The following is a 142,840-nucleotide window of genomic DNA, read 5'->3' as shown; positions in this document are numbered from 1 at the left end:
AACAAAATAATAAAAAACAATAATAAAACATCAAATTTTTGGACAAAAATAATTATTAAAAAAATGGACACCGTTGGAATTTGGTTCAATTTGCAAGGAAATGAAGAACGGTACGAGCGAATTAAACGCAGAAGAATAAGTGATAATTCCAGAATAATGGAGCTGAGTGAGAAAATGTTTGCACATATAAAGTCCGCCATAGAATGTTTTTTTTCGACAAGTGCTTTTTTCGTGAATGGTTACACTTAGGTGATGTCTGATTTTACAGTTAATTAGATTATCTTTCAGCTAAACGAATATGGTTCATCACCTTTTCAGAAGGAGCTCATTTTGATCTTTGCGGGTATGTAAACAAGCAAAATTGTCGCATTTGGTTCACAGAAAACCCGTACGCATACATTGAATAGACGATACATCCAAAACAAGTCACTGTTTGGTGCGGATTCTGGTTTAGAGGCATAATTGGGTTAATTTTCTTCGAAAATAAGCAAGGAGTGTCCGCTACAGTCAATGGCGATCGTTATCGGGCCATGTGAACGAAAAGTTCACAGACGGATGAGGAGTATATTGGCAAAATTTGTTTTCCACAGGACGGCGGCGGCGCTACGTGCCACCCGTCGAAGCTACACTTGATGATTTTATAGCATTTAAAAAAAAAGAAGTTATTTAACGGACCATTTATATGTATATACGGTAGAATATTTGAACGCATTCCTAATCAAAAATGTATACTTTTGTTTTAGTTTTTTTTAGAACTATCGTCTAAAGACTAAACTAAAGACGGGTTTATGTTCTTACTTAAGACCATATTATCCGACATGACTTCTCGCAGAAGACAAAATGCTTTTCCAATTATCATGAAGTTATCAGCAGCATTGAAGTTTTTGGCAATAAAAAGTTACCAAAACCACAACAGTGATGATAAGAACGCTGGACGTGCACAGCAAACCATAACAAAAATACTTGCCGAAGTTTTGACTTCAATCGAAAGTGTCATGTGCCTGCTGATGATGAATTTTGAAATGAATGAGGAAGAGAAAGAAAGAAAGAAACGAAAGTCCAAACGCAATTTTTGGCAAAAATCACGAATTCCCGGTGTAAATAATAAAACACAAACACTTGAATGAAAAACTTTCAAATTCAAATTGCATATTAATAATTTATAACATTTTAGTTACACTTTAACAAAAAAAAACTCCGCTCGCAAACACATTTGATGTAGAGTGATCATTTTCGATTTTGCCCTGTTTTGAATTCTACTTTCGAGTTACGTAGTTCCTCGTTTATTCGAAAGTTTATATGAATATAGTTGGCACTACTAGAACTATTCGATTCTCGTTTGTTCGAAAGTAGTCAAATAGATACATAGTAGCAATTTTCCGAATTCGAGCAATTTCATTGTAGAATCGAGTTACATAGTAGGGCCCCAAGTTGTTTTCAAAAAATGTTCTACTTTCGAACGAGTATCGAGGTGTTTGGCAGTTTTAAAAACAATAAATTCAATTTTTGGACAAGAATAATTGTTACAAAAATGAAAACCGTTGAAATTTGGTTTAATTTGCGAGGAAATGAAGAACGGTACGAGCAAATTGAACGCAGAAGCATGAGAAATAATTTCAACATAAGGGAGCTGAGTGAGAAAAGTTTTGTACATATATTACATACATATATGGTATGGTAAAATGTTTGAACTCATTCTTAATGTGAAATACATATGTACACATATACTTTTGCTTTGGTTTTGTTAAGAGCTATCGTTTTTCTAAAGACGGGTTTATGTTCTTACTTAACACCATATCATCCGACATGACTACACGCTGAAGACAAAATGCTGTTCCGATTATCATTAAGTTATCAGTAGCATTGAAATTTTTGGCAACAGGATGTTACCAAAACCAAATCGATGGTGACAAGAACGCTGAAATTACACAGCAAACCATGACAAAAATACTTGCCGAAGTTTTGGGCTCAATCGAAAGAGTCATGTGCCTGCTGACGATGAATTTTGAAATCAATGAGGAGAGAAACGAAAGTTCAAACGCTATTTTTGGAAAAATCACGAATTCCAGGTGTAATTGGGGTTGGTAGATTGAACTTATATTTAACATTTTACTTACACCTTAACAAAAAAAAATTTCGCTCGCAATCACATTTGTTGTAGAGTGATTATTTTCGATTTTGCCTTGTTTTTAATTCTACTTTCGAGTTACGTAGTTCCACATTTATTCGAAAGTTCAGAAGAATATAGTTGGCACTACTAGAACTATTCGATTCTCGTTCGTTCGAAAGTAGTTAAATAGATACATAGTACCAATTTTTCGAATTCGAGCAATTTCACTGTAGAATCGAGTTACATAGTAAGGCCCCAACCCTTTCATAAATTCCATCGTAATCGGAAATGTTTACGAATCCCGAAAAACTGTATAATGAAATCCGTTCGTAGTGGAAAATCTCATACAATTTTTTATTACGAACGGATTTCATGATACAGAGTTTCGGGGTTCGTAAAAATTTCCGATTACGATGGAATTCATGATAGGGCTGAATAATAGGACAAATTGGATCAAGCATTGCAAACTTTTCATTGACACCGATGCAGCAATTTCTTACAGCTTTACACTGGCTTGGAAATGGAGGACAATATCATGGAATCGCAGATATGCACGGTGTACCTAAATCTACAGTTTGTAGATCGGTACATCGTGTTTGTGCGGCTATTGTTGATGCCACTCCATAACCTTGCGTGTTATAACGTTTGAAAATTTACCAAATAACACATCTTTTTTCTCACGTATTAAGTTTGCCAGAAAAATTGTATGTTGTGTATTCATAGCTAACTTCTCTGTCCGCCCACTTACAAATTTGTGAAAACAAATTGTAGTTTACAAGTCTGGAAATCAAACGGTGAAACGGTTTTTTTTTGTAATTAGAAATTACAATTTCCCCTATTTTGTGTCTCTTTTCTTACAAATTTGTTGGATTGAATTTTGTAGTTTGTGAAACAGAAATTCAGTTTACAAATTTGTAATTGTAAAGTACATCGTAATTGTAGTTTACAATTACAAATTTGTGATTCTAATTGTAATTTGGTGAAAAAGACCACTGGTTTTAAATTATTTGAATTGGTTTTACTTTCCAAAACCCTAAAAATGTTTGTTTTTTAGAATATGAGGAACTTAAGTATTTCGAAGATGTTAGCTTGTTATCAATACTTCATTCAATTCAGCTGAAATTGAATTTTCGGATTTCTTATAAAATGGATTTGTTTATTGTGAATTGTCATACCTTCAAAGACGAAAAAGAACATTATTATTATTAATAAACCTTATCTTTGTATATATAAATACAAAAAATATCAAAAGTATACAACAATCCAGAAACTCTTCTTGAACCACTCTCTTTACCAATATTTCATTTCCATATGATTATTTCTGAAAACGTAATCAGTTTCAGTAGCATTTGGATGTATTCCGTAACAAATACAAGAATATTCAAATCAAGAAATATATTTAAAATTAAAATCCTGAAGTAACTTAAAGTAAATAAATCAAAAAACGAATGATATTGTATCATCCGATTTGTAATTAAGATATATACGAACATACTTACACATACCCAAAAAAAATTGATTTAGATTCCTGTTTCAGGTTTTATCAAAATCTCCCTATTACCTTGAAATTAAAAAATAAATTGGGTGGCGCAACAGTCCGTTGAGAACTAGGGCCTAGTGACTCACAACTCTCAACCATATGCCGAATCCGAACGGCTAATTTGAGAAGCACTTTTTCATGACAAGAGTTACTCTTGGAGAATTTGTCAATTCCTCGCAAGAGGCAGTACCCGGGAAAAGACTTTAGATGGCATAGGCTGGAATCGAATCCAAGACCTCTGGCATGACAGTCCAACGCACAAACTATAATGCCACGGGTACTACATGACCTTGAAATATCTCAACAAAAAAAAACAAGTGAAATTGTGTTCTCTTCGTGCTTAATTTTTTTTTTAAGTAATCACAAAGTAATCATTCAAAATTAGCGATTACTTTGGAAAAATTAACTAAAGTAACGATTACCTACAAGTAACTCCTTTTAACATCACTATTAATTTACTTTGTAGTTCTCAAAACTTTTTTACCTTTAGCAAAATGAGGCCGACATACATCTGGGACATTCACTAATAGGAAAAACTATTCCTTATCTAAACACTTATGTAGTTTCTTAAACGAACTAATTTAAAGGACGTATATTAAAAGTGTAGAATAAACATTTTCATTCAGTTTCATAAAGGCGCATCATTGCCCCAAAAATAAAAAGGTATTTATTGAGTCATGTCGTGTTTGCAGGACCAGGATGATACTTGCAACTTAATTTTTATCTGATATGTTGCGAATTAAAAAATAGGTAATTATTTACTAGTTTTCCTTTTAAAACCTTTAAACATTTTACGAGTCGGGTTGAATTTAATTGGTCAAACCTTTGTAACAAAACTTAAATTCCTGCCTTAAATCCGCCAAGACAATATGATTGCCTTAAACATTACAATTACAATCCCTTCCTTCAGCTAGCCAATTGACCGGCAAAAGATGTTAGATATGAAACTTAAATGTTCAACGCAAACGGTTGTTTTACTTCCCCGGTAGCGTAAAGTTGAACTGTTATAAAGAAGTTTTTGTTTGAAATGATCTAAATCACATTGACCTTTGAGCAATTACTTTCACTGATATTTCTAGATTAAAAGCAAGACACATCCTTAAAGAGCAAAAAAGGTAAGTTTAGAAATAAGCTTGACCTCCGACAAGTCCATGACTAATTTAACTTTAAGTGATCGTGTGATTTTACGATGAAACGGATCCCCTGGTATGTTTTCTTGAAAGTTATAACAAGATTCACATCAGTTCCGAACTTAGCACTATTTGAAACAAAATTGGAATCTGATTAATTCGGACTGAATTTCTAAGCGAAAAACAGCATTCCTAAGATTTCACTCCAAAGAGAAGATAAACTTCATTTTGAATAAGCCGGGTACCGCTTCTTCTTAACTCACTGCTTAGACAAAATCTCAAGTATTTCGAAATAAAAACTAAAAACACTTAAAACTGCACTTTCTTTTTATAAAAAGTTAGTTTATTAAAACTATGAAACGTTCTCCATGATTTCTTTTACTTAAGTGGAATAAACCTAGAGCTGTGGGTGGCACCAATACCGGGCCTACCGTGCTTAACGGGTTTGTATGTGAAGGAGAATTCTCCCAAGTAGTGTCCAATCATTTCTGGTTTGATTTCAACCTGCAAAATAAAAAATATATAGATTCCATTAGAAATCTTTCTCGGACATCACAGATATAATTGAAAACATACCTGGCTGAAATCTTTGCCATTGTACACACCAATGATGGATCCGGTCATCTCTGGAACAATGATCATGTTCCTCAAGTGAGTCTTGACGATGTCGGGTTTCTCATTTGGTGGTGCCTCCTTCTTGGCCTTCCTCAATTTCTTGATAAGGGCCATTGGCTTGCGCTTAAGACCACGGGAGAACCTCCTGCGAGCACGGCTGTGCATTAATTCGACAAGTTGGTTGCTGTAGAACAAAATTAGGGGTTTAGTATAGCAATTCTCAAGTTATCTCAAATTTTCAATACTTACTTTGGCATGTCCAAAAGTTGGTCCAAGTCAACACCTCGGTAGGTGAACTTTTTGAACGCACGCTTCTTTTTAAGAGTTTCATCAACCTGGAAATTGGAGACATTTTTGGATGAGTTTCAATTCCGATAAGAATTTCATAATGACGGGTAAAATTTTATTAAATTTCTCGAGCAAGCACAATAAACTATCAATTTCGAGTAATATAATTTAAAAACTTTAAGGGATTGCACATATTTTTAAAGATTTTTAAAGAAAAATTACCTCAGCCATCTTGACGTTTGGAAATTGCAGAACGGAAAGAAAAACAAATTGTTGAAGTGATGCCAAAACTATTTTTTTGAATCGGTTTATTTTTAGTTTTGCGGTATACATAGTTGGCCATACTGTGGAAGTGTTCTCTGTTGTACACTATGAACAAAAATATTGTTGTGTAATTTAATTCCGCTGTTACATGAGGAAATAATTATTAAGAGTTATGTACTCATAACAGCAAAAATTCCATTTATATATCATACTCAACTTTGCATAGAGCTTAAATGATTTTAGTAATTTTATTCTGACTCCGAGAAGAAATCCTTAAGATTAACAAATTTAGAGATTAAAAATAAACACAGATTTTGTAAAGAATATATATAAAAGTAACAAGATACTTTTATTTAAGTCAAAGGGTTTTCTTGCCGATGTACATTCTATATTGGATGAATCCCAATTTAAGATACGAATTGTTTTAGTTTTTATTTAATTTTGTATGTTTATCATTTTATTTTTCTTGTCATTTGACAAACAGCTGATTTGAGAATGTCAGCTTGCCTATTTTGATAGGTTTTTTTACATAAATATTGCATAGCTATAATTTGTACGATTTTTTTATAAATATAAATGCAAACAACGTGAAAATTCATTTACATGTGTACTAAGTACTATTTTTTTACTCTGAAAATCTGCGTAAATATCACAAAAACTTTGACTCCAAATTTGTGTGAAGTAACAGAAATAAAAGTCAGTGATTTAAAATTGTGATTTGGGCGAGACAAATTTCGTATCAAGTTTAAATTAACTTCGTGTTGTTGGATTTTAAAGCGATATATCATCGTAAATGGCAAATATTTAAATAATGTAACGACACTTCAAATTACAGCTAAGTTTGACAGGTGTTGGGTAACTTGTTTTTATTTATAATAATTTTCTATTATTATAAAAGTTTTGACAAATAAAAAAAAGGGGTTTAAAAAAACGGTGGTTTGTAAGTTGGGTGTTCACCATTGCCGGACTAACTAGCATCGCACTACTCCTGTATTAGTAAGGATGTTATTTTACTTATTTAAATAAGGTGTGTAATTTCTACTTTCAGGGATGAGAACTAAGATTTTAAGCTCAGATATATCGGATTATTCGGTTTGTGGCAGAGATAGTTCGGAGCGCACTCTATCAGCTTTGAATAAAAAGATTAATAGAGTAAAACTCTAGCTACGTCTAACTTCAAGTCTGTTGTGTCAACTTTAACAGAAGCATATGATAAAATTTTAAAGCTTTTGACAGTTAAGTTCTTTAATTTGTTTTATAAATAAATCAGGCTCTGCTCTCAGAAAAATCCTATTGTCAATGTTTTTTTTTTATTTAAGTGTAGTACACAACTCAAGCTTAAATTTACTTATCCTTTCCAATTTCAGCTCAAACCTGAGCTAAATTTTGACAGAAGAAAGATATGTAGAAAATTCCATTGATTTTGTGAAAACTATCCCTCATGTTCCAAACTAAGAGAACTTAAATTTGTGGTTTTCGTATTTTTCGATCTCTATTTGTTTGGCTCAGAAACTATACATGTTATTTAAGCATTGGAAAATATAAACACATAAAATACAATTTATTTTATGACACAAAGAGGTAAGTTAAATTTTAATTGACGATGTTTATTGTGAACCACACCTAAACGTCAAGTTTTGTCGGCATTTCATTAATTTCTTAATCTAAGACTAATTCTGTTCGAACCATGGATAGATACACTTTCGAACAACGAGTTAAAGTTATTAAGGCTTATTATGAAATACGCTCGTCCAGCTCGTACTGCAAAACATATTGCTGTTCGTTTTAGTGTGGATTAAGAGCCGTCCACCTCAGCTCGTTGTCGTACCAAACAATTGAACCTCGCATGTTCCTATTTGATGAACATTACGCAATAAGTCTTGCATTTACACGCTTACAAGGTGCAATTGACTCAAGAACTAAATACTCTTGATCAATTTAAGCATCGTCAGTAGTCAGAATGGTGACAAAAATTGGCAACAGTGAATGATAAATTTTCGAAAAACAAATCATCTTCTGTGTCGAAGCACATTTTGGGCAAAATATGATAATCATCGGGTCGTATTTCTTCCAAAATGAAGCTGGTAAGGAAGTTATTGTGAATGGTGATCGCTGTCATTTTATGGCCCAAATTGGAAGATATGGATGTGGACGATATGTGGTTTAAAAAAGACACTTGCCACACTTTGTTTTATACAGAGTTGAACCCTATCATTATTATCATAATAAAAAGAAATGACAAACATTCCTTAAATAATTTGTGTTTTTATTCAAAACTAACATCGGCCCTTAAAATATAACCACCCTTTAAATTAAAATACAGTATACTCTAACATAGATAAAAGGGCCGTTTTGAATCGCCGGTTTACCTCTCCCAGTTTACCTCTGCCAAATTACCTCTGGACAGTTTACCACCGCCGGTTAACCTCTGGACGGTTTACCTCCAGAGCAGGTAAGGTAGTTTGAAATGTATCTTATTTTGCTCACAGGGTGCTTCTTTGGTAATGCAAGGCCTAATCTTACTGCTCTTGGCGTTTTATATTATAGCGCCACTCGGCAGAAAGTTTATTTATTTTAAACAATTTTTACTTAACCTACTGGACTGAAATTCACCTACTTTTTAGAGGATAGAGGATTGTCCCTAAAATGATTGAATTCTGTTAAATATTCAAACAAAACAACAAAAAAATACAAAAACTTACTTAAATATCAAATGAATATTTTTATTTATAAAAAAAACGTTTTGGAAGTGCCATAATTCATTTCATGAAGAATGAAAATAATAAACAACACAAAACTAAATGTCAAAAGTTTTCAATTAAAAGGTACTTTTGAAACTGATTAAACTACCTTACCTGCTCTGGAATTACACTGACCGGAGGTAAGCCGGCGATGGTAAACTGTCAGAGGTAAACTGGCAGAGGTAAACCGGCGGAGGGCAACTGTCCCGCTTCGTTTTCGAGTATGTTTTAGTTAAAAAAAAACACTATAAAGTGTGGGTACGTGCATTTATATTAGAAATACCATTTTCTATCAGTTGAAACAAACTTTATAAGAAGATTCTTTCCCGACTATTCTTCCCTTTAGCTACGACCTTAAATAATCTGTCAAAATTTGTCTCGAAATAAAGCCATTTTTCAGCCCACATAATTTTGTCAGCTCATTAATGCACACGAACAAACAATAAGAAAAGATTTAAGATAGAGCTCCGTACAACTTGGCTAAACTTAAGACTGGCTAAGTTCTGGAGAGAATTTTGTATGGAAGCTAAACGATAGTTCTTTTAATACTTTAATTGTCATCCATCCAATAAGTTTCTTGGCACATATACTTCTACTTAGACCTACACAGATTTTATAAAAAACTAATGTAAGTTTGATTAATTGTAATATAGCAGAAATGTCAAAATTATCTGTTTTTAACAAAGAAAGTACGGAGTGTCCTTATGTTTAATATATTTATGCTTTTGTTACGCACAATACGAGAAGTTTGAAGAGAAATGTAAAATAGTGTCTCTAAACCACGTTATTCACTTTGTTAGCATATTATTTGACCAATGCTCTAAAAAAGTTGTTTGAAGAGACTTTTACAAGTGTTTGCGAAAATATTTAAAAAAGAATTGCGAATATAAACCGAACAATTTTTAATTGGCAGTGCTCTAACAACCGGATACCAGTGAAACGGTTCGAAAATATCCATGGTTTCCATCCATATAACTATATATTTCTCGCAACTCTATGACATATAAACTTCATTTACAAAATTGAAATGTCAAAATGACAGTCAACAAGATAATCAAAACAAAAATACAAATTTTAAGTTTTTTTTATCTTCAACCAACCCCAGATGAGTTTGTGTGTGATAATTTGATAAATTCTATTTGTAAGAAAAAACCTACGTAATTGCCAAGACTACAATAATAAATAAATTATTGCAAAATGTAAGTATTCTTTGAAGATGTGGCATAATTACTTCTCTAGACAAGTTGTTAGCAACACAACAAAAATAAGCTTCTTTTTACTTATTTCTTTCTGGGACTCTGAATGCATGCTGACGTTGAACTAAATAATATATTTAAATTATTTAAGTTTTTAGATCTTCTTTTAGCAATACAACAACGAATAGAGATGCCAAATAATTAAATTTACTAAGCAATGAAAAGATTTATGCTTCCAAAATTTGGCTAAAGAAAGTCTTTTTTTTGTTTGGAAGAGTATTTTAAATTTCTTTTGAGGTAAGACGAAAGTTTGATGTGGTGTCGCAATCAAGTGAGAGTTGTCCCAAGATGCTTACCTAACTTTCTTTAATTATAAGTTTACAGATTTTTGTATAAAACGACTTGAAAAGATGATGTCCAGCTCAGGCCACGTCATGACCCTGGCCAACAGTATTATCGGCGTTGGAATACTTGCTATGCCCTTCTGCTTCCAAAAGGTACACAAATATTACATCAAACTTCAACTGTGACTTTCTAATAATTGACTTTAGTGCGGAATAATCCTTTCCATAGTTTTAATCATTTTAAATAATCTCATCACGAGGATCTCTTGCCACTACCTTATCAAATCTTCGCTCTTAACTCGACGAAAAAGCTTTGAATTCTTAGGTAAAATGATTACTCATTACACCGTTGACTTGGCCTAGTCTATATTCTCTGTCTTCCAATAGGTTTCCATGCCTTTGGCTCATCGGGAAAACTTCTAGTTGAGCTCTGTATTATTGGCTATTTAATTGGGTCATGTATAACATACTTTGTGGTTGTTGGCGATGTTGGGCCACAAATCGTGTCCAAAATATTCACACTGAATGGAAGCGATGGCCTAAGGACGTGGGTTATGGTTTTAGTGACTCTCTTTTGCATTCTCCCACTGGGAATGCTCAAGAACATCGATAGTCTATCAGCTGTTTGTACAGCTTCGATTGGATTCTATTTTTGTTTGATGGTAAAGATTATCCTAGAGTCAGAGAGACATATTCTGGCGAATGATTGGCAGAACAAAATCGTCTACTGGGAGCCGTCTGGAATTCTACAGTGCCTCCCGATCTTTAGCATGGCTTTGTCCTGTCAAATGTGAGTATTTCAAAATAGTCTTGGTTCTGGGACTGGGTAAAAACAATACAAACCCTTTCATGATTTTCAGGCAATTATTTGAAGTTCTTGAGAGTGTCAATAACCAAAGCTTAGAGAAACTTAATGGGATAATAAAGGAGGCTACTTGGATGTGTACTTTGGTCTACATTGCTGTTGGATTCTTTGGCTATGTCGCATTTTGTACTCAAACATTTTCAGGTGAGTTCGATTTCACTTACTCCATTTTTGTTTCTTATAAAAATAAAACAAATGTGTTCAGGCAACATTCTCATAAACTTCACTCCATCCTTTGGTAGTGATGTAATAAAAATAGGCTTTGTCTTATCGGTGGCCTTTAGCTTCCCTCTGGTGATATTTCCCTGTCGAGCAAGTATATATTCGCTCCTATACAGAAGAGTGAGTTAAATTTTCTTTCCTTCATTCATTCGAACTAAATTTACTCATGTTCTGATCTTGTATTTAGGGTCATGCCGATACAACGGGTTATATTCCTGAAGTTCGTTTCAAAACAATAACGGCATTTATAGTTATTGGCTCGCTTTGTATTGCATTGTTAATTCCATCAATAGAACTGGTAATAGGACTCGTGGGATCCACAATAGGCATAGCCATTTGTATTATATTCCCAGCGGCATGTTTTCGAAAGATCTCCAAAAAAGATTCCACTGAAAGAACTCTCGCCCATGCGATTATAGTTGGAGGTTGTTGTTTGATGATTCTGGGCACTTATGCTAATTTAAGTGCCATCGATGAGCAGCGTTCTGGAGCGGTGCATAATGTTATTAGTGAAAGTGTCCCTAAAACTGTGACACCTCTGACGATGTTTGAAAATAAATTTGAAAAGCCCGCCAAAGAATCACTCAAAGAAAATCTCTACCAGAATGTATCTTTGGATATAATTCCACTTCCAAATGATTCGAAGTCACAGGAAGAGAAGCCTAAACCTGTTGTTGAGCCAAAGGCAAAAATAAGCCCACCACTGCCGGTGGATGAAGTCGAGCCGATAGCCATCAAACCAACCGAAAAGGTTCAAACCGAGAAGAAAAAGATTTTGGTTGAACCAACTCCATTGCTTGCTAAACCTCAAGCTGCAGCTGTAATTACTGAAGCTCCACAAAATTCCAATGGAATTGCCAAGGAAGCAATTAAAAACGAAGAAAAAATAGCTGCCGAAGAACAACAGCAACAAAAAGAAGGCGAAAATAAAGAACAGCTCGTGAAGGCTCAAAATGAATTGATAAAAACAAAAGAACTCCTTGAACGCAAAGTCGATGAACTCAAAGAGGAACTGGCCAAACAAAATAAATTAACTCAAGATTTGGTTGTGGAAAAATTGGGTGAAGTTGTTGAGAAAGTGGAAGAAATCGAAAGACAAGTGCACGAAGAGAGTAAAAAAGAAGAAGATCAAAAGCTGAAGGAAACTCCACAAAATTCGCTGCCTAAAGCTTCAGTCTTGGGAATACTTACAGAGAATAATTATTACAAAGGAAATTCGACCAAAGTGGCTGAAAAGAATCTTGTAGTGGTAGAACCTGTGCCTGAAGTTTTAAATGAAGTTGTGAAGAAGAAGTCTCCTGACGTTATTGTGGCGCAGGATGCACGAGCCCCATTACCTTTACCATTGCTGATTAATGCATCACAAAGCGATGTAAAGAATTCCGTTGCAATGAATAATAAGCAACCACAAGCTGTTGATACAATTATTGAGACCGCGAAACAAGCGGCGGATATTCCTAAGACCCCAGATTCTGATAAAAAGACCTTGGAAAATAACATCGCAAATGTGCTTAAAAGTAAACTCCCTGTAGATGAAGTCGAATCGGCTGTGAAAGCTGCAAACAACTCGGCATCTCTTAAGCTTCCATCCCCACCGAAAGAGGAAGCCAACGAGAAGGAAAACATAGAAGCTATACGTCGTGACATTCTCGAAGTCAACAAAGACCATTCTGACTCAATTACAACGATAAAGCCGCTCCGAGAAAAGAGAAGTGCCTCGAATGTTGATCTTTCTAACATTGAAACTAAATTGCAACAAGAGAATTGTCTCAGTGAAGTCAAAGAGGAAAGTCTTCTAGCTCATAGTGGATTGGATATTAAAATTCAAGGATTAGGACGTGATCTTAAGTCAGCCAAAGATGATGACGATGATTAATGTTGTAAAAATGAACAACAAAGAATCGTGAATCATGTTTTCTTTCTCATCTGGTCATTTTTTTAGTTCATTTTTCATTTTTATTTTATTTGTTCCTTTTTTTTTTTTTTTTATTTTCATCACATTAACCCTAGAGACTGACTAAGATTATTTTTAAGCACTTTAATTAATACACGAGTTTTCCTAGTTTCGCTTTGAGTATTTATAAAATACAAACATTAATTGGCGAGTATGTTTCAATGGAATGTATATGCATAATATATCTGCTCAATTATTTGTTATGATAAAATTGAAATACAGCAAAAGATATTTTCGAAATGTTTAGTTTTTATTTTATGTTTCTAAAAGGTTTGTGTTGACATTGTTTTTCAGATTTTATGCGCTTCTAAATACAAAATAGAAGTAGACAATCACTGCTTCATTGTTAATTATTGAAAAAATATTTATTAGGCTCAAGATATTCCGATATAGTTAATATTTGCTGGCCAACATTGAGAATTTACTTTTTTGATAAAAATATCTTGGATTGCTTAAATTATTGTTTTAATTATTCGGTTTTGCTTTGTTAACTCCCTATTTAGTATGGAAGAACATCGTGAAACTCAATACCAAGTTAAGTCAAGGCTATAATAGTTGTTTTGGTATTTCCACCTCATACCTGATATCAAAATGCAGAATATTTACTTCCAGACGGCAAAACATCTTTCCACCGTGTTACGAGTAGTATGAAATATATTGTGTCTTATACAAGGGTGTACAAGTTTACCCAAAATCCCCAAGCAGAAGACCATTGAACTCCCCACCATTAAATCTTTCTAGACTTCTCTTGATATTTTCAGACCTCCCTTGATACTTCTAGACCTCCCTTGAAATCACCAGACCTCCCTTAATATTTGGGGATCCCCTTACAATCTACAGATCTCCCTTCATATTTCTAGTCCTCCCTTGATATTTCTAGACCTCCCTTGCTATTTCCAGACCTCCCTTGATATTTCTAGACCTTCCTTTAAATCACCAGACCTTTCTTGATATTTCCCTTTATATTTCCAGACCTCCCTTGAAATCTCCAGACCTCCCTTGAAATCTCCAGACCTCCCTTGGTATTTCCAGACCTCCCTTGATATTTCTAGGCCTTCCTTGAAATCTCCAGGCCTTTCTTGATATTTCTAGATCTCCCTTGATGTTTCCAAACCTCCCTTGATATTTCTAGACCCCCCTTGATATTTCTAGACCTACCTTGATGTTTCTAGACCTTCGTTGATTTTTCTAGACCTCCCTTCTTATTTCTAGACCTCCCTTGAAATCTCCAGACCTCCCTTGAAATCTCCAGTCCTCCCTTGGTATTTCCAGACCTCCCTTGATATTTCTAGACCTCCCTTGATTTTTCCAAACCTCCCTTGATATTTCTAGATCTCCCTTGATATTTCTAGACCTAACTTGAAATCTCCAGACCTCCCTTGATATTTCTAGACCTACCTTGATATTTCTAGACCTCCATTGATATTTCTAGAATCCCCATGATGTTTCCAGACCTCCCGTGATATTTCTAGACCTCCCTTGAAATCTCCAGACCTCCCTTGAAATCTGCAGACCTCCCTTGATATTTCCAGAACTCCCTTGACATCTCCAGACCTCCCTTGATATTTTCAGACCTCCCTTGTTTTTCTAGACCTCCCTTCATATTTCTAGACCTCCCTTGAAATCTCCATACCTCACTTGAAATCTCCAGACCTCCATTGATATTTCTAGACCTTCCTTGATACTTCTAGACCTCCCTTGAAATCTCCAGACCTCCCTTGAAATCTCCAGACCTCCCTTGAAATCTCCAGACCTCCCTTGAAATTTCTAGACCTCCCTTGAAATCTCCATACCTCCCTTGACATCTCCAGACCTCCATTGATATTTCTAGACCTCCTTTGATATTTCTAGACCTCCCTTGAAATCTCCAGACCTCCCTTGATATTTGCAGACCTCCCTTGATTTTCCTAGACCTCCCTTGAAATCTCCATACCTCCCTTGAAATCTCCAGACCTCCCTTGAAATCTCCAAACCTCCGTTGATATTTCCAGACCTCCCTTGATATTTTCAGACCTCCCTTGTTTTTCTAGACCTCCCTTCATATTTCTAGACCTCCCTTGAAATCTCCATACCTCCCTTGAAATCTCCAGACCTCCATTGATATTTCTAGACCTTCCTTGATACTTCTAGACCTCCCTTGAAATCTCCAGACCTCCCTTGAAATCTCCAGACCTCCCTTGAAATCTCCAGACCTCCCTTGAAATTTCTAGACCTCCCTTGAAATCTCCATACCTCCCTTGAAATCTCCAGACCTCCATTGATATTTCTAGACCTCCTTTGATATTTCTAGACCTCCCTTGAAATCTCCAGACCTCCCTTGATATTTGCAGACCTCCCTTGATTTTCCTAGACCTCCCTTGAAATCTCCATACCTCCCTTGAAATCTCCAGACCTCCCTTGAAATCTCCAGACCTCCGTTGATATTTCCAGACCTCCCTTGATATTTCTAGACCTCCCTTGAAATCTCCAGACCTCCCTTGATATTTCCAGACCTCCGTTGATATTTCTAGACCTCCCTTGATATCTCTAGACCTCCCTTGATTTTCCTAGACCTCCCTTGAAATCTCCAGACCTCCCTTGATATTTTCAGACCTCCTTTGATATTTCTAGACCTCCCTTGATATTTCTAGACCTCCTTTGAAATCTCCAGACCTCCTTTAAATCTCCAGACCTCCCTTGATATTTCCAGACCTCCCTTGATATTTCTAGACCTCCCTTAATATTTCTAGACCTCCCTTGATATTTTCAGACCTCCCTTAATATTTCTAGACCTCCCTTGAAATTTCCAGACCTCCCTTGAAATCTCCAGACCTTCGTTGATATTTCCAGACCTCCCTTGATATTTCTAGACCTCCCTTGATATTTTCAGACCTCCCTTGATATTTCTATACCTCCCTTGATATTTCTAGACCTCCCTTGATATTTCTGGACGCCCCTTGATGTTTCTAGACCTCCCTTGAAATCTGCAGACCTCTCTTGAAATCTCCAGACCTCCTTTGAAATCTCCAGAACTCCCTTGAAATCTCCAGACCTCCCTTGAAATCTCCAGACCTCCCTTGAAATCTCCAGACCTCCCTTGAAATTTCTAGACCTCCCTTGAAATCTCCATACCTCCCTTGAAATCTCCAGACCTCCATTGATATTTCTAGACCTCCTTTGATATTTCTAGACCTCCCTTGAAATCTCCAGACCTCCCTTGATATTTGCAGACCTCCCTTGATTTTCCTAGACCTCCCTTGAAATCTCCATACCTCCGTTGAAATCTCCAGACCTCCCTTGAAATCTCCAGACCTCCGTTGATATTTCCAGACCTCCCTTGATATTTTCAGACCTCCCTTGTTTTTCTAGACCTCCCTTCATATTTCTAGACCTCCCTTGAAATCTCCATACCTCCCTTGAAATCTCCAGACCTCCATTGATATTTCTAGACCTTCCTTGAAATTTCTAGACCTCCCTTGAAATCTCCATACCTCCCTTGAAATCTCCAGACCTCCATTGATATTTCTAGACCTCCTTTGATATTTCTAGACCTCCCTTGAAATCTCCAGACCTCCCTTGATATTTGCAGACCTCCCTTGATTTTCCTAGACCTCCCTTGAAATCTCCATACCTCCCTTGAAATCTCCAGACCTCCCTTGAAATCTCCAGACCTCCGTTGATATTTCCAGACCTCCCTTGATATTTCTAGACCTCCCTTGAAATCTCCAGACCTCCCTTGATATTTCCAGACCTCCCTTGATATTTCTAGACCTCCCTTGATATCTCTAGACCTCCCTTGATTTTCCTAGACCTCCCTTGAAATCTCCAGACCTCCCTTGATATTTTCAGACCTCCTTTGATATTTCTAGACCTCCCTTGATATTTCTAGACCTCCTTTGAAATCTCCAGACCTCCTTTAAATCTCCAGACCTCCCTTGATATTTCCAGACCTCTCTTGATATTTCTAGACCTCCCTTAATATTTCTAGACCTCCCTTGATATTTTCAGACCTCCCTTAATATTTCTAGACCTCCCTTGAATTTTCCAGACCTTCCTTGAAATCTCCAGACCTTCGTTGATATTTCCAGACCTCCCTTGATATTTCTAGACCTCCCTTGATATTTTCAGACCTCCCTTGATATTTCTAGACCTCCCTTGATATTTCTAGACCTCCCTTGATATTTCTGGACGCCCCTTGATGTTTCTAGACCTCCCTTGAAATCTGCAGACCTCTCTTGAAATCTCCAGACCTCCTTTGAAATCTCCAGAACTCCCTTAAAATCTCCAGACCTCCGTTGATATTTCCAGACCTCCCTTGATATTTCTAGACCTCCCTTGAAATTTCCAGACCTCCCTTGAAATCTCCAGACCTTCGTTGATATTTCCAGACCTCCCTTGGTATTTCTAGACCTCCCTTGATATTTTTAGACCTCCCTTGATTTTCCTAGACCTCCCTTGAAATCTCCAGACCTCCCTTAATATTTTCAGACCTCCCTTGATATTTCTAGACCTCCCTTGATATTTCTAGACCTCCTTTGAAATCTCCAGACCTCCTTTAAATCTCCAGACCTCCCTTGATTTTTCCAGACCTCCCTTGATATTTCTAGACCTCCCTCGATATTTTCAGACCTCCCTTGATATTTCCAGACCTCCCTTGATATTTCTAGACCTCCCTCGATATTTTCAGATCTCCCTTGATATTTCTAGACCTCCCTTGATATTTCTAGACCTCCCTTGATATTTCTGGACGCCCCTTGATGTTTCCAGACCTCCCGTGATATTTCCAGATCTCCCTTGAAATCTCAAGACCTCCCTTGAAATCTCCAGACCTCCCTTGAAATCTCCAGAACTCCCTTCATATTTCCAGACCTCCCTTCATATTTCTAGACCTCCCTTGAAATCTCCAGACCTCCCTTGATATTTCTAGACCTCCCTTGAAATCTCCAGACCTCCCTTGATACTTCCAGACCTCCCTTGATATTTCTAGACCTCCCTTGATATCTCTAGACCTCCCTTGATATTTCTAGACCCCCCTTGATGTTTCCAGACCTCCCTTGATATTTCTAGACCTCCCTTGAAATCTGCAGACCTCCCTTGAAATCTCCAGACCTCCGTTGATATTTCCAGACCTCCCTTGATATTTCTAGACATCCCTTGAAATCTCCAGACCTCCCTTGATATTTCCAGACCTCGCTTGATATTTCTAGACCTCCCTTGATATCTCCAGACCTTTCTTGATATTTCTAGACCTCCCTTGATGTTTCCAGACCTCCCTTGATATTTCTAGACCTGCCTTGAAATCTCCAGACCTCCCTTGATGTTTCCAGATCTACCTTCATATTTCCAGACCTCACTTAAAATCTCCAGACCTCCCTTAAAATCTCCAGACCTCCTCTGAAATCTCCAGACCTCCCTTGAAATCTCCAGACCTCCATTGATATTTTCAGACCTCCCTTGATTTTTCTAGACCTCCCTTGAAATCTCCAGACCTCCGATTATTTTCAGACCTCCCTTGTTTTTCTAGACCTCCCGTGAAATCACCAAGCCCCCCTTGCAATCTCCAGACCTCCTAAGGAGCACCTCATACCTGATAACAAAATGCAGAATCTTTACTTCCAGACGGCAAAACATCTTTCCACCGTGTTACGAGTAGCTATATGAGATATATTGTATCTTATGCAAGGCTGTACCTACCATCCACAAGGAGACGATTATCTTATTTTTGTTTAATTCTGCTTTCCCTAAAAATTCGTGAGTCATGAGTGCTGTTTCTTCAGCGGCAAACAATGTCATTAATTGGGTATTCGAGTAGTACCCTTTTTTTATTTAAATAGTAATGACCTGATGGACCACCTACTTTAGGGATAGTTATGTGGGTACAGTCAATGGCTTCAACCACCTTTGGAAACTCCCGTATTTGAGAGAACTTGTTCATAGTTCTTAGCTGGTCCGAAAAAGAAGAAATAATTTTTTTAATGAACAAAGGTCTTTTTGCTAGCTAATGCTCTTGGCACTCGCTTACATATTTGGAAAAGCGTAGGTTGGTTAAATCCGTTAATGTGTTCTCCATCGTCTTGAATCTATAAACAAATCATAAAAGGTACAAATTTCAAATTAGTCTGAACATTTAGTACAAACTTACCTCGTTCCGTCCCCAATATCTTATTGCGGCCATTACTTGGATATCTATGGGGATGAAGCCTCATCTATTGTCGCAGCTGAGGTCCGAACGAATAATTCCAATTATTTGTATGATATTCACTTTCAAAAATCTATTTTTTTTTATTTCTTCGTTTCATAGGAAATTGATCTTAACCCTTTTTTATGAACTTTCCGCCTACTCGAAGTTGGTAAAACGCAATTTATATTATTAAAATCATTAATAAACGAGCTTAGCTGTAAAGCCATTATTGTTTTCTTTTTAATTTCAAATCAAAATCACATTTACAAAATAATAATAACAATAATTTCCTTATGTATGCTCTATTCACCCTCAAAACCTTGCATAAGTTTTCTAAATAATATTTTTGCGTTTAAAGGCATTAAAGAAATTACATAAATGTACATATGTAGGTAGTTAGGTAGATTAGGTTTGTTGAAGTTTCCTTAGAAGTAGTTGGTCTGACCTGGATGTTTTTCTTACGACGCTCTTGATAACCCTCATATTAACAGTCTTTCTGCAACGTGCTTGCAATCGTAGAAAAGGGCAGGATATACAGATTCCTCAATATATCGATAACCTAATAATGTAAACAAATAAGTAAGTTTCATATACCAAGGATTCTGTTGATTTTCTTGAAGACATCAGTCCAAAACGGGAACACTAACATTTTTCGAAGTATGTATTGAGTTTTCTATATATATAACTCTGTTAAACGCCCCTTGTTCAACTTAAATTCAAGACTATTTATGCTCAGTTTTGTTGACTGAACTGAATAGTATTAAGTTACGTACTTGACTCTTCCCCGAGGATTCATTACCCGTGTTTCGGATTTAGTAGAATTTTACACAAATAACAAAAACAATATCAATACTACCAATAAAAGTTAAAGAAGAATCTTAATCTTACAACGGATGGGTTTTTAACATTTATACAAGTCTGGAATGGATCTTATGTGATTTCGTTCTCAAATGTTGGTACGATTGATATTGCATTCGTATCTTGAAGGCAGTGTTCGTTGAGTAGTTGTGCATTTGGACTCATGTGTTTTCCATTGGCGAAAAAAATTTGTCAATCTCTTGATATTATTTAATTTTGTTAATGAAAATGGACTAACTGGGCTTGTTTTGCAAGAATACAAAAGATAATTAAGTCTCACTATGTTTAAACTAAAGGTTTACCTCAGTTTAGATTAAATAAATCTTTTTGGTATTTCCACCGCACAAGAAGATTTATAAGTGATTAAGTTTGACAGTTTATTATTATTCTGACAGATCTTCTTTCAGTTGTACAAATTTTTAAAAACAAAAATCTGGCTACTGCCGATGTCTACTATACTATATATAGAATGCCAAAAAACACGTGTTATCAATAGTTGGGTAGCGAACTTCCGCATAATATAAGGTGAAGACTTTAATACATTAATTCGTATTATACTGTGTTTAGATTTTTTTTTAAAAAGAACAAAATTATTTAAGTCATCATGTAAATTATTGTCTGTCTAAAAATTACAAAGAAAAAAACATACATTTATTTCAAACTTTTTGGCACTTTGGATAAAAAATGCATCCTTCAAATGTAAGTTTCCCTTCACCATACTTCTTTAACATAATATGCTTTTAAATACATATGTGTCTCCTTAGTTTTTCCAAAATCAACACAATAGCCGAGAGAGGAACTATCAGTCAAATTTTCCAGTAAGCCAATAAATACAAAATTTGAATCCTAACTTTGTTCATTCATCCTCTTTTTTTCAGAATTTCCAATTTAACACAGCAGAACTTTATCCCCGAAGACGCCATACAGAATTTTACTACCAAACTTCCATACCTGAAGAATTCCAAAGTCGTAGCTTTGAACATCCTCCCATTCTTGATAGTCCCGATCCTCTATGGAATGAGGAACAACATAGAAAAGCGAAAATAAACCCACCAAAGAACTCTTCAATGCGTATCGTACGGGATAGTTACTTTTCATAAAATTTAAAACTCAAATCTTCGTCTTGTGGTTTGGTTTGATAAAATATTATTATTTATTGTAAATATAGTTTGCTTAATATTATAAAAATGAAACTTTTCAATCAACACGATAAATAATAATAATAAAGCAAGAAGTGATGTATTACATAAAAGAACTCTTATTACTAAACACTTGAGAAGGGAGGTTGTAAGTTTTGAAACTGTAAAGCTCCCCAGACTCATATTTTTGTGGTTCAGACAAACAGCTAAAAAACTAAAACTAATAACAAACATTATTGATAACAAATATTTCTTTCTTTTTGTCACTTAATTTTTTGGGGGAGTCGGTCGGTCGTCTCGTTTTATATAAAAAATGTGGAGTATTTCAATTTGTTTTAGCCATATCATGTCTCATGTGGCAGTTTAATTGTATTCAAATCTAATCAACGGTTAAACGGTTCGAGATCTACAATAAATCGCCTCCTATATGATGAAGATCATGAAGGACCTTTAAAAAATAAATCAAAAGAATCGTTACCAATAAATACATTAAATGCAAAAACTTGAACTCACCTCTAGGACAGTAGCAATACTCCAAGCTTGCGTTCGACAAGAGTCACGACAGAAGGCTCCCTTTTCGTTAGTCAACTCAGGTAATCCCCGCCAGTGGGATGTTTGAATTTCTTTCAAGTGCGCTTGAAGGATTTGCCTAAGAAAAACAATCACAAATCTCCTTGATTACCTCTCAAAATAAACCTCAATAAAATCTTACCATGTCTCGGCAATAGTCTCAGGGAGGTATCCACATTTCTTGGCGAAAATCAATCTAGCTCTCAAATAGAAACCAATTGGCCAAACCCATTCGGGTCCTTGATGATAGTTTGCTCCGTGCGCAACTGTTGAATCTCCCGAATCATCACTGTTGTCGTAGTTTCCTCGGTAGTTCCAATCGTCTGGATCGAGAGTCTTCATTCCGAGAGGTCCTAGGAGATGCTTTTTCGCAACTTCAAGTGCTTGCCAAGCATTGAAGGGATTAAAGAGTTCTGGAGCTACAACCATGGCAATGGGGTAGTTGCAACGCAGTTGGTAGTCAGTCCACTTTTGGGTTGCTCCTAGGGAGTCCTTGTAGATGAGCTTCTTATTAGCCAATGGGCCACGCTCTTCTTTTGTAACGAAGAAGTATTTCTCGAAGTTTTCATGAATGCGATCCGCCCATTCGCCATAGGTCCATGTTGTTTTCTCACCTATAGAAGCACAAAGGAGTTCGTATGGAAAGTTCTACTACTACAACTACTTACCATTTTTTCCGTATCTTTCCACAGATCTGTGAGGAATCAATGCCTCCTTGCTAAGCTGTTCCATGAATCTCAAAGCTGAAACTTGTAGACCGACCATTTCTACAGCTGATCCGTCTCGTGGCGTTATTGGTCTGCCTCGGTTGTTGGCTTTTTCCGACGAACCCATTTTGTCCATCCATGTGCCACAATTTGAAGCATTTCCTCCGAACACAAAGCCAGTGTCGGGGTTTACACCAATTTGATTGTTGAAGCCTTTGTCCTTCATGTGAGCATCAATTTCGTAACCTGCATTACGTTCACGATATTGCAACCCTTGGAAGTGAACATTCAGTGCTTCTTGCATCACATCGTAAAGGAATTGATCGTGCTCGCCAGGCGAGCAATGTGGAGAATCGTCTGTAGGGAAGATTCTGGACACCTTGTCCTTGAGAATTTCCTTGCCTTTTGGTGCTTCGCTGACGTATTGCTTAATGCTATGAAGCCACCACCAAACGGCATCGCGACAGTTAAAGCGTGGATTAGCTCCGCCATCGAGAAGATTTGGAATCAAGCCGTGACGCAAACATTCAGCGAAGCCAATGATAATGTAACGAGCTTCATTGAATCTGCCTGTGAGGAAAAGATTACCACGAAGGCCGATAAATGTATCACGACCCCAGCAACGCAAGTAGCCAGTGGCGAAGTGAGGAAGACCGGCTGATAGAGTAACACACTGTTCTGGTGGTGGTGGAGGCAAAATGCTTGGACTGAACTTTGGCAAATTGGCTGTCTTGCATATGGAAAGGAATTGAATGGTGGCCAAACCCAGAGATTGAGCGAAGTTACTTCCTTTACGAATAAACCTAGTGACAGAAAAGACTTAATATAGAGCGACTCTTAAAAGATGGAAAATACATACTCAGGCATCAAGGAATAGGCATGTTCAACAAGCATGTGATAGACTCCATTGAGGATAGCATCAAAGTAGCATGGAATTAAATATCTTGGAATTGTCTTCAATGGCTCAAACGCAAGTCTCAACCATTTGGCGAGCTTCTTGCAATCCTGGAAACGTCTCAATCTCTGTGAGATGTAATCTAAAAAATGTGCACGAATAAGTTTTAGGTCATAAAATTTTTATCCATAGTAACCTACCCATCATCCAATCGCCGTTCCTGAGATTGTCACACAAAGGATGACCCAAGTCATTCTTTGGTGCGATATCAGTCAAAATCGAAATAAAGCCTTGCAAACCACAATAAACGACTGGTCCATATCCGGGAATATCATATGCAGCTCCTCCCAAACCAAGATCTCTTTCTTCCTGATCACAACTGAACAAAGCTCTATTCAGATCAACGAAATCGAGATCGGCGATAATGGTGGCCAACTCGGCATGAACTGGACCGACTTCCTTCTGCAAAGCGGTAACAATGCCGTGCAGTTTTTCAAAGCTGGGACGAGTGGCTGGATTCAGGGACACCCTTACAGCAACAATAGATCCAGGCTTCAGATTCACAAAGTTCAACTGTGTCATATTGCCATCGATAACTGGTTCCTTGGCGAATATATTCGAATCAGCCAAAGAAATATGCTCACGAACATTCAACTCGAACTGTTCAAAGCCATTAATGACCTTGTCAGACTTCTTGAGCGGTGAGGGATGATCGAATGGTTTAGGGCCTTTGTTACGGAGTTCAGCTTCGAGAATAACTTCATCGAGACAACCTTCGAAACGAAGCGGACGAATAGGTGTTGGTCCGGCATACGGATCGGGGTAAGTGAAAGCGGTGTGGGCGACAAGAATAATACTTTCATGAGTCTTGGGAGAGTGTCGAGTAACGGCGACGACATTGGGATCCATTTGATCGACATAGACCTGACTGAAGCCTTCCTCCGCCAATTGGCCGTGGAGAAGATTCAAAGCTCGTTTGGCTCCGATAATTCCAGTTTTGTGTGAAACTGCTTTTCCCCATTCTTGGTACTCTCGTTGCTCATCAACAACATGGACCTAAAAGACATTTGAACAATTATCATTTATCAAAGTGAAAATTCTATGAATAAGACTTACGTGATGAGGTACCAGCTCATCGTATCCACGGTTGCTTCCAGTTGCGCAACAAGCCATCGAAACCAAAGCAGCCGATGGCAATAAGTCATACACCGAACGCTTCTCAATGGGCGAGGGGTTGTCATGTGTCAGATCCATGAACAGAGCATGTGCAATGTTTGGAGCCAAATGGCGCTTGGGAGAGACTTGGAAAGCTCCAACAGGCTCACCTCCATACCTGTAGACAAGTCTGCCTTCCTCATGGGAGTCCCAGGCCGATTGGGCTTCCCTGATCAATGAAGTGATTCCCAATCGATTTACAAAAACGTTGTCCGTAGCATCGGAGTTTGTGAATAACTCGGCTACCACATACAAATCGGGATTGACTTTTCGTGCAGCGTCAAGAAGATATTCAGCAACATGCAGAGGTGTTGAATGACAGTTGTCCAAACGGACACCATCGAAGATCTTGGCTGTGGTCTCGACGTATTTTCGCATGTGCTCCCACAAATACGGACTATCCTCAGGTTTCTCACCATAGCGCAGTTTGACACTGTCTCCCCAGGAGATCAACTCCCTCTTGAGATAGACGTTAGCCCGACCTGGCTGCTGTTCGGCGAAATCCTTCAAAGGATCAGTTGCTCCCATGACCCAACCATTGTGGGCCATTAGATATTTTCCATCCTCACCATACATACGCTCTTCAATTTCCGCTGGAGTTCGCCTTTCCACCACGAGGTGAGTAAAATATTGCATGAACACTGGGTACTTCTCTGAAATGACCCTGATCCTTGGACCATCCGGCTGAACACGCTCATACCGAACACCCGAAAGACAATTCTCCACAGCGGTGTGTAGATATTCCCAAATTTCAGTTGCTACATTATCGTTTAAAGTCTGCAAGTGCTGACGGAAGGCGTCAGTACACTTCCTGATACGTGATTCTTCATCAAAGCAATCGGCATGGAAAGTGTTGAAGATATCCAAAGCCAATGTCATATCAATGGTAGACGTAAAGCGTCTATATTCTGGATCTTGAATCAGAACGATTTCCTTGTGACGTTCGGCAGGTTGGATTTTCTTTCCAGGTGGTGGCTTGCTTCGAACCAATTGATCGAATTCATTGACAATCTTTGGCAGATGACATTGATATAATTCATGGATGTTGGCCTTTGGAAGATAGTTTGTCTTAAGCTGGTGACGCAAGGCGTCCAAGTGGCTTTCTTGATCGATGATTTTCGGAACGCCAACTTGTTCAAGAAGTCCCTCCTCAATGTCAGAGCCCGCTTTAACCAGAAGAGCGTCCAACAAAAATGCCGGTCTCAAATAGGGACAAGTGTGGCAGGAGTAGGTGCCATTCGGATAATCTGCCAGCCAGTTGGACTCGTTAGCAGTGTGATTAAGAACAATATCACAAATTGAAGCAATCTAAAAGAAATATGAGTACATGGTTACTCAAAGGAATATATTCAATTTGTACTTACTCCCCACTCGTGACGTAACTTCTTGATAACTTTGTCAACATCTTCGAAGGAAACTTTTCCCTTGGGACCAAAATGAGAATTCACTTTCAACTGATCGCGTAGAGAATAAGCCGAATGAGATAAACCTAGTTCTTGGATTGGTGTAAAATGAACTACGTTATAACCGGACTCCTTGGCAACTCTTAATTTGGCTTCCCAAGTATCAATTTGACCCAGACACTTGGAGAGAACAGTTTGACAACGAACCGAATCTAAAGGAATGATTTTTTGTGCTCCTGGTGGTCCGACATGAAGAGTTGGCTCAACTTGGACATAAAGAGATCCACTTGGTTCCTTTTCGTCACTAATGAAAGTACATTTTTTTTTATTAAAATACGGATTTGTGGAACTGAGAGAAATGTTCTTAACTAACCTATCTTTCTCCTTGAAAAAGAAACGGAAGGTTCCAGAAATGTTAACTTTCACCTCAGCATACGCATCAATATCAACAACATGGACGTATTGGTTTTTTGGTGAAGTAATTTGCTTTCCATATTTCGAGTGCCAATCAAGAACTCGATTATCCGTCCGAATGAATTCTTTCTTACCTGAAAGATATTGAAGGTTATAAAAAAATACCCTAAGTAAGATGTAGATCAGGTAGCTTACCATCGCCAGGATAGTTTGTATAGAGGATTATTTCTTTTCCCAGTAGAGATGCATCTGGGTTTAATCTCAGCACCGAACCACGTTTCAGTCGGAACAAACTGCTATCCATGTTGCCCTGTTGCAGGGCTATGGTAACTATTTCGAGGTCGGTGCCCATTTCAATAATTTCAAAATCGTTCTAAATTGAAAAAATGATCATAAATTAAAGTAAAGTTTTTTAAGCATTTTAAGACTTAAATTGTCATTTCCGTTAAGATCGTTGTCATCGAAAGTTAGTTGGTTTTAGTTCATTGAGCTTTTTAGCAGTCTAACTCTAGGGGCTAAGTCAAACATAACAGAGATGAAACGGTTGAGTAACAAATAAAGACCAATATATCAATAATATCTAATATAGTTCAAATTCATCTAATGTAATTTTTTTATAGTTGTATTAAAATTGAACCTATTTTGTAAATTGAAACCCTGGAAATTATTTCCCCAAAGTCTTATTAAGATGTTTTTAGCAAGAAACAAGGATTTTGTATTGTCTTTTCTCAAAATGTCATTCAAAATGTGAACAAAAATGACTGAATCGTTTAATACCATTCCTATTATTGGACTTTTACGCTGTTAAATATATTCAATCTTTAATCTTCCCACATTTTATAACACAGAAAAAGTTCTTTTCGCATCACTATACTATTTTCCATAACATACCCTGGTTTGAAATTCTGTTTACTGACTCTCTGATAAATGTAGCAGATTTATAACTTCCACAAAAATATTCAATAACCCTTTTTTGTATTTATTTTATAATTACGGAAAATAAAACAATTGAATTAACTTCTATTCAACAAAAACAAAATGTTACACATACGCCACAGTGCACCTTGTCAACCGAAACTATTAAAATTATATAAAATTTAAGGTAAAAATAAAAGTTCGCAACTTTTTACTTCCGTAAACATCTGAGCTTTTGGCATTTTCTAAATGAAAATTGCGGCTGCAACGTAATATTACAGAAACAAACAAAGCTTAAAGCGCAATTTGTTTGTGTTATGTCTTTTTATATGCTTAAAAGTTCACACGCCGAATTGATTGTATCCGCTGCGCTTTGAAGATCTTGCATATGTACAGTACATAATTTCATCTACGTACTGATTTAGCTACATACGTGTAAAATAAATGTTTGTTTTTATTTATACATGTTCTTTGTATAATTTGGTTTTTCGATTTATTTATGTCTTTTTCACGAAAGTGGTGAAAACAGTGAGATTAAAAATCCTGTTTGAAATAGAAGCAGATGTTTGCAGACTTTGGCGATGATTTTCGTTAATTTGTATGCGTTTTTTTGTTTTTACTCAGAAGCTATAGCGGAAGATGTTTGATAATTTAAAAACTTGACAAGCCAATGTAAATTACACTTGTGACCAAAAAATTGACACAAGTCGAACGCTAGTGGTCAGAACTCCGTAGCAAAAAAAATCAGAAGGATTCCTTCTTTTCCTGATTTTACTATCTTAAAGCCATAACTTTTAGCTTTATAGTAACTGGCGTAAGCTAATACTATCAGCTTTAAGGTGCTAAGATCTAAAAAAAAGATTTTGTATAACATAGTGAACGAGAACGATGGTTTTCAAATAAAATGTTTCATTTTGAATAGCCCGCTATTTTGGCAGCTGACACTTAGGTTTCATCTTTTGACATTTGACAAGTATAAACTAAAATGGTCGCATTCACAAAGCTAGTCCAAACGTAGTCAAAATTCAACTAGCTTTGTGAATGCAAAACTACACTACAAAGCTAGTCAATCTGGAACTGTCATATTATTGACAAATGCAAATATATAAAATAAGAAACATTTTTGATTTGATACCTTTAACTTATCTTTTGTGTGTTTTGAATTCAATAAAATCTAAATTAAGACACAATTTGAATGATTTATATTTTTATTTAAATACTGGACGATTTATTTTATTTCTGAAACGTCAAAATCATTCCCCACTAACTTTGTACCCGAATTTCTTACACTACGTTGGAGGGGAAATTTAAACTACTTTTGTAGTTAGATTTAGACAATCAGAATCCCTTGACTACGTAGTTACTAGTTTTGTGAATGCGACCAATGTAACTAAACCAGAGGGATACACGCTTCAAAAACGCATTCAATTGCTTAAATGTTCTAACAAAAATGTTGAAGTCACAACAACACTTAAACTATAGTGGAAAGATTTGAGATTTTGGTTAAAATTTGCTATTAAAAATGGGAACCGTGTGCGTTTTAAGAAAAGCTTAACACATTGCTGCTATAGTTCGTGGTGTTGACGAAAACGCCTGTTTTTCAAATTCTCTTCGATCTTTTTATGCATTCCAAAATCAAAATGACACCCTATTTTGCATAAAGACTATGTTCATAAAGTGTATGTTCATAACTCAAACCCATCAATTACCAGCGATGTCGTATCTTTATTTATTGGGTCTTTGTAAGGTTTCAAATTGATTCTGGGTACAATCGGCTTAGTTTTAAGTAATTGCCATATTTGTGTCTAAAATTGACTATCACCATAACTCTTCGAACTCAATTCAATTCGATTTAAAAATTCATTGGTGCCATCTTGACATTTTAAAGTGTTTTCTATAAAATCGTCTAAATAAAAGTGGCATATCGGGCTGTTCTGGGATAATTTTCTTATAAATGCTTGTTTCTTTAATGTCGTAAGATTTGTTGGTGAGAAAGTTTTGCAGTCGTTAGCTCTATTTGCATTGCGACAGAAACGTCAAATTTGTTGGACAATGATTAATCATATTTTTGTTGTAATAGCTTTCTTAAATCACCTTTCATGGATTAAATTCTTTCGTTTCATCAAAATCACCTTTCACCCCCGGATTTTTGTCGAAAAATTATCTGAGAAAACTAGGCCCGTTTTCAACATGGAGGCTAGAAACTCCAAATTTGTTGAATAATGAATAATCACATTTTTGTTGCGACAGATTTTTAAAAACACCTTTCATAGATTAAATACGTCCATTTTGTCATTTATCAATAATCAACTTTGCTGATTTCAACCCCGGAAAATGATCTGTGGAGATGAGGCCCGTTTTTAACTTGGAGACGAACTAAATAAGCAAAATTGATGCATGCGGCTTTCAAAAAGTCCAAGAATGGTTGTTGAAAAGCCTCTCTATCGTCGACCTGTTATTCGTTGGTTTGTAGGTTGGTTGCGATTGACCTTCCTTATTTGAAAATAAGACTTATGCAACTATGAACAATATTGAGATTTAATTAATAATTCTTTTACTGCTGGGATTGAAAGATGTTGATGTGGATATTTTCAACAAGATGGCGCAATTTACTATTCACGCAACGAAACAATCGCAGTTTTATAGGAAAAAGTTTTCTGCCGGTGTTATTAGCTTCCCATAGCAAGTTATTGTAATGGGTCCGATTTGTCAAATTGATATTTTTGAAATGTCTTGACGTTTCAAGAGTCGTTTTCAACATTTGGTAAAATTTTGAGAAAAATCGGATTGACCGTTTTTTTATAAAAAATTAGCCTGACAAAAGCATTACTTAAAGTTCATAAAAATTGAATTTCGATTCCAATATCTTTTCAACAATTTGAGATTATCACTTCCAACTTAGGTATTTTGTCTTCTAAAACCTATTGTTTTCAAGATTCGGTAGAATTTTAAGAAAAATCGAATTAACAGTTAACAAAAAATAAAAACCTAAAAACAGTATTACTAAAAGTTCGTAAAAATTGATTTTCGACTCAAATATCTTTTCAAAAATTTAAGATATAGGCTTCAAATTAATATTATTTTATAAAAAATATTGTTTTCGATGTTCAGTAAATTTCTTATAAAAATCAAACAGACCGTTTTTTTATAAAAAAAAATTATAAAAAATGATACCTAGGTAAATTTATTCAATTTCATTCCTTAAATTTGTGTTTGTTTATAAGAAGTACAAAATTTTCAAAAATGCTACTAAAATTGGTAAAAATTGGATTTCGACTGAAATTCTCGTTAACAAAAATAGGTTTTGAAATCAAACAATTTCATTATATGCAAAATATTGTTGGTAATTTTTAAAATTTTAAGAATAATTTAAATGACAACTTAAAAAAGAAACACGAAAACCTACAATCTTTAAAGCGACTCAAATCGACAGACGGGGTGGGGTGTGGGTCGCATCCCAGCCTCATTTTTCTTTACGAGATGATCACGATTGGCCAACGGTATATTGTGATTTAAGACTTTATTCTTTGGGGCCATAATAAGATAAGGTATAAGCCAATGATCCACAATCAAGACGTTAAGAATAGAATTCGTTTGGTTATTGAGGACAAAAAACCACAAAAATGCGAATTGGTCATAGAAAATATCATGAAAAGGCTATGGTGCTGCAAACTGTAGCCGTTGCTACGATTTGGTTGACATCGCTTCCCATTTGTTAACAACGAGAAATAACTTCCTCATTGCAATGAAAAAACAATCATCGATATTTCTTAAAAGTTATCTTTTTTTTTAATATAATTAATATAAAATGAAACCTCTTTGTGGGAAACATTTATTTATGCTTAAAATTATCTCAAAAATTAAGAAATGAAAGCTCTCAGTAGAAAACCTTATATTATGCTTAAATAAAATTGGGAAATCCTTACAAAACAAACTTAAATGGAGAGGTTATTTTCAAGGTCTAAGCTTAACTAGTAAGCGCAATGCTAGTGAAACAATTGACTCGACCAACTGGGGACCCACAATTTCATTATTTAACAGAGACAGCTATTGGAAAATCCATCAGAGATTTCAGTTCAGCAACTCTGTAACTTATTTTTCACATGTGGGAGAGACATGTTCAATTAACTGGATTTTATTATTATTAATTAATTGTTTTTTTTGTTTTCTTATATTACTTCAACCTTTTGACCAATATTAAGCTTGTTGTTCATTCATAGAATACGTGATGATTGTTCATGTTCAACTCACAAGCTCTTATCGTTAAATTGAAAATAATTGTGTCATATTTTTAAAACCATCTATGGCACGCTTTTTCTTTTCTTGGAAAGTTACCGATAACCAAGAGAGTATTCTATAATCTGGATTGAACTTATTTAGTGAAAAAAATATAAAATATAGGTACTTATGCATAAAAATGGAAGAAAAATTGAAAATAACACCAAACAGATGTTTTGAGATTCTACAACATATTTTATACATTTTGTAAAAAGAAATGTCTTAATTCAGCACTAGTTCAGTGAACTCAAAGCAACATGAAAAAAAAACAACTCTATTACAAACATTTTGTACAGTTTTTTTGGCACTTCAAAACTATTGTAAGGTCTTCAACAATTATCACAAAACTTAACTGGCTAAATCACCAAATTAATTCGAATCAATTAAAAAAAGAAAACAAAAAATAAAACAACATAAAAAAGCTAACATCTGCACCAAATTCCTATAACAATTTTAGCCAATTTAAAAAAGAATAACCTAAACGAAAAAAGTCAAAACCAGCGATCACGAGTCAATGTCACCAATGCTCCTCTAAAATGATTGCAGGCAGACAAACGACGCCTTCGTGCCAGCCGCCCAATCAACTGCATCACATTTAAGGTTATTTCTGGCCCTTACAGCCACACATCTCGCTCTTACCTCGTCAATTGTATGTATTTATCGATCAAGCAAAACTATCAAGGCGCCCGTTAGTCGCTCTTAACTTTAAATCGCAACAATCAAAACAATAAAACAAAAAAATAGTCACAAAATTAAACTTAGAACAAGGAAACTGAATTGCATCGATTTAATTTTAAGCTTCTTTACACTTTATAGCATTTCAATTGTCGTTACGTTGATTATATTATGACTCTGCTCTCAAGGTATACCGTGACAACAATTGATTGTATCGAGAATTCAAGATCGATTAAAATGCAATAGTTCATCAACAAGATCAATTAGGGCAACAACGCAACGGCGAAAACAACAATATACCGATTAATTGATGCGCTAAATAAACTGAACTGTATCGCTAAGGCACTTTCCATAATCATAACGGACGATAGGAGGACGTTATTTCAAAAAATATGACATACCGATTCCATTTCCAATGCACTTGACTTGTTTCCCATGGCTAAGGAACTTTTTAACCAAACATAAACGCCTATCAACAATTGCAGCACAAAGAGCCATGCAGAAATTAGCGACGACCTGGAGTGCGTGTAGAACTGATTTAACCGTTCGATCATGGCTAACGAATAATGAAGACTGTTCACCGTTGAGTTCGCTGACAATTCGCCGCAAATTCAATTACAGTCAATTCCCTCAGTCTGATTTTGGCACAATCAAATCAAAAAAATCAATTCGTTAAGCTTGACTAATCGTATGCTTTATATTGATGCTTCGCTGTCTATTAGGGAGAGAGAGAATCAGAAAGTGATGAGATCCGATTGCTTAATTGAGTTAAGAAGCTGCAGCTGAAAGACCAACGCGCAGTCTTTCTTTAGAGGCTAATTTATTTAATTGTTTTGCTTTGAATAAAAATAATGCTTCGTTATAAATATAGACTTTGTGGTGTGGCGGAAAGTGGAAAGAATGCCGACGAACGACGCGACGACGACGGTCGACGGCATCGGGCGTAGCTCACCGGGACTTGTCTGGTGATTGAACAGATGACATTTGATTGGAATATCGATCGTAATTTAATTTACATTCTGGCGCGCAATAAATGTTTTACAACGTTATAACATTTCTATGACAAATGGCGAATTATTTAAAATGAATGCTTTATTTTTGTAAAAAAAGATCTCTTGTTTTTAAATATAAACATAAGTTTCGAGCTTGTAACTTTGTGGTGTGAATAAACTTATGCATGTAACCCCAAATTCAAATCTTTTTAATTTTATTTATTTAGCATTTAAAGTTAAAATGTAGACATATTTTCTTAAAGTTTTGTTGAAGATTTAAGTTCCAATCGATTCACTATTGTATCTTCTATAGCAATCTTATACAAATTTGTTCAAGCTTCTTTAAAAAGAGCAAGAGTGGGATACGGTGTAAGTTGGTCATCCAGTTATATTTGTTTTGGTTTTTCCAGATTAAATTATTAGTATTAGCAAAATGTTTAGTATTAGAAATCATAGTTTCGCTGAAAATAGGAAATATCTAGTCTTAGTCGATATTTTTTACATGAAAAACAAACATCATTTTAAGAAAACGCATATTTTCTTTCACTCATGTGAAATGATTAGTGAATATTAATTGTTTTTGCGCTTCTATTTGGGATAGGTTTGTTAGGTAGATGGGCAGGCAATTATTGATGTTATTACCACACTAAGATCAATATAAATCCATTGTGATACCCCAAAGTCCATGGATTGATTTAGCCATTTAGATGCTTTTTTTTATTGCAATGGCTGGGAAAGACATAGTGTGGCAAGGAATTCCACATTCGCGTAGTACGGCTAAAAAATGAATCTCTGTACTTGACAGTACGACCGAAGTTGGGCTAAGGGTATACTGAAGAGCATTATTAGAAGCGCGAGTATTACGGTTGAACTGTTTAAGGGGATGAATGCAACTGGCTATTTCTCTAGAGCATAAACCGTTAAAATAACGGTAAAAGAGGGTGAGACAAGAAACATTTTGATGATGTTCAAGCGACGTAAATGATCTTATGAGGTCAATCAATCTAAATGCTGTACGTTCAATACTGTCCAAGAGGCTTAAATTAGTTGCAGGAGCACCAGCCCAGATATGGGAGTTATACTCAAGCTTTGGACGTATATGAATCATGTAGATAACAGCCAGATCAAAGGGGGAGAAAAACTTCTTGCATCGCCTTAGAAAACCCAAAAATTTTGCGGCATTTCTGGCTACATCGCGTATGTGACCGTTCCACAAAAAGTGGTTGGTGATACAGATACACATATAATGAGCATATCATATTTTGTTATTGCAGTTCTACATCCGAAGAAGAGGGATGTAGGTCTGAAAACGAATATGAAAAGCTAAGAATAATATCGCCAGCGAAACAATGTATTGAATTAGAAGTTGCAGAAAGGAGATCCATAATCAAAATCAGAAAGATTGTTGGAGATAGAACAGAGCCCTGGGGCACACCAGCATTAATTTTGTGTCTTTGAGACTTGAATCCATCCAATACAACTTGTATTGAACGATTGGAAAGGTAATTACTAATCCAATGAAGGAGGGATTTATGAAAACCGAAAGAACGCATTTAGATTTAGAAGCCTAATAGATTGCTCGTCCGAAAATGTCTACCAGTTCTTCAAGATTATTGAAGAAGTGTCTTAGAGTTTGTTTCTAGTGTGACTTCTTGCTCTTGCTCACTGCAGCCCTTGCACATATCATCGGTGGCTAGCCGCATTTTCTTTTAATGTCAACCCAACAGTTTGTGACTTTTTATTCTGCTAACAAGCAATTTTCTGTCTTGGTGCATAAACGAACGGAATCTAGTTTTATCGAATTTGAAACATAATTTTCTGACTGTGGTACTGCTTTCGAGGCTCTACCATCTTGCATGACCTGTCTTAGTTGACAAGATGGAGTGTTTATACGTGAATCTATATAGATTGGTCCAGTGTTGTACCTTTGCTTGCCAGCTCATCAAATCTCTCGACCCCAGGTACATCACTGTTAACTGGTACCTAGCAGAGTTCTAGGCGACAATATTTTACAAGTATCGATTTAGTTACTATGACAGAAATCGTATTGCTCCTTGGCTATCAATAAAAATGGTGATATCAGCTTGTGATAGCGCCATAATTTAGACCTGTTTCGCAGCGTTTTCCACTGCCAATACCTAGGCTTCAAAGTACTGCTTCGATCGGAGAGTCTAAAGAAGTTGGCAAGATTGAATAAAGTGTTTCAGAAGAGAAACCTTCACCTACTCCAGCGTCCGTTTTAGAGCTGTCAGTATATATGGACATTGTCGACTCACTCATGTGTGGAACATTACTCACTTTTATTACTATCAGCGAAGATAGTACAAAAATGTTTTTGGGCTACTTTTTGGCTCCTAATTTGGGTAACCAAAAATCGAACTAGTCAAAAACATGGCATACTGCTTACAGATCTTTCTCGGGCAATTGTTTTGATTTACCTCTAATAAACATTAACGCAAATGATTATTTTTTAAAGTGTACAAAAGGTAAAATATGGTAACGTACTATCGACAAAACTTTCACCATAATTATGATGTAATAAAACTTAGAATTTGTGCAAACATTTTCGCACTAAATAAAAATCAAAAGACGGTATAAAAATATTCAATATGATAACATGTTTTTTTTTTCTACCTAAAAACTTCCTTCCTAAAATGGTGTGTTTTTAGCTAGGACGAATATTTGATTCATAAGTTTCGTAGGAACGAAAAGAAACCATATACATTAGGTACTAAAAATTAAAGGGTTTTGATGTCGGGCAAATTGATACAACTTATTAAGTTCTGACAGTAAAGTCTTGTTTGGCTCAGAAGGACGATTCCTTTTTTCGAATCCCTTCTATCAATTTAATTTCGTTGATTATTTTTTAAGAAGATTGAGTTTCTGATGAAGAAGGTTTTTTTCAATAAGTGATTTTATTGATTTTTATAGTGTTGACGAAAACCCAGGTTTATCAATTTCTTTTCTATTTTTGGAATTAGGCATTCAGCAAACGACATAACAAAGTATTTTGCACATAAACTAAATCTTGAGGCATTAAAAGGTAACACAGTAATCAGCGAATCTTCATGAAATGAACATATTTTGTATGATGACGCTCATTTTCACTTCGGAGGCTACGTTGCATTTGGGGCTCTTCAACCTAGTCGTGTCACTATTTGGTGCGGTATTTGGACTCTCAGTGTGAGTAGAATGTTGAACCTCTCTTATTCGAACATAAAGCAGGTGTCACTTTGAAAAGATTGCACTATAATGGAATTATTAATGATTTCAAATGTCGGAATTGGATTTTCATTGATATGAAAATAACGAAAAAATCGTGATTTTGCAAAAAATATTTTCTAATCTAACACATTTAAGCCCATTACTTTTATAGACGTGTGGTTTTCATGAAGAAATAAAACACATATATGTATTTAAACAAAGGTTTGCCTTTATGTTAAAAAAATGATTTCTTGCAAGTGACTATAGGTCTAATAAATTCCACAACTTCCAATTGTATCCAATTCAAAAACTGTTTCCAGCAATAAATAATGTATGTTAGTAATAACACCCTGAATATTATCTTCCAAGGCTTCTATCGTTTCGAGTTTATTTGTCTAGACAATCTACTTAACGATCGCAAGATCTGGCAGGCCACGCAACAAGTCGAATGGAAATTGGACGCAGTGCACGATGCATCGCTCAAACCGAATTATTATTTTAGATTTGTAAAGGTTATTCAGAATTCAGTTTATGTAGTATGAAATAAAAGATCAAATTTAACTTAAAGCAAGTGACAGAAAAAAGTATTGCCAGATTGAAAATCACACCTCTAAGAAAATATCGCTATACGCCAAAGCTCTACAATCGATTCAAGAACTTGATTATGGAATTTTAAAAAATATCAAAATAAAACCTCTTTACATGAACTTGGCTAGTTGATAGGTTCATGAATGTCAAATGCCGGGCTGCGAATTATTTTTACAGCTCAATTTGTTCAAAACCACACATTCTACTAAGCCAAAGAGTTATAACAAAAAGTCCTATGGAGAATAGATAACCCGCATAGGGGTAAATCCCACTCTTCTAGACGTTTTTTACACGATTACCATATGTACCTAAGGTAAGATCAATTTCCCAAAACATATTTTTCTATTTGAATATTCCAAACGAGTCCATGTACTTTTTCTCTTCCCAATTAAATTTCAATTTACAATTTATTTGTTATTACTCTTTAATTTGTTAAATAGTCCTATAATTTCACAAAATACAAAAAATCTACATATTATACTGTGTCTCTTAATATCCAACTTTCTTTTCTCACCACTTAAAGCCAACCACACTATATCAGATACAGAAGCTCAATTTTCCTAATTGAAGACCACACGCAATTATTTATTATTATATCCAATGAATGTGCAACCAAACGAACAAACACCAATATTGACTATAATAGAAGAGGAGTGTATTAAATTGTATATACTTATAGTTAGTACATATTTATTGTCTGCTTGGGAACGAATACTTTACTTATAAAAATAAAATTAATAAGTCATCTTGCCCTCTAAACAATACAAAATACAATCAATCTATTTTATCGTTTTCAATAGAATTAAATTTTTATTTGTCGCCATCATTGCAAAGAGAGATAAAAATTGAAACTATAAAATATAGAAGAAAAGTTAAGTACGCACGACATTGTATCACGAACTTGCTCTAAAGAAAAAGTAACTCTGTCAATATGGACAAACTTGACGACTTTTTATTTTGTATAACAATCGGCCATATATTCACGGTGAAAACGAAATATCACATTAATCTTTTACTGATTTCCTTTTAAATCATAATTATTTTAACACTAACAGCTGTTTCCAGCTTAAAATCTTAACATAAAATCGCACCTTTGCCGATCGAAATCAGGCATGAGGAATGTAGGGATATGGTGAACACTTATTTCCAAAGTGAGTGCTTATGTAGTTTCCTTTGCATGATGTTTAGGGCGTTGAACGGTCATGCCAGAGTTCTTGGGTTCAAAAACCCTGCCTTTGACATATCAAGTTTTTTTTTCGCAGTTACTGCCTCTTGCGAGAAATTGACAAATCCTCCAAGAGTAATTCTTTTAATGAAAGGTGCTTTCTCAAATTGGACTTTCGGATTCAGCTTCAAACTGTAGGTACACACAGGAATTGTTGAGAGTTGTAAGTCACTAGGCCTTAGTTCTCAACGGACTGTTTATTTATTATGTTGCCAATATACAGCACAAGCCACGCTGTACTCAGCTAACAACGAAACTTCGAGACACAATTCATTTATATCAACTTACCATCGGTCTCAAAAGCTCAACATTTCACGCACTAGCCTCGATTCTATAAAAAGATCTCTGAAATTGAATAACGAGCAGCTGGAATTGGACAACGATGCTAGGAGTATTTCCATCTCAGCATGGCTTAGTCAACAAACAAAATTTTAGCATTTCTGCGACTTGAGAAATCGAAACGTTATTACCGAGAAACCAATGCATCTACAGAGTGTGACAATTTGGTGCGGATTGTGAACTTGTGGCATCATTTGACTACTTTAATTCGAAAATGAGGCTTAGAAAATCATTTCGGTAAAGGGTGGGAGTTTCACAGCCGTTATAACCGACTTTTTTTCGGGTTTCCTGTTCCATGGAGGATAGCGCTCCATGCCATAAGCCCATGGCATTTTGAGCTGCGAGGAGGACAAATGTTATTCCAATGTTCAGGAATGAGTGAAGCACTTTAAGCAATAATACTTGGAAAAAATAATTAAAAACTTGTCCTTCGACCACCCTTACATCTCATTGATTATACTTAATAGACGTATGCTAACAATTACCATTGAAACCCCACACTAAGGGAATGTAAGGATTTTTTAAAAGGAATAATAGACAACAAAAATTCTTAGAATCACAATAAAAGAGACTTTATTTTTTTCCTCGAACCCTAACTCTAAGTCTTAGTATAGAAGGTCATTTAAGTATAAGTACCTATTGCTTTTGCTAACAGTATCAATTTAATGTGTGTAAAACATTCTGATAAATTAGTATATCGTATCTCATCACTTTTTCAATGTCAATAATTTATACTTTTTGTTGTTGTTTTGTAAAGGAGTGCGATGGATTTCTAAAAATAATTTGAATCCAGATATGAAATAAAGAAAGAATGTTGTGATATCAAAAAATAAAAGAATGTTGCTGGAATTTATAAGCAAATAAAAGTTGAAAAAGGTGGGTTTTATCGGAATTTAAGGGAGAATTTTTTCAAGTGAAATTCGATGGACTATTGAGTGTAAAAGACTATAAATAAAAAGTTAAAAAATTGTTTAGATGTGGGACCATTACGAAAAGGAGATGTTGTCTAAGACCACCACTGACAAAACCCAAAAGTATTATATTTATTTATATCCACTGATAATGCCAATTTGTGCAGAAAGTTAAATGGAAAAAGGTCCCGGGAAAAAAAATTACAATAAACCTAGTAAAATGACAACCCGTTCAAAACGACTTTAACAAACATATTCGATTTTCTTTCCCCCGAATCTTCCCATATATCCTTCTGGATCCAAATGTACCTTAAGGGAACGAAGACGATAACTACTAACCTCTTGTTTCTAATTATAGCTAATATATTGTATTTCGTCTTTTAAACCGATCATTGGAATTTTTGGCAGGTTGGTTATATTTTATTGACAATTTCTGTCATTGGGTAAATATTTCCTAAAGTTGGAATTCAAAGAAAATGGAACGCTTTAAATAAAACGACGATGTTCCAAAAGGTGAATTTATCAATCATTAAAAACGTTTTTCATCATTGAGAAATTAGAAAAAACGAAAAGAAAAGTTCTGTGTTGAATAATGTATTTTCTGTAGAAGAAAAATTGTACAACTCATTAGCCGTGCTTTTTAGTATGACATATATAGTACAGTGAGAAATTGCCAAAAAAACGATCCGTAGTAGGCTCGTTTTTATATTTGAAAGTTGATACAATTGAATGTTTGCCAGAATAATTTATCAAAAAATTCCAAAAAAAATAGCGAAATTCAGACCATGGTGAAATCAGGTAAGCTGATTTTTAATAGTTGACTTTTAAAATCAAGAGGATACGTCTGTGTAAAGCTAGGCATATACGATGAACATGTTTGATAGTCGATTTCAGAGTTTTAACCAAACAATTTGACATAAAATACAAACTTCAAGAAGGGGCTTGTTCGTAGATTACTACATTAACATGTGATGTTGAAGCGAGCTTGAAGCTCGCCTCAATTCTTTATATACCTGAATAGAGTTGAAATGAGCTTGATTCCCCAAGCGCAATCGGGTCAAAATTTGTAAATTTGTGAAGAAAAACGTGTGTGGAGGAGTTGGTTTTACAGATAATGCTTTATGGTCTGTTTATTTGCATGTGTGTGTACAAAAAATAAAGTTTTCTTTTAATCAAAAAAAATTGCACATGGGGTATTTTTATATGGTGCTGAACTATTCAGTCCTTCATTGTTTAACACGAATCAAACTATCTCACTTGCACTTCATAAGAAACATCGAAACACCATTTGCGTTTTAAAAGTCATTTGTAAACCTTCTTGAGTTGTGGACACACCAAAAAGATTTATTCAATCTAAACTGTAATAAACCTTTGGTTGAAAAATAGCAAAACTTAATTATCTCTTCTTTTGTTTTCTCTTGCGCAATAAGCCCAGTAAGACCATTTTTTATTAACAAAACTAAATAACATCAACAGTAACAGATTGATTTGTTCCCCAATGGAAAACACATGATTCCAAAATGCACAACAAATGCAATATCAATCATACCAACATTTGAGAACGAAATCACATAAGATCCATTCGAGACTGGTATAAATGTCAAAAACCCATCCATAGTTAGATTAAGATTCTACTTTAACTATTATCGGTAGTATCCATACTGCGGATATTGTTTTTCTTATAAGTGTAAAATCCTACTATACTATTGATAGATTTTCCGACAAAACACGGGTATAAGCTTCAAATCGACACCAAACATTACAATTTGACTCTCTTACTCGCTTTAAAATATCAAACAAAATGTTCAATCAAGGATATCTATAACTGGCTCCTTATTTTAGGGGTCAATTATAGCTATCATTTATTTTCAGCATTGAAACCGATTATTGGAATTTTTTGAGAGGTCGTCTATAATGATTATTACAAATTTCTGTCATTAAGAAAAAAATCCTGATTGAAATCCTCTGACAAATTTTTACTGACAAAAATCTCTCATTGAAATTGTGTGGAATTGGGACACAAATCAGTGGAAAGTTTCGTTCCACTCTTGAACTTAAAATTATCAACTCTTTAGGAAAATGATTTTTTGTTCAGAAAATAGAAAAATTACTGGGCAAATAAACATTCTTTATGTGATTTTCGATCGATCAATCTATACTTTTTTATTAATTCCTAATCAAAGGAAAACGCAATCAAATAGCTATTCAAAAAACCTTCCCCGATTGATTTCAATAATAGCTATTACTGGAGCCTTAAAGCCCCGTATCAAGTTCTACTTTCGTAAAATCTATAATCACAGCAAATTTATGCGACTAAGTTGCGTATTATAATCTAACATTTTATCTTTCAAATATATTTTAATCTTGTTTGGAATCACACAATATAATTATCATCAGTAACCACGAGAATCTCAAAGGTGTAGTTAAAATTAAAAATTAACAATAACAATTTTATTAAAACCACAAATCTTATTTCTATTTACTCAACCAGATATTTAAGAGATTTGATTGATATAAAAAGAGATAAAACAAATTGTTAAGTCGTTGATTTTATAATCTATTAGCGACATCTTTATGATTAAATTTGATTAATTGAAATCTGAAATGCTCAGTTATTTTTATATCTCCCGAAAATAAACTTGGAACAGATGTTATTCACTAACTAACCGGCAACATTTTGTTGGGTTCTTGTGTATACAAAAAATAAGAATCTATCTATAGCCTTTATCATGTGAGCTTCTGCTTACGTAATCAGGTCGTTTACTACGAAATGCATAAGTACCAACACCAACCCACCCACCCCAAAATAACCGCACCAAATCCAACCCTGCAAGGCTGCAAACACACCCATTTTTTGATATCCTACTACTACCTACTATCAATTCAATGCGTAGAATGAAATTGAAAGTTTGTTGACACACGAGACTCTTCTCTTCCTCAAGAGTCACGAATAAAATCAAACAAATAGAAACTGACATAAATAAACAAACAAAACAAAGATACATTTTTTGAGATACATCCGTTTTGGTAAAAACTTTCAATACCAGAAAATTGTAAAAAAAAAATAAAAACATTTCATTGTCCCAGTTGCATTGACACCATTTCGCGTTGCACTCTTGGCTTGGCATAGGTATGATGCACTTGCACTTGTTGATTATTGAGTCTAAACATAACCCACTAACGCGAAGGTGAAAGCAAAAGCTTCGTTGGCTATTTTTGAATTAAAACTAAAAAAAAAACTAAGTAACATCTTAAAGTTTCACACTATATCCTCTCCTTGATTGTAAATTGAATTTTCTTAACAAAGCATTTTCAATATGAAAAAGTCCTTTTTATCTTTTCACATCGGGTGTGTACAGTACGTGAACATAACATAACTGAAGTATATCTGATGGATGATGAAATCAATCTTTTATTCGAGTTGACCACTTATCATATTATATTTTATCTTTAAAAGTTTATCAATATTTTATCTTAGCATATTCACTTTTGACCTTCACAGAGGAGCAGCTTTAATTCATAGCAAAAATAAAATTAGACCACTTTGATTCTTTTTTGAATATTTTGTAGATTGAAACAAGGGAGTTGATAACAATTCTCGTTTTGTGTTATTTTTATGGCTTGAAATATTGGCAGTTTACAAATCGTTCGTTTAAATCAAAAAGAAATTAATTTCTAATAATTTTCTCACCCTCTCTTTTAAGTTAAATAAATTTTAATTTCGTCGAATTTAAAAATTAAAGTCGTACAAAAATATTTCAAAATTTTCGAATCGGAGTAACAAGATTTTATTCAAACGTTCACTTCACCGCCGGATTGAAAATTGAATGAGAAAAATATACTTGAAGGTGACCTCTAAACTGTCAGCTGTTAAATGCGGAGCTTTTTTATACTAAAAACTTCGACAACAACACGACAGCGAGCTGCGAAGACAACGACGACAACGGCGGCTGGCGGTAGCGGACGAGAACGACTACGTATGATTATTTGCGCTGGCGTTCATTGTGTGGCTCTCTGTGTAGTATATACTGTTACAACACACCCCCAAAAGCCAATAGTGCGCCCAAAAAATAATAAAAGCAAAGTTCATATAAAATTATGCCAAAAAGAGAGAAAGTGTTTTACTAAAACCGGAGAGAAAGAATGAGAGAGAATAAGTGGAAGCACGTGGAAAAGCAAAATAGTGCTTTTTATATAAATGTTTGTTTATAAAGCCGGTTTTATCAGCCCGATTGTTGTTGTTACTTGGTCATTCTGAAATTGGCGTGTCTGCATGCAGGGGCGGGTAGGGAGCTGATTTTTGGAGGGAACGTGGTGGTTTCTATGTTTTTGATTCTGTTATTTGATCATTTGCTTTAATTAATTTTAATTGATAGTCTGAGAGATAGCGTTTCAATTAAAAGACTGAATCCTAAAATCCAACTAAGACACAGTCTAACTTGTATGTGTTATGTTCATGTAAGTACTGTGTTATCAGAAAGTTTATTCAAAATCAACCTTCAAAGAAGTGCTCAATTCTCAGGTCCATGACTTAAGTTGATTTATGTGCTCAGCTCAACATAATGATATAGTTGAACGCACCGCGCTGTGTGGCATATCCCAATTGAAGGATCATTTTTTATTAAGCTTTAATTTGTGTACATAAGAAGAAGCCAATCGATTCAATTAAAAACCCTTCAAGAGTAATTCTTGTCATGGAGAGTGCTTTTTCAAATTAGCCGTTCGGATTCGGCTTAAGACTGTAGGCCCTTTCTATACCTGACATTACTATTGCACAAGAATGGTAGGAAGTTATAGATCACTAGGCATTGGTTCTGTTGCATGGCCTTAAAGTATTCAATTTTACTTAGATACGTTCAGTTGGATTAAAAACTAATTAAGTTTTATTAAACTTTTCAGTACAGAATTCAAAGATTCTTATGTTATTAAAACATAACATATGTATGATTTCTTATATCCGCCCTTTAATATGTTTGCATTATTTAGACCCCTCATTTCTCGATACATATCAATAAAGTAGAAGGTGCCTAAAAAAGTTTTCTAAGGTTTGGCTTACGTTTTGTTTCCATTTTAGAAATGTTGCCACCAAAGTCTGATAGACTCAAACTTATTGTTTTCCCTTCATTGATCAATTACAGAGAGTATTTGAAATTTGGCTATGTTAAACGGGTTTATATCATCCTTATTAGTCTTGAATCGTATTAGTTTTAATTTAAGAAATTTAGCTCCTAATCGAACAATTTTTATATAGTTCATAAATATCCAATTAATAAATAATTATAATACCAAAAGCTTTCTTGGGCATATACATATAAACGGCTTAAACTGAGTCAGTCATTCCACTTTCCTAATCATCGGAGCGTATTCCAGGGGGATCTTTTGTCAATCAAACAAGATTTCGGTTGACTGAAAAAAGCATGAGATGTTTCGGCCACCATTAAATCTCTGAGCTTACAAACTTTATAGCAGTAAATAGCTGTCGATTGTCTCTAATAGAGATGGCAAACCAGTTCAGCATTCACCTTTGCTGTTTGCAATTTCCTGACATTCCACGAAAATGGTTTAACATCACTCATCTGGCTAATACTGGTAAGCTACATGTAAACATTTTTTTGGTAAAAGATGCTCTACAACATTAAGTGAAATAACCTAACCACCTGTTTGGCCTACCTTAAGCTTAAAGCGCTCAAGGTACTTGGTATCTATAAGTAGATTGCATATATAAGTTCGATGATTGACATACCGTCAACCGATCTTATAGGAAAGCACGCCACTTTTGAAGAAGCTGTATGGACGAGGAAGACGATTAAACAATTCCTCAATCGTTTCTCTACATGTCCTGTTCTAGCTTAAAATCATAATTACGACCCACCTAATAGGAGAATTGTTTTATAATGATCTTAAAGATTAAAAACACCATTATTTTACCTTTCATTTTAACTTTATCTAACCATGCTCATACTTACTTAAAGTAATCAAGTGTCCACATTTTTCACCTCAGTAACAAAGTAAGAACATATCAGTTCGAACTCATCCTCAACCTTTACCTCAACCTCAACTTTTAGAAAACCATTTAAATTAATTATATTCTTATTCTATAAAGCAAAGTTAGTGCAAGAAGTTCCTAATTTAAAATACAAACGTATGTGTATTATTTTTATACCCTTTACCCAATGAAACCTCCCATTGATCCGCACCTGTGCAGTGTTCATTCACCACATATAGTGTTAAATTAAATACTTTGTACTTTATTTATTCAATATTTTGTTTGATGCTTTGCTTAACAAAGCTCTCTTGTCACTTTAAGCAATGATTGTATCTATATACTATACAGAGTATATTCAATGTGTTAGCTACATTAAAAAGCTTTCGTTTAGTATACCTTAGAGCCCAAGATAAGTTGGACCTAACCTACTGAATCTTGTCAAATGTAGGTAGGTTAGTAAAAAAATACAAGAAGTAGTTTAATTTGATAAGCTTGTCAGTGGGTTAAGGATCAGGATTGAAATGGTTTATTTTTTGTTTACTTAACCTGTTTCGCTTTCATTTCTTAATTGCTAAAATTAACGGTGACTTACGTCACTTTTTTTTTATACAATAACAAGACAAATTGTTAAGAATTTAAAGTTGAGGCAGGACAGTTGAACTTTATATTTTATTTATTAAAATAAAATTAGATTTTTAAATTGACATAGAACTAACGATTTAAAAAAAGAAGACAAACCAACAGTAACGATGTTATGTTTAAGACTCATACAAAATCCTGGTAAAAACATACATTTATTACTTAAAATTTAAAATTGTTAAGGACTCAAAATTTGATCATGTACGAAAACAGCGTTCCGAAATTTATTAACTTTTTAGATAGACTCTCTTGGCTAAAATAGCTGCTATAAAGCTTTAAATACTGGTCACTGTTATGCAGAGAGCTGCTTTTCGGGAAGGTGATTTAAACGTTCTTGATTTGAAATAAATGGCATAAAATATCCAAAAAACTATCAAGTTTGTAATATTTCAAAATATTCGGAAAATTGGCGGAGGTATTCAATGTTAAAAAAAAGTTAATGAATAGTTGTTCATTCTGTAATTCTGTATTCTCCATATCGATGTAAATAATGTTTAAATAATTGGTGCCAACAAGGCGGCCAGCGTAACTTGTACCATCCTTTTTTTTAAACTAAACATTTGTAATCCATATCTCAAGAAATGGATTCGTCAAATCTCTGGTCTATCAGGAAAAACTAAAGGGTGATTTTGTAAAAGCTTTAAAAACGTTTTTCAAAAAAAACACATACAATCCAGAAAAGTGCATGATATCTTCATTTGAATCGATAGTACGATCCATATAATTTAATGTTTGAAGAATATTTCATTTGAATGTTGACCTTGGCTGCGCATCAAATGGTCTATCCGCATTCCAACATTTATGCCTGTATCTCACGAGTAAATGCTTCAATGTTGTCTTCCAGTAGTCAATTAAACATATCCCCACAAAAATAGTCTAAAGGCGTAAAATTGCACGATCTAGGCGGCCAATTGACCGGTCTCGAACGTGAAATAAAATGTTCACCGAACTCGCCTCTCAATAAGTCCATTGTTGCGCGTGCTGTGTGGCACTGTCTTATTGAAACCACATGTCATGCAAGTCAAGCTCTTGCATTTTGGGCAAGAAAAAGTTTGATATCATCTCACGGTAGTGCTCACCTTTCACTGTTACGTTACGATTTGCAGGTACGGTCCAATTATGCCACCAGCCCATAAACCGCACCAAACTGTGACTTTTTCTGGATGCATTGGTAGCTCTTGCAATGCTTCTGGCTGATATTCACTCCACAATCGACAATTCTACTTATTTACGTACTCATTGAGACAAAAATGAGCTTCGTCGCTGAACACAATGAAAGCGAGATGAACTTTCTTAACACAGCACGCATTTTGATAATAAAATTCATAATTTGCAAGCGTTGTTCGTTTGTAAGACGATTCTTGGTTAAATTATGTCCCAAACTGAAGATGTTCGACAGTGAAACAAAACACGAAACGTGCGTCAGCTATTTAAACCAGTGTTGCCTAAAAGATAATAGCTACAAAATCACCCTTTAGAAACATTTTTAACTTCCCATAGGAAGTTATTGTAATGGGTCCGATTTGTCAAATTGAAAATTTTGACATTTCTCGACGTTTCAAGGTCCCTAGAGACGAAATAAAAGATTTTTAGAAAGATGTCTGTGCGTGCGTGTGTACGTACGTTCGTACGTTCGTACGTTCGTACGTTCGTACGTTCTTACGTCCGTACGTCCGTACGTCTATACGTCCGTACGTCCGTACGTTCGCGACGTTTTTTTCGTCGTCCATAGCTCAAGAACCAGAAGAGATATCGACTTCAAATAAATTTTGTTATACAGATAATAAGGCAGAAAGATGCAGAAAGGGCTCTCAAGAAAACTGCGTGGTTTAAAGAAAAGGTGAAAATTTTGGTTAACCCTCAATATCTTACGAACCAAAACCGCTAGAGACTTGAATTAAATTTTATATACTAAACTGTAACGTGATCTCAAAGAAATATATTTTTTGAAAAAAATCTATCTAACGGTTTTTTTTCTAAATCAAAAAAACTGAAAAAAAAAATTTGTCACCTCCTAAATTTAACGACTAACATACGATTTCATCTCCAAAACAATTTTGAGCAACGGAGAATAATGTTTTTGAAATCTGATAAAATTTTGAGAAAAATCGAATTGACAGTTTTTTTTTATAAAAAATAAAAATCTAAAAAAAACATTACTCAAAGTTCGTAAAAATTAAATATCGATTCAAATATCTTTTCAAAAACTTGAAATTTAGGCTTCAAGCTTATTTTATCTTATAAGAAATATTGTTTTCAACATTCAGTAAAATTTTGAGCAAAATCGAATTGACAGTTTTTTTTACAAAAAAAAAAAATTTAAAAAAAATTAATAAAAGTTGGTAAAAATTGATTTTCGACTCAAATATCTTTTCAAAACTTTTAGATATTGGCTTTAATTTACTTTTATCTTTCAAAAAATATTGTTGTCAACATTCAGTAAAATTTTGAACAAAATCGAATTGACAGTTTTTTTTATAAAAAATTAAAAACCGAACAAAAATTAACAAAAGTTGGTAAAAATTGAATATGGATTGAAATATCTTTTCAAAAACTTGAAAGTTAGACTTCAAACTTATTTAATCTTATAAGAAATGTTGTTTTAAGCATTCTGAAAGATGTTGAGAAAAATCGAATTGACAGTTTTTTTACAAAAAATAAAAACCTTAAAAAAAATGTATAAAAGATGGTAAATATTGACTTTCGACTCAAATATCTTTTCAAAACTTTTAGATATTGACTTTATTTACTTTATCTTTATCTTTCAAAAAATATTGTTGTTAACATTTAGAAAAATTTTGAAAAAAATCGAATTGATAGTTTTTGTACAAAAAATTAAATACCTAAAAAAAAATTTAACAAAAGTTGGTAAAAATTTACTTTCGACTCAAATAGCTGTTCAAAAATTAAAAATATTGGCTTCAAACTTATTTTATTTCACAGAAAATATTGTTTTCGATATTCAGTAATTTTTATATAAAAATCCAACAGTCCGTTTTTTCATAAAAAATAAAATCTATAAAAATAGTATGCAAATTTGGTAATTGATACTAGTACATATAGACAAACTTTTAAGCAAGACAAATCGACAGACGGGATGGGAAGTTATCAGTGTGGGTCGCATCCCAGCCTCTTTTTTCATTTTAAAATCAAACATTCAACACAAAATTAACGAAATGAGTGTAAAATTGGACTGACTGGATAAAAATCACAAAGCCTCAGGCTCACGGAAGACAAATCATTTTTAAGCAATAAGTGCCTTGAAGTTTGTAATCTAGGTAAGTGATCTTACATGGCAGATATTAGCAATGATTCTTTTTGTTTAGAAATTTAAGGTATTTATGGCTCATGAAGCAAACGGGAATGGCGTATTTTTTGACATTTTTGTATGCCTCGGACACCTATAAATTAATGAGTTTAAAAAACATTTGAAGTATGTTATTCGATTATCATGTTATACGTATTTTTTTTGTATAGTAGCTTTCTTTCAATTACTCAAACATTCACAAAAAATGTACGTCAGTTCAGTAATATTTGTATCATTTTATTTTACGACACCCGGAACAACACCACTCCTAAATGTAAATTTAAAAGTACATTCACAATTTATTTCTAATTTTATAAAATAGTGACACTCTTTTTATCACGTATCCAAAATCCTATTTATTCAAATGTACGTGATACTTGCGAAATTTCATTAGGTACATGTACGTCATATCTTAACACTTTCGCATTGAATTAATTTATTTTCATCATTTTCTTCCAAAGCTTTTTGTGTGTGCATTTTGATATTTGGATTCTTACAACCAACTCCAGCTCACCATATTTTCTTACGTCTTGTCTTCTTGAATCACGAAATCAAAACATAAACAAAAGATTATTGGTGAGTATGTAAAGCAAGAAATACCGCATTAAAAAGTTGATTCATTTGGGAATTTTCAGTCTACAATGAATACACTATGTACATACATGAGAACATTTATATTCTCAAGGACAAATGAAAGGTATTTAAATTTGGGATAACGAATATGTGTATGAATAATATGGTACTGGATAGATGTTTTCTTATTTCACTAAATGTTGTTTTATTTATCTACATATACCATAGGAAAAGAGCACCTGCTACGAATGTTTATATTTGTGTCTAAATAAATTTGTTAAAGATTTAAATTTAATTATGTTCTTAGCCACATATGCATGTATGAACGTATTCTATTTATTCATGTATTTTATACGTACATATGTAATTGTTTTAAGTTTTTAAACTGTACAAAATATATTACAAATTTATTTTTCTACCATAGCTACTTCAGAAAAAAAAAATAAGTATACGCCACAGTGTACAATTAGGGTCGACTTTTAACATACAACTTTAAATACTTACCTTAAGATAAAATTAATTAAATTTGTTTTAATTTTAAAATTTTATAGTTGATTGACAGAACCCATCCTTTAAAAGAAGTAGGAAGATGTTGTTTTTGTGTTTGAAGGTATTGAAAGTCTCCAGCCAGGTCTCTAGTTTGGCACGCCAAGTTGGCTGAGGTCTTAACCCACCTGCGTGCGCCACCTGAGTCGCCGTCTTCCTCTACTGCGCCCCGTCTCCCGGGATTGGATTTGAAGACCTTCCGGGCTGCAGCGGTGATGTACATCCGCTTTACATGACCTCGTCGTTATATATTCCCCTCCATTCTCCATCTATGCACACGGGACCAAAAATCACTTGAAAATTTTTTCTCTCGAAGCATCCTAAGACGCTCTTATCTTTCTTTGGCAGGTTCCAGGCCTCAGCGACATAGATGCGAATCGGGATAATGAGTGTCTTATGGTGATTTAAGATGCTCGAGAGACTTGACTTTACTGCTCAATTGCCTTCTAAGTCCAAAGAAGCATCGATTTGCAAGAGTTATTCTTCGTTTCACTTCAGCGCTGATGTCGTTTTTTGTGTTTATAGCGGTGCCTAGGTAGACAAAGTCCTTAACTACCTCAAAGTTATAGCTGTCCATGGTGACGTTTTGTTCAAGACGTCGGTGTTCAATGTCCTTTTTTGATGACAGCATATACTTCGTCTTGCCCTCATTGACCACTAAACCCATCTTCTTCGCTTCCGTCGCAAGGTTCAAAAACGTTAAACTGACATGACTCTTTGATCTTCCAATTATGTTAATATCATCGGCGTATCCAAGTAATTGGATAGACCTTTGGAAGATTGTGCCTCTAGCCAGCGTGCATTCTCCATCGTCTAGATTGGACATTGCTCTGTAGAGCTCTTCCCTATGGATGCTGTCATACGCGGATTTAAAATCGATAAAGAGATGGTGAGTATCGATTTGAAGCTCCTGGGTTTTTTTTCCAAGATCTGCCGTAGTGTGAATATTTGGTCGATAGTGGACTTTCCTGGTCTGAAGCCAAATTGGTAAGGACCTATCAGGTTGTTGACGAACGGCTTTAGACGTTCACATAATAAAACAGAGAGGATCTTGTATGCAATGTTCAGGAGACTGATGCCTCTGTAGTTGGCGTAATTTAGAGGGTCTCCTTTTATATGTATGTTCTATGCTGAGATTCCACTCATGGGGCATGCTTTCTTCAGATGAGTTGGTGCATGCTCCCTACCAAGTTTTTGAATGCTGATTTAAATAGTTTGGCAGCGATGCCGTTAAGTTTAGTAATTATTTTTTTAAATTTCAACCAACTAATCACTAATTTTTTTGGTTTGGAATCCACTGTATTTACAGCAAACAATTTTCTTATCCTTCTTTCTAGATTAATGCATTTAAAGCTACTATTAAAATAATCTAGGGTTTTGCAGGGATAAAGTTAAAATCATTTCAAAATAATCATTACAAGAACGATTTAAAATTGTCATTTAAATCACAGTTAATAGAGTCGATAGTTATCTGCGATCTTGTTATTTATAGAAAACACCCCAGAAATGGAGATGAGCCTTTTTATGCTTCTTGGGAACTTTGCAAATTAAAAAAGCCAAAAGCTTTCGTTTGGCGTCCAAATCTAAATAAATATTGTATCATCCTATAATTACAAACAAGTTTCCAAACTACTTTAAAGATGCTTTTGTAGATTATAATACTATTAGTTTTCCTAACACATCTTTCACTGTTTTAAATTTCCCCACTTTAATTCTATCAATTTCTTCTATAATAGTCACCTACAACTTGAGGAATGGTCCCGTGTACCATCATTCATTTTAAAGAAACGTGCTGCGTACTTAGCACACCTTTTATTTGTTCTTTTAACAGGTCTTTAACTAACTCGCTGTTTCCTTTTATGTGGAAGAACCCTTCTATAATATCAGTCCACAAAAAAAGTCCTAAAAACGAAATAATGAACTACCGACCTATTTTTAAACTATCTGTGATACCTAAACCGTATTTATCGTCCTTACTTTTTACTGTAGTTCAATTATCAATTAACCAGCATGGTTTTGTTAAAAAGCGTTCAACTGTTACTAATCTGTTTCACTTTACGTCCTTTTGTTTAGATTTTTTTGGAAAACGTAAACAAGTATAGGTTGTATCTTTACTGATTTCAGCAAAGCATTTGACAAATTGTGTAATAAAACATTACTTTTAAAACTAGCACATCAAGATTTTAAAGACTATTGCATAAACTGGATCTCCTCATTTGAAAGATAGACGTTATAGTGTTAAATTTCGTAATTAGTGTTCAAGTTAATTTGTTTTAAATTCTCGTGTCCCCTAGGGCAGTAAGCTGGTTTCTAATATTTTTGTTTTATTTATAAATGATTTGGTTTTGATCATACAAAATTCATCTTTCCTAATATATGCTGATAGTGATGACATTGAAATTTTCCAAAAAAAATCAACTCTACATCTAACTGACTTCTTTTGCAAGAAGACTTAATATTATTCAGCCAATAGTACAATAATAATCGTCTTGTTTAAAATGTTGACAAATGTATGATCACCTTACTAAGATGTACACGTCACAAGATCCGAAGCCATTCAGAAAACGTTTGTGCGTTTCATCATCATCTCACTTTAGTTTTAGTCGTCCGAGTTTAAGACTAATTTTAGCAAATCAAACTATGGTGTACAATTGTACATCGCCCTTTTAAGCAACTAATTGAAATCTATAATACATTTTACTCTGGTATTAGTTCACCAAATGATAATATAAAAAGTATGAAATGCAAATTAATGTTTTTCAACAGCCTATTTATAAGAATTGTTAACGTTAGTATTTAACGAATCATATTAATAAATAAATAACGACCATTTTGTGTAAGAAGGAAGTACAGTAATGTTTTTTTTCAAATCATAGTTTATCTAACAAGAATGTATTTAAAACCTATATTTTGAGCAGTTACTTTACTTTCACCTTAAAAATTTAATATTTGTATCCATTGAACAAAGTAAGTTGAGGGATTCAAAAAATAGAATTATTTGATTTTTAATAAATTAAATACTTTCGTTTTATTTATCAGTATATTTTTTTTTATATAACAACCCTGTGTATTGAACATCGTAGTTTGTAATATCTGGATTTGTGCTATATCTAATTTTTTATCTTACTAAAATATTCTTTTTTTTTTCTTCTTTAAACTTAAAATCTAATTATTTTTTATTCACGGTAAATACTAAAGGTGCCGATTCATCTTCTGGCTGATCAGCCTTATTCACAGTTTGTCCTTCGATATCTTCATAATCGATTGACGATGATCGAACCAATTTGAACTGAGCTACTTTTTCGTTCTTTGTTATAACCAATGATGCTGGTCGACCTATTAAATAAATAAAAAAATGAATTAAATTATTTTCAAAAACAAAATAAAATATTTAAAAACATACCTGATGGAAGTTTACTATTTTTTCGTTCCAAGGGTAATGTTTGTTTCTCCGAAACATACTCGATGTGTGGCAGATTATTGTTTCCCTGTTTGATTGAGACACGTTTGTCAGTCTTAATTGATGTTCCACCAGTGAATGATGTTGATTGTTTTAATATGGAATCACGACGTTGAATTAACGGTGATGGTGGAGTAGAGAATGCTGTAGGCAATGTTGGGGTTTGGAAAAAGCCTGTTTGTAGATCTATATCTGTGGGAGAGATTTTATATATTTTATGCAAACTAAAGCACAGGACGATGATAAGTATTTTTAAGATATTTTTTTTTCTAAAAATGTTTCCCTTGACCGACTTATGGATGTTGAAGTATATTTGTAATTATGTGAAAAGTAAAGCAGGTAGAAAAAGATGGGAAAATAACAAAGTAACCCTAACATAAAGTTGGATATTAGTCTTTAGAACACCTTGTGTTCAATATGTTAAATCAAAATATTGAGTTTTCAATGCTTCAAAGGTTCTAAGCAAATATGTATGTAAGAATTCTGTCTTTGAGAAACTAAATTTTTGTTTCAGTCAGCACTTGTCAACAAAACATGGCTTAGTCAAATTTAAAAATAAGGACATATGCATATATTGAAGACTTTCATAGACCTGTTGGGTTCAGAAATGCAAAAGTATCCACTAAGAGTTCGATACGCTGGTTGGTTTCAGCGAATTTACTGAAGTTCACCGGTGGTTTAAGTATGTAAACGAACTTTTTTACATCTTGATTCAAGGGCCAAGTCATTAAGAAGACATTTAAAAGTTATTCCAAAACTATCTAAGCTATGTTTAATAAAGGTAAACCAACACCACCAAACAATATAGTAAGACCCCCTTTAAAATGCATTTGCTATCTATCCACAACCATTTAGAGCTAAAAAATTATATATAATTTTTAAAATAAAATAGGAAAATATACACCAGATGATTAAAACACCCGTGAAAAAAATCAAAAACACAAATTTCGCAAAAAGCGACACAATATTACCCAGTTAATGCACATGCAACAGCGTTGTTCTTCTATAAGCACACACCAAACCATTTTATTTGTTATATTAACTTATTCATTCTTATTACGAATTTCAACTATCAATAATTGATAACTAAGTATTTAACAATCCAATTGATAAGAATTTGTATAACAAATAATAAATATAATAAATAGAATTTTTAAAAGATCGAATTTCAATATTTATCAACTATCAATAGATCTTTGGACAATCGTAATAAGAATGATTGAACAAAATATATATAAATATACTTAAATAAAACGCCACTTTTATTTTGCTGTGAAATTGCAAATATATTTTATTATTATTAATTTTTGTTTTAAATACTTTTGTATGTTAATCTGTAATAATTGGTATATCTTTTGTTGTCCAAGCTCATGCTTTTATAATTTTTTCCTGATATAAGTATGCTTTTTGTTGTTGTCATAAAATACAATTGTTTTATTTAAAAGTTTTAGAAACAATAAGTAAAATAAAAATATTGCAAAACGTTAAAAAAAATCGCATTTTACCGAACAAATATTATTTATAGCTAAACAAAAATATAGTTATACAATTTTAACTTAATTGTTAGTTTATTTTTTAATAAAAATAAAGTTAGTTTTTTGACATTTTTTGTTTTAATTTTTTTTGTTTTTAAACACTTACAAAAATAAATGCATAAATAGGCAAATAATAAAATATTTAAAGGAAAACAAAACCATTGCAAAGACAATTATTAACTTTATCGTATCCTTTCCCTTGTTTTCATTTTCCAATTAAAATTTGGTTTTGAAAAATTGTCAAGGTACTATGTGTGTGATTTACAAACAATAATTATTTTTGTTTTAAATTGTAAGAAAGCCACCACATACAAATAAGTACGTTATTTACAAATTTATATAAATATATTAATAAAATAGCAATTAAGTATAGTTATAAGTATAAAATATAGACCAAGAGAATGTCTTCAATTATTATATTTATAAGGAATGTCTTGTTTTATTAAAATGTCTAAAATCTATTGCTTTTTTGTTTGCATAGCCTTTGTAAAACATTTTTTTTAAATTTATATGTAATAGAACAATAACTAATATAACAATACTGTTTGTGTTTAAAAAAAAATATAAGTACATATACTTAAACCAATGATTATGTAGATTTGATATCTGTTTTAAATTATTTTCTTTAAATTTGGTGTTTCAATTAGTTTTAAATCAAAGTTTTTATTTGGAATATGAAATGAAATTGTGAAGTAAGACAGAGGCATTAGAAAACATTCATTTTTACACCCCTTAACTCAAAATTACAAATTTTGTAATTAAATTTTGGGAAATCTAACTTTTCATAAATTTCATAAACACACATCTTTAAGAAAAGTCAACGCTAAATTGAACTTCAAAAGAAGAGGAGACATGTTGTATTTTAATATATTTATGTAAAAATAATTTCGTATTAGTTTTAAAATTTTACATTTTGAAATATACACAGTGAAATGACAGAGCAAAAACAAATTCGACCCAATGTTCGAAAGTGAGTGTTATAGGTATATTCAGTACATTTTTCGATGCACATTGGTTTTGTATGTCTGTACATTGCAATTAGTCGAAACAAAATTCAGACTAGTAAAACATTCCACATTCGTGCAGTTCAGCTAGAAAAAGAATACCTGTTAATTAACAGTAGATGCGAAATTGGACTCAATGGTAAATTTATGAGCAGTACGGATATTATGGTTGAATTGTTGAGAAACTATTTCTTCATCACTATAAAACTTCTTGAAATCGGTTGAATACTTTTTGAGAAAATTTCGTTTAGCCTTAGTCTTTGCTAAGACTTTTTAACGGCTTGTTTAGAAAGTCCAAGCAAAATACAAAAATTTAAAGACAAATATAAATAAAACGCCAAATTTGTGTAAGCAAAAAAGCAGAGCATAGAAAATATTAGTAGAAAAATGTTTCTTTTACGCACTAAAATAAATTAAAAAGTTTTTTCTGAGATTTTAAGCAAAAGGATCATTATCAAAAAAAAAAAACAGCATATCAGTAGGTGCTAACCTGGATATTGTCATTGTTAACAAATAATAATGCCAACGATGTTTTTAAAAAACTGGTCAACAACTAACGCAAAAGTTACAAAAATTCACTCAAAGCTAGGGATGGATACAAACAAAATTAGCTTGTGCAAGAATTCAAAATTTCAAGCAATTTAGTAAAATATTAAAGCAATGCTAAAATGATGATTTTGCTAATTTTTAACGATTTTAACATATTACTAGGTATATCTTCAAATTTATTAAAGTTAAAGTTACAAAATGGATCCTATGTATGTAAAGGGTCCTTTATTATGTGGTAAAGGGTTCTTTATTATATGGTTTCAAATTAATAGCGTTAGCATTTGACACCTGTCAAATTTAGCTGTCAATTAAAGTTTTATAGTATAAGTTGATAGTTGAATGTTTTCCTATAACGATACTATAGTCGTGATTAAAACGTAGCCACTTTTTGCACATTACGTTATGATTATAGTCGTCATAATAGACCAACTACGCAAACAATCCGTTGAAGACATTGCTGACGTAAGTGGAAGTGTTGCTAATGACTCAATTTTATAGATTTACTTTTTGACCGGTAATTGAAGTTCATCACTTGGGCAATATGTGGTTCCAAGCCACAAAACTCGAACAATAATGGTTCTATTGCGTAAGCCCACCGATATGGCCCCCATTTCAATAATATTATTTATTACACTTATTGGCTTATAATTGTTCACCAACTGTCTTTTTTAAGGCGTGTTCAGATGCACCATTCTCAATAAAAAAAGAATTATACTATTTAACTACTAACACTAAACATTTTGAAATGATAAACATTTTGAAATTGCTTCTAGATTGCGATATTTATTAAACCCTAAACAATTGGTAAGTTTGTCACTATTATTCTGGAAGTCTCGTGGCAAGAAGAGGGCGGAAGCTGTAAGTCATCATTTGTTTTTTTACAATTGTCAATATTTAACAATGATGAAATCTCAACAATCAATTTTTAATAAATTACAAAAGTGAAAAATTATCTACCCCGAAACTTCTTGAAAAGTATTTAAAGAAAAAAAGCCAAATATTTTGTGTGTACAGTTCGGATAAACATAAGGATATAGAGAACTGTCAAAGCTTTAAAATCACGATCGATTTAACGAAATTTAAGACACTTTAGAGGACATTAATATGTAATCCAATTTTTAAACAATTTAAAAAGCTCTTTGATGAATGTTTTGCTTTAATTTTTTAATTCAATACTTTGTTGATGATGCACTTAACTTAACTTTTAGGTTTAAGGTATATATATTTTTTTGTTTCTAATAAGTATATATAAAATAAAAGGATAATTATTAAAATCAAATCATACTTTCTACTTAAAAACTAAAATTGAAACACCAAATTAGAAAATAACCCATAAATTGTTCTTCCACCAAATTAGTCTACTAAACACTACTATTTACAAACAATTATGCAAGTATGTATATAATATATATGTATGTATATATAATAATTTATTAAATTATATATCCTACAATTTTGTATCATCAACTCCATTAGCATCAATATTTGGTATAACAACAACAGTTGGAACTGTAGCATTTCTTCTTTGTTCTTCGTCATAGTTAGCGGCTCTCTGTGCAGCTGCTAATAGCTGTACAGATGCAGTTGTACTTGAATCACCAACTAAACTATGACGCACTTGATACATGTCGATTTCTTTAAATTGTCCATTATTAATGTGGCCACCCACATTAGCTAATGACAATGTACTACCACCATGATTATTATTAAAATGCAAAGAATAATTATTAAAATCATTAATTAGAGGCGAGTGCGGATGAATATGATGTAAATGATGATTCATATTATTGTGATTTAAATATTGACCATCATCACACGGTGAACCGAATTCAGATGACTCTCGAATTGGTGCTAATTGTAGTTGAGCTAACATCTCACCTGTTGGTAACCCGGTTGGACTGGGTCTTTCACTACTAGCCACATCTTCAAAAGCTTCTTCGTTAAGTGTTTGCAAGGCACCACAAATCATTTGCTCTTCAAGAGTAACCTGAAATAATAAAATTATTTTATTAGTAATTTTATTAAATTAAGAAATAATATACTATATGGAAGTTATGGGATATTATTTTACGATATAAGAAAGTGGAATGACAATAAAAACACTAATAAATAAAAATACATATGGACATAACATTGCAATAATCAAGAAAATAATAAAACAATACAATGCTCTATTAAAGCGGAGTGGAGTAATAATTTATTGAAATAAACAAAAGTTAGCAACATATGACAACTCAATCTTATGTGACTGATATGAGCAATGAAAATTATCATACAAAGTTATACGTAAGCATAAGACTTTAAGATGTTTTTAAGTTGAGCAATTTTATTGAATTTATATAAACTAGAAATAGGTTTTTGAAAATTTGGTTTTTAAAATTTTATATGTCTATGCTTATAAAGAAAACAAAAATACAAGGTACTAGTAACTTAAAAAACGGATTATTGTTACTCTTTAACAAATGTCGGATGAATATTTAAAAAGGGAATTTATTTATATACAAACTATGATCCGTACTTTTCGTCTCTTAAAATTACATTATTCAGTTTTATTAAAAAAAATAGGGCCTGATAACTTACAACTCCTAACCGTTTCCGTGTGAGAGTCATTTAAGGGATGGAGTCCGAACGTTTAACTTAACAAAAAACTTTTCATGAAAGGAATTACTCTTGGAAAACTCGTCAATTTCTTACAAGAATCTGTACTCACACTGTACTACAATAGGTGAAAGCGGCAAGGAATAACCCCAAAACCTCTAGCATGACATTCTAACGCCACGTATACTACTTTAGTTATAATGGCAAACAAAACTTTCCACATACGCCATAGGCTTTAGAAAAAATTACATTATTTTTGTTAAACAATTTAATTGTTTTCATTTCACTCATATAAGATGCTTAGATTCTCGAGCCTTCAAACAAGTACCTACTTCAATTCTCTATTTATTTTTTCAAAAATATAATTAAAAACTAATCCAATAGTTATAAAGTTATTCAAAGATAAAACTTAAGTATACAACATCAATTAAAGAAATAATAAACTTTTTATTAGAAATAATATTATACATCGAACCACCAGAGATAAAAAGAAATTAAATCTTTTAACAATAATAATTAATAATGAAGAGTAATAATAATAATTATTTTATTGGACTGAATATTTGATTTGATTTTTTTTTTACCTGTATATATTCGTAATCATGAACTTTAAGCTGCGTTTTGTGATAAATTTTTTGTTGTTGAGAAAAACAAAAACAAAAAATTGTCTTTAATTATGATAAATGTGAAAACATAAATTAACATTTGCAAGACATTGGAAATAAAACAATGAATGTTTTTATTTTTTTTCAATGATACATTTAATGGAATGTATTTATGCAATTTTGAGGCTCTCCTAATTGATTGTTAATCAATGCTTTAGCAAAGAAACATCAGTGATTTATTTAAATTATTCTTTTGTTTGAGAGCCCTTTCTTCTTTATATCGATCGAAAAAAAGTAAATAAATAAACATACCTGTTTCTCCATATGACTGGTACTGGAATTCTTCCGGGAATGCGGCGCACTTGGGGCAAGGGTGTGAATTTCTGGCGCTTCCTTAATATTATCGGTGGTTATGGCTGGTGTTAGTTTAGGTTTCCTCTGCATTTTTTCACAATCCCTCAGTGTTGTAATTAACAATCGAAACAATTCCCAATGACCAAATGAAAGACCTAATACCTATCGAGACACAAGTTAAGCGAAACTTAAAGTACAATTGAGTTGGTGGTAAATTGATATTCATACCGATTTTAAATCATTTATATCACAGTGTTTAAGAACTCTTCCTGAAATAGAGTTCTCTTTTAAAACTGGAGCTAGCTTTGGCAAGGCGGGTTTCAAATCTTCAATACGTTCCAAAAGACCAACAACACCATCCACAGACAGTTCTGACAGATTTATTTGTAAAATGTCTTCCTATAAAATTCAAATTAAAATCAAGAAGAAAACATTACAAATGGGAATTCAAGCAATTTTTTTTTTAACATACTGGGAACGAATCAATTGGAGAATGAATGGCTGGAGTTACTGGAGTTCGAACGTCGGGAATAAGACCAGGTTGGGGATGCATCACATTTGGATTGTACATTGCTTCATTTTGGAATACTTGGTATGGTGCATAAGGCGGTGCCATATACGTTGACTGTGGCATGCGAACTGGCGGTGGTATATTTGGTTTTGATTGGATGACTATAGCTCCTTCATCTTCAATCGCTTGTTGATCCTCTGTTGAATAAACTCAATGAGATATTGCTCAATTAAAACAGGATCTAACAACTTACCTTTTAATACTTTTCTTAAATATGGATCTAGATTAATTGTAAATGGAAGAAATATTCTAAGGTCAGCAACCAACAAATCAGATTTGTGTAGCTGCAGAAAGGCATCGAGCTTCCGCTCGTCACGATCAAGTTCAAGTAAAGCTGCTGCTTCTCGAAGGCATCCTAGTTTTGGGCGAACCCTAGAAAACAATTTTAAAATCAGATTAATTTATCCATACTTGTTATTTAAGTAAAGCTTACTTTTCATAAACACTTTGTAAGGAAACAGAATCATCTAAGGAGTCCATAGCGTAATCATGTTGCAGGACAATCATACTAGCACGCAGAGGCCATTGTTCTGTTAAATTAATCCATGAACTTAAACGATACCAACTAAAATCTATTTGGAATGCTTTCAAAAGTCGAACTGAAATAAGATACAAACTATTAAGGTAACCATCTCCAATATAGTCGTTTTATTTGTTACCTGTTATATAGATCACATTCATTAATCTTCTCATACTTCTTGGATTCACATCACTAAAGTAGTCATCTGTTAACATAATTTTTGACATATCTAAAACACCCTGAGGATTCTGTCCAATACGATGTAGATTCGAACCGATAGAACTAGCCACCGACTCTGATAAGCGCAGTTTTTTACTACCACCTCGATTAGGATTCAGTGGAGCTCGAAGTTTCTCTTGACTTGACATAATTTCAGATGCATTCGATAGACGACGAGCTGACACTGAGTGCCCCAAAGTTGGTTCATCTGATTGGAAGTCAGCATAGTTCCGTTTGAAGAGCAAAGCAGTCATTTGTGCACGTTGTACTTTACGTAGTCCGGAGTTTTGTAGATAAACAGGCAAATGGACGAGATTTCTCAAAAAATCATGACCACCGATTCCACCTTCGGTGAAAAGACGACGACTATTAGCTTCAGCTGCTTTGGCGATAACATGAGGATCGACGGCTATGAGCAGCACAAATGGACGATTGGGGGCAGAAAGTAGAGTTTGAACGGCATTCAATACAGACAGAATGCGTTCGGTATCACAAGAATCTAGAGCGTCTATAACGCCTACAAGCCGGCTTTGTTGGTTTTTAAAGGCATCAAGGCACTACAAAGTAAACAAACAGATCTCCATTTTGTTATTGAACATACAAAAAATTTAAATAATCTTACCTTAACCATATCAGTCATAAGAGCTACTTCTGCTCCAAGTGCCGACAATGGTGCTCCTTCATTGTGTCGCACTGATTTCCTCAGATGTCTTCCTTGTGAGATGAACAGTGAACCAAATGCTTTGGCAAGAACGTGCAAATTTGTAGATACGACGGTTATTAAAATGGCAGCTATTACGAAAATCGTCATACGCACGCTGTCACGGTCCACTTCGGGATGGTAGGAGAAGTATGAAATGATCAAACATACGCCTGCGATAAATGTCAAGAGGCCCAGCTCAAAGACCAACACGATGGGCACACAACACATTCGGCGCCAGCGCCAGCCAGAAGAAGCTTTTATTGCCCTAGGTTGAAAGGCACGATAGAGGCGAGTTGCTGGCCAGCCGTAGTGTGTTTCAATGGCATCGAAAAGATTCGATAACATCTGGGCCACAGCACCTTCGCCTGTCGGCGATGCACTACTTGCCTCGGCGAAGTGAAACCTAACTGGCTTTGCTTGTGCATCACTCTGCGCTCCGGGCGGATGACAAAATGCTACTTGAAGTATCAACCTTAGCTTCCCGATTCTTTTGACTATTCCGTGGTGTATAGAAAACGCCCAGTACATGTCCATTCTGTGATTAGCATACCTTATCCCGGCAGCAATCAGGTATACAACAACCAAGAAAAGCGACCCCGCTCCAGCTCCCCAAATTGTCGACCACGTGGATAAGCCAACTACTGTGCCTAAGACTATAGCAATATGCAGGCAAACTAGGAACAGAAGACCACTTGCACTTACTGGGGGCTCGGCCCACTGATGGGCAAAGTTATTCATTTCCTCTCGCAGCTTATTAAGTAGGAAACTCTTGCCACTTCCCCATTTGGCATAGAGACCAACTGTTATGGGAGTGGTGAGGGTGGGTTCACTGAGGACATCAGCCAAAGCCGACGAGTACAGTTCATAGCCCAGCATGCCTTCGGAATCTTCATTTGTATTGAGACGACGAGATCCGAAGACCTGGCCAAGAATGGTCTTTTGATGGAGCGTATCAATCGCGTAGGGAGTTTCACCAGCTTTATTGGCTCTATACAGGAGTTGACTGTTCTTTGGATTCCGCAGGAGAGCCTCGACAATCGCCTTAGAACGAGCTCGCATTGCTATGTGAAGGCAGGTGTCTCCGCGCTTATCACTTGCTGTCACCTTTGCTTTACGGTCCAGTAACATTTGTACCATTTCTAGGTTGCGATTTCGGACAGCTCGCAGCAAGGCTGTATCACCATCTTTTGTGGCCAATTCCAAATCACCATTTGAAGAGAGAAGGATTTTCACAATTTGCGTATGGCCCTTCTCCACAGCCGTATACAATGCAGTCTTTCGGTCTTTGCCTTGAATATCGACGTCAGCGTGCTTCTTCAGCAAAGCCTCGACAACGCCCCTATGACCGCCTTTAACGGCGTGAATGAGCGGTGTATCTCCAACACGGTCTTGAATATTTATATAGGCTCCTGTGCCAATCAGGGAACTCACAATATCTTGCAAGCCTTCTCTACTAGCTATTGCCAACGCTGTCATGCCATCTTTATCCAGGGCATTTACATTGGGTTTCTTTTCAAGCAGTGCTGAGACACAATCAGTGTGACCAGCTGAGGTGGCAACTAAAAGCGGCGTCCATGAGTACATGCCAGCTGTATCAACATTGGCACCAGCTTTAAGTAAGATTTCCACAACTTCAGCATTACCCTTGCGACAAGCCCAAACTAGAGCTGTAGTTCCATATTTATCACCCACATTGACCTTTGCCCCGCGTTGTACAAGCATTTCGACAATTTCTTTGTGACCACGCCCAGCAGCCCATAGTAGAGGGCCAAGATGATAGTTGCCGTGGGCATTGACATCGGCATTTTTTTCCAGCAGGAGTTGTGCAATATCCGTGTGACCACGGTAGGCTGCCCACATAAGGGCTGTCCAGCCGCCCTAAAAAATTATATTTTGTTAGATTTAAATGCATCCAAAAGTTGACAGAAGATAGAACGCGAGTGATTACAGTTTGAAGTTAAGGGACGAGTTAAATAGGGATTTTCAAAGAGCAGATCTAAAAGATTTTTGTTTTTTAAGTTGCATGAACAATAATTTTTAACAAAAGTTCAGTTTTTGGACACGCTTAATTTCTGAGATCTTATTTTCTTATAATCGCTTTACATAAATTATTAAAATGGTCTACCAAAGCCTCATATTTGAGCTGGAAATACTTGTTCAATGATACATACTTTTAACGTGAATTAATTTAACGTTTCATCATTTTATGGCGTGAGGAAGAAATGCGCTAGTTCAGACTACATAAGTAACTTGAAGATAAGGCAAGTTTCTTCTATCTGACAAGCCAGCTGTCAAAAATTACCTTCCAATTAAGAAAACTTTATAGGAAAGTTCACTGGAAAGTAAGTTAAGAAAATCTCCCTTACTATCGAGCCAAGTGTACGAGTACTTATGTCTAAATGTCAGCTGATCATGTTTTCGCATTCAACTGAAAGCTGAACTTCATTCATTCTGTGATTATCTGCACACACGGATACTTGTCATTAAAGAGAAAGGACTTTTTATAAATTAACGTTAACGTATCTGCTCAATTTTAAAATGTTTGTATTTGCGTTACGTAGTTAAATGATGAAACGTGAAAATTAATCGCTTTAAAAAATTGCAACGTGAACATCGTCATTGTACTAGAATGGCTGCGTTCAATCTTGTGTTGGATAGGGTAACTTGGATAGGTGGATTTTTAGATACCTTGTTGAACGAGTTGGATAGCTGTCAAAAAATAAAAACAATTTTCAGCTGTTCACAATAAGCAGAGAAACATTTAAGCTTCGATGTAAAAATTGTTGTAAGATAAAATATTTAATGGATACTAGGACCTAGCAAATTGGTCATCTACAAAACGAGAACAAAATAAGTCAATTTTGCAGTTTAAATAAATGGATAATAATTATTTTCTAAAATTCGGAGGCAAATAGCTTCTTCATCGTCTATTATGTACAGAACGTCCTCAGATACAACTTCAACTAATATTTTGTATCTTTTTGTTTACCAACAAATACAAAAAGCTGAAACCATATTTCAAGTTTCTTGAAATTCAACCATGTGTTGAATCAGCTGTTCTGTCTGATATCTACATATCCCAGCAATTCTTGGATACCTTTGGATTTCTTTTTTGACATCTCAGCTGTTTTTGATCAGCTGTTATTTTACACGTGAAACACTACCAAAAAGGTATCCGGACATCCTATCTGTCTTAGATTGAACGCAACTAATGTTGTTTACATTTGTAATAATAATAATCAAATACAAATAATCCATGGAACAAATTAGACCTAAACTGGAAATTCTGTTATAATGGACAGGATCAGAAGGTACAGGTTTATAATACGTTTTGTTTTGTATTGGAACTAATAGTTGTACAGTAAATAAATGAATTACAGAGCTATAAAGTTCAGCATTCAGTTGAATAGAAAAAAACATGATCAGCTGATATTTGACATAAGTTGACTTGACTTGTTATGTTATTGGAAACCAATTTTTTGGCAACGGGCTCATCAGATATAGAAACTTACCTAATATTCATGTCTTTCTTATTGTATAAATCTGATATTATATTTTTGACGTGAACCAATTTGACGTTTCATAATTTTAAGGAGTGAGGCACAAATGTTTATTTTTGTTTAATGAATAAGAGCGAGATAAATTGTGAAAATTGTAGCTAAAAAACGTCATACGATACATTTTGGCGTTTATTGAGTGACAAATTGTGTTTTCTTTATTTGTATTTAACATTTGTTCCAATGGAAATGTTTCACAATTTCTGTCTTTAAAATTTTATATTCACCTGAAATCTGTCAAATTTGAATCTTCATTAACTCATCAAACTTCAAACTTAAACGTTTCTTTTGGTTAAATATTAAACTCACCATATCCCTGTGTTCAATATCAGCTCCATTGTCCAATAATATTTTCACAATATCTAAATGACCACTCTTGGCTGCACACAAAAGTGCCGTCCAATTATCAGCATCCTCCGCCTGTACATCAGCTCCACGAGCTATGAACTCTCGAACAAACGGAGCAAGACCACGTCCAGCTACAACCATAAGTACAGTGGTTCCATTCTAAAAATAAATCACAATCATATTCGTATATAATTATTTGCAAAATTATAAAGTCGAATCTCTCATACGAAATTAATAATAATATACGTTTTTTAACTTCACATACCTCGTCTCGATCATCAATGGCCAGATGACGGTTATCTAAAACCGATTTAAGTCCTGCGAGATCATTTGAGTCAATATACTGCAGTAGTGCTCTGTGTCCTAATGAACCCATAGAATCACCGTATCGATTAAGGTTCTATAAAAAGATATGAAATAAAAAAAGAAATCATAATAATTAGTTTCCATCGCGAGTTCAAAGAGCAGCATTTACAGAGAAAGATTTATTATTGTTACTTTGCATGTTTGTATAAAAAAAAGGATAAAGTCATAAATAAATATAGGTTAGAACTATAGCTCTTGCGAAATCTGAGCATTAAGTGTGTTAAATTTTGTTTTGTTTTAAAATAGAATAATTATTAAGGGGAGAACACAGGACCACACTGTTAACTCAAAAGTCAAACAAAAAAAATGTCATTATTACAAATCTAGCGAAAACCGTTCCAACTTTTTAGTTCAGAATAATTTCAAAACACATAAATTATTATAAATGTAGGGGTAGTGCAGAGGAAGACGTTTAAAAAACTGCAAATACTTACTATTTTTGTTGCGGAAAATGTTAAATGTTGATGTTGATTAAAACAGAAAGTTGAATAATCAAAAAACGACTTACATATATTAATAGTAAGGTAGGTAATATAAGTATGCAAAAAAGAAAAATAAACAAATAACTATAAAAGAATTCGACTTCAGAGACGTTTGTGGAATATCAAACCTGGTACAGAAATTGTTGAGTCATTGACACTAAACACTATGCCATAGTGTCTTGACTCTTGTCTACGTCTGGCATTCTCCAAATAGTTTATTGTAAAACGTGATTCCAATGACGTTTTTTCCCATTGGGAGGTATGAAGCTTTTGGGTGGTGATTGTACGCTGAATATATATTTGTTTACTTAATGAATACAACTTTTATTATAATTGATTGATAGACAAATTGAAGATAGACAATTTGCAGACAAAGCATAAGTACGAAGTGTGTACCTATATTATTTGAAGGCAATTTGGATACAAAAGACAATTGCAGATCAATTACAATATCTACTAAATATTTGGCTCTAAAACCACCACGACCGACGGTGGTCATTAAGTCACAAAATACCTACAGTATAGCACCATTAGATGCGAACAAAACAAAAGAGTGAATTAATTTTAGTACTTCGTGAGCACTGACTGTTCATTGGAAATGACAGCACTTTTGCTTTTTGACAGATACTTAACTAAACACTTAGATAATGAACAGGTTCAGACAACATAAGGGGCTGCATTTGCAGACAACTGCTTTCTTTTTTAGTTTTTCAGGTGTCCTACGTTTCAAACTCGAAACTTTCCTTAATCTCTACCTTGAGATGATTGTGTTAAAAATTATTGCTGTCCAAAAAAAAACTTCTTATTAATGCTAAAGTTCCATTAAACTTGTATTTTGTATTGTAAAAAAAATATTACTAATTGTTTTTTACAATTTGACAAGGAAGTCTTATACAATTGAAAATTACAGAGTATTCACTACTTTAGCTTTCAGTTGAAAGAAAAAACAGTATCAGCTGTAATTTTGAACTTAGTGGACTTGACTTGTTAATTAGGGAGGTTTTTCTTGATTAACTTTCCATTTAGGTTTCAAATAAAGTTGCCGTAGTTGGAAGGAAATTTTTTGGCAGCTGGCCAATAAGATACTAGACATTTTCCTTGCTTTCAAGTCACTTATGTCATCTGATCCTATCCAATTAGAACTACAAGTAAGAAGTCCCAAGATGGAAATTTCATAACATAAATTACCGATTTAGTGAAAGTTTTTAGAAGTTAAATTCCCTTCCATTTAATTTGAGCTATTGATTTTAAAATATATGGGCCTGAAATAAGAGGTTTATTATGATTATGAATAACCTTCTATTTGGGCAGCTGTCACTTTTGAAGCTTTCACTATACACTACTGCTAAAAATTTGTAAATTGTTATGGAATATTTCACGAAAAAGGGTCCATTTGTCTAAAATGGGTTTTCATTTTTAAGACATAGTTTTCGGTTTACAGTGAAATGATGATTTAATTTTCATTTAAGTGACTGAACACAAGAGAACGGAGTTCAACTAGCTGCAATATTTTAAACGAACTTACAATAGTTCAATGTAGTTGAAATATTTCTGAGCAATGATTGCGAATTAAATTAATGTCAATTTTGACAGCTACTTTGGCTGCATCTCCAATTAAAATTCACCTTTTGGGTTCTTGAAGATGTTTGGTCATTGGACAATTAAAAAAATGTGCGTGTTGACATTGGCATCACAAAATGCAAAATGTATGTTCCATTATTTAACAGTATTAAACTATTTTCCCTGAAACGCAATTGTATTACACTTATGCTAAAAGATATCAAAATGACTTGTACAACTTATCTGTTGTGTTTTTTTTTTTTATTTCAATTTTGACTTATCTCAAGTACTCGCCTTAATTTTTCCTTTAAAATCGCTTACCTGTCATGCTTTCAAAAAAAGTGACTAATCAATCAAAATAAGTTAAGTTCCTTATGAAGATTGACATTTTATGTCTAGGATTACTGTTAAAAATGTTGTTATACAAGCTTCTGTCAAAATAAATTTAACCGTTATTCTTTTTTGTTGTTCGTTTTAAAAATAAAAACTGATAAGGCTGTGATAAAAAGTCGTTTTTAAACTTTTTATATATCGTATTATGAGTCGCTAATTTACTATACTATAAGCACAGGAGCCGACTTTGTTGACATATTTATAGACTGCAGTCAGCCAAAAGGGGATTTACAAAACGTGTTAAAACCGACCATTAATGTGTACTGAATTACGTCATCTAATTTTTTTAGTTTATAAAATCGTTGTAACAATTTTGACAGTTCTTTCTGTCTTTGATAACACCGTTTTGTATGGTTTTGTGTAACTGTGGTTTAATAACACCATAATAAAATGTTTAACTGCGACAACTTGAAGGTTATTATAATTTAAAATAGTCACATGGTCTTGGCAAAGAATTTAAGTTCATAAATACAGTAATTCGGAATTGAATTGATGATCAGCTCATTCATTATTTTAGGAATTAGGAAAATAAATCAAGACAATTAAGTCTTGTATCTGGGATGCTTCAAATCTAATCTTCATTTTAAATATGCTTTAGTAAAGGAACTTTAAATTCACTAATATTTGTTCCGAAGGTCTTCTTAGTTATTTTTAAAACTGCATAATATTGTTTATTTTAAGATAGACTCTTTTGTTTACTATTTATTCACCAGAGTGCGCTCAGCAGTTTAATTAATGCGTAAATAGAATTAACACAAAATGCAAACAAAATTCAACTTATTCGTGAGAATAGCATTTTATCGTATAAAATATATGTATGTTTATGATGACATTGCATCATCATTTAATTACATACGAGTACTAGATATCATAGTAGAGTACAAACATTTATATATCCTAATTTGTGGATGGATTAATCAAGAAAACTTGACATCACTTTAATTTAAACGTTAAAAATAAATTTTATCTATATCAATTAGCAATTTAACGAAGGCTAATGTTTTTAAAATCAATCATAATTGCATGACAATTTCTAATCGTCTCATATGACAGTTTTATCCTAACATGATAGTAAGTGGTGTAGAATGTCACAATGGCTTAGAAACAATTTTAATTAAATGGACAAGAAATTCATTATTTTTCAAAAATTGAAATTTGATTAGTGATATCGAGCCTTAAATGCCAAATTATCGTATATGATTGAGGAGTTTTTATTTTTACTCAGTGACGGAAATAATATTTTAAGTTATGTCATAAAACTGACAGAACGAATGCAATTAATAATGAAAGTAAAAAAATTGTTTCTTTTTTATTATTACCAATGTCAACTAACCTTAAGTATAACAGATAAGGCTGTGAAAGTATCTGTTGACTATCTCAACTAAGTCGTCTAAAACTTTATTAGCTTAGATCAATTATTTAAAATTGTATTATCATAATTACCTCTATTGGTAAATGTAAACATGTTTACTTTGTCGCCAATTGCATGCAATATTCAAGAAAATAGAATTATTTATTTCCTTATTCTATAATAATATTTATCTACACGATTTAAGCACCTGTTTAACTTTCTCAAAGGGTATTCTAAATATTTATTGATATCATTTTTATGATTCATTTTTATTGAAGAGCAAAATTGGAATGTCAAATAGTATTTCAAATGAGATACCAAAGACTAATCAACTGAAAGTTTTTTTGATTTATTCATATTTTTCTTAAGGTCTTTGAAACTTTGTGTATAATAAATGCATAAGGGAAATAATTATTCAAATCGAAACTTGTTTAAAGCGCTGAATGTTTTCAATCAGAACGTCATACTGAATTCATTCCACGCAACTCATTTCAGTGACTCATGATTTTATCTCTCGCCACAGTGACGTAAGAAAGAGGCAGAGCGAGATGAAATACTAATATGTCAAGTGGCACTCAAACTGGCGATTAAGGGCTTACTAACATTTTTTTATTTTGAATAGTCGGCTATTTTAGTAGCTGCTACTTTTGTAGCTATCATCTTTTGAAATTAATAAAAACTATTCGATGTGACTAAAACTAGAACGATGCACGTTTGAACAACGTATTTCAATTGTTAAATTACAAATATGGAGAAGTCCTAGATAAACAATTCGTATCTCGGTCCTTTGCAAGAAAAGCTATATTTTTATGAAATGTGATGTAAGTGCCTACCGAGATATTGTGACTTAGCACATTTAAGCGAAAAAGACTTATGACAGTTGAACACGTCTAACCTATTTTTACACGTCAAAATATTAAATTGTGTTACAATGATTCTTTAATAAAGAGTACATATAAATGTCAGTAGTAATGATGTTTTCTTCATTTTTCTGTAAAAAAATTATTTTTGCAAGAAGTTTCCTGCAGTGTTAGTTTTTTAATAAGTGATTACAATTGCTCACCGAGATCTAATGATTTAGCAACTTTAAATGCCACCTAAAAGTTAAGGTCTATGACAATGACAGTTAAACCCATCTAATCAATTTTTGTAACTGTCAAAAACGTGTTATAATGATTCTATAATCGTAGGAACTTATAAATGTCATTAGTAACAATGTATTCTTCAATTTTTCTCTAACAAATGAGCATTTTCTTCAATAATTCAGAATTTAAACTTAATAAAACACCCTGTAAGAAGAATTTTTTCATTGTACTACTTTCAGAAACGTGAGTTATTACTTAGGATCATAAATGTATTTATTTTGGAAAGAATTTTGTCCGAAATAGATTGAAATTAAATGAAATCATATGGTATTGTCGAAGCACGCGGTCTTAAAAATTAGACGAACAAAACAAATGGAGTAAACATATATTTTTTTTTATGCGCAGTGTTTACACACTCAATTTGTTGTCACGTTGCAAACAATTAAGCACCGTGCGCACCCGATCAAATTAACACTTGTGCTTTTAAATTTATTTATGTTGTTCATTGTTTGAATTTAAATACGATATTAATGTTGTTTTATAGGATTGTTTTTTAATATCAATGTTTACACAGATTCATTTGTATTATTTCTTTTTGCAATGGTAAATTCTTTAATGTTAAAGCGACAAAGAATAGCGCTGTAGGACAAAGTGTAGATTAAGTGGAAATTCGCATAGTTAATTTAATTTGTTTTTAATCCTGAAATACATTGTAAATATTCAATGTGAAAAACACAATCATAGCAAAAGCAAAATAAAAATTTAATTAATTTCCAAATTTTGTTCGGATGTTATAGATTATGCGCCACGTTTTACAATTAGCATCAAAACACAACTTATATGTTTATGAGATGGACTATATGTAAACAAAGAAAACTTACTGTAGAAATATGAAGTGAGGGCTATCGTTGAATTTAATTTAAGCAACATGCGCTAGATTTTAATTTGAAATTTGAATATCAATTCAAGTATTAGGAACTATTTTAGAAAAACCACCAAACTTTACTCACGCAAAGGTTTTGAAAAACAAAATAGATATGAATAAAACTGCAAAGAATTTGATATGCTAAACATTGTTTTTTTTTACAATCTTAAATTTTATCTAAGTTAAATAAACTCTTTGTCCAAATAAAATTAAATACATACATAGATATTTTGTAATTATTTAAATTTATTAAAAAATATTCCTATGACTCATTGATACACATAATCTTTTTACTTGAAGAAGATCTAGACTAAACATCACATCTTTCAAGGTAAATGTCTTTGGGGGATTTTCTACTCTGTTAATGTCATTTAATGTGTAATTTTGTCAAATAGATGACTGGTTTAAAATAAGATATCACAAAGTTACGGAGCTGATGACAATATTTTTTGTCTGAGTTTTTATATTTTTTGACTAAACACAGACATCTTTCCCAAAAATCAAAATTCAAAATGTAACAAGTGTCTGAACTTATCCTTATTTAAGTTTGAATGCATTCATTTGACGATTTGACATTTGATGAAATGACTACGTTCTTTTATAGGAGTTTTTTTTTTTTAGTTCAGACCAGAGCCTGAACTGTCAAACAAAAAGTTGTGTTTCTTTTACACTTCTGAACGTTCAGAGCTTCAAATTTGTGTTTCTTTTTTTTTTGATCTTGTTCAGAATAAAATAACAGAGCAGATCGAGTTGAATGCTGAACACAAACATTAAGCAGGTTATTGATTTATTATAATTACTTTTTCCATTTTTACTAGGTTTTGACTTTTATTTCTTGAAGAAAATGACAAGCAAATTAACAAATGTCAAAAAGTGACAGTGTTTAGGTATTCTCAAAAATAATTCTTAGCACTCAAAACACTCTTTGTTTAGAAACTGTTCAGAGCATGTTCGAAATACTCGGAATCTATTCAGAACAATTTTCTTAGTTAAAAACGAAAAAGTAAAGGCAGCTTGATGCCGGGGTTAACCTTTTGCAAAACCTTTTGTAAGTCTTAGCCGCCCTGGTCGACTCTCATCTAACTCAATCTTTTGACTCTGAATGTAAACGTTGAAAATGTTGACAGTGTTCTTTAAGATCCTCCCTAAGAAATGTCTTGCTTTACTTCATTGATTTCATTAATATTGTACTAGATTTCTTAGACGTATGAAGCAAATAAATGAATCACTTATTAAATTTGCCACTAACTCCCTATCTTCATCTTTAACGGTTATTTTTAAGAAGATACAAAAAATAAACACAATTTTACTTTTCACTGAGTCAAATATTTTGTTAAGTTAAACTTTAATGGACATCAGCTAACAATTTGTTTGCAAATTTTTTATTTGAAAGTCATGTTGTGGTTGAATATAATGGATATGAATAATTAAACAAATTTAGGTGAATGATATGTTATAGTTTTGTGAAAGAGAATACTTAATAATATAACACGCACTATCAGCATCATACATAACTACTGATTTAATTAAGAGCACTTAATTTTGTTTTTTACTAAAAGACAGTTTAACTGCTTAAAACAAACTTTGTGCTTTTTTACTTAATAAACTTTTGAAAATAGATCAATATTTTTTATATTGCATATTTTTATTTTGAAGGAGTCTTTAAAGTTGATTAGGTCCTTAAGCATGTCTCTTTGTCTTTTTAAAGTGCGTCAATCAAAGACAAGTGGAGATCATTTAATTAGGTAATTGAAAGTCAAGTCCTATAATTTATTGTATATGACTACTTAAGTGTCCACTTTTTAGTCATAGTTAAATGGATGGAAAAAAAATATTGTATTACAAAATTATTAAATTGGTATTGCAAGGTTATATTGACATGAGATTTTGCAAATAATTATAAAACCAATTATTCCACTGGTACTTTTGATACATTATTAGTGGTTATCCCGGAAAATACAAAATTTGATAGGTTCTAATTATTTATAATCATAGTGAAAGTGAAAATTAAAATAATAATTATTAAAATTTATTTTGGGTATATGTACGTGGAAAATAAAAAAACAAAATAATTTCAATTAAATTGTAAAATGACGATGTAGAAATTATTTCATCAATAATACGGATACGGATACAAGCATTTTGTTTTGCTTTCTGCCGGAAGTCTTTGGTAAAATGATGAAAACAAATAAACGAAAAGTTAAATTAGTTCATCATAAAAACTCATACTCATGAACAAATCTGGAGAAGAAGTTAAAAAACAATAAAACTATTTTAAAAGAAATATTATCATTCATAGTTAGTTGACCTACAACACCGACGTCTTGGTCAAAACGTCACCATCGACAGACGTAACATGGAGGTAGTCAAGGACTTCGTCTACCTAGGCTCTGCTGTAAACGCAGAAAACTCTTCGAGATAAAAGTTCTTCGTGTGATCCACGGTCCACGGAAGATGGAACGACTTAGTCCAACGACTAAGATGGCTGGGTCACGTTAAGCATATAAAAACCAATGCTCCGGCCCGGAATATCTTCGAATTCACACCCACAGGACAGCGCAGTAGAAGAAGACCGCGAATCTGGTGGCGCGCCAAGTGGAAAGTGATCTCACCCAACTTGGAGCGCGAAACTGGAGACATTTAGCTAAGGACCGAGCTAGATGGCGAAGTTTGTTGGGTGAGGCCCTAGTTCACACAGGACTTTAGCGCTACCTTAAGTAAGTATTCATAGTTAGTAATATCACACATGAAAGTAGTGATATCGCCTTTAAACTAACTTTTTGTGTTATGTGCCTTATAACTGTCATTTTTATAAAAAATCAATTTATTTCGGAAGAAGAAATGAAAAAGAAACTTTTTCACCGAAAACCTTAATGGAATTTCTTCACTTTAGGTAACGCTGGTAAAGAAGGTTTTGTAGCTGGCAATCGAATAATAATTTTTCTAAAGTTCTTGATGGCTCAAAATCGCATCTCACTTCAAAATCTATTTATCACGACAGGTTTTTGAAATACAACCTTTTATAATTTTAAAAAGTATATAAGGTTTATTGAGGCTATGTGCTTTCTAGAGTAGGTTTCTTTTTGTTTAATAAAATCGGTGATGATTTTCCAAACCTTCAATATTTTACTTCAATATTTCGTTTAAAAATTTACAGCGTCTTATTTACTTTTCAAAACTTCAAGATTGCTCAAAATCTATTTATCACGACAGGTTTTTGAAATTCAACCTTTAATAATTTTAAATAGTATATTAGGTTTTTTGAGGCTATGTGCGTTCTAGAAGTAGGTTTCTTTTTGTTTAATAAAATCAATGATGATTTTCCAAACCTACAATCCTTTACTTCAATATTTCGTTTAAAAAAGTTCAGTGTCTTATTAATTTTTCAAAAAATTCTCACGAGTTCCAAGACTTCACCTGCTCTACATAAACCTTTAAAGAACGCTGAAGTATTTATGGTCATGTTTTTAACAAAAGAACTCAAAACGGTGTAAAGCTATTTTTGTTCTATTTATTAATTCGTAGAAGAATATTTTGAAAAAAAAAAATGTAAAAAATAATGTTGAAAACGGATGCTCCTAAGTTTGAGCATATATGTAACTACAATTGGAGGTCGGATAAAGAATCAACACTTAAAATTAACAATTCGAAACTATTCGAAACATAGAAGAATTACAATTAAGGCTTTTCAAAACTTCAGATAGATTCAAATGGAGACCTGTAAGATATCTCAAAACTAATGACAAATTAAGAAAATTAAATGGAATACAAAAAGATAAAGATTTGTATTTACTTTCTGAAAACAACGTATACTATTTTTTAAGAACTCTGACCTTAGAAACAGCGTATTATACGTATTTTGTGGTGAGATTCCGATTGTGTGGTGAGATTCCAATTGACCAGTGTAATAGATAGATAGTTAATAGTTCAAAGATCATTTTAAAGTTTTTGAAATAGTGTAAAAGATAGATAGTTAATACTTCAAGGTTCATAAGAGAGATTTTGCTTAGATTATTTAAAAAACTATCGTACATTTTGGAAGCAAATACTTAAGATCATACAAAATTCTCTATAAGTTTGTATTAAAAGTTATAAAGATATAACGGTACTTAAACCATCAAACATTTCTTATGCAAGGACAACTTTGGTAACAAACTCTATAAATTTAAACAATAATGTTGATTTGAATTAATCATTGGCGGTGCGTCAATGAAGTGTCAAGGTTCACTCTTATTTCAAAACAGCACAATATAAATTTAATTTCCGTAAATAAATGTGAATAATATTTTACATTATTTTCACATATTTTTTAAAATTCGAAAATTAAAATAAAAAAAGGATAACATTTCAAAAAAAATTATTTTATACAATTTACTAACTTTTTTCGTTTTTCCTTTGCCAGGTGATCTCAAGCTGTTAAGACTTAATCTCGACGCACTTAATATTAACTCATCAAAACTTTTCGAAAGTTTCATTCTTAAAATTATTAAAGTTAACAGAAACCAAAAAAATAATAAATTAGTAAATAAAAAAACACGCGAAATAATTTAAAACAAAAAAAAGCTAATATCACAGCACCAACGAATTTACACAGCGAAAGTTTACTTAAATTGTTTTAATAATAAATAAATTAATTGCACTTTTAGTTTATAAATATAAATTATTTAATAAATATATTAAATAGATACTTTTTGTTTAATATTATAATAATTTTTGTACTGGCAACAGGGCATCAACTGATTCGACACTGAACCGTTCTTAAAGTTTAAATGTCTTTCTTCACTTTGATTTTGATGAATACACCATCATTTTCATCATCATCATCAACAACAAACAACTTTGATAGGTTATAGTTATAGTCCTCTTCAAATCAAAAACCCATTTATACGAGTTGTAGATACTCTAGGTACTCTTTAATTATAATTAAAATAAAAAACAAACACTGGATACTTATGGGAGTGAAAGACGAAATTTTTCCTTTTTTCTTTCAACAACGAAACACAGAGATACAAAACTAAAAGAATAGATTGAAAACAAAAAACAAAAGAAAAACCATGAACTTCAAAGAAAAGACAACAAGTGTGTGAAATTAAGGCACAACAAGTATCGGACAGTGGGACACAATGATGCACTTTTTTATCAAATCACAGCAGCAACAACGGTAGGTGGCGCCCGGGCAGTAACACTTTCTTATTTTTTCGTTGTTTTCTCAAGATACAAAGATACTTTTTTTTTCAAAATTTTCAGATGAATTTTTGTTTTTGTTGTTATAATTTGTTTATTAAATAAATTTGTATTAAAGTTTTTGACGCGTATTTATATTTGGCCATTATTGAATATAAGTTTGAAAATTCAACGATAAATTATTGTATCTCGCACCTTCTATTATTAGGGGGCGCGCAAGCGATATCTTAACGCTCCAAAGGTGGTTACGCGAATGACGGTACTATCTCGTATAGGCCATTGCCAAAGGCCATCATTTCATTTCGTGAAAATGTTGCGCAGAGCACAAAGTCAAGAATAAACGCAAAGAAACTCGTATTCTCGTATATGTTGATAATGTATTATTTGTATATATACAAAAACGGGCTCCATCAACGCAGATGGAACAGAGAATGTTTTTCGCGGTCTTAAGATATATCAACTTTTTGTTTTTCTCTCTTTTAGGATATCTAGATAAACAGAGAGATATAGAGAGGTACCTACCTATCTTTGATTAGGTATTTTTTTGTATCAAACAAAAAGCGTTTGTATATATATGGAATTGGTTGCTTTTATAGAGCCACCACCTTACGTCCGTCGCGTCCGTCAGTTGGTTGTTTATGCTGCTGCAATTTTATACCCATATTTTCATGTATCTATAGAATCTACCAGCCGCTGTGAACATTACCTAAAGGTAGTATAGAGACTCTTGACTAAGTTGTCGACAAAACGGCGTCAAGAAAAAGATCCACTCTAAGCTAGAGATTAGTCCTATTTACTCAGAGACTTAGAACATGAAGAGTTTAAGTCTTTTCTAGTTTTGTTTTATAAGAACAACTAGGAGCCCATTTAATCTTTTCTTTTTTTTAGATCTGCACTCCAAAGATAGGTATCTAAAGGTAAACAGATGGGGCAGGCATAAGTTGAGTATAGGCAAGGCACTGCTTGTTATCAAAAAACTTGCATACGAGTACTTCCGACGACGACGACGTGACGGCTGACGGAGAAGCACGGTGTCATGCAATATACATTTAAAAAATAGCAACTGAGGTTTTTAAAGTGTACTTAAGTATATTAAGCACAATCAGAGCCGTGTATATTTATAAAGGTTTATAAAACTTTTCAAGTGTCCACTTTACCACTGAAATAAAATAATTGAAAGCTGTTTGTCAATTTGCAATGTAAACTATGAAAACTCGCATGCAACTAATTGAGAGAAGTAAAACAACAAATGCAATTACATTTTATATACAGCTATAGAAGATAATATACTCGTATAAATAGTGAGGCACTTAAAATCAGTGTGGATCTATCGATTGGTGGTGATAGTTTTGAGCACTTAGATATTATATAGTCTCCTTGAGCACACAGCAAAATATAAGCACATCGACTTCGACCGACTCTAAACGGAGGCAAAAACTAAGTAGAAATGATACTTTTAACCAAAACAACGTGAGTATAATTTGATGTATTTTAAAGGGTGTTTAAATTCAAGGATGATAATAAATAAATAATTACAAAAGTAAGTAGGCAGACAAGAGTGTCTATAAGTTAAGCGCCATCGCGTCATTTTGATTTGGATTTTTATTTCATATTTCTTGCAAACATACCTATAACATATTGTAGATAATATTGATAATAATTTTGACAGTTGTTGTCATTTAGATATTAATTTTTGATAGATGGAGGTGGTAAATGTCAATATTTATAATTTATAATCAATTAATTTGCATCATCATCGCTTCGCAGATATATAAAAATATAAGATAAGATCAGGTGGGTAATGGGTTTGAAAATTATCTGACCTTGTTGCACAATTTTATATAAGAAATCATTTGTCTGTCAAAATAAAGTGAAGTTAAATAAATAATTCCGATCAATTTGTTTTTAATTGATGACCAAACAGATGTCTTCAACTATTTTGCTTTATCATTGGAAGATAATTTTATAAGTAAATATTTATAAAAACTTTAAACAGTTATGTTTGTAAATTTGTATGATTTCACTTATTTTGAGCATTAAGCTATTTATTGACATTAAAATACTTTTAAGCAAATGTTACACCCTCACACTATCAAAATGTGACATTTGACATAAATATCAAAAATGAATCATATATAAATTTACTTTGTTTGAGGTGTTTAATGAAATGTTTACTCATTTAATTTTAGAACAAAAATATAAGCAATTTTTTTTTTTAATGCAAGCTCACAATCAGTGTAACATAATCGTACATACGATAACTAAGCTTCCGAACATAATTTGTTTTAATTTAACGGATATTCGGGAATACAAATAACTTTTCCCCAGACTTCGATTAAAAAACAAATACTGAGTAAAAAAAATATTTAAAAATTCAAAAACAATTACTGTATTGTAGATTTGTTTATAAGAATTCGCTTTGAAATTTAAAATCAAACAAACCTTAGTTTTTGCAACCTGTCATTCAAATATACAATTTAGAATTTCGTGTACGTTTGACCCATTACTAAGTACATGTCAACATGACAGGACACAGCGACAAACATATCAATTCGTTTTTAATTCATCTTTGACATGTACATGACATATACGCTTGTATCAATGGAGTTTAATTTAAATTTGCTTCTATTTCTAGCTACAAAAAAAAGCTGTGTCGGACAATACAATTTCACCTGTGATATTTCAAGATTTGTTTTAACATTTTCAGCTGTCACTTTTCTTTTTTCTGAGATGAAGGAACTAATGTATTAAATTACTGTGGTGCCGTTAGTAACACATTGGCCAGAGAATGAATTTGTCATACCCTTCAAGTTTCCACAGATTTTTTTTTGAAAAATGTAATTTTACAATATAAAACGTTAAGGAACTTGTAAAGTTTGAATTTTTTTTTAATGATTCAGTTGTAAGTCCATGTCTTATAAGAACCTTATGACTTTTGGAAATTATTGTAATCAAACAATTTGAAATCAAGCGTCAATTACGAAATTCCTAAATTAATCTTTTTTTGAAGTTTGGTAGGTAATCTTCATAAAAGTTACAAGACAGCAATGTATGGAAAAGCCATTAAAAACTACCTACCATGAAAGGAATGAATAAATCATTTTCAATATTTTTCTTACATTTAATGTCATTGGTGAAGCAAAAGTAGAACTGTCAAATTTATGTTCTATCACAACATGTGAACAATATATAAATAAAATATTACTGCACGAAGGCATTCTTTTCTTATGAACAAAGCGCTGAATGTAGCCATTTTTATTTTTGTAAGTACCATTTTAAATACATGTCAAAACAGTTGTTAGTTAGAATACACTTTCATTTGGATATTAGCTATCAGATATGTTTGTGAACGACCAAAATCAGATAGGTATCAAGATATGTCAAAACAGAAGTAAACACTGTTGACAAAGGAAGCAGGAAAATTAAACATTTTGCACAGGGTTAATATTTCTCTTATTTTGTAATTTTAAAGACTGTTTTAAATCAAAACAGCTTAAATAACGTTAATTTGGATTTTTCAATGGAAGGCGAGGATATAAATTCAGGTATTTAGCTATTAAACTGTTTTTAAAATTGCATATGCTGTTTTTCCCTATACATTTACAAAAAACAAACCTATCAGGATAACTTTAGTTTGATTCCGGAACGCGACCAATGTATATACACCGGTGTTACCAAATCCTGTCAAACTCAAATCCGATCCAATCGGTGCCTTGTTTAAAGAAAAAAAGAACTTCCTAATCGTATGCATTTGCAATACAAAGAGAATCATTTATATTTATAATGCCGACAATAAGGGAATTCTATGTGTTTATTATACGAAATTATGTTTTTCTTGTCGATTAAGATTTGAATCTTTAAATTATTGCATTAACCTCTTTTTGAAATGGAAGTAATGACTTTTGTATATCTTGTATTATCGCATTACTCGTATTTATCTTTAGATAACGCGAAAGTAATCCTTTAATCAAATGAGAAAGAAACAAAAATAATCAACAAGAACAATACAGCCATAAGGTATATTGTGGTATCATCCATTTATCGTACACACAGAAATGTGGGACCCTGGTTTATCGTCACTTCCTATCTAATCAATTTTGATCCATCTTCAATAACATACGCCATTAAACATTTCATTTGTCAAACAAGCAAAAAATAAATGTCATTACATAAACACTTTGTCACTTTTTTCCGTCACTTTATATTTTCTCAATGAAACACCCTGTATATCCGTGCTTTGATTAAATGACAGTTCATATGCATTCATCCGGTTATGTTTGTATTTTTGCCTAGATAAAGTCCGTTGATCTATAAAAGAAAAATATTTAAAAAAAAACAACGCAGACAAAAAAAAATAACAAACAAAACTTGATGGTGTCTAATCCAACAGGTGGGGCTCGAGTCATGGTGAATTCCAATAATTAAGGCCTATGCAAAGAAGTCATCAATTTTTCCACCACCAAATACCTCTACACGCGTCACTGCTACAGTCGGCTCGAACTTACATCGATAACACGATAATAAAACAAAACATTAAAGAAAAAAGAACCATAATTGACCAAAGATAATGGAAAAGTTTTGAGATTCCGGCAGGAAATATAATCAAATGAATTCCCAAAGTGCTAGCATGTTTTATTTTTCGGTTTTTTTTTCTCTTTCAGGTGAAATCTGCAATGGAGCTTCTGCCTCGGGGATGCCCCTATAACGGTCAATGTGATTCAAGTTCTTTATTTCTTTTTTTGATTTGTATTTAATTAAAATGCAAGCACAATAACAGAAAAGAAAAAAAAATTGGCCTAACGCATGCTTTGTGCATAAAATGCATTGGAAAAGTTATTTTTATACAAAGAAATGAAGTACGATGTGTAGGCATATAATTTCTGTCTCGACAAGACCACGGCCGCTAACGCGACGCGGCGGCGATATTTCTTGTGGGTTTATACAATGCAACAAAGATGAGCACAAAAGTATCAAACTGGTGCGACTGGAAAGCGCAAATGTGGGTCGTGAGTCGCCGAGCCGCGGTGATAAATACTGCGATCTATCTTGTTAGTAAATTCTGATTCTGACTCTGAGGATGAATATGCCACTTTTGGGTAAAATTAATGTGAATTCGAGGATTGTAATTAATGTGGCTTTAAGATTTCTGAATTCAGGGTGACCCTAGTGGTGTATTTGGGAATTTGTTTAGCTTCTGTTTCATTTTTAAGACTTTTTGGGCCTATTTGCTGTTGGAGTTTGTATTAGTTTTATGGCAGGATCATAAGTTCACAAATCAATAAGTAGACTTATAACCCATTTTAAGGGGAGAAAAAATACTGGCTTAGTGAATAAAAGGAAATAATAAGTTTTGTTGAGCTCTAAGTCTTTTCGAGCGTTGAAAAAAAAAACATAAACGGCCCATGGCAGCAAATTAGCCTATTTTTAGCACTGTGTGACGAGTTCAAGTAATAAATTAACTGCCAAAGTGACATAAGATACCACCATTTTAATTTTGTTATAAATTGATTTCTATTCATGTTTGGAATAAAAATAAAAGAAAACAATATAATAATTCTACTTTTAAATAAGTTTGAAATAATTTTTATCGCACAATTGACAGCTATTGGGTGGTTTTAAACCCAAACCGAAGAAAAACAGTTTCTTTAATAAATTTTAATGTTTTAAAAAGAACCTCGGTCCATCCTAGGTAACTGAACGAACAAACCTAACGTGAAAGCGTTTCACAAGAGAAAATACAAAATTGGCATTGAACGATTTACGTAATACCAAGTTTACATTGCGTTTTTTGTTTGCGTTCAACGATTTACATACTTACGGTGATTTATTTTGTTTATTCCTGAAATTAAGTATATTTTCAATGAAACATTAGTATCATTTATTTAAAGTTTCAACGAAATCAATTTGTTCGAAATCATTTAAAGAATCAACAAATATGAATTAAAGCAAATAATGTAAAGTGTGGCGCCAAACTACTGTTCCAATCAATTAAATGGTTTATTTTTTCTTTGAAGTGAAATATTTTTCTATCAAAAATAATTGCATATTTAAGTACATTGATGTTATTTGTTTTTTTGTTTGTTTTTCTCTTCAAAATATCGACCATTATTTTTGTATTAATATATTCTTTGAATAAATAATTTAAGAAACTTAAAATTAAAATCAAAACAAGGTGTTGCTGACGTTATTAAATTGATATTATACTGAAAATGCCCTTAAGGGATAAATTATTTGATGATAATCATTTGATCGTCGGTAGTTTATACCAATTAAATTCATTATAGCACTTATCGAATCTTTATTAATGTTAATTTAATTTAAGTTAAATACTCAATGAGGCACAAATAGCATGTGTATTTATGTAGTTCCAATTATGCCCACACGTGCATAGTGCAGGTGTGCATAATTCATTATATAAACAGAGCACCAATTTTACGTCTTAATGGGAGAAAGAAAGTTTTAATTTGGTATAATTATTGCACTTTAGAAATTGGAGAGATTTTATTGAAAGTTTAAAAAACACTCACAGAAAACATATAAATACATATGTATTTACGTATAAACAGGTAAATATTTCAAATAAACATTTTTCCTCATGTTTTAGACATGTTCCTTACATGATAACTTTTGAAAGTTGAGATTTGATACTTTGTTTTTAAATACTTAGTTTATTTTATCGTTATCAAATTGTGCTAATTTTTATATGTTTGATGTATTGAAAATAAATATTATTACTGTTCAGAATCTTGAAACATCAATAAAAAAAGTTAGTAAACTATTAAAAAAAATCAAAAATGTTCACTTTGTTGAAGAGAAATGTATTCCTTATGTTACTTTTACATCGCATCATCTTTCAGTTAATCAAAGTATTGGCTGTCATTTTTGACACTTCTGCACAGCCTGAAGTTATCATTTCCGCATACTCAAAAATTAAATTATGCATGACTGATTTCAAGAGTTTTTGTTTATAATTGATTTCTTTCCTGCCAAAAAAGATTGGTTTAAAGATGACGAGGATTAAAAATACATTAAGTAAGTTCGTTATCCTCAGGTATTTCCCATAATTGATTATTATTTATTTTTAAAACAGTTTATTATTATGAAACGTGTTGTTAATATGTTTCAGCACTAACATACGTCATTATTTGTTTGCATGAGTTTTATAAATGGTAAGACATTAGCAACAAAACTTAATTCATGTATTTAAAATGTCATGCGATTCTTCCTAAGGGTCTATTGTTTTTTAATTCTTAACTTATTGTAAACCTTGTTGTTTAACTGTGATCTTCAGACTTATTGATCCTCAAATTAAATTATTCTCAGAAAGACAAACAAAAACTCAAAAAATTGTTAAAACAAAAAACAGTCTTCCGTTGAAAGTCTGAAAGTGGATAATTTCTGGGTAGATATGTCATGTTTTAATAAATATAGAGGGTCATTCATTTGTCGTTTTCGAAAATTATGCTAAATAAAAAAACAGGGATACATTTCTGATGATAATTTTATTTCATTATTTTTATAATTGTTTAACTAAGAAAACATTACGGGCGCTGAGGTGGACAATAATGTAACGCTTCCACTCTCTTCAAATTTGTTCACAATTATGTCAACCTTAATTATCTCATAATACGCGAAAAGAAGCTACGTTTGCATCAACACTTTTGTTTAAGTATCAATTGTTTTAGACGCGTTGTTCGATTACTAAGCAATTCATTATCGTAAATTACAAATGTTGAACTATTATTATTACACTTCAAATGACAGCTGAGTTTGACAGGTATCCAATACGAGCGCTACCAACTTGAAACCATGATGTAAATTACCCTTTACAACACTTTAAAAATTGTTTAACAGCTTTAGTATTTTATAAGCATAAATTATAGGGATAAGCAAAACGCCATCTCATTCACCTATTATTTTTGCTAAGTAGCTGAATTTGTTGTTTGGTACAATATGTAAATTCATTTCTAAGCTGACGTTACACTGCAACAGTTACAATGAAAGTATAACAACATCAGTTTACAAAAATATTCTTTTTTAAAATCAAACGGTCTTTTATTAATGTTTTGAAGTGTCAAAGTGTGTGATAATTTGATTAATTGACAATGTAAAAGTATAGCAGTTTAAGATAGTGATATGTTTTAGGATTTTGACAGTTTTGAGGTGCGTATTCACAAGTTTTAAATTTTATTTTTAGCGTATGTAGGATACATTTCACCTTTTCTTTTTTGGGACAAATAAATATATAAATGCAGCTTGTTGCCATTTTTTTTTCGAAGTTTCTTAGCTGTTATTGACAGACATCTTAAGACTTTGACAGTTATGACAGCTAAAAGTAAATGTCTATACAGTTTAAGTAACAAACTTGAGTTCTAAAACTTACTTAAATAAATTATTCTTGAAGTAAATATATATATGTATAAAATAGACTAACCTAAGTTAAAGTTATAAGAAAAATTCACACAAAAATCGTTTTAGTAATCAAAAACCACTATCAAACTATACAAACTACTAAATAGTATTATATTAATAGAAACAAATCAAAACATAAACACCATTCGAATGAAATTCAATATAGTAGCATGATAGAAAAAGCTTAAGGCCAATGCACACTATTTGTTGGTTTTATGGTCATTGCAGAGAAGATATCATGATGGAGATGAACTACAAAAAGAAGGAAGAGTGCATCAAATCGTTTTATTATTCGTTCCAGAAATAGAAACAAGAAGGCTTATATGTTATCTATAGACTAAAGTGAGTGCAGATGATCCAGATCCAGTTCCAGATCCAGAGAAGAGAGACAAAATAACACAAAAGACAAAAACTCAACAGACCATGCTTTAAGGTGACATGTACATGACCACATGAAGTAGAATGTATATTGTGCGTGTATTAATTTCTGTTTGCAGCCTGCGGGTAAGGATGAATCTATGTTATTTTTATTTTTTCAAATTTAATTCAGCCTCTATACATAAGACTATATAAAGTGCAAGCCAAACCCGAAAGCCAAGGCTTAGTGTGTGTTTTTTTTTTAGTTTTATACCGCAGAGAACCGCCGGAGTCCAAGAGTAAACTGGCTGAAACGTCTTGTGGGACTATGGGCATCTACGTTATTTGAGGACAATCCATTGTTCCCGGGATCGCTTATTAGGAACGTTGGCACAATTTTTTGCAACGACACCACTTCTACACTCAACACGGCATCAACATCAGGTTCAATGACTGCCCCATCGCCATCATCTCTATTGCCTACTCCTCCTGATGGTGAATGCGATTCAATGAGGGGTGAATTGAGGTTTGTTGACGATGCATCTGTAATCCCAGCATCGTGGATACTTCGTACCAAGGCTCTTATATGACTGTATGAGCCTGGAAGATGGTCATTATTGCTTGTGATGGGTTGTTTATTATTGATGAGGTGGACATCTTTCATGGCGACGATGGCGATGTTAGTTTTCTTAGATTTTTCTGCTGCTTCTAAATGACGATGTTTTGTTCGAGATTCGCAAACATCGATTTAATTGCTGCTTCGGAAAATATGACAGGTTTCCGTTGTGATGTTTTATTTTTCTGAATTGTTGGTGCGTGTTAAAATGCGTGATTTCAAAATGTTTGAATATTGTTAGCTTTCATAATAATAATACAAAAATGAAAATAAAAATATTTGTTTTTGTTTTGGAAAATTTGGTTGTATTTTTTTTTCTAATTCTTATTAAAAATTAAATTTATTATATTTGTTTAGTAATAAATATAATTGAGAATATGATAAGTTGAGTAAGGTTTTTGACGATGAATAAGAAGATGTGTTATTATATGCCGCTCAGTTTGGATGACAGTCATAGATTTCAAGAGTATAGAGTAGAACATATATATAAAGACTATAGTAAAACTTCTTATCTTGCTACAGATATGTACATCGTCACAAAAGAATACGAATACGACAGATAAAGATTTAGATATTATAAAGCACTAAAAGATAAGGTCGAGTATTAAAACATAAAATCAAGAAAAATACTTAAATCAAGAAACGTGACTCTGAAACTCAAGGTCCTGTATGTAAAGACTTTTAAGATATCAGAACATCTTAATAATTATTATTGTCGAAGAGAAATGCCATTTTGGATGATGAGATAAAAAAGTATTTACAAAAATGTAATTTGGTCTCTAGAACATATTTAATTTAATAAAGAGATTTTAAGAGTTTTTATCATAAGGTACAGCGTTGCCACATTGCAACAAATGTGTGAAAATTAGTTTCTACTTTGTTTTGCTTATTGTAACACTTTTTCCAGGAAGAATTTTATTAAATTTACTTTTATGAAGAATTGAGTTTGTGCGACGGTTGGTCCACATATTTGCCGAAAAATATCGTCAAAGGCATAAAGACGATACCCATGACCAACAATGCGTGTAGGAAAGTCTAGCCACCTTAACTTAGTATGGCCGAGGGCCCATCATAAAGCATTAACGATAGAAAATCACTCCAAGAATATTTTAATAACTTTAATTTTAATTATATGCTTGGCTACCGACTTCTTTCAACACGACATTAGTTGTTTTTCCTCAAAAAAAAATTGAGCGCATGTAGGCACTCGGTAATGCAAGGAATTCCACACGATTTTCCAGAAAGTCTTGGCTGGAATGGGTTCGAAGGTGAAGAGCTGAACTCACTCACTGAGCTACTGGGTGATCGTATCACCTCTTTACATAGATCGCATGCGATGAAAGATACCTGCTTCTCGGTCGCACACCGCGCATAAGATCAGAGAGGATTGCCTGAGAGCAAGTAGACGGATTGCGCCCAAAGCTATAAGACGAACGAAAAATTGTGTGCAGGATTTTTTTTTAAAAAGACTTGCGTAGAGTAATTTTTTTTGTACGATAGTTTTCCTTTAAGTTTTTATTAAGTTGAAGTTTTTGTTCTGTTGTGGAAGTTGAAAAGCTAAGCATAGTGTTTTCTTTTTATTTTCTAAGAATATTGCTTTTTTGAACCCTTCCTTTGTCTTTAATTCGTCTTTTTGACGTTCGAGTCGAAGTATTAATTTTCCGATATTACGGGACGCGTTCACCGCTTTTGATTTTTTTCTTGTAGAAATAATTTTCTTAGAGTGATTTCTTTTATCGATTTTATAATTATATTCATAGTTTTTTTTTTGTTTGCAATACATTTATCGAGAATTGAACTTCTGTCAATCTCAATAATTCAATTTGTATTTTTCTCTTTTATAAAAGATCCTGTTTTTTAATCCCGGCTTCGGCCAAGGTTTTCCAGGCAATAAAACATAACTCAAATTTTCCATCTGGACAACAATACCTTTCTTTTATTTCGTAACTTGATTTGAAGACTAAATTTCAAAGTTTCGTGGCGCCCATTGTTATCAATACGACTTGGTAAAATTCATCCCTTCGTATTTCGATATCATTTTGATATCAATTTTATTTCAATTTCTGGATCACCTCGATTAATAAAATATTCACCATCAAACCCCCCAACCCCCTTAGGCTGAGCTACCGTACTGGCAATGCTTTCATTGCTACCTGTGGTGAATTCTTTTACATGTTAGACATATCGACTGACGTTTCTCATAAATTGTCAAATTTATTCTCGCGGCACATCGGGTAGTGCAATTCAAATTGATTCAATATAAGAAAAACAAAAACAAATAAAAAATAAAAATTTAAAGTCGCGTACGGTCGTAGTTAATATGGGATTCGAAAATCCAATAGTGTTATATATTCAATCCGTCGGGTCGGTCGAGTGATGGACAAATGTCAATGCGAAAGATCAACTTAATACTAATTTGTATGACAGTGTTTAAATATAATTTAGTTTAAAACGAACAAAACAACAAAAAAGGCAAACATTTTTGCAAATGTGACTAATTAAGTTTCCGTGTCCCTGATCAACTGGTATGATTCAAACTTTCAAAACGCTCTATAAACCGCAAAATCGTGCAAACTTGAGTAAACAGCAAATCCATCGTTAAGCTACCAACTAATGTTTTCTGAATGCATCCTTTGGAAAATTCAACAAAGCACAATTGCCACCAGTGACAGTTGTTGTCTGTCCCTGTCTTTGTAACTTGACGTTTTTCTTTGTTTTGTTCAGAGCAGAGCTTACATGTCAAACACAAAATTTTGTTTGTTTTTACCTTTGTTTTACCAGAGCTTTAAATTTGTTTCTTTTTTCGTTCTGAGCTTGTTCAGAGCCTGCTCTATGAGCTCAGAATAAAATAACTGAGCAGGCCGATTCAATGCTGATCACAACCGTTTGAAAGATTTGACAGGTGAATTTGAAAATAAAATATAAAGCTATTAAATGTCGCAAGAGTGATATACAAAAACACTCTAATAAAGATATAAATCCTCGGTAGGCATCTTGGTTTGCCTACAAGCTAAACCGGAAATCAGACTCATAAGCTCATTAGTATTTCTTAAGACAAGTAAATTGACAAATTTCAAAGACTGTTAAGTGTTTAGCTGTGTTTCATAAATAATTCTGAATGTTTAGAATCATGCTTTATTTAGAACATGTTCGATATGCTCGGACTCCGTTCAGAATTCTTGTTGAAAAAGAAAAGCCCATGTTATCTTTGTATGTATCTAAAATCTGTAAGGGCGGCATGCACCTAGGGCCAACAGTGACATTAGCTCGTGCAGTTTTGTTTTTTCACCTGTTTTATACAAAACTTCCAACGCCATATTGGGGCTACTGAGAAAGTAAAAAATAATTGTTTCATGATAATACTATTTTTATTTAAGCCTAGTACGCTGCTGATGCGAAACGAAATTTTTCGGTGGTCTCCAAGTGTAGAGCGAAATTAAAACGAAAACCACAACGGAAAAATATTTGTGTAGAGTTCTGTCAGCTGTGGAAAACAAAAAAGAAAAACACCGAAAGTCACGAGTAAACAATTTTCAATTTTGATTTGTAAACAATTTTTTCCAATAAATAAATTAAACGTCAAAATTTCGCAAGCAATTAATATACCGGGCAATTAAATTGAGAACGAAAAGAGTGGAGAATTGTACTAAAAAATCTAGTACAGCTATCCACTAAAATGACACATTTCGTTGTTCAGCAGCGTACTGAAAAACGAAAAGCACAGCGAAATTTTTGTTTATGATTTCGTCATGTCATTTTTGTATGGGAAATTTCGTTTCGCATCAGCAGCGTACTAGGCTTTACAAAGGAATTTTCCTCTTTAAGTTCTGAATAGATTTCTAACTGTCAAACTCAAAATTATATGCCTCTTTTTGTGGAGTACGTTCAGAGCTTCAATCAAAAATGCAGTGACAACTAAATGCTTTATATTTTTCTAATTGTTCAGTATTTAATTTTACATATTTATAGATCCATAAGTTCTGTCTTCCCGATCTCATGTCATTTCAATTTAAATAAATTCGGTCAGTTTATATTTCTAAAATCTGCTAGACTCTGTATTCTAGGAAATATAAACAAATTTTCTCATACAAATTTCACAATTTTGCTGTCAAAAATCAGAATTCATTTTTGTGATTCGGTTTGTCAAAAATACTCTAAAGCACGTTCAAAAAAGAAAGAAAAGAAAAACAGAGCTAATTTGATGGAGTGATGAAAATGAATAGAGGATTGTGTTTGTATTTCATTTTCCTCCCCTGTCAATCTGACAGTGAAAATTCCCAGAAATCTTAGAAAAACAAACTGGGCAATTTAAAGCTCTATGACACTTCATCACAATTGCTTCTTCTTAAATTATGCAATGGTGCAGAGTGTACATCTTAAACTTATATAAACAGTTGTAGCTTATTTTGTTTCTTAGATCAAAACATGTGTATTTTTTTTTACTTGGCTAAATACGATTACATGTTCATAATGTTTCACTTAAGAAGTGGGCTCTATTCACCGTAAAATCGTGCAAACTTGAGTACACAAACTCTTTCTTGTTATATTCTTATTCAAATCATCGTATGAGTTATTAATAACATTTTTTATTATTGTATTTTTAGTTTCTTTCATTCATAATTTTTTTTAGATTCCTAAAAGTATACTTTTATTTTTAAACTTCAGCGACTACAGCTGAAATGTTGGCATTGTTTTAGGAGACTTTAATTTCAACAACGAAGTAAACGTTAATTTGTTTAAATGGTGTTTGAATTTAAAAGAATTCGTTGCAATTTTTTAAGGGTGGTAATAATTGTTATTTTTATTTTTATTTTTTAAAACAAATTTGGACTGGATAAGAAAATTAATATGCCTAAATTTTAATCACGTCTAACATTTATAAGAATGCAAAGAAACTTTTCGTGCATTCTAGTGAATTCGCATACTATTTTGTTTGGCCACTTTTTAGGGAAGGACAAAAGATGCCATATCGGTCATAAGGAAACACGGGATATAGCAAATTAATTATTTAATGTTAAAAAGTTGTTTTTAACTGCTGTTAAAGCTATTTTTGATACCTAAGCATTCTTAGATTATGTACTACGTCATTATATCGCAGAAACTGTTGCTTTTTAAGAGAAAAAACAACTTTCAACTTCTTTAGAAGATTTATACAATCATAAACATATTTAATGCAATTAAATCTAATCAATTTTTTTTTAATTTGCAGTGGTGAACATTAATTTAGCACATTGAAAAGAGTACAAGTATTTTTCTGCTTTCAATTCTTTATTACTTGCAAGTAACGGTTTATTTTTATGTTGTTACTATGGCTACCTTATATGGTAATACAAATGTGTAAATGATTGAAAAGTAAAATACCGTTTTGCGAAAAATGAAGATTGTTTGTGATTTGCGTTGTTTTTAGCTGGACATAAATTTAGACCGTTTTGCAATCAAAGAGTGTATTTTTAATTTTTGTGTTTTTTAAAAAGAAAATAATAATTTTTGAGGTAATTAAATATTACTCTGATGACCTATACTAAAAAAAAATTAGTCATGGCAAAAGGAAAATGGTGCTCAAAGGAAAAAAGAAGTCTGATCTTGAAAATGGAGTCAATGGGGTGGACAGACATTTGTAAGTTGTTAGAATGCTCCAGGAAGCTGGTTTATACCTTCGTCATTTCAAAAATGGAATGATTGAAAACGTTAAACATACAAAACCCCCGGGCCAGAAAGACAACTACAAATGAAGATAGAATTATTTATTTAGGTTAACGACTAAGGATCCGTTTAAGGCTTCCAGTGTCATTCGAAGCGAACGAACTATGGAGCTCAGAGAAAACCGCTTGTATCAAAAAAAAATCTGAAATATAGGCTACAGTTTGCCAAAGCTCAACTAGATAAACTAATTAGTTTCTGAAAAAACGTGTTTTGGAGCGATGAATCCAAATTTTGCCGGTTCGGATCGGATGGGAAAAAATATGTGTGGCGCCTGCAAAAACAGGGAATATGATCCAAGGTACTCCATTAAGCCCGTGAAACACGGTGGAGGCAACGTTAAGGTCTGGGCTGCTTTTTCATGGCACGGCGGCGTTGGCCCATCGTAAAAATTGACACCAAAATGGAACAGAACGTGTACAGAGCTATCCTGTTGGATCATATGAAACCCTACGCAGAAGACAATTTGCCGTTATAATGGCGCTTCATGCACGACAACGACCCTAAACACACTTCAAAGTTAGTGAAGTGTGCCTAAGAGGTGAATAAAATTGACTTTTTGCAGTGGCCAGCACAATTACCCGATCTTAACCCGATCGAGAATTTGTGGAATGATGTTGAACATCACATTGAGCAAAAAAAACAACCAATTTAACACAATTGTGGCAGGAGATTCAAAATGCTTGGTATGCAATTCCAAAGTCAAGGTGTGAGGCTTTGGTTGAAAGTTTGCCAAGAAGAATTGCTTCTGTACAGCAAAATAAAGGGTTCCCTATCAAATACTAAGAAAAACTTAGAATTGATAACGGTAAGTAAAATTTTATCAAGAAACTGTTGAATGTGTTAAATTCGTGTCCAGGCGAAAATTGATGTTTCTACATTCCATACTTTTTTCTTCTTACAGATGTTAAACATATTTGATGAAGTACTATTAAAACATAGTGCTGTGTATATGTAATGTAAATAAAATATAACTAATAGTAAGAAAACAAGTGACAAGTGTGCTAAATTCTTGTCCACCACTGTATGTGTAAAAAAATGTATTTTTGACAAGTAGTTTTTCCATTTTTTGATATGTATGCATATTTTGGTAGATTCATTTATGACTTCTGAGTTTCTGACATTTCAAACTAATAAATCTTTTTCTGGAACTTTCGTTCTGTTTACTAAGTTTTTTTTATCTAGAACTGTCATTTTTGAGACGTGTTTATATGCATAATTTTTAATGAAATTAAATTCGGATGTTCCTAGCTAGGAAAGTATTAAAACTTCGGAATACTTAGTAAATTTTTAAGCCCTTAAAAAAGTTTGTTTTTATGACTAATATTATTAAGTAAAAGTGTTGCCATATTTTCTTTTATTTAAAAAAATAAATAATTATTAACTAATAAGAACCGATCTCCCCAAATTCCTTAATACCATTGAAATACATAAAGAAAAATGTAAAATTTAGAAAAAATGTAAGATTTAGTTTTTTAAACGATTATATAAAACATAAAACTATTGTGGCCATTGTTATGTCCTTATTTTTAATATTAAAACTGAATCACACGTGCTTTCAACATATTTGGCAACATTTAATCGTTGTTTCTATTTATTTTGTACTAACTTTTATTTTTAAGTTTACTTTAAGAAGTATTTTAAGGCTATATGGACAATTATTGCCGCTAAGCAACAGGTCAAACTGTCGCATGTTCGGCATTAAGTAATTTAAAGTTTTATAATCTCTTAAATAAAGACAAAATTTGAATTCCTTTGTTCCTTTTTTTAATCTCATACGAAATAATTTAGTTTTTATAAATATTTCAAAAAATTCTTGGCAATTCTAGAAAAAATTATTTTCCGATAAGTCATTTTTATTTTGAATATAAATGCATTTCAAATTTATAAACAACATTGATCAAGGGTGCATAGACAAATAAAAATTAGTAGGTACATTTTTTGGTAAAAATTGTTCGCGCTGTAATAAGAAAAAGTTTCCATCAAACCTAGAATTTTGATTTTACAAAAAAAGATGAAAATATGCCATTAAAAATAAAATCATTAAAAGAAATCACTACATCTGCAACTATTACAATTCTGAACTATAGTTTTCCATACACTCAATTTATGTTTTTTATCTTAGCGTGTAAACACACGGCAAAACTATTATTAAATCTATTTCTAAAACTAGAAACACAATTGTATGTTCTGGTGAAGCATCACTGGGGGGGAAAACAATTTTAAATCTACGTAATTTACATGTTAAAACAACATAACTAATCTTTTATAGGCTTTTAGTAAAGTTCAGATAATTTTCAAGGCCAAATTCTTATCCCTCTAATGATAAAAAAAATTGCTACCAAACTCGTGGAATCGCTTTGTTATCGGTTATTTGTATTTGAACGTGTTATCGAATAAAACATTTTTTCAAGTTAAAAAAAATACCTGAGTAGTTTGGTGAACTTTTAGTAATAGTAAATATTATTTTTTGAAAAACTTCCGATCGTGACTAAGTTTGATGAACACACTCTCAACTCCCCCTCTCTCTCATTCTCACTCTCACTCTCTCTCTCTCTTACTCATCATGAAAGTAAACAAAAACTCAAACAATCCTTGCCTATCTGTCATCATAATCTTAATTGACAGGTCTTAAATTTATTATACTAATAATTTATTAACAAAAAAAAATTCCTCTCACGAGCTAAAGTTAATTAAAATTAAATCGTCTAGAAAGTACTACCCATAAAAATGAAATGCAAATACCTGTTCACACATTGAATGCCTCATGACAGAATATTGTGCATACGAGTAGGTATATTTAACAACTTACACAACTTGTAACAGATGTTAGAAAAGACAAAACAAAAATATTTTATTCTCAAATCTAAACCAAAAATTATGATAGTTTACCTCATTGTCGGAAATGTGTGGCCGCAAACGGGCTTTGAACATTTTCTTAAGTATTTTTCCGTTATTGGGATCCGTTTTGACAAGATTTTAATTGACAGCTTGACAGTTCGAAATTCACGCACTCGAATCGTATTTAATTCGAAGTTTTCACTTTCGAATCAAATAACACACTCACTTGGTTTATTGAAGTTTTTGATTCACACAAAATATTCTAAACCAATGGAACAACAAAAAGGAACCATCTGTCAGATCCAAAAACGTACGTACGCTTGGAAAGGAAACTAATTTTCTAACAAATAAACAAAAATATAACAAGAGGAAGAAGCAGAAAAATGACGACAAAATAATAAACAATCGCGTGTGACAATTTCGATCGAAACTAATTTACTGAGGGTGCGATCGTGGATGCAAATTAATTTAAAAGCGTTCCCTGGCAAGAATCATTAGTATTTCAGTTTTCTATTTTTTTTTTATTTTTGTCAAAAGAGGGGCGGTTGTGACTGGCTGTGCTGCCGCTGCTTAATTAGTTTACAGAAGCAAACAAAACAAAAGAAAAAGAAAAATATTCCGGCATAAGAATGAAAAGGGTTGGGCGCGCACTCACGAAACGATCAACTCTAAATACACAGATTTAGATATTAAGATTATAATACAGAGGTATATTTGTTTATATATTTTTTGTTTCACTTTTTTATTTTATACACAACAATTTTAATTAATTTTGTTAGTTTCCTTAATTTGTTGTGTGCTAAAAGCTAATACTCGTTGCAAAAATCGCGTTTACACTAAGCAATTTTAAGCTTCGATTGCATTGGACGCACTTATTTCCGGTTGATAAAATATCATCTGCAAACCGATCGGCGAAGTGTAAACAAACGGCACTAAAAAAACTAAAACTCTTTGCACATTGCTTCTTATTTGTGGTGTTTACATTGTTGCATTAAAAAAGAGAGAATCTTTTATTTATTTTTTTAATGCAAAGGAATCTGAGGGTGAGAATTTTTCTATATAAGTTGCCAGAGCCCAACAATGTATACGACTAACAAAATTAAATTGTCATCCACGACAGCAGAAAAAGGTCTTATTAGGTTCAACAAATGTCAGTCTCTAGCTCTCAGTGACAGCTATAACGACTAAATATCACTAGAAGTAGAATCAAGTCACGAGAAAGAGGCAAGGCGAAGACCCAACACCAAGGCGTACATTTGAAGTTTATTACTCGTCATATCTCGATTAAATGGCGAATTTGAAACAATTGTTTTAGTTTTATGGTATTTTGTTTATCCCCGGCCAGCGCGCGCGGCACATGTCACCCATCATCATGGCTGCCGCTGCTGGCGCCGCCTGCCGCACCATCAACGAAGCGAGATGAAATTTATTTGATTATATCTTTATTCCATAGCTCCACAAAAATGATATGGTGTGTAAATGATGAGTTTTAGAGTAACAACAACAACAAGCGGGGAAGTCGTATTTTTGTGAGGGTAGAATTTTGATTGCTGTGCGCGATAAGTGGATTTTGTTTGTTGATTAAAACTTTTATTGATACCCGCAATAATCAGTCATGAGCGGAATCGTAGTTTGGCTGTAACTAGTTTCATTTTCATTTTCATTTTCATTTGAATTAATGAATTAGGTTTATAGATTTGTTCCGATTTATAACTATTTGTGTTTTATTGATCATTAATCAGTTTTCTTATGTAAACGAGTATATGTGGCTTGAGCCATACAAAACAAATGATTTACTTATTAAAAGTGGAACAATACATATTTTTGTTTATTGTTGTTGTTCTTGTTTTATTCTTTTAAAGTTTAGATTGTTTGATAATCAAATCTTTATATGTGATGTAGAGTTCTTTTTATGAGACATTTTTGTTTTTTTCAAATAAGTAGGTTATCTTTTGCGAAGTGAAAGGGTTTTAATCATTGATTTATTTGTTGTTTAAATTATGATAAACTAAAGAACTTTTAAAAAACAGCTGCCTCTGATGGTTTTCGTGAAATGAGTTTGGAGATTCTTAAAACGAATATCCTTAGTTTACATTGGTTTCCAGTAAGAAGTGTGTGTTTTATTGGAAGAACAGAGTAAGCTTTTGCAACATTTTTGCCCGACTACTTAAGCAATAGAACTTTGCTCGAGCAGTGTTAGAGGAAAGAATATGACGAATTGACCTGATTTTTAGAACATTTACATTTCTTAAGAGTCAACTGAACATTGTTTTTAATAAATCATTGGTCAAACATTTCTAAGTCTTCATTCAAGCGCGTGTTACTTAATTTTCGATTAGTAAAAAATATAAAAATTAAGACAATTCAAAACTCCTGGATGACAAATGCATCCATTTTTATACAGATGGATCCAAGACAAAGACAAATGAGGGAGTTGGTAGTGGTGTGTACTCAGAAAAGCTTAATCTAAGCATCTAATTCCGCCTCCCTAATCATAGTAGCGTCTTCTTAGCGGAAATTTAAGCGATCAAAGAAGTTCTCTCCTAGCTAAAAGAAAACGTGATATCCACATCTTCTCTGACAGTCAGGCTGCTATCAAATCCCTTGACGGTGTCTCAACCAAATCTCTAACGGCCCTCGATTGTCGGTCGTCTCTTATGGAGATGGCGCAGCAATTTAACATTCACCTCTGTTGTTTGCCGGGCCACAGAGACATCACAGAAAATTGTAGATCCGATGAACTCGCTAAAAAAGGAACCGTCATACCTATTTCACCTGAAAGGGAGAAGATAGGTATACTGATAGCTACATGTAAACTTCTGCTAAAAGAAGCAGCTTTTGCGATAGCAAACTCTAGGGGGTACAATTTACCAACATGCGCAGCCACAAAACTAATATGGCCTTCACTGGGCCTAAGGCGCTCTAAATAATTGTTATCTCAAAGCAGGCTTCATATAAGCTCCCTAATGGGTGTCCTTAAGGGACACTGTCTTATAGGCAGACACGCAATATGACTTCTGCAGGAGCTGTATGGACGAATAAGAAGAGGAAACAATCTCTCACTTCTTCTGCACTTTCACTAAGACGCAAACTTCATCTGGGAGAATACTCTATTGATAATCCCAGTGAACTAGCTAAAAAGGATATCAAATATCTCCTTCGCTTTATAAAAAGCTCAAAATGGTTCGAATGATTCGAGTGGGAAGTAACTCCCTAGATTCATGTGGTATCACAATGGGCCTTTTCTTTTGGCCTAATTGTGTGGATTATGAATTCGTAGCCACTTTAACCCAACTTAACCTAACCTAAGACAATTCATTGATGAAAATAGTAAAGGGACAAGGATTTAACCTTGTTGTACACCACTATTTATCAGCACAAATTCTGACTTATGTTTGTTGAATTTAATAAGTTGTTTTCGGCTGGTTAGATATGAGGGCAATCACCCTTATTCTATGAGTCATTGAACGCCACATCAAAAACGACAAAGCGAATTTGACATTACGAGTACTTAAGACCTTCAACGCTAATTTGTCATAGGAATGCTGAATGGGAGTCAGAAGATTTTAATTTTTGTGTTTAGGTTTTTTTCTCTGGTTCTGAGAGCTTCATTCTAATCCAAAACGGGCAGTTTTTCCCTCGAGGATATTTAAGATGTTCTTGAGTATTTTATTTAAGTAGACGGTGATAGTTTTAGATTGAAGTCGTTTCCAGTTCTTATTTGGTAGCTTTCTTCCCCGAATAATCTAAGGTTTGCAGCTAGGATCAATGAATCTGCTACAAAACTTTTCTGAGGAAAGTCACTTTTGATCTAACTTAGGATATACTTGAAGACTTCTAGACTATACATTTGGGTTGATTGTACTTAAAAACAACTTTACTTAAAACGCAAACAAAAACAAAAATTCAAACATAATTTTTTTCAAACGAAGTTGAATAAATTGTATGTCAAATATAAGCTGTGTTCGTGGATCATATTGTGGAACGTAAGGCCAAGAGAAATGCTGGAGTTTTAGTTATAGAATGCTACTAATGAATCGCCAGTTAAATGACACGACTCTAAAATTGACAATTGGTGTTTAAGTAAAACGTTTATCAAAAAAGGGTGAATAGTTTGACTACAGAAAACGAAATTTTAAATTGATGTTAGAAGTTTGGACAAAGAAGGGAGTGGTTTATAACTTTTATTTTTAATGATTAGCGAACACTAAAAGGATTGTGTATACCTAAAATATGCCAAAGACACAGTGTGAGAATTAGGAAAAGAGGGAAGTGTTGGATAGAAGGTGTCAGTGTTCATTGATTTTGAATTCCTGAACATTGTTATGATAGAGAAAGATAGACGTTGGCAAGGCATTCCACATTTGCGTAGTACGGCTGAAAAATAAGTTACCAGATCACTAGCCCAAAGATGAGCGTTATATTCAAGTTTCGGACGTACATACATAGATAGGTTTTATAGATTGTAGCCAGATCAGACGGAGTGAAACATTTCTTGCATGGTCTCAAACAATTTAGACATCTTGCGGCATTTTTTGGCCACATCGCGTATGTGTTTGCTTATGCACATTCCAAGTTTGTTTAGATTTTCAGTTTATTTGATACAAGTGCCAGTCATAGATAGTGGCAAGGAGGTTATATATAAGACAGCATTTGGTTTTCAAAGCATTAAATTCCACACGGTTTTTTATTCCCCATTGTACAATACTGTGTAGGCCGGAATTTATTGAGGTTATTATATTTTGCCGTTGCAGTTCCACATCCAAATAGGAGGGTTGTGAGTCTGGAAACGAATATAAAAGCTAAGAGTGCTATCATCAGCGAAACAATGTATTGGATTAGAAGTAGCAGACAGGATGTCATTTTTAAAAATTAAAAAGTGGGTCATTTATCGGTTTCAGACTTGAATCAGTCTAAAACAACTTGTATGGAACGGTTTGAAAGAATATTTCTAATCCAACGAAGAAGAGATTCGTCAATACCAAAAGCACGCATTTTTGATAAGAGAGTCTGATGCCAAACCCTATCAATTGCTTTTGAAATATCAAGTGCAATAATCTTACTTTCTCCAAAGTGATGTAAAGATTAGCTCTACTGTTCGGTGAGATGAAACATGAGATCACCAGTGTACCTATTGCTCGAAAACCGTATTGCCGGTCATTAAGAAGCTTCCGTTCCTCAAAATATTTCTTAACGTGATAAATAATCAGCGTTTCCATGTCCTTAGAAAAAAGGGACGTTAGTGCCATCAATCGATAATAATTTTCGGGAAAAGAAAATTTGCATTTTTTTGGGATTGGCTGAACAAATGCAGTTTTCTTACTACTCGGAAAGAGCCCAGAAGAATAGGATAGATGGAAAAGCTAACGCAGTGGTTTTGATAGCGTGGCTAAAGGCTTTCGATAAATCTAGAAGCACTAAGAAAGTAGTTTTGTCTAACTCAATTTCTTTTCTAATGTCATCTAAAATACATAATAGTGCAATAAGAAACATATTTATTTGTTTTTGAATTCCTTTCTCGAAAGCTTTTTGACAATAATGGTAATATTAAAATTGGTCCAAATTCATTTCTTCTCCATGTTTTTGGTGCAAGAATTACTCTCGCACTCTTTCATTGGGAAAGATATTTAAAGTTGCCCGCTATTTAAGCAGCTAATTTTTTTTAATTAAACAAACTGAAATCTTGTGGTGTTTGAGCTTCGGAAATCCAAACAAAAAATTATTAACAATCTTTTTTATCTTTAAAGTGGCACAGTTTGTTGATAGGTTATGCTGAAATGACTGCCCTAATGACTTTTTATGACCAGAATCGAAAGATATGTATGTTGACGATGTTCCTTTTCAACAAGATGGCGCAACTGCGGACTGTGGTATTTTTCTAATAAATGAACACAATTGGACACCGATATCTAGTGATTTAAAACTTCAGAGAAAGGATATGGTGCCACAACGATAACCTTGAAAAACACATTGGAGACATATCATTTTCCAATGCACTTTTATCTTTACACTGAAATAAACATACATTGATTTGTCTTAAAAAATACATTTTTTAAAATTAAAATGAAGCCTTTTATTGGAATAGTCTTTACTATATACATTTTTCTTTTTATTTTGTTTTAATTAAGTAAAAAAATAATTCAGTAGTAGGAAATATTTCTATTTTTTAGCCAAAGCTGTATTTACAAATTATAAACATTTGACGTTTAAGTTTTTAACGTTTTGTAATTGTGAACCAACTCAAAAAAGTATTTGCAATGCCCGCATCTTTTGCAACTTATTTTGACATCTCGTTATAATTGTATGCACTCTAATTTTTTTATGAGAAAGAGAAGGAAGAAGTTTTTTCGCTTTGATTGTAAAGTGGAAATAAAATGCTTAGAGTTCATACATAGAATACATAGAAGAAAGAATTCGTCCAAAAACCTTTCAAATTGAAATAAAGACTTTAAATTATCTTTTATAAGTTGTATTTGATAATTAATTTTACTGTAAAACTTTAGATACTTGAAATATTTTTGTCTAAAGATGCAATATAATCATAGAAGACATCAATAATTTAAAATATTTTTAGATGTGCATCTGGCAGATAATAGAGTGGATTTCAAACTTCTTGTTTATAGACATTCGCATCTACTTGTTTTGAGCTATTGCTCATTTCATTTCATAAATTTGATATGATACTCGTAGCACCTGACAGAGCTCTGAGACCTTGCTTTATTAAATCCTATTTCCTATTTCATAGCATCAGTTTCTTTAAAAACAAAAAAAAAACAAATATGTATACCCTTAGTAATATTCTATGAATGCAAGCATTATTTTTTTTCTCTAATTACTTTTTAAAGCTAAGAAGAAAAATAAAAGTCTCTTGTAAACAACTGGATAGAGAAAAGCAATAGTTTAATTTTGTCGAACATGAACCAGTGAAGCTTAAATTAAACGATTTATTATTATTTTTTTTTTGATGAAACTCGAACGGTTGACAAATTATTGCAATCACAGCAAAATATTTGCAAACAAAATCCATTAGTCACGCTTATTAGCAAATTAGTCTGAAAATGTTATTAAGAATTTATTTTTATAGCAACCAACGAATAACTTATGATTAAGAAGAACAAAATTAGAAATGATTTGAGTAAAATTATTTAAAATATGAAACGCATTTTATTTAACTTAATAAATAATAAAGCTTCAATTGAAGCTTTTTTCGATAAGATTCAAAATCTTATCAAAATAAAAATCAGCAAAAAGAGACGGAATTTTTGCGAGAGCACTTTTTAACAACAACAACAAATACTAGTAATAAAAAATATATAAAATGATTGAAGTTGGTTCTATATATGACAAACTTACAGATAAGCAGTTCATATTTACTGATAACCACTTATTTAACCTAACGTCGAGTCGTCGTTTGTCTAGTAAGTGAGTTGGATTTTATGTCAATGACACATTCACACGGCCAGGGTTGGCATCTCTCAGACGTTTGTTGTCAATTTATTGGACTTGTTATTGAAGTGATAACGACGAGAGAACAAGTGAGTCTCTGTTTGTTTGACTTTCAATAAACAGCCTGGTTAGCAATTTTAAACTTGTTTTGTATTGATTTTTGTATGTTTTTCAAGTAAGGTTGTTTAAAAAAGATTTAATAATATTGGTACAAATATTTTGATAAAGAAAGATTATTATGTGACAGAGACTTTGAAGTCTACAGAAAAAATTATAGACGTTTATAAAAAACTAACTAGCGCTAGCACCTCAAATAATCTATTGAATACTACAGATAACTTCGACTTCTGCTTTGCTCTGCTTATCGTGAGAGTATACAAAAAAAAAACAGAAACGTACGCAAACAAAAAAGTGGAAGAATGAATGCCTTAACTTCATATGATAAAATAGTGCGTATACGCCAGGGTGTACTCTTCGGATACAATTTGAATTAACGTCAACTTAACATACCCATAATTTTAGTTGGCTTTCTGTAGGAAAATTTTTGACAACAACTTGATATAAGAAAATTACCATTTGGAAAGCTTATGTTCTCAAGATTACCGTATTCTAAAAAATATAAACAAACTTTCTCATAAATCTGAGAATAGATTTTTTATAGTTCGATTTCTCAAAAGTGATAAAAAGAAATACGAAGCTAATTTTTCTGCTATATTACAACAAATTGTGTTTATATTTCATTGTCCTGTTTTGTCAATCATGTTTAGAAAATTTTTAGAATATATAAAGTGAACAATTCGTTCTTTTACTGTTTTCTACTATCAAACTATGTTTTGGGTTTTTATTTGTTACCACTTAACTGGCAGATATTTAAAAAAAATGTTTTCCTGTTATTTGTTGAGAATCCAAGAGTGATTGTTATAAAGTTCATGTATCCACAGTGAGTGACTTTTTGTGCGTCTTATGGTCTGGTGGTGAGCGTGAATAATGTTGTCTACAGCGAAGAGATGACAGATCTTTTTGTCCATAAATGATGGATATCAAACTAAATTATATGTGGTTTAAAAAGGATGATGCCAATTATCACAGCCAACAGTAGTACTTTTGTGAGAAATAATTCAATGGCCGTGTTATCTCATATCGTCACGTCCGCCGCGGTGATGCCATTTGGCCACCATGTGGTCATGATCATATGGTTTGCCACTATTGGACATTTATTTGGAGATATTAAAAAAAGATAGATTGATGCGCTGCTTATTAACCTAACCTTGCCACCTTTCTTATGGAGTTCTACACAAACGGTGAAACTATTTTAAAGCGTGTCATAAACGCTTAAAAGTGGTACTTAACCAACTAGTGACACCAGGACTCTAGCAACTCGTTAGAGACCTTTCAAAAGCAAGCCTTGTAACAAAGTTTGCAGTTAAGAAGAAGAAGAGCCACCAACAACAAAGGCGGTTATGAGGTACTAAAAGCTGCAAAGAGTGCAAGGCAGGACGACATAAATGGACAAAGTGCAGTTATTAATAAATGTTTAATAATGGCAATAACCAATCCGTCCTTATCAGGACGACCGAATATTTATGAAGAGATTGCAAATTCCTGCATTAGTATTATTTAAAAAAAAAAATGATTTTGTTTTAAATCTGAACCAAACATTTTTTTTTAAATAAGACCACTTTTGGGTCGCATGCTTCGTTGGTTCTCAGGATTTAGACTCCTTTTAATGAGTTACATCTCGACATACAGGCGCCTATGTAAACAGTTTTTTTTAAACAAAAGTAAATGTCTGTAATGTAAGCTGATTTTTATCGGCAAAAGTCCTAACCCACCCTCGATAGTGAGAATCAACAAGAACGAAGGAGATAAATTGAAAAGAATTTAAAAGTAATGCTTATTTTTACATTATTTTCAGTTCTTTTCCGTGGTGTACGCACCTCATAAAGAGGTATGAACTTGATGCATCTTAAACTCGAAGTTATGGTCGCTATTGATGAATAAATAAAGCAATTTTAAATTTATAATCAAGCCAATAGATAGGCCGCAAGTCTAACACAAAATTACTTTTTTTAAGAGTATTTTGCGAACACTTCTCAAATGATCGAATAAATAATATGTTGAACGCTTTCGTTTGTTTGAAGTTTTGGATGCGTTTAATGTTTTTTATTTTGGGGGGGGGGGGGTTGGTTTGATGCCAGACATGTTAAATTTTATTAAACGCATTTTTTTGTAGTTTAAATTTTGTTGGAGGGTATTTAACTCTAAAATTTTATCCACGCCAAAATTTCAGGAAGCATTGTTTAAAAACGTTTCGGAAATGTTTCCCAATAGTTTGAAAAACATTTTAGAACATTTCAAAAACATTTAAACAAAAATTATCGGAAAAATTTTAACAACAGAAAAACATTTTTATGTTTCTTAAATGTTGGTGAAATATTTTTCTTTGGTCTGGGAACTCGCGAAACATTTCTGAAAGTGTTTTCAAAGCGGTTACACCAAGAAAACATTTTTTTCTGCAAAGTTTCAGACAAAATTTTAAGCAAATGGTACACATTTTAGACAATTTTTTTTTAAAATAAAAGCGTCTGAAATGTTTCAAAACTGTTGCTTTGCTCTGCACACACCTTAAACATTTATTGAAATGCACGGTAGTTTTTGTGTCCTGTGGGGATTGCCCTTTTCCAGAAATAAGAAAACTTGTTTGCTGTTGATTTGTGAATTATATGGCATTTTTCGCCTTTTCAGTTTCCGTATGAGAAAAAATTTACTAGAATTGTCTCTCAAAGACAGTACGATAATAAGTATGGTAACCCTTTTACTTAATGAACATGTTTTTACTTGGAGCTTTTGAGAGTCCATTGAAAATTGTTTATTTTTGTATAATTAAGCGTAGGTAGGGATAGCGTTGAAAAAATTAATTAAATTTCTTCAAATGCCTACCTAAAATATTTACAGCGAACGTTAGTGTATTTATATTACGCATGTAGCGTTTTTGAAACATATAAATATATGTATAGCACAAAATTAAAAATGTATAATTTTAAATTCCACGCGTATGAAAACTCTTAACAGGACCTTCATTCATAAAACAAAAGAAGTTAAAAAAAATACTCCTACGTTTGATGTATTCATTATTTACTAATTTTCCGTTAGAACATGTCTTTAAACAAAAACAAAACAAATATTTATTTGTATTAATTAAAATTATATACATACTTGTTTGCATTTATCTACACAAATTGCATGTTGTTAGATCAAAAAGTTGGAAACAAAACAAGCACTCAACTCTCATAAACAATATGCTCAACCTTTCAGCTTTTAACCTACATTTTCAGTTGCAGCCTTGGCAACTAGATAGCACTCGTTTACCTGAACTTGTACAAGTGCATACATATATCTATGTTATTGCTTATAGCTATATACCTACATATCAAGAGACAACATTTGCAAACCACTTATCAGAAATGACAATTTAACAAGAGAGAAGAAATAAAAAGACAAACAAAAGCGTACCTGCATTGAATTGCTTCTTGCAAATGAATTTCGAAAAATTCCAAAATACGGTAAAATACTACCGTAACCGCCTGCATTGTTGTATGGACGTCGATTTCGATTGCTATCAATCGTATGAGGGTTATTGTTGCTTGGATTGAGGGGTGACATCTCCGAGTATGCCCGCCCGATATCTCCAAGTTGAACACGCTTCATTTTTACCACAGAACCCACAATAATTGTCATGGAACTTCAGAAAACAAAATAAACAATAATTAATTCTCTTTCACGAATTAAACAACAACAGCAAAAAAAGCACCAACGCGAAAGATACTATTTTAATCTAATAGTAGATACGTATTCACAAAAAACCCGCAATGATTTATCGGAAACATCACAAAACATTGTCAAACATAATTTTCTAATTTCAAAATCTATTTTTATACACTTCGCGCACCCCCAACTGTGATTGTGAGTGAGGACATGATGATGGCGCTGCACTTTGTTTGGGTGGTTTCTCTTTAATATTTTAGCAGTACCTAGTTTTAGTTTGACATGTGCCTGTCCCGTGAATTTTTACTTTACTGACAGCAGAACAGTTCCTCTGCTGCGATATGAAGCGACTATTGTCAGCCGGCGGACTTTGTTTACTGATCTCGCGCACTGATACTACCGTTAATCATACCACATAAGCTCAACTCAAAAAAGGAGAGATACCTACCTAACCTAGCTATATACCTTTATTTTTGTTGGCTTTTTGTTTTTTGTAAAACAAAAATAATCACAGCAACAAAAAACATGGATGCGCGATAGTGTAAATCGCGAAGTCGATTTATCACTGCAACAATATTACACAGGGGTTAATGGGGGAAGAGACTTTGTTTTTTTTTTTCATTGATTAGCACCAACAGTAGCAACAACCTGATAGTACATTGCGAATCAATTGATTAGGAACATTCACAAACAGTCAATAAAAATATATTTAAAATTACACTTGTTTAACTTTTCTGCGGGTTTTTAAAAGTAAGTTTTGTGAAAAAGAATTGGGGTTTTCGTATTCTTTGGTTTAATAAATTTAACAGTAATTTTTGATAAAATAAAAAAAAACAAGTATAACATTCTACATTCGCGAAGTACGGCAATAGAATGAATCTCTGTACTTGACAGAACGACCGAAGTTGGCTTTGAAAGTATATCGGTGATAATTCATGGAGGCACTAATAATACGGTTAGATAAATGATTTTAGGGTCTTAACCAGAGTACAGTCGGTTATAATATCGGTAAGAAACGAGGAGGCAAGGCAAGAAACTTTATTTCAATGGTGTCAATCAAAGACACTCCATATAAAGACCGGAATCTTTTGTACGTTTCACCCTACAAACACCCATTTGTTTACATTGTTGTATTTGTAGTTTTGACATTAGGTCCATGATTAATGGAAGTCCAACAACAATTCGGTGCGGTGTATTTGCTTGTTTTGACAGATGTTGATGTTTTTTTTACTAAATCGCTGTGCTGAGAATTTTAGATTCGATGCTATGTTCTTAATTAAGGTGATGTCACACTTACTTCAGCATTTCTTACAATATCGCAAAATACAACAAACTTTTCAGCCCATCCAATATAATTTATTATCCCTACATTCTGCATAAGATTTAATACATTTTTCCTTATCAACAAATGTTGCAACAAAATTGACTATTTTAGGTCAGGTAAGCACTATACAATTTATTCTTCGTAATTTCTTAGCAGTGGTGAATTGATATTAGAATTGTGGTAGACGTTTCAGCTTGTAGGCAAACCAGAATGACAGATTGGTTTCCGGTCCTTGTATAGAGTGTCTTTGGAGTCAATTAAGTTTTTACAAATCGTTTTGAACGTACATCTTTCTGTATGTTCGTAACTGAAGCACGAACACAGAAACAGGAGTTACACTCAAGCTTCGGACATAAAAAAAAACTTTATAACGAATTTGTTTGTAAGAAAAACGTAATAAAATTAGTATTTGTGAATGTGCAAAATTAAGGACTTTAGTTAGATAACTAGGACACTTACTGTGGATGATACCTGAGTCTTTAAAAGAGCCTTAACTTCAGGTTAACCAAATTCATTCAAAGGAGAATGTGTCTAAATGTGATACCCTAGTATACCTCCGAATATAGTAAATAAAACGAATACAATCATTAAGAGCAATATTAAGTTTGCGCTTACTCTCACAGCTTACAGTCCAGAATTGGATATCGAACAGTTAAAAGTAAAGCAAGAAATTATTATCTATGACTTTATTACGTGTTTCTTTATATTGGGTAACAATAAGTCTAAGGAAGATCTCAGCGTTTTCAGTCAGAATAAATATATCGAATGGTGACTGATACCGCAAATTTATTACGAGGCTTCGTCCAACATTCGGCATAATCGTTCAGCAGAGTCGGTAATTCGAGCAACCATGGATCGGATTCGAACACGTTAACTCTAGTAAGTAATGCACATCCTCAATGACGCCGTACAGTCCGTACCAAAGACGCTATTGCTGATGTGGAGTAGATTATCAGAGAAGAGCTGACTGAGTCCATCTTCCACCGTGCACAACAATTGAAACTGTATTCATCCACTTTATGGAAGATTTTACGGAAGGATCTTGGTTTGTGGGTTTACAAAATCCAACTCCTGCAAGAATTGAAGCCGAACGACCATTAAGCGCGTCAATCGTTTGGTGAAAATTCCGAAACGAGATGCTCGCCGATTGCGACGTTCACAAGAAAATTTTGAACAGCGATGAAGCTAAAAAAAAATTGGAGCGATTATAATCCACAAGCTATCATTGAGCCGCCGTACTGTTACATCCTCAAAAAGTCACTGTTTTGTACGCTTTTTGGTCAGAGGGAATTGAACATATTTCTTCAAAAATTAAGCCGGCTTTAATGTTTCAGCCAATGGAGAACGCCCTAGACCTATGATTTATGACTTTTTCGTACTTGAATTGGGGGATGTTAATAAGGATGGTCTTTGCTTCCAACGAGATGGCACTATATGAAATAGAGCCAGCAAAACAATCAATTTGTTGAAGAAATTGTTTTGTGACCTTCAAGATCGTGCAAATTTACTCCACTGTTCTATTTTTTGTAATACTATATGAAGCCACTTGTAATACCTGTAGCGTGATGGTTAGTGCGTTGGACTGTCTTGGGTTCAATCCCTGCCTGTGCCACCTAACTTTTTTCACGGGTACTGCCTCTTGTGAAGAATTGACAAATCCTCCAAGAGTAATTCTTGTCATGAAAAGTGCTTTCTCAAATTAGCCGTTCGGATTCGGCATGTAAACTATAGGTCCCTTCCATCTGTGACAACATTACTCGCACACAGGAATGGTTGAGAGTTATAAGTCACTAGGAACTGGTTCTTCATGGAATGTTGCGCCACCTAATTTATTTAATTATTTTTTTATAAGTCTGTGACATTTAACGCCTTGAATAATTGGTGGCTTATTGCTGACATACAGCCTCAATTGCTTTAAAAAGTGGTGGGCCTTTCGAGTAGAATTTATTAGAACCAGCCTCAGCGGTAACTTGCCCAAAATATTTTTTAAAACAAAATGGCGAACCCTTCTATTTATAATAAAGTTAAATTCTTCGTCATTACATTAAATTGTATCCTTTTTATTTCTTTTTCAAAACTACAACCCTAAAAATCACCTTTAGCCAACAGCCAGAATAAATAAATAGACAAGCATTTTGTATCGCTCCAGGTAACCCAAACGTCTTGCGGCAGTTTTGGCGACAAGAGTTGAATATCTACAAACAAAGTGTAGCCTTGTGTGTGTGAATATGAATAGCTGAGCATTCTCACGTCAGCAAGGAAAGTATATGGGGATAAGAAGTGTTAGGTAGGAGATAATTAATAAAAAGAGAAAAGGCGTAGGATACAGGCCAGAGCCATGTGGTACACCATCGTTTCTTTAGTAGGTGCCAGGCTTAAAGCCTGATTAATAATTTTAAAATTCATTTAAAATATCAAAGGTAATAATCTTACTTTCTTCAAAACGATGCAAGGATATGTATCACTTTTCGTTAAGACAAACTATGAGATCAACAGTAGACCTTCTTACATAGCTGTAAATTCCGTATTTCTGATCATTCTGAATTCTTTCAATGTTTAAGATTATTTCGAGATACTAACTAAGTAAAATTTTCTAAAACTTTATTTTGATTAAATTCTTGACTTTTTTCAAAAACAAAACCAGTAAAAGAAAAAGAAAAAAAATTGCAGTACCTTAAATAAAATGCCAAAACATATATATAACCTAGTGAACCGTACTGTACTTCATTTGGCATTTCCTTGTTAGGCCTAGTGATGTGTAAAATTGGAAGTAATTAAACAACAAACTGATTGTTGAATGTTGAATATAGGATTGATTGATTGATAGATGGGAAATTAACAATTTTAATAAAAACATACCTATAGATACTATAGGTTCGTACTATGCGGTGATATATTACCAATGAAGCTGTACTTGAAAGCAATTTAAGTGACAGTATTATATGAACGTCATATGCACATTAAATTCTATACACAACTATATGAAATTTAATTCGGGTTGTTAAGAATTGAAATGTATCTCTCTATACGTGAGCATTTAGAATTTTCAAACTGAAGGTTGGTTTATGTAAATATTTTTGTTTGTTATTGATTATAAAAACTTGTATAAGTCAAGGATTAGATACACAAAAATTAATTTATCACATTTTTGAAATTAAATCATTCTAACAGTAATTTGAAGAAATTGTGTAGGTAGCTGCAGAAATTGTACCGGTGTATTAATAAACTTAATTTTAATTTGTAGTTGGATGCATCCAAAAATCAAGTTTTATAATTGTTAGGTATGAAATAATAAAATTCACGTCTAGGTCGCAGAAACATGCTCATTGTTAATTAGTTGATCAAAAATTGTAACAAATTGATTTATACTTGGGAGTCAATTTATTTATTTATTTATTTATTTATTTATTTATTTAATCCGTTAATTATCTAACGTTAATATAAACTTATAGCTATTTACATAATTTTTAATTTTTAATTTAAAATTTTTTTTTAAAAATTTTTATTATTATAGAAATAAATAAATACTATAACGAATTAAAAAAGCTTTCTTTAAATTGTTTACTTTTAACATTGTCATTAACAGATGAAATTAAATTATAAAATTTATTGAAGACTGAAATCAATTGATTTAAAGGGCTATTCATACCATAGTTAGTTCTGCTAAAGATCGGACATAAAGGTATCTGTCTTCTTATGCTAGTTTGGCTATAGCTAAAATTTAGACGATTCAGAGCTGTTGCGGATATAATAGAACCATTAATTAATTTTAAAATAAAACAAAATTGGAGATATTGTCTATGTTGTGAAAGTGTAGGGAGCTTTATTAGCAAAAGTCTCTGAGAATAAGGAGGTGGTGTAAATATTTGGGAAAACGGAAGAAAACGAAGACAAAAACGCATAAATCTTTTTTGGATACTTTCAAGTCTGTCAATATGGACTGAATAGTATGGTGCCCATATAACACAGCCGTATTCAAGTATTGGCCTTACAAATGATACATAAAGAAGTTTTAAGACGTATGGGTCACGAAAGTCACGAGAAAAACGTTTAATAAAACCTAGAATTTTGTTAGCTTTTTTAACTATAAAGTTATAATGGCCACAAAACGTTAATTTACTGTCAAGAATAACACCTAAATCAGAGAAAACGGAAAGCTTACAAAGGGAGGAAGAATCTAATAAATAGTTATAATCTATAATTGTCTTTTTGCGTGTAAAACACATAGTTTTACATTTGTCAATATTCAATAAAAGTCGGTTTGTATTGCACCATTCCCTAAAACTATGAAGATCTTCTTGAAGCTGTGAGCAGTCATTAATTGAACTAATAGATTTGAAAATTTTAATGTCATCAGCGTATATTAAAACGGAGGAGTTTTTTATAACGGATGTTATGTCATTTATATATAAGATAAATAATAAAGGACCTAAATGGCTACCCTGTGGAACACCAGAGTTGACGTAAAATTGGTCGGAGAATTCATTTCTGAATATAACGCTATAACTTCGGTTCTTGAGATAAGACGCGATCCACGTCAAGAATTTGTCGTTAAACCCTAAGGCCTTAAGTTTATGGACTAAAGTCTTGTGACACAATTTGTCAAAGGCTTTGCTGAAATCTGTGAATACGCAATCTACTTGTTTACGATCTTCGAAAGAGTCAAGGCAGAAAGAAGTGAAGTGAAGTAGGTTTGTAATTGTTGATTTATTCTGGACGAAACCATGTTGATTTTCACATACAATTGAATTACAATTAAAGGATAACATCTTACAGATAATGGACTCGAATAGTTTGGGAATAACGGAAAGTTTGGCAATCGGCCGGTAATTCGTTATTTCATTCTTAGACCCTTTTTTATGAATCGGAGTTATAAATGCACTTTTCCATAATAGTGGGAAAACTGAGCTTCTAAGAGATTCATTGAACAAAACAAACAGAGGGTACGATAAATGAGACACACATTTTTTTAAAACACATGATGGTACTCCATCAGGACCAGGGTGAAAACAGTCATCAAGTTCTGAGACACAACGAACAATTGAATCCTCACATATTGTCAAGTCAAGTGAGTTAAGGTGAGGATAATTTTGGGCTGGAAAGAACGAATCGGAAATCTGAAAAGAAGAAGGTACGTCGAAAGCATCTTTGAAGAAATTAGCAAACATATTTGAAATTATTTGGGAGTCATGACTTGTTGTGTTATTGAAAGACATAGAGATTGGGTAACCGTCAGTTTTTCTTTTACTTTTCACGAAATCCCAGAAGTTTTTTGGGGTCTGTTTCAATTCATTTTCAATTTTTATAATATAGTCAGAGTATAGAATATTGGAGTAGTCAATGAAAATATTTTTAAGTTCGGAGTAAATCCTGAAGTCTTCTTCTGCTCTAGTTTTACTAAATTTTAGCCATGCCTTATTTCTTTTATTTTTTAAGTTTTTTAATTGAGTGTCAAACCATGGTGGAGTTTTAGATTTATAGCGAGATTTCCGTAATGGCGTAGTTTCATAAAAACAGTTAAAAATAATACTATAAAAATTTAGACACATGTCATCAATATTACGATTTAGGAGCAATTGATTCCAGTCAACATTACACAATAAGTTAGTTAGTTCATTAAAGTTACATTTTTTAAAATTGAATTCAAGTTTTTCATTTGATGTATTAGGGATATTGCACACATTTATATTCAGTGATATATTTAAAGCTGAATGGTGACGGTCTTCTTCTACTAGTTTAACATCGGCTGGAGATACAGCTACGTCAGTATTTATCGTGTCGGAGAAAAATATTAGGTCCAAATATTTGTTATATTGATTGGCAACTCCATTAAATTGAACAAGTCCACAAGAAGCTAAACCATCAATAATTGTGAATTCATTGGTGCTCGTTGGACTGATAGGTGTAAAATAGTTGAAATCTGATGATTTTGTCCAGTTGAGGTTCGGAAGATTGAAATCACCTACGATGAGCAGTTCATCATTAGGTTCCATTTGGTCGTGGATCTTCTCAGTTAAATGGATGCAATTTTCATAGACAAAACTGGTAGATCTTGGAGGTATGTATACTGAGATGATAAAGAGATAACCTGTTTCCAATTTGATTTTAATACATAGCATTTCGACGTCAGAAAGATCAAAAGAATCAACCAAAGTGCATATAAGGTAGTTTTTTACCGCGAATAGTATTCCACCACCGACTGTCTCCGAGTCGCTCGATTGGTGCCTATCTCGTCTAAAAACTTGGTAAGTTGAGTCAAAGAGTTCGGTATCTATGAAGGAATTATTTAGCCATGTTTCTGTAAAAGTAATTATGTCATGTTGTAGATTGTTAATATTTTTATAGATCGTATTGATCTTTGTCCTTAGGCCATTGACGTTTTGGTAATAAATCAAAACTTGTTTAATCTGCCTCTTTGATAATAATGCATTGTCCGGGTCTCTTGAAAAGGGTTAAAGGATGACGACTTTATATTATTATTTTGTTTATTCTCGAATTCGTGTATTATGATCCCTTTCGGCCAAAGCGAAGTTGAGTTTAGAAGGTGGAAGATTGAGTCAATTTGTTTGTTAAATGGTATTTTATTATTTATTTCCTTATGTTTTTTTCTTTGAAAAAAAAAACATTACAATTACAAAAAGTACGAAGATTTTCCACTAACTTCTTGGATGGTGCCAATGAGAATTTTTATTTAATTATAATCGTCATATTGGACAAAAGCACAAAAGGTGGTTTGTTGTTTATTTCCGTTATAAATACTCTCGTCTAAGGACTTGAAATCAATGGAGCTCTCTTCAAGATTTGAAGATATGTGTGTACAGTAAAACTCTCAAAACTGAACATACACTTACTATATGAAAATAAGTAATTCATTACTTTTAATATTTAAAGTGCGACGATTTTAGCAAATTATATTTCTATTAATTTTTTTATTTTTACTCAATGTAAATTAACATTGTTTGATTGTTTAGAAAAACCCAATACGCAATTCAAGAAAGAGAATTTGCGGTTCAATTTTAAACATAGATATGAATTCATTGACACAATTTAAGGACAAATGGAAATATCTGGACATTCGTAAAAGAAATATGTATGCGTCAGCCCGCAGAAAAACTGAATTACCAGAAACATTTTACTTTCACTAAGATAACGATTCTAAACAAATATCATATGTCGCGAAAAAATAGTTGCTTTAGTGATGCCAGAACCCAGCATAAGATCCCACCTCATTCAATTGACCTTAAGCTCATTGTGAATTTTTAAGAAGAAATCAAGCAAATGCTCCATTTCAAAACAAACTAAAATACTAGTGAATAACGGGTGTTCAAAAAAAATAGGCTTGATAAATTTGAACTTTATTTGTGAACACATCCTTTCAATAGTCAACGAACTGTCAATGTCAATTATTTATTAAGTAAACGGAATATTTTCATCATGCTAAAGTACACGAAATAGCAACGCCTGCAGTTTTTAAAAATGCTCTACCCAAATTCGAAGTCACAACTTTAAGAGCGGTAACTCCAATTTTCTGTACCATTTATTGCCCTAGCTCAATGGCTAAATAGGTTCGTCAGCAAGCAAAATAATATGAGTTGTTGGTCGGGTGAAAGTCGAAATTTTCTTCAGGAATCACCACTCATTCACAAAAAAATAAGTCATTTTTGCGTTTTGCATGCAGGTGGTGTTATTGGACCATATTTTTCATCAGCGATAACGTTACTGTGGATGATCAGCTTTTCAGCAAGATGGTGCCACAAGCCACAAAGCACACCTTACAATTGATAAGTTGAAGAGTAAGTTTGAAGAGCTTATTATTTCAAGATGTGGGCCAACTGATTTGGCTTCCTCGTTTGTGCGATTTAACGACTCTTGACTATTTCCCTTGGGCCGAGACGCCACGACGACCATGGAAGAGCACAGAGCTAAAATTCAATGCGAAACAGCGGCTATTTCTGTAGAAATGTGTAGCAGAGTCATGGAAAATTGGGTGAAAGTGCGGTAGCAATATAAACGAAGCCGAGTTCTATTCATAAATTGTATGATTATAATTTATAAATGGTTTCTGATTTAAAAAAAAAAAGAATTGACAAGTTCTTATTGGAAAACCTTTCACAATCTAAAGGTCCTGTTAAAGTTGTCCTATAAGATATTTCTATTTGCAAATTCAGGGTATTGTACTAACTTGTACTTTAATAAATAACACCTGGGAACTTTGAACTTACTCATTCTTTGGAATTTGAAAAACCAATAGCGTGGAGTTAATTTTATCTAATATTTTTCAAGATAGCTTTCATTTTGATTGATGCAGATCCTAATTGTTTAACTCTTAAGTTTCTTCAATTCCTCAACTACTATCAAATTTTTTTTTTTATTTTAAATCATTTTCAAGTCCAAAAATTTTTCTCTACAACGAACAAATTTTGTTGCTGGAAATCCAAATCTCATACGGTTTTTGTTTGCACACAACGAATTTTTTCAAATAATTTTCTGTTAAGCAATTTGGAATTACTCGCAGTAGCTTATCAAAAATTAAAAAAAAAAAACAAAGCAGCGATTTTAAGAAATGTAGAAGACGAGAAATTAAGTGCACCTTAGGTTAGGTTATAGTGGCTGTCCAAGATGGAAACGGACAAACTTAGGCCAGTTTAATGGCCCATTGTGATACCACATAAATATGGAGGCTTCCTCCTAAGCTCAATGGAACCAGCTTGAGTCCTTTACGAAACGGGAGAGGCTGATTATACCGATATGATTTAGATCGTTTAGATCGTTAAAGAAGAATTCTCCTAGGTAATTCTTGCGTTTTCGAGCCAGAGCAGGGCATGTGCAGAGAAGATTTAGAACCGTTTCTACCCCTTCCTCGTCCATACAGCTTCTGCAAAAGTCATTTGAGAATATGCCTAGTCTCGTGACGTGCTTTCCTATTAGACAGTGTCCGGTTATGACACCCATTATCGTGCTTATATGCGATATGCTTAGAGAGAGCAAGCACCTTGAACATTTTAAATCCAGTGATGGCCAGATGTTTTTTGTGACTTGACACGTGGTGATATTGTTCCACATGGTGCCTGCCCTCCTCACAGCGTCTTGCATTAGCAGGAGTTTACAAGTAGCGATTGGTATGGTAGCAATTAAGCACTAAACGCAAAACCCTTCGAAAATGTCTTTTCGAGGATATTGATGAAGCAATGCTGAAATGGTTAACCGCCGCTTGTGGTAGGAATCTTTCTATATCTCTAGACCTTTGATCATACAAAAAGCCAAGGAGTTAGCCAATGCAATGGGGCGCAAAAAATTCGAAGCAAGTACAGGATGGTTAGACAATTTAAGAATAGGCACGGAATCTTTCAGAAAATCTTATGTAGGGAAAGTGCAGATGTCAACTCACAGGATCGTGATGATTGGATTATAAATGTTTTGCCATGATCGGTAAAAAATTTCAAATGCTTATCCAATAAAACGCTGGCATTTAAAAATAAGAAATGATTTGGTGGGAAACAGAGCAAGGAGAGAATTACTGTCCCTTGTAGTAAGCAATATGACTTGGTCGAAGAAGCTTAAATTGCTTGTTATAGGAAAAGCTAAAAATCCAAGATGTTTTAAGAAAATAAAATCTCTGGATGTAGATTATGAGTTCTATAAAAAAGCATAGATGACAAGTGAAATTTTTATAAAATGGCTTTAAGAGGAAGGTTTTTTTGTTGATAACTGCACGGCGCGTCCTAAGAATGTAAAAGATAAATTGAAAAACATTGAGCATGCCTTATTTTCCTCCCAACATGACTTCTTTACTTCAGCCAATGGACCAAGACATTATCTACAACTTAAAACAACATTACTAAAAACGTATTTTGACGAACATATTGACACAAATGGACGAGAGCAACCTTGTTTCTTTCATAGACTTGCTACAAGCCGTTCGAAATCTAAACAAAATATGGAATGCAAGAATGTAATCCAACTAAAATCACTGTATTCTTTAAATAAAAGTAAAAACTAAATATTTCTGTATAACGAAATAATTATCTAGTCCCGTGCAAATTCGCTATAAGAAAGTTTGACTGTATCTCAATAAATAAACGTAAATCTCATTGATAATGTTTCTATACAGCAAATTCCAAGAGTAGCGAGTAGACGTGAGCCTTCTACAAAAGCACGAATCTTAAAGGAAATGGCATCGAAATATGATACTGGTAAATGAAATAATTATTGTTAAAAAAAAAAAGATTTTTTTAACTTAATATTAAACATTATGTATGAAAACATCAAAGGAATTGGAATTCTTTGTCGAAAAGTAATGTTTTTATTTAAGAAAAAATCAAATATTGGTATATTTTTTTGAATGTTTGGACAATTTTGAGAATATTATGTTTTTTTATTTATAACAATTTGTTAACCTTATACAGTTAATGAAAATGTATACATTTTTCAACAATAAAAAGTTACTTTGAAACCAATACCATATCCTTAAAAACGACACAAGACCTCAAACCAATGCAAATTTTTAGGATGAGCAAACCAAGTAAATTATATGTTAAAATGTAGTGCATACTTTTTGGTTATTTAACAATTATGTATGTATAAATGTCATTACCCAGTACAGTTCGCATTTATGTATATGTAGGTATCTGGGACGCGACCGAGTTCAATATCCTTCACCTACGCTAGACACAAAAGTTCTTGACACTTTTGTTTATGTTGACTTAAAAAGTAAATTAAAAAACGTTTTCATTTGTTTAAATTGTTCTAGCGTCATAGTCGTACATAGAAAAATACTTTTTGGCAAGTTTTGCATTTAAAAACAAATCAGTTTCAAGACAATTAATCTTCTCGGTTCAACAACATGAAGTAGAAATGCTAGTATATAGAAGATAATTTGAAATAAAACGTTTTTCTTCAAAATCATCGCTTGATTGTAGGAAATAAAAAATAACCGCTAACCTTTAATTTTTAGTTCAAATAAAAGATATAAGTTGATAAAACAAATCAGCTGGCGTCAAAGTTCTTATTGAACAATATTTAATTTTATATCTGAGCAAGTACTGCAATCCATTTATAAACTCTATTTCAAATAGAATTTCTGCATTCCATTGCCGCCACATAGAAAAGTCTTATCAATCTAAAGATAAATCATCATATAATTATATTTTGCACTTTAGATGCACGCGCTCAAATGAAGATAATTTGCACAGTCTTGTTTAATTAAATCAATTAAATAACAATTAAACAAACATTATTTTATTTTACTTTTTATTTCATCTGATTCACGAAAGAGAAATCTAATTGTTTTGTGCGTAGAATTAAAACTTTTGCAAAGAAAAACGAAATAAATTTTAAAAGAAACTAAATTTTTGAACCTTGAATTTGAAATTTCGTCAGTGTCAGCAACGAAATTTCGAATGTTTCGCATGTTTAATTTGACCTCATTTAATTGTTAAATTTTAAGGCAAATACACGAATGAGTTAAATGTACGTTTAACCATGTGATGGATGTGCTGTCTTCAATTTATTAGCACAACAAAAATTATATTATTTAAAGCTTCTTATACGATAAAGTATATTGTGTTTAGTGTGTGCGCTTATTTTGGTGAGGGAATTTTCGGCGACAGATGGATCGTTGACACATCAATCAAATTTTACATTTGGATTGACAAGTTCAACTTAAACTGTTTAATTTTTGGCATTGGTTCTTTTGTGAACTGTCAATCAGGAATATGAGTTGTATTTAACAGTTGTTGATGGTTGAATAATTCTTATTGAAAGATACCCTTAAGGGAATTTTTGAATAATATGACATAAATAAGTATCATCATATTGACTTTAAAACAAAAGCCGTCAATCAATTGTATTAACTGTCAACAACGTTAGCGTTCAATCTAGTATTTGACACCATATTGAACGAATTGGATAGCTGAACTGAAATGGTGAAGAAAACTTTTTTGATTAATAATAATATCACTGGATCAAAAAAAAATATCTGTTTTTTCGGTCATTTTTGTTGCGGGAATAAGTTAATTCAGAATAAATCAACTTAAATCTCGTTTCAGTCTTACACAAGGTTGGTCACAGGAATAGGGCCTTAAATAAATGGTTTTTCCTCGACATGGACCACCTAAGGGCCGGTTATTTTTGTATGTTTTATTTTTAGCAAAAGATTGATGCAATAAGATGAATCCTATATTCAAGTTTTTTTTTTTCAAACCGGCCGGAATAGCCCGAATTTCTTCGGAAATGTTGTCTTCCAAAGCTCGAATAGTTGCTGGCTTATTTGTGTAGACTTTAGACTTGACGTAGCCCCACAAAAAATAGTCTAAAGGCGTCAAATCGCATGATCTTGGTGGCCAACTTACCGGTCCATTCCTTGAGATGAATTGTTCTCCGAAGTTTTCCCTCAAAATGGCCATAGAATCGCGAGCTGTGTGGCATGTAGCGCCATCTTGTTGAAACCACATGTCAACCAAGTTCAGTTCTTCCATTTTTGGCAACAAAAAGTTTGTTAGCATTGAACGATAGCGATCGCCATTCACCGTAACGTTGCGTCCAACAGCATCTTAGAAAAAATACGGTCCAATGATTCCACCAGCGTACAAACCATACCAAACAGTGCATTTTTCGGGATGCATGGGCAGTTCTTGAACGGCTTCTGGTTGCTCTTCACTCCAAATGCGGCAATTTTGCTTATTTACGTAGCAATTCAACCAGAAATAAGCCTCATCGCTGAACAAAATTTGTCGATAAAAAAGCGGATTTTCTGCCAACTTTGCTAGGGCCCATTCACTGAAAATTCGACGTTGTGGCAGATCGTTCGGCTTCAGTTCTTGCACGAGCTGTATTTAATACGGTTTTATACCAAGATCTTTGCGTAAAATCTTCCATGTGATCGAATAACACAAACCCAATTGCTGCGAACGGCGACGAATCGACATTTCACGGTCTTCAGCAACCCTCTCAGAAACAGACGCAATATTCTCTTCTGTACGCACTGTACGCATTCGTGGTTGGTTTAATGTCCAATAAAGTAAACTGAGTGCGAAACTTGGTCACAATCGCATTAATTGTTTGCTCACTTGGTCGATTATGTAGACCATAAATCGGACGTAAAGCGCGAAACTCATTTCGAACCGAACACGGATTTTGGTAATAAAATTCAATGATTTGCAAGCGTTGCTTGTTAGTAAGTCTATTCATGATAAAATGTCAAAGCATACTGAGCATCTTTCTCTTTGACACTATGTCTGAAATCCCGCGTGATCTGTCAAATACTAATGCATGAAAATCCTAACCTCAAAAAAATCACCCTTTATAACCGGCCCCTAACATGACGGTGTGTGATTTTTTTTTTTTGAGGTTACGTGTTAACGAGTCAACACCACTTACACTAGACAAAATTAAGGATGCAATAAAAACGGAAATTGCATTAATAAACGAAAACTTGCTTCAACTTATTCACCCAAAATTGTTGGACTGACTATCTTCGTGCTACGAACAAGATTGACGTCCTATGCTCGATTTTCTTTTCAAAAATAAAAATCAAACTTATTTGTGTAAAATATAGCATTAATAACATAATTGTACGTCTAAAACACCATCATCAGTTATATCTATTTGTGTTTTTGTTCTTATTCGCGTGAACCACCCTGTAAATGGTTTTCCAATAAGAGATTTCATTTTGCATAAAACGTTATTTGTGCAGCTATAATCTTTTGACATTTTTAAAACATACGCTATTAATAAATAATGGATACGCTCGGAAACTGTCAACATTTACAACGAAAATGGTGAATATTTTACAATCAGTTTGTAGATTAGCAAGAAAAGTTTCCTGGACGTATTACATCTCGAAGAGGTAAAATTTAACGTATGTACTCGTAAGTTAAGGTAGGTATAAGCAAATGCTACAAAATTGATTCGAGACCATGAAGTTGGAGCTCGTGAAGTTTTCGGTGACAGACGGCCGCAAATATGCGAATTGGCCATGGAACATTTTATAAAAGGGGTATGGTGCTGAAACCGTAGCCGAAGTGCCCATTTGGCTTTCCCACTGGTACACTTGACACTTATGTTAGGTTACAATATCAAGACTAATCTTGTTACTAAATTTTTCCCATAATAAGAAAATTATATTAAGTATTAGCCTGTGTGTTTTGAGGCTTGTTTACATTCTGTCGATTTCACTTTAACCAAACTTCAAATAAACACAAAATTAGTAGAATTTTATTAATCAATTAATTTAATTTTTAATTTTAATTCAAAGTAAGTTAACAAATTTGACTCTCGAAAACAATATAATTGAGCTTTATCACTATAATCAGAAGATAGTTACTAAAAAAGGCCCCCGTATAACTTTGAAATCTTATCAAAGATCTTTTGATCTTGAAATTTAACACATACAATTATTATATTATGTTCTATATAATTTTTTTCTAGACAGAAGCTTTACAATTCACAAGCTTTTGGTATGTACTATTTTAAATTTAAAATGTATCGTATTCAACATAGATTTTTGTTTAAAAAGAATATTTCGACTCTAACGGAGGGGTGTTAAAGGGCCTTTTTCATTGAAATTGAAGACATGGATTTAGACGACCTCCGGTTAATGCAACATGGTCGGCCATAAATGGGATGCCACAATCCATTTTTTGTCCACGAAGTTCCCTAATTGTATTATCAACCGTCTTGGCGATGTCTAATGGGCACCTCGGAGCTGCGATCTGTGTTTTTTTTTTGTAGGGAATATGGAAGCACCAATGCTATGTCAATAATCTAGAAACCATTTGAGCACTTAGGACAATATCGTCCATGAGCTGTTGGAAGGGGAAGGAAGAAAAATATCAACAAAAAGACCGCCGAGTATGGTTGTAGCACCATATCCTTGTCATGAAATTTTCCTTGACTAATTCTGACATATGGGACAGAGTTTCATCGATCAAGGACTTGAATCGGTTGTGGAGCATTGACATTGAACTTGTCTTAAACGTGTCCCAAAGCAAAAAGTCTAAAGATGTTAAATCACAATTACGAAGGAGACATTTGTGATCATCTTTTCGAGAAATAACCCATCAGTTTTTATGTTTTATAACTATCAAGAAACGTTGATACGGGACAATATAATTCGACTAGCCCTGTCTCAAATATGGCAGCATTTTTTCAACGAAAAACCAAACTGCATCCCGACTAAGACAGTACAACTCCCAAATCTGCTTTTCAGTGTTATCCTGGAAAGTCATTCCGTAATTTTCAAAACTATAATAATCAAAACGATACCGTCTTCAATAATTTGCTTCACGTAACTTTGTCTCTATCGTCTCGTGAAATTGTGAAAATTTACAACAAACTGCTTTTTAATAAACTGATCAACTATTTTGGTGTTTATTCTTACTGTTAAAAAATAAAAAAATAAATTGGGTGGCGCAACAGTCCGTTTGAGAACTAGGGCCTAGTGACTTACAACTCTCAACCATTCCTGTGTGCGAGTAATGTTGTCAGGAATGTTACTGTTATTGTTTTGATTTTTTGACGCCGACGATGGAACTATACTTTCAACATGTAAGTTATTTATTTCTGAAACAATTTTGGATAATATGCTTCGTGCAAGAACATTGGTACCCCCCGCCACTCGAAGTTTTAATAGTTACAGCAAACCCACTTGAAAATGTATTGTTTCCGATATCTTTATAATGACTTTTTTTGAAAAACTTTTAAACTATAATGGTTTAAATTATTTTACGACAAGTGAGAAAGAAAAAACAAAAATACTTACAAATAGGTTGGAAGAGATAAAGGGTCTGATTTATCTTTTAAATGTCTCTATATTCATTTATTTTTTTTCTGAGTTTTCATTTTCACTTTATAATAAAACTCAATTACGCCGAAACATTTGTATTTCAATTTGCTTAGTTAGTATTTGGAAATCAATGACAGACGGTACCTTTAAGCTATCATTCGAACGCTATCGTTTGACGATAATCGTTTTACGGAATAACCCCCCTGAGATTATTTTGTATGTAAACGCATCTTGTGGCGTCGTTGTTCCATTTCTAACGGTAAAATTATGGCATACATATTTTTTTTTTATTTTGTTGTGACAGAAGATTGATAGTCCAACTTATCGCCTGCCATTGGATATTCCAGTCAGAATAGTTCGGAAATGGAACTTATGGCATTCATGGCTGAATCACAAACACAACTCAGCTTCGGCTTTGCCTGACGTTTACGAGTTCAGCCATAGGAATTCAATGCATGTTATTACAGTGAAGCTTTGACGTCACGTTTTGTTTGACAATTGTAAGGAAAAGAACATAATGTGACTCTAAACGGAAGCTCTAGTTCAAATTTGCTGAACATTTGCTTTGCCTGACAGCTCAACAGCTGTAAAAAAAAGTCAACAAACTAAATACTTTTGCTGCTACATCCGCGATAATTTTTTTTTTCTTAAATTTTCAAATTGAAATTTTTTACTTTACGAAAAATCAAAACAACCTTTTAATAAAAAATAACAGCTGCTTATGACAGAAATACCATTTTAGAGATGTCATATTATAAATGTCATTCAAAGCAACCTCGAAGCAGGCCCATCATAACACAGACGACGTCGAAGCTGAAGCGTGTGTGTTTTTCAGCCATAAACGATGCGAAAAGTTATCGTCTAAGTGACAGAACAGGAAACTGTTCTTATTGATTAAGTGTTTTTTCTTGTCAAATGTCAAAAGTTAACAGCTTCAAAAGAAACAGCTGCTCAAGTAGCGGGCATCTCATTTGAAACCCCTATATGTAGTTAAGCTCAAAACATTCTATCTTAATCTGCTGTTTACGTTACAGTTAAAGTCTCATCTGTCAAAATCTATGACAAACTAGAAAAATTTTAATTTCTGTACGTCATTATGCGTTTCAAAAAAAAATATCTTTGCTACAGTAAACCGTATTCAACCTAGCGCACACTAAGTACAAATGAGCATCTGTCATTAATGTAGCTAACATTAAATCACGTCAAAGACGCGTAGAGAATTATTCATGAAGCAACTATTCCACTTTTCCTTATCTTCCGCATACAGCGGCGCTTCTTTTTATAGACAAGACACTAGCATTTTTCAGTCTCACGCATTTTTGCAATTCATAATAAATATCTTAATTAATTACTTGAAACTGAACGGTTTGCAGCTTTTGTCTCTCATCGACTATACAGCGTACAACTGGCAAAAGTATTTTTGTATGGCAAGACACTTCGTGTGCAGATGGCTTTAGATTTACACTGTTCTTGATGAACTTCAATTTGGCAAAATAAATAAATTAGCAAAAAAACTCACCTCTGCGATGAATTTTAACATAATTGATCCGGTTTCTCTAAATCAATTGATTTAAATTAAATTCTATGTATAAAGTTAAACATATGATCAGCACACTGATTTTAATACTGATTGACGAAAAGAATTAAACTATAAAAATTTTAAATGGAAAAATTTAGTCTTTAACGATATAAAACTATATACACTCGTAAAATACATAACAACAAGAAAGATTAAGATAAGATAGATCAATTAGTTCTTAATACACCCGTCAAATTGATTATGACCACCAAAAAAAATATATATCAAAAATCATAATGATTCGCACAAAAACACTTCTACTCAGACTTCAAGATTGTTTTGAGACTAAACAAACAATAAAACCACAAAACAAAATTCTCTTTTCTTTTCTTAGTTCGTAAAATTCGAAACAAATCAACAAACATTTTATTCGAAATTAATGTGAACATTTTCTCTCACACATCTCAATATCTACCGCAAATTTTTACTTAAATTCCATTTTATTCAAAAAATGCAACAAGAACATTTTTGTAGATAGAAATATTAAAAAATTCTCAAATTCACTAAAAATAGATCTACTGCACTATGACGTATCTAAAATTATATGCACATTTTACTATATAACTCATCTTCTTATATTTACTTACACCAGCACTCCGAGATGCAGTTGATAATCTCGATACTGCCTCGACAATATAAGACACCGAATAAATAGAAGGCTCGCTATCCATCCTTGTACGGTGAAGATGAAGAAGAAGACGTTACGATTTACAAAAACATCAGTTTCCTGAATTTTAAAACCACTAAACCGATAAATAAGTGATTGATAGATCAACTATTTTTTGGTTTCGAGTTTGTTTATAATCCAAAACGTGTGAAATGAACCTTCCACGCGGCGGCAGTTGTGATACTAATTCGAACAGAATCCAAATTAATATATCTGCGGCGCGGGCTCGGCGGCGGCGGCGGTGTTGTCGTCGGGGTTGGCGATAATGTAAAACTAAGACTTGTGACCATAATAATAATCAATTAGTTGGTTGGTTAAATGTGTGTTTATATTACGTGCTGCTGTTATCAAGAATAACGCTTTTGTTTTAATTGCTTTGTTTTTTTTTCTTGGTTTTATAAACCCGATTAGGTTACTCTAGCATTTGTTTAAAAAAGATATAATAAATTCAATTTTGTTTAATCGTTTATCTTTTTGAAATGATGACGAGTTTCTGTTTCTTTTCTTAGATTTCTCAAGTTTTTATTTTCATTTTATGGACTCTTGGCAAAAGTAAACTGATAGAAATTGTTTTATTACTTTGCTGATGCAGTGAATAAGCAAATGTAATAAAAACAATGGCACGATTTGGTCGCACTTACTTGTTTTAACTGAAAAAAATGCTTCATTTAGAGTAGTTGATCATTAGTCATCTCGTCAGACATCAGTAATTCAATCAATCGAATGAAAATTCTAAGAAGTAATTGAAAAAGTGAGTATTACACCGAATGCAATGCATCAACTTAAAACTGGCTCTCAGTCTTACATGGACACATAAACAATACCATTAACATAAACATATACATGCATACATTACATTCAAACACACTATTCAAGGTCGGACATACATTTTTACGCCAGTAGGCCTAACAGAAAAAATTATAGGGTCTGGTATTTTTTTATATTTAGCCTTTCTGTAAAAATATCAATAAAGTATCCAGATTTTCACAGTGGCTTTCAAGCACATTTACTTGCAGTTTCTGAAGATAAAGATGTTTTTTTCCACAGTTTGGTAAGCGTTTTTAATTTTAACAGGGAGGCCATTAAAACCATTTTCATCATTGTCTCGAACTCAACTGTTAAGACACTTGGCAGGTTCAGACAACATAAGGGACTTTATTTGTAGTCAACTTCAATCTTCGAAAGTACATTTTGACCAAGGCAACTAGTTAGTTTTTCAAGTGTTATGAATTTCAAATTTAGAACTTTACTTCGAAAATCTCTACTTTAAGTTCATAGTACAAAAACTACCAAAACCATTACTGTCTAAAAAACACTCCTCAGGCAAGCTACAAGTCCATCACTATTTGTATTTTGTATTGTACAAAAATTACTTACTTATTTCTTTTCTGAATTGACAAGGAAACTATTTACAGAAAACATAAAATGAAGCTGTGCAGAAAATAAATAAATCATAGAGTAATAAAGTTCAGCTTTCAGTTGAATGAAAAAGCATGATCAACTGTCATTTTTATAGAAGTAGACTTGACTTAGTAGTAAGGTAGATTTTTGTTGACTTAGTTTCCAGCCAACTTTTCATTAAAGTTGCCTTAATTGGAATGTAATTTTTTGGCAGCTAGCCCATCATAGTCTAGAAATTTGCCTTACTTTCAAGTCCCTTATGGCGTCTGAGCCTGCCCACTGTCATAGGCAGTTAAGTTAAATCAGCAAAAGGAACGTGGTTCCATGGAATAGTGAAGTTTATCGAAACAAACGGCAGACAAATTGGCCGAATGCGGATAGCTACCTGCATTAAAACTAAACCTTAACATTTTTTTTAAATTCCACTTAAACAAGTTAACAGATCCATTTACCAAAGATTCTTCATAATAAATAGTCTTGAAAGTAAAATACAAAAGTACCTATCAAAACTTGGCCAAAATAATTCTATTTGCTTGCTTTTCTACCAAGTCTCGCACAATGGGTACACACATGAATGTATCCGTTTTTCAGCTTGTTTGAATATGAGAAGGAGCAAATGAATGCTTTACTTCCTCTGGGAATGTCTAAAAAACAACAATACCAAAAACATTGGTTGAATTTATTTTCCTTCAAAACAAAATAAAAGTGTGGCTTAATTTTTTAGGCTTAGTTTGAGCTCAAAAATGACAATTAATGCAAAAACAAACACACTTATAAATCACTATAACGTTCCTTAATTTTACTTATTCAATTCAATTTCGCATCTTAAGGATCACTTAAGAAACTTAAATATACTTCCATTTTAATTTTATTTTCAAATAAAAAACAAGCACTTTTTATAAATACACAGATAGATGGATAGATAGACGAATCTTTATTCATTAAAAACGATACATAATAATTTACAATAGAAAAAAACGTACAAGCATGGCATTAGAGCCGTCTGTCGTAAAAGTAAACAAGTAAGTAAACAAATTGCTCCAGATAACAATGTGTCAACTTTATAACACCTCCTCAGCTTATCCATTTTGACCAAAAAGCGACTCTTGAGACATCTGGAATCACTCCACTTAACACACACATGATAAGTACTGCTAAACGACTGATACCAAAGGTGCTCAAAATTTTCAAAACCACTAAGAAACTTCACAGGCGAAGAGGGACACCTCAAACCTCTGTACATGAATATGACAGGACTTATAGAGAATATAATGTCAAATTATGTATCTGTATTCACAACATAGATATAACCTAATTTGAAGTACACGAGATAAATCTTCAACGTTCATATACATACATAACATACGAGTACATAAGTAATGAAAATTGTTGAACTTTTATCAGGTTCAGACAACATAAGGAAATTTATTTGCAGTCAACTACATTCTTTGAACCTACATTTTGGCAACTAGTTAGTTTTCCAGTGTCATAAATTTAAAACTTTAAACTTTACTTCATTAATTTGTACCTTCATCGTACAAAAACGGCTAAAGATATTATTGCCTACAAAACACTCCAATGGTATGTTACAAGCCCATCACGTTTTTTTTTGTAATGTAAAGGAATATTACTTTTTTCTTTTTCAATTTGACAAAGAACCCTTTTACACTAAGCATTAGATGGAATTATGCAGACAATAAATAACTCATAGAGCAATAAAGTTCAGCTTTCAGTTGAATGAAAAAACAGGATCAACTGTCATTTTGACAGAATTACACTTGACTTGATAGTTAGGGAGATTTTTCTTGACTAACTTTCCAGTTAACTTTCCAATAAAGTTGCCTTAATTATAAGGACATTGATCAGGTTCAACATAAGGGACTTCATTTGCAGTCAACTTCATTCTTTGAAAGTAAATACCGAAGCAACTAGTTAGCTTATCAACCGTCATGAATTTCAAATTCAGAACTTTACTTCGAAAATCTCTACTTTAAGTTCATAGTACAAAAAGTACCAACAAAATTACAGAAAGTAATAAATAAAGTTGTGCAGAAAATAAATAAATCATAGAGTAATAAAATTCAGCTTTCAGCTGAATAAAAAAAACATTATTAAATGTCATTTTGATAGAAGTAGAATTGACTTAATAGTTAGGGAGATTTTGCTTGACTATCTTTCCAGTCAACTTTCCATTAAAGATGCCTTACTTGGAAGGTAATTTTTTGGCAGCTGGCCAATCAGATACTAGAAACTGCCAAACTTTCAAGAACCTTATGTCGTCTGAACCTACCCATTTTTTGGCAGCTGGACTATCAGATACTTGAAACTTGCCTTACATTCAATTGGTATGACCTGCCCATTCAAACCAATTAAATAATCGGATCAAAGACGCCACCACACTTAATCCATTCTCAAATCATTCATTGGATTCTGTAATCGGTCTCATTACTACCAAGATCCTTATTGAACTATAGCTTTGAACTATCAATTCAAATATATGTACATATATGTATTTCCTTCTTTACGTATACGTCGTTATCCGTTTTTTTTTTTTTCTTAAAATATTAAATAAAAATTGTGCTCTTCAATGTTTAGAAACCGATTCCTTTTAATTTGATAATAAATGAATATATGTATACTCGTAAAACCTAAAATAATTTGACTGAGGAAGTTCAACTCAAATGATTGATTGTTTATTTTAGTGAAGAGTCAATTTCAATTAATTTCACTATAATGATTGGCATTAAACGTTTTTTGAGTGTAATTAAAAATCCATCAAGTAATTGAAATTGTTTACATCAAAAAAGAGTGTGTTGTTTATGTTTTCCATTGAAATGAATTCATTCATAAAAATAGTATTAACTTTATTTTCGAACGCCCTAGTCACCATCAATAAAATGATAAGTACATACACATTATAGGAATAATAGAAACAAATATTGTAAAATAAACTTATTCAAGGTATGAGTGTTTCAATAAGCTTTTAAGTATTTTAGCACCCCATAAATAGATTTTTTTTTCATGTCACTCATACTAGAGGAGCAAGGTTAGCAAAACAATAATTGTTTTATAAATAGCATCATTAGAAAAGCGTAGTAAATTATTATTGAGTATTCAATAATAAAATTTAATTAATTATTTTATTGTTAATCCATAGTTCGTAAAATAAAATATATACTTAACATTTTCGCTAGGCAATTATTAACATACAATCCCTGGGTGTCAAATTAGAAGAAAACAAAAACTTTAACAGAGTACAGGGTGAGCCATTTAGAGTTTCTTCTTAAATCATAGGTTATTTTGACCATTATAGATGTTTTCTGCTAGGAATCTTGATAAGGGAAATATTAAAACTTATTTCCAAAATAAGTGCGGTGTAGCATTAAGAGTGCTAAAGAAGTTTTGATCAAAATGAAGCACCTACCGCGGTTGCCGTACGGAATTTCGTACATATAAGAAGACAACACTCATTGCCTACTTCGTCAAATAGTGGGCAACACTAATAGTCTACGTTGAGAAGTGAGAGTGTGACACACAATTCACGAACATAAACTCACCATCTATCTCGTAGGTTAGGCTTTAGAGCAAATTTTACTTGGACAACGATCTTGGGCCGAAAATCATCTTCTCTAACGGAGAGCATTTTCAGCAAATATGCACATTATTCTCCAGAAACCAATGCATCCACACAGACTAACAGGTTAGTGTAAATTGTAGAGTGGTGATTTCATTGGGCCGTCTTGTCGCTGTCAATTTGCTGCCTCGAAGCTGTGATTTGAATTTGTTTGACTATATAAAGGAAACGAGAAGAACTCCAACTATCCAGAAACGATATATGCTATTGAAATTAATTTTATTGCATTTAAAAGAAAGTTTATTTGGTCCAGCAGAAGGGGGGTGGTCAAAAATCTTTAAAAATTGCGTTACGTAATACTTGAACGCTTGCTTAGATATATGTCGTCGCTTGTAATGTCCCACTTTTTCGAAAAATGTTGTGTATAATAAGCTATGTATATTGTATATGTTTGTTTGAAAACTTTGAATTACAAAATCAAGCATACAGATGAACTAGAGTTATGGTTAGGGACTTTAATCTACCAAGCCTAGAATGGACTAAGTCATCTAAATGTGATTTCTTTTTTCCTCTTATTGCCACGAACAACAACTAATTGTTTTTCATTGACGGAATATCCTCCCTTGAACTTAACTAATTACCAATCTGGTAAAATATTGGACAAAACTTGTAATGTTTGTTATTTTATATATTTGCATTTGTCAATAGTATGACAGTTTAAGATTGAGTAGCTTTGTAGTGTAGTTGAATTTTGACTACGTAGCCACTAGCTTTGTAAATACGACCAATTTGTATAGTATTGTTTGTGAAGTTGAACGTTCTAAATATTTTATAGTAAATTCTGGTGTGCCACAAGGTGGCCATCTTGGTCCGATATTATTTGTATTACGTATGGTTGATCTTTCATCCATTCTGTTGAATCTTATATCTCTTTTGTAGACGTAAAAATAATTCGAAAAATGAATGAACATAAAAATAATGGACAGTGACATTTTACAGGACGATCTACAATGGTTTGACAAGTTTCAAACATTGCGCAGGTTCAGACAACATAAGGAACTTCATTTGAAGTCAACTGCATTCCTTGAACGTACACTCAGAGCTTTACTTCCCTAACTTCTACCTCCAGTTTAACGTGCAAAAACTACCAAAAACATTATTGTCTACAAAACAGTCCTCAAGCAAACTAAAAGTCCATCCCAATTTGCATTTCGTATAATAAAGAAATATTGCTTAAATAGATAGATAGATAAAGATTTTATTGAATTAAAGTAAAATTTACATTAAACCCCAAAAATCATTATAGCATGGCAATTGCCTTCTGCCAGATTGATAACAACACACAATAAATTAATGTAAAAAGCCCTCAATATAATTAGTTTTAAATATCAAAAAAGGTATTTATAATATTGTTTAACTAAAAACAGTTCATAATAGATTACAAATAATTTATAAAACAGTGAATAAAACAAAATCAAAAATGTTCGTTCATTATAGTATAGTATATACATTACCGCTCATCTGAATAAGTTCACAAATATTTTCACCTTTCTGTTGGCCTCTCTTCATATGTATTGCAATATTACATCTTTTTTATAAATGTAACGTAAGAGCATCATTGTGTGCTTGTTTTTTTGGAGAAAAAAATTGTCTTAAAGCTTACCGTTATCCTCACACGGTAGCTAGACTAAATGTATTCATAAAAACAAGCTATTTTTTGGCTCATCTAAATAGGTTCAACGGATGAAATGGAATAAAACAATAAAAATTATTTGAATTCAAAGATTTATTTTACCCTTTTGTATTGTATGGTTATTTAACAGAAGTTAACAGTGAGTGTTGCCACCTCTTTTTAATATAGTCTCGTAAATTCGATTTGGAATGGAACTATACAATTTTTTCAGGTATTGAAGCGAAATTTCTGACCATGCTTTTTTAATGGCGGCGATTAATGAATGTTTGTCTTCGAATTGCCTTCGTGACTCGTATACTTTACGTGAGAGATGTCCCCACTTTTTGACTCTCAATCCACTGCCTTACTGTCCTTGCTGTATGGATAGGGACATTATCATGTTGGAATGTCCACAATATTGGTCCAAACAGATCAGAAATCTGTGGGAAGGCCTTTTCTAGCACACCTTTATAAGAATTTCCACTCATTCTCGATGTAACAAATTGGAGCTCTAAGGCTCCAGACACAATAACACTTCCTTCACAGCTATGCAGCCGACTTAAGTAATGCTCCTCTTTTCGAAGGTCATGAAAGTAATAATTATAGCCATCCGGGCCCTCTAAATTAAACTTACCGGTTTTTATTTTTATTTTTGACGCGGAATCGTGAGAATTAGAAGCTGCTCTGATGATAGCACGTCTATCAGCCATTGATGTGGCGGTATAAGTTCCTCCTTTCATGGCTTTTCCATAATTTTGGATATTTCGCAAGTAACTGCCTACCAAATTTTGACTTCTTTTAATTTTTTGCGCTTGGCTTAGGCCTGATTCCCGAAATGCTTTTAAGCTTTCCGCGACCCATTTTCACCGTTGATAGGAAAAACACACTAACTTTATTGACAGATAAAATTTCAATTACAATTAACACGCAAGTCAACGCCAACTGCAATTTTTGCTGTCGAACCTATTTAGATGAGCCAAACAAAATGCTTGTTTTAATCACTAAATTTATTCTAGCTACCATGGGAGGATAACGGTAAGCTTTATGACACATTTTTTCTCCAAAAATCAGCACATAATGATGCTCTTACATTACATTTGTAAAAAAGATGTAATATTTCAATAGATATGAAGAGAGACCAACAGTAAGGTGAAAATATTTGTGAACCTATGCAGATGAGCGGCAGTGTAGTATAGTATCTTTTATATCTAAGCGCAGTTTTGCAAAATTCGTAAAGAATGACAACATCCATTTCATTCAATAAACTCTTCACTTGATCTTCTAATAGAAAGTCTTTTCTAACAACATTCCTTCTGAATTCTCTGAGAATGGGGCATTTTCCTTAGAAGTGGACAATATCTTTTCTTTCTTATAGGTTGCACATACATATTACTCTCTAGGTGTAACTCAGGTCTGTGTGGGATGAAATTTAAATCTATTAGTTCACTGTGTAGTCTGGCCATCATAGAAATAACACGGACATTATTGGAATCCTTAAAATAGCTTATCTCTGCAAGGTTATAATTTAATCTGCTCTAAGTAGTTGTGTACAAGGAATTAGACGCCAATATATTCAGCTCTACATTTCTCATCAGCCTTTTAAATGACTTCATACAAGATGTTTCTACTTATTTCTTTTCCAATTTGATGAGAAACTCTTTTACACAAAATATTAAATGAATTTGTGCGAGAGATTGTCGTAGAGCAATAAAGTTCAACTTTCTTGACTTGACTTAATAGTTAGGGAGATTTTTCTTGACTTACTTTCCAGTCAACTTTTTAATTAAGGTTGCCTTAATTGGAAGACAATTGTTTGGCAGTTGGCTAATCAGATGCTAGAAACTTGCCTACTTCCAAGTCCCTTATGTGCCCATTGGTTTTATACAAAGATTTGCTCGAGAGTTTCGTGATCCTTATGTCCTTAAAATACTATATGTTTCATTTCTAAGATCAATTGTGGAATTCGAATGTGTTGTATGGGCATCATACTTTGCGGTTCATATAAACAGAATAAAATGAAGAAGGTTCATGAGAAATTTTGTATGTTATCTTCCATGGTCAGACTGAATTTTTTTTTTCATCTTTATTTTTTTTGATTCGAATGTTCTAAGGGCTTTAAGTTTGGCTAAAACAAAATAAAGGATACATAGATCATAAAGAATTTGCAATTTCAAATGCGGTTTGGGCTTTTAGTATGGCGAAAACGAAAAAAAAAAATAAAGATATTTCAAGGAATTTAATGATTAGCAATTTTTCAAATGTGATTTAGGCTTTTAGTTTAGCTAAAACAAAGTTGTAACAGAATTATTATTCTAGTATATATTAATGTACATGTTTCTATATGAAACTGCATCTAATAAAAACTGAATGAGTAGACGCCAACCGTTATCTCCATTCAGAACACCTAGACATTCTTCAAGTGACAGAAAACTCTTGTTAAAATAAAGCCGACGAATTTCCTGCAAGATTGGGCACAATGCAACAAAGTGGAAAAAGTTTTCAACTTGATTAAGGTTGCACAAAGTGCAGTTTGGGTTTTTACCAGTTCTGTGCGGCTGTGATTAAGCTCTAACATCTCCACGCGTGCTTTAAATATGATGCTCATTTCCATTACAGTAAATTTATCACTAAAGTTATTAAAAAACCCGAGTCTGAGGTTAAGTTTACTGTAAATTGATCTTGACACAGACTCCCTCGCCCTATCTAGATAGCTTTGGAATGAGTGATCATCAATGGTAGATATACAGTCGTAGAGAGCGCTTCTCCACGTATCTAAACTATTAACAGAAAGAGACAGACTAAAGTTGTGTGCCGAGGCCAAATCATACCAGTCTTTAAATGGAGTATACCGGCATCTAAAACACACTGATAGGACCCTCTTTTGCAAATTGTTGGACGACCTTTGCATTACTCTCAATATATAATCAGCGTTTGCTTTTAAATTCATAATAAATATTGGAGCAAGTCCCGATTCGATATGTATAGCATAATTGGGCGTGTTAGTTGGGAGTCTAAAGATACGCTTGAAAAAATATCTTTGGACAGATTCGATATCTTCTATTTGCTTGTACCCATAGATTTGGGTCCCATAACACAAACAGCTTTTGATAGTTGCTTCAAACACTTTGAACTTAGATGTAGGATTAACAAGTTTGTTATTAAAAAAGTTTGACCACATACAATTTATTGCAGTTTTTGCAACTCTCACCTTATCTTTTATGTGAACACCAAAATTCAGGTTATGAGTTAATATGTAGCCTAAATATTTAAATTCTTTCACCACTTCTAAGTTGGAACCATTGAGGGTCCAATTGCGGTCGGTTCTAATGCTACGATAATCATAATCTTCGACTTTGAGGTCTTTATTTGGAGATCCCATAGATCACAAAATCGTTTTAATTTGTTTATTTGAAGCTGAAGTGTGACTGCATTATCAGTTAAGATCACCAAGTCATCGGCGTAGAGCAAAGCTTTAATAGACAAATCACCAAAAGTAACACCACCAGGGATATAGTCTTCAATATCATTTATAAATAGTGAAAAGATAAGCGGGCTTAAAATGCAGCCTTGAGGCACACCTGTATTACAACTAAACGGTTTCGATTTGCTACACAGAATAATATTACGACCATACTATCACTCCAACTTATTAATCTTTAATCAATATAATTTAAGGTTACAATTTCCCCTTAATAGAATTGTTTAGTAGATCTTACTGCGGCAAATAGTCCTTTGAACCTTCTGATCAAAATATCTAATAAAGATTACTATCTCATTAATTTTATTAATGGAAATGTTAAATCAAACAACATAAAAATTAACGAATTAATGTACGTTTACACTTAACGAATTTAAGTACGTAAATAATCTCTATTACAGCTTTCCGAATTTTACAAACAGATTATTTACTATTAAAATGATTTGTTTTTGAATGGACTGAACGTCATTTTTTTAATTTAAAGGCCTTATGTTTAAAATGCATTTTTAATAAATTAAGTTTATTCCTGGTTATTGTATAACTAGTGTAACGAAATCGTCTGTCACTTTCATTTTTATAGAGAAAGCAATATCCAAAACAAATATCAAAAACATGAAAATCAAGTAAATTTAATAAGTAAGTTGTTATGTAAATATAAACCTAGCTAACAATGATTAAAGCAAGTTTCCCAATATTTGTTAGAATATATTTTAACTCAAATGGCAACCATGTTCAAAATTAAATTATATTAAAACATTATGTCTGATTTCTTATAAAAATAAAACAAAATATGAAATCATCTCTATTTGATACTACCTATTAACTTTGACATTAAAATGGATCTCATCAGCACCGGAAATGGCATTTCTCTCTTATTATCTATTTTGTTTTTATATATGTTTTATTTTGCTGCGCGAACAAAAGTTATTAATTTCTCTGAACTTAATTTCAGGGACACACTTCTCTTAAACTTTTTCAGTGACAAAAAAAAAAGTAAGTGATTTTTCCTGGCAAAATAATCAGACAAGAAAAATAAAACTACAATTTATCGTGTTCATGATTGTTATTTTCAAGGTCCTCCGCTAGACATTTTGGCGCCCAACATCAACATACGTTATGTTTGTACATATGTATTTTTTGAAAAGATTCATACAAACAAGAACCAGAGTAACAAAAACAAAACTGATGGAAACAAAAACTCGTACCTACTTCCAAAGACTCGATACCTATCTACATTATGTGACTAACTATATGTCTTTATATAAGCTTACATGCACGCAGACGTTATACAATAAACAACCTCCAAGATAAAATATTCTTGGCCTTTAAAAAAGAAAAATGAACTTGCCAAAAGGGTAGCGCTATTGGAGATATTTCAATAGAAGTACACGTAGTGTGGAAGGAAGGAAGCATCGATTCGTCACTATCGATTTCATTAAATTTGAAAGTCAAGTTCTTTACTTGAGTAAAATAAAAAGAAAAAAACAAAATTAAAAGATATAAGGAAGGTACGAAAGTAGAAATAAAAATCAATTTTCTAAAGTTACCAAAATCTTTATCAAAACAATGATTGATTGGGAAGCAACTAAAACTGTCTATTAATTGATTTGAATTAAAAGTAACACAACTGATTAAGCCAAGTGATTGAATTATGATTTCATTTTTGATCGATTGCCAGAGCGCCAATACAAATTTAATTTATGGCAATAAGTTTTCGTTTCTCTGGCTTACTGTCTGTCTATCGATGCTGCATCGCGCAAACATTAAATTTATCGACGCAAAACGTTGACAAATATTTCAAATTAAAAATATACACAAATTATAATAGATATTCCAGTCTAATTATAAAATTGTTGAATGGTAAAAGGGCAATAGCAAAAGCACTAGAAGTGGGAAAACAACATCAAGAAGAAAAAGTATAGAAGTAAAAGCGAAGTAGATAAAAGGTAGAGGAGAGACCTGTATATAGTTTGGTTTTGGTTTTTATTTTTGTTTTTAGGGTGAGAATTCTGTCGGGAATAAATGAGATGCATTAAATGAATTTATGAAATTTAAATAAGTAACATTTTTGTATGAGTTTTGACTTAAAACTTACCGCAACAAACGATGGACATTCAATTTGAATTCCACTTGGCTTCCGTTGGAATCTGTGTGCTTTTTAAACGACTGAGTTGACTAATTGTGACTTATCCTTCCTCTTCCCTCCTCGGTCTTGTCTTGTTCGTCGTTGTTGTGTGAGGTTGGTTGAGTTGCGGAATGGAGAATAATTTTAATAATTATGAAAATATGATTGGGAAAAATGTTCTCCAAGCACGTTTTCGTCGTCGACGTTGGATCTTAGGATAAAATGGTTAGGAATTTCTTTTTTTTTTTATTTCTAACCCCGAAGTAAAATCGGGTTGAATACACAAAACTTCTTTTCCTTCTTTTCTTTTATTAAAAATAAATTGAAGCAAATTTGTTGCGTTTTAGGAAAGCAAGCATATAATTCACTTCGCGTCGTCGATTTCAATTGAAACAAATAAAACAAATAAAAATAAAAACAAATTAAAATAATAAAAATTAAAACACAAAAACTTTTTATTTCCTCTATTCTTTTGTGGAATATTTTTATTTTCTTCGTTTCACTTTTATATTTGGGGCAGACACTTTTCGTTTTCCTAGGTTGTATCTTTTTGATTTAATTCACTTATTGTGGGATTTATTTTTAAGCTAAATTGATGATAATCAAATTGATTATTGTATTGAGAACAAAATAAACAAAAGAAAATAATTATTTATTGAAAAAAAAAGCAAAATTTTCGCGTTTTTTTGGTGCTCATAGCGAAAAGCGAATGTGAGTTGAGATTTTTTCTTGTGTTTGGGTGATTTTTGATGATGAAAATTTGTTGGAAAACTAAGTGACAGTAGGGGAGGAAGACAGCTGTTGGCGATGTTTTAGGTGGAAATGTCAAATGATATGACAGGAGAGAGGTGAAATAAACATAGACTGTGGTGGATTGCGAAAAAAGGTGATTGCATACGATAAAATAATTATATGCATCATTTTAAGCTCGAAACAGAATGTTTCAGTTGAGCATGATAACGTTGGGACAAGTTTCACTGTCAATATAAGATTTAGCTCTATTTTTAAAAACAATTACTTTCTTAGCTATCATGGTTTAACATATCTTGGGGATGCTGAAAAAAGAGCTCAAGTCCATTTTTTTCTGATTTTGACTTAATGATGCAAAAATGTCCCAAAGTTCATAGTCTATGCTGTGTAAAAAAAATCCTATGTCTATTAACATTAGTTTTGTAGTTGTTGTATACAAACAAATCAGTCTATGTCCAAAATGTCCAAACGTGTGGTGCAAAAAGATCTCAAGTGGACCTGGGTTTTTCTTACACAATTTTTTTTCTATTATTTATATTTGTACTGCAAATAAAGCTTATGTCCTCAAATTCAAATATTCCAGCAGAAAAAATATTTCATAGTCTACTTCAAAATAGTTATGAGGGGGTTTCCCAAATGCCTTTTAAAGGATTTTCTTTGAATTTAAAGTGACGAAATGTTCATTATAGAATGTTCTCAGTGTGAAAAGGTTGAACTTTTAACTTTACGTTAAAAAAAATAAAACTAATTCTTCAAGTCGAAATGCTGTTCTACTACAGCTCGCATTAAAAAAAGGTGGTAATTTTGTTTCAGAATAGTATTTATTTTTATTTAAAGCTGAAATACCTTTAGGACATTCTGATGAAAACCCCGTGATATACATTTTTGTATATTCCCAGTACTTTAAAGGCTTTAAAAGCAAATTCCACAGAATCAAATGGTATTTCTTTACCTTTTCAAACCTTTGATGGTGAACTTGAGATATTGTATATTATGTTTAGATATTCAAGAGTCAATTGTTAGATGCAGCAAACAGAAGATGGACAAAGAATGGGATGACTCAAGCAATGACACTAAAAGCACTCAAAGTGTGAAAAATGCCAAAAAGATTTCATTTTTAAAAGCTGTCATTGATTCACCTATACAAAGGCCCCGAGTACGTCCTTCAATCAAAAAAATCAACCGCAACGTAACGAGGTCATACTTTTTTGAAGACGAAAATACTAAAGTAGGAGTCTGTCGCGACTTTTTTTTGTGGCACTCTTGCCATTTCATACAGTTCGGTTAAAACGGCGTTTAAATACAAAGGACCAATTGGAGTTCTTTCTAAAACAGATGAAAGAGGAAGATCGAAACCTTAAAATAAAACATCGGATGGAAATATCACAAGGATTAGGGATCACATTGAGAGCTTCCCAACTGTATAGAGTCTCCCTACTGCCGCAAGACTTCACAGAGAATATATCTAGATCCCAGCCTAAGCATAACAAAAATGTGTTCCTTATTCCTTGACAAATACATGAGTGACACGCCAATAAAGCTACCTTCATCAACCACTTACAGGAAAGTTTTCGGTGAGTGTTACAATCTATCGTTCTTCCATCCAAAAGAACAAAAAAATATCAGTATCAGGCACGCCAAAAAGGTAAAGAAACACAAAATGAAGATTATCTGGCTCATTTAAAAAGAAAATAAGAATGCTCCGCTACAAAATCCTTGGACAAAGAAAGTTCAACGAAGGAGCCTAGTTTCATGGCATGCAAATTCGACTAACGATCTGTCTTGAAAATTCCATCGAGTGACGTTAGTCAAATGTACTACAGCCGAAAACTATGTGCATACAATTTAACCATCTACAACGCTGCACCAACAAACGATGCCTACTGCTTTTTCTAGACAGAAACTGATGGTAAAAGTTGTAACAATGAAATTGGTTCGTGCTTTTTCAAATACTTGCATCAACTTTCACTAGAAATAAAAGAAGTGTCTCTTTTTTCTGATACCTGCAGTGGCCAAAATAGGAATACAAATATTTCAGCACTATTTCTCTACTTGGTTCAAATCTTAAATTTGGATATAATTGAACACACATTTCTAGAAAGCGGTCACAGCTATATGGAGGTCGATAGCATCCTTGAAATGCCCCAAATCAATCCGAATTTTCGTCGATTGAGGCCCGTTTTACACTCGAAGGCATGCATAATTGTAGCGTTTGGGGACCGCAAAATCCATGAATGATTTTTGTGACCGGGTTTAAAAGATATTGGTTTATTTTAAACAAGATGGCGCTAATTGACAAAGAAAACAAACAACGAAACAATCACAATTTTGCAAGAAAAGTATTTTGTCCGTTTTCACAATTTTGGGCAGAAAACAGTTGAAAAGATATAAAGCAGCCAAAGAAAGAACTATAGAAATTCCATACCTAACAACAAAACTGAGTTATCGGGATTTTCTTCAACTGTAAGGCTTTTTACACGAAACGCGTTCAAATCTGAAACGAAATAAATCTTGGTTTACACTAAAGCTCCGTTACACATATACGCCAAAAGCCAAGGTAAATATAACTCCTATCATGAGATGGTTTTTAAAAAGACCTTTAGTCGATTGGTGACAATTATCTTATTAACGTCACTCTCCAGGTGCGCACTCCAAGTTAGGTGAGGTTACTTACCACTTGTGCTCGTAAACTGATCCGTTTTGTCATGTTGGCCTTGCTTCGAACACTTTCCGAGCCGAAGCATTGGTTTTCATGAGATCTATGAGATTCTGCCATTTCCGGCACTGGACTTTTATCCTTCTGGCTAAGTATACGTCGTTCGATCTTTTCCTCTACTCAACTTATACGCATACTGGACCGTAGATCAAGCGAAGAACTTTTTAAGTTCAAACTTTTACAGGACTGGGATCAACGTAATGATTTCTCAAAAGAAACCTTTACTACTCCATTGCTTTCTTAGTCCAAAGAAATAAGCAAGAATAATTCTTCTATTGATCTCAGCGCTTGTGTTATTCAAAGCGGGCCCACTTAGACAGTCCTAACGATGACGATGTTTTGAACTAGACGTCAGTTTTGTTTTGTTTTCCGCATCTGTCCCTCCCAAAATCTCCATTGACATCACGCTTAGTTCTTCCGATTTGTCAATCATCAGCATATGCGAGTAATTGTTTA

General features: G+C 33.0%; 5 protein-coding genes and 1 long non-coding RNA gene across 19 annotated transcripts; 3 read left to right on the top strand and 3 right to left on the bottom strand.

Moving 5' to 3' along the window:
- Positions 1–5,096: 5,096 nt before the first annotated feature.
- Positions 5,097–6,010, bottom strand: LOC129950061 (uncharacterized). Its single transcript, XM_056061849.1, has 4 exons — positions 5,906–6,010; positions 5,645–5,730; positions 5,357–5,579; positions 5,097–5,284 (listed from the first exon to the last, which is right to left on the bottom strand). Exons 1-4 carry the CDS (start codon positions 5,912–5,914, stop codon positions 5,159–5,161), a joined length of 444 nt encoding a protein of 147 aa, XP_055917824.1. The 5' UTR covers positions 5,915–6,010; the 3' UTR covers positions 5,097–5,158.
- Positions 6,011–9,729: 3,719 nt separating this feature from the next.
- Positions 9,730–13,509, top strand: LOC129951137 (putative sodium-coupled neutral amino acid transporter 10). 5 transcript variants are annotated; one of them, XM_056063151.1, is made up of 8 exons: positions 9,730–9,887; positions 10,036–10,181; positions 10,269–10,381; positions 10,436–10,553; positions 10,616–11,018; positions 11,089–11,237; positions 11,299–11,435; positions 11,503–13,509. In XM_056063151.1, the coding sequence occupies exons 3-8, from the start codon at positions 10,295–10,297 to the stop codon at positions 13,189–13,191; spliced, it is 2,583 nt and encodes an 860-aa protein (XP_055919126.1). In that variant the 5' UTR covers positions 9,730–9,887; positions 10,036–10,181; positions 10,269–10,294; the 3' UTR covers positions 13,192–13,509. The 5 variants fall into 5 exon arrangements, with proteins under 5 accessions (XP_055919126.1, XP_055919123.1, XP_055919125.1 ...); XM_056063148.1 differs by having other exon boundaries at positions 10,262–10,381; XM_056063150.1 differs by having other exon boundaries at positions 9,735–9,887; positions 10,055–10,181; positions 10,262–10,381.
- Positions 13,510–20,833: 7,324 nt separating this feature from the next.
- LOC129948801 (uncharacterized) lies at positions 20,834–21,411 on the top strand. The gene is made up of 3 exons (XM_056059846.1): positions 20,834–20,986; positions 21,052–21,105; positions 21,166–21,411. Exons 1-3 carry the CDS (start codon positions 20,972–20,974, stop codon positions 21,385–21,387), a joined length of 291 nt encoding a protein of 96 aa, XP_055915821.1. The 5' UTR covers positions 20,834–20,971; the 3' UTR covers positions 21,388–21,411.
- Positions 21,405–43,631, bottom strand: LOC129948800 (glycogen debranching enzyme). Of its 5 annotated transcripts, XM_056059841.1 has the most exons (11): positions 32,900–33,067; positions 26,826–27,003; positions 26,590–26,764; positions 26,178–26,520; positions 24,715–26,121; positions 23,799–24,654; positions 23,563–23,740; positions 22,665–23,506; positions 22,139–22,610; positions 21,940–22,075; positions 21,405–21,874 (listed from the first exon to the last, which is right to left on the bottom strand). In XM_056059841.1, the coding sequence occupies exons 1-11, from the start codon at positions 33,050–33,052 to the stop codon at positions 21,833–21,835; spliced, it is 4,782 nt and encodes a 1,593-aa protein (XP_055915816.1). In that variant the 5' UTR covers positions 33,053–33,067; the 3' UTR covers positions 21,405–21,832. The 5 variants fall into 5 exon arrangements, with proteins under 5 accessions (XP_055915816.1, XP_055915817.1, XP_055915815.1 ...); XM_056059842.1 differs by lacking the exon at positions 32,900–33,067 and adding an exon at positions 43,449–43,631 and having other exon boundaries at positions 26,178–26,764; XM_056059840.1 differs by having other exon boundaries at positions 26,178–26,764.
- A 10,171-nt stretch (positions 43,632–53,802) lies between these two features.
- On the bottom strand, positions 53,803–139,652 carry LOC129952529 (kinase D-interacting substrate of 220 kDa). 6 transcript variants are annotated; one of them, XM_056065143.1, is made up of 14 exons: positions 138,889–139,652; positions 87,221–87,803; positions 67,097–67,231; positions 66,793–66,990; positions 62,846–64,804; positions 62,144–62,780; positions 61,918–62,083; positions 61,678–61,856; positions 61,386–61,621; positions 61,142–61,312; positions 60,872–61,075; positions 59,235–59,343; positions 54,212–54,460; positions 53,803–54,144 (listed from the first exon to the last, which is right to left on the bottom strand). In XM_056065143.1, exons 2-14 carry the CDS (start codon positions 87,608–87,610, stop codon positions 53,978–53,980), a joined length of 4,800 nt encoding a protein of 1,599 aa, XP_055921118.1. In that variant the 5' UTR covers positions 87,611–87,803; positions 138,889–139,652; the 3' UTR covers positions 53,803–53,977. The 6 variants fall into 6 exon arrangements, with proteins under 6 accessions (XP_055921118.1, XP_055921123.1, XP_055921121.1 ...); XM_056065148.1 differs by lacking the exon at positions 87,221–87,803; XM_056065146.1 differs by lacking the exons at positions 87,221–87,803; positions 138,889–139,652 and adding an exon at positions 126,589–126,849.
- On the top strand, positions 78,709–82,796 carry LOC129952530 (uncharacterized). Its single transcript, XR_008782329.1, has 2 exons — positions 78,709–79,647; positions 82,568–82,796. It is a non-coding gene; the product is annotated as an uncharacterized LOC129952530 (long non-coding RNA).
- Positions 139,653–142,840: the final 3,188 nt, after the last annotated feature.

Source organism: Eupeodes corollae, chromosome 3 (assembly GCF_945859685.1).
Source record: "Eupeodes corollae chromosome 3, idEupCoro1.1, whole genome shotgun sequence".
Classification (NCBI taxonomy): Eukaryota; Metazoa; Arthropoda; class Insecta; order Diptera; family Syrphidae; genus Eupeodes; species Eupeodes corollae.
Note: the sequence above shows the minus strand (reverse complement) of the source record. Positions and strands in the feature narration are given on the sequence as shown.

Coding starts and splice junctions, on each gene's coding strand:
- LOC129950061 (XM_056061849.1), bottom strand. Junction 5,580..5,644: donor CAACTTTTGGACATGCCAAA/GTAAGTATTGAA, acceptor TTTGTTCTACAG/CAACCAACTTGTCGAATTAA. Junction 5,285..5,356: donor ATGGCAAAGATTTCAGCCAG/GTATGTTTTCAA, acceptor TTTATTTTGCAG/GTTGAAATCAAACCAGAAAT.
- LOC129948800 (XM_056059840.1), bottom strand. CDS start 33,052: ATGATCGAACGGTTAAATCAGTTCTACACGCACTCCAGGTCGTCGCTA. Junction 26,122..26,177: donor AGTTACGTCACGAGTGGGGA/GTAAGTACAAAT, acceptor TATTTCTTTTAG/ATTGCTTCAATTTGTGATAT. Junction 22,076..22,138: donor GAGACTATTGCCGAGACATG/GTAAGATTTTAT, acceptor TGTTTTTCTTAG/GCAAATCCTTCAAGCGCACT.
- LOC129948801 (XM_056059846.1), top strand. Junction 21,106..21,165: donor ACTATCAGTCAAATTTTCCA/GTAAGCCAATAA, acceptor TCTTTTTTTCAG/AATTTCCAATTTAACACAGC.
- LOC129952529 (XM_056065143.1), bottom strand. CDS start 87,610: ATGAAAGATGTCCACCTCATCAATAATAAACAACCCATCACAAGCAAT. Junction 66,991..67,096: donor CCATTGATGATCGAGACGAG/GTATGTGAAGTT, acceptor ATTTATTTTTAG/AATGGAACCACTGTACTTAT. Junction 54,461..59,234: donor TCCAACCGGGTTACCAACAG/GTGAGATGTTAG, acceptor TCTCTCCCACAG/ATATAGATCTACAAACAGGC.
- LOC129951137 (XM_056063151.1), top strand. CDS start 10,295: ATGATGTCCAGCTCAGGCCACGTCATGACCCTGGCCAACAGTATTATC. Junction 10,554..10,615: donor AAAAAGCTTTGAATTCTTAG/GTAAAATGATTA, acceptor GTCTTCCAATAG/GTTTCCATGCCTTTGGCTCA. Junction 11,019..11,088: donor ATGGCTTTGTCCTGTCAAAT/GTGAGTATTTCA, acceptor CATGATTTTCAG/GCAATTATTTGAAGTTCTTG.